The sequence below is a fragment of the Gobio gobio genome (assembly GCF_949357685.1).
Source record: "Gobio gobio genome assembly, chromosome: 10".
Classification (NCBI taxonomy): Eukaryota; Metazoa; Chordata; class Actinopteri; order Cypriniformes; family Gobionidae; genus Gobio; species Gobio gobio.
The window spans coordinates 24,508,514-24,652,692 of record NC_137116.1 but is presented as its reverse complement, the minus strand read 5'-3'; the positions used below and the strand labels follow the sequence as shown (position 1 = coordinate 24,652,692).

The 144,179-nt window shown below is 38.2% G+C and overlaps 1 protein-coding gene across 1 annotated transcript; it reads left to right on the top strand.

The window, feature by feature from the left end:
- The first annotated feature begins 43,544 nt into the window (after positions 1 to 43,544).
- On the top strand, positions 43,545 to 83,009 carry adrb3a (adrenoceptor beta 3a). The gene is made up of 2 exons (XM_079827379.1): positions 43,545 to 45,522; positions 80,926 to 83,009. The coding sequence occupies exons 1-2, from the start codon at positions 44,246 to 44,248 to the stop codon at positions 80,951 to 80,953; spliced, it is 1,305 nt and encodes a 434-aa protein (XP_079683505.1). The 5' UTR covers positions 43,545 to 44,245; the 3' UTR covers positions 80,954 to 83,009.
- Positions 83,010 to 144,179: the final 61,170 nt, after the last annotated feature.

Genomic DNA, 144,179 nt, shown 5'->3' with positions numbered 1-144,179 from the left:
GGATTTTTCTTCACCGCGTCACCCAAAATGACAAATTACATAAATCTGATTAAACATGATGCATTTTCAGTGTTGTGCCAGTTCACAGCTTTTCTGAACTAGTTCAAGTTCAGTTCATACATGCTCAAAGTGAACAGTTCACGTTCAAAGTTCACAATTTTAATTCTGAACTAGTTCAAAGTTCAGTTCATTTTACTTTTTTCGTGAGATATTCAAATAAATACTTTTTTTCACACTACGAGCTAGAAATCACTATACGTTCTTTGAAGCTGCTCATTGTAGACATTTGCTCATGACACTGCAATTGTCGGTGTCCGTCTCCGTGCCATCACTTCCACTAGCCATTTTTTTTTTAAATTGCAGCGCTTTCTCTCACTCTCGTCTTTGGTCTGTCTCTCTCTCTCTCTCTCTCTCTCTCTCTCTCTCTCTCTCGCTCCTCTAGCCCTCCGCGCTCTCGTCGTTGCCTGCTACGCGGCGTTGCTATGCCTACCCCGCTCTGCTGCAATTCATCACGGGTAACGTTGTGCGGAAGCCAGTATGCTATTCAACTATTCTCAGCCGGACTCTACGTTGCCCGCAATGCATTGCGCACACAATGTCAAAACCATTTCTGTCCGGTGATACATGATTTAAGCGGCACCAGCGAGAATACAGGAGGGAGGAACTTTCTCTCGTTGCGTTTCAAAAGAGAAAACAGATGTCACTCAGTTTTCAATGGAAAACAAATTCCAACGTTCATTTACAGTGATGTCTGCCGTTCATGACACATAATGTGAACTAATTCACGTTCAAGTTCTTTATTAAAAAATGTGTTGCGTTCAGTTCAACGTTCACGAAAAAATGAGCGTGTTCAATGAACGCGTTCTTTTGAACTCGTTCACGCACAACACTGTGCATTTTACCAAGTTTATATGGCCGTTGACACTGTTTGCATGGATAACCTTGGAACATTAGCATTTGAATAGTGCACGTTCTCCGTAGGCGTTTCACATTAGCAGATAATGAGCTGACACAAGAACGACTGACATCTCTCTCTTTCCATACAGATTACATAAACAGACAATCTTTGTTTTCATTTTGAATTAGATAATTTAAAAATAGACACTTAAAGTGTATAAAGATATATAGGTCATCTCTGTGTGACACGTTTTCGCTGAGTTTTGTTTCATTTTAGAGACGTGTGCAAGAAAAAAGTTCCTGGAGACCGAGACGCACACCCTGTTTGTTTTCTTTAGTTTTCTAAAGGACGGCCTTTTACGGGTTCAAATGATGTATTGCTTTTATCTATATGACAATAAAATGACAGATAAAGTCGACTTTGTGCTGTGTGAAGAAAATCCAGCAAAAAATTTTTGGGTGAACTATCCCTTTAAGAAAATATCTCCTTAATAACTTCCTCCATCATCACAACTGAATCATATGAATTCAGATAAGCTTGACTATCATTGATTAGGATATAAGAAATGCAATTAAATTTTTTTTTTATTTTATTGCAAAATTCTAATGACTTAGCAAATGAATAGACTATAAACACAGAATGATAAAATGGTTGACTGCACATCATGGTTTTTCACTATCTTCCTGTTGTTATTATTATTATTATTATTATTATTATTATTATAATTAAAGTAATAGTAGTAGTAGTAGTAGTAGTTGTATTGTCACGTCTGGCAAACTTTCCCTTTCATTCATGAGTTTGTAACGGCATAAGGTTGAGTAAATAATGTTCATTTTTGGGTGAACTATCCCTTTAACCACTAAAAAAGAAGAGCAATCAATCTAGGCTTTGTTTCCCAAAACATCGTAAGCTTAAGTAGATTGTAGAGAGCATTTTTGCCAATGGTTTTATGATTTATTTAGGCTTACAACGCTTTTGGGAAACATAGCCCCAGCCAGTGTAAATAGGTCTTGCTTGTAAAGCTGGTTTGTGTTTCCTGCCTTTAAAATTTTGCTAGTGAGGAAACATAACTGCAATGTCATTCTGAAAATACCCCACTGTCCTGTTTAGTTCCCAAAGCCACTGCTGTACATTTGTGTGAATTCATGACTTATAAATGTCAGGGATTCTGAAACTTAGGACCCAGATGCAGGGTGAACAATGAAGACTTTATTAAAACGACTCTAGACAGGGCACAACAAGGAAGTGACAAGGTGTGAGTTCAAACAGCAGGGCAGGGGACAGACACCACGATGACAGGCAGGGAGGACGACCACTGAGACCAGTCCAGGGAGACCATGAGCTTGCGGATGGCTTTGGAAGCAACACCAGGCAGGGCGATGGTGGGAAAACCCGGACAGGAACGCCAGGAACCTGAGACTTGATGTCCTCTCCCAGAATCAGCTCCAGTCTTGACTGCCCGGGATAAAGCGACAGTGGCCAAGGGAGACTCAGGACACAGGGCAGGAACCAACACAAGACACACACACACACACACACACACACACACACACGACAAGACAACAAAAGATAAACAAGAGCGAAAAATAAATCCTAAGAATAGGGAAACTGCAACTAAGTATCAGAAATCTAAAAAGGAAAACAAAAGAGATATAATAAACTATAACAAACAAGAGGAGCTAGATAAATACTAGAAATGAAAGACTGGAACTAGAATCAAAGAAAAGTAAAAAACCAAACAGCAACTATGCAGGAAACTAGAGAAAGAAAAATAAGATCACTAAACTAGAGAGAAAACAAAACCAAAGCTAGAGAAAACCAAAAAGTAAGGCTAGGGGAAAACAAAGCTAATAACTATAACTATGGCAAGAGTAACAGCAATCACAAGGACAAGATAAGCCAGACAACGAATGCACACAAACGCAACGAACCAGCAAGGACATGAGGGAAAGTAGCACAATATAAAGGGACCAGAGCACATGAGGATCAGGTGAGCACAATTAGTGAAACAAGGACTAGACAATGACTAAACAAGGGGGCGTGGTAAAGGGAAACAAGGAGGCAGGACGAGAGGAACACACAAACAAAGACACAGCCATGTGCTCAAGCACAAGACAAACAAAGAAACACTAAACAAGGACAAAACAGACAAGACTGTCAGGGCAGGATCCTGACAATAAATAGATAGATGCATAAATACTGCTTAAAGAAATCAAATCCAATGCTATGCACCATGTGAACTGATCAAACAGACTGTCGCCTTTCAGTTATATACAGAACATTTGAGAACATGAGGGTCATGCGCGCACACACACACACACACACACACGCACACACACACACACACAGAGAAATTATGGGGGTATTCCCATACACCAGATATTTTAATAGTTTTCATTCTGTCAGACATTTGGCATTTTCCAAAAAGGATTAAAACAAGGCTTCAGACTACAAAAATTATTAGGGAACAATTGGATTAAATGAAACGTGTCTTTACACAGTTTAATGCAGTTTAGAGGTGTCATGAATGCATTTACATAACGATTACAGTTGCATAATGTTACAAGATCAATGTTTTAAATATAAATTTAATTTACAAATATGAAATCAATAAAAAATGGAAAGTATTTTAATTATTTTTCATACAAAACTAAAATATAAAACAGAAGCTCTATCAATACAACAACAAAATTGTCCAAGATCGAATATCATAAAAATTTGAATTTTTATGTTTAAAACTACAATAATCGAAGTAAAGATTTAAATAAACAAACAAATACATAACAAAAATACATTAAAAGATTTATCTTAATTATTCAAAAACCCAATTTTGCCTCTTATAAAGTTTTTTTTAATTAAGTTAGTGCACTTGTTTACCAAGTTAAACAACAGTGTCAGAGCCTGAATAAAAACATGGTTAATATAACCTTTAATATTATGTTATTTCCAATCAAGCTGTAACGTTAAATTATGCAAAAAAGTGTAAAAGTATTATTTAATGCTTTCTGTGTATACAGAACATGCAAGATATGAAATCCGTCAGACATTTTATTCCAAAAACATAAAAAATGTAATTTCCATCACAACATTTTCATCAAAGAGTGCAAAAAAAAAAAAAAAAAAGGAAGTTCTGGAAACTACACTGTGGTCTGAAATGTAATGTTTTTGTTTTTTAGAAGAAGAAAAATACAGAATTCTCCTGTGATGCATGCATGTCAAATGTTAAATTAGTGTGAAGTGTATTTCACAGGGTCCCACATAAGAAACACACATATCATATTTTCACGAGTTCACACTTGCATCAAATTAAATAGAGTAAAGATTATGCGTATTTGGCGTGCTCTCCGGGGGAGGGCTCCAGGCTCTGAATTTTGGCCCCAACCCAGAGTACCAAACCCTGTTTAATTATCTGAACGTACGTATCTGAGCATGTGCTCCTCCCGAAATTTGTTAATAAAATATCACAAAGGGTTAGTTTGCCCAAAATTGCCCTAAAAAAGTAGTAAAGACATTAAAGTAATCCATCTGACTCCAGTGGTTTAACCTTAATTTCATGAAGATGCAATTTTTCTCCAAATGGCATTCACACGTCTGCTCCTGTGTCAACAACACTGGTCGTGGTGCTCTCGTCAAAATGTTGAATATGTTGTAAATAAAGTAAAAAATATCTTAATTTGTGTTTAAAAATGAATGAAAGTCTTACGGGTTTGGAAAGACATGAGGGTGAGTTATTAATCGCAGAATTTTGTTGGGTGAACTAACCCTTTAAACTTAGTTTTAAGCTTTAGTATCAGCTTGTTAGCAGTGGAACAGCTTTTAAACCCATTTGAAACTACTCATAAGCTGAAAGCAAACATGAAACACACAGAACCAAGTTGCACTTATGGAGTGAACATATGCAAAGGGCCTCATTTCTATAAGCGTTTCCTCTTGGCAAGACTCAGGTGCAGGGGAAACGTATCACTGCTCAAGGGCTTTTTACATACAAAGAGGAACCATATGAAGCCACTTAAGAATTTATCAATGCAATTGAAATTTTGTCTCTCACGTTCTCAAATTATGTTTTCACAACAAGCTCATCAGTGTGATTATGGAAAAAAGGGAAAAAGCAAAGAGCAAAAAATAGCATTTGTTTCCACTCTTTGCGTAATGACAGCGATTTCCCCCACACACTGATAGTTGCACTTCTCCAACCTGCACAGTGCATGTTAAACATGTGCTTTATGATCTCATCCTGTCTTCTACACACAAGACGTAATGCTACTTAGCAGACTGGTGGGATTTCCAAGGATGATTCCGCCCTGTTTCTTTACATATCTCAAGGTTTTTTTATTATTATTATTATTAGGTTACTGACTTTCTAAAAGAAATAGAGCTTATCCTTCAAAACATTATAATCTTACATACCATGAAAAACGTGATGAAGAAAACATCTTTTAGCTCAGGAGACAAAACCGCAAAAGGAACTAAAGGACTTCTAAAACAACAAGAATATGATCATAAAGCTACGAAGGAATAATATACAATTATACACTTTATTGCCAAAAGTATTGGGACACCCCTCCAAATCATTGAATTCAGGTGTTCCAATCACTTCCATGGCCACAGGTGTATAAAATCAAGCACCTAGTCATGTAGACGCTTCTACAAACATTTGTGAAAGAATGGGTTGCTTTCAGAAGCTCAGTGAATTCAAGCGTGGTACCGTGATAGGTTGCCACCTTGCAATAAGTCCATTTGTGAAATGTACTCACAACTAAATATTCCACGGTCAACTGTTAGTGGTATTGTAACAAAGTGGAAGCAATTGGGAACAACAGCAACTCAGCCATGAAGTGGTAGGCCACGTAAAATCACAGAGCGAGGTCAGTGTATGCGGAGGCACACAGTGCATAGAAGTCACCAATTTTCTGCAGAGTCAATAGCTACAGACCTCCAACCTTTGTGTGGCCTTCAGATTAGCTCAAAACAAGTGTGTAGAGAGCTTCATGGAATGGGTTTCCGTACATCAAGTGCAAAGTGTCGGATGCAGTGATGTAAAGCACACCACCACTGGACTCTAAAGAAGTGGAGACATGTTTTCTGGAGTGACCAATCACTCTTCTCTGACTGGCAATCAGATGGACGAGTCTGGGTTTGGCGGTTGGCATGAGAATGGTACTTGCCTAACTGCATTGGGCCAAGTGTAAAGTTTGGTGGAGGGGGGGTTATGGTCGGGGGTTGTTTTTCAGGGGTTGGGCTTGACCCCTTAGTTCCAGTGAAAGGAACTCTTAATGCTTCAGCATACCAAGACATTTTGGACAATTTCATGCTTTCAACTTTGTGGGAACAGTTTGGGGATGGCCCCTTCCTGTTCTAACATGACTGCGCACCAGTGCACAAAGCTAGGTCCATAAAGACATCGATGAGTGAGTCCGGACCTCCACCCAATAGAAAAACTTTGGGATGAATTAGAGCGGAGACTTTAAGCCAGGCCTTCTCGTCCAACATTAGTGCCTGACCTCACAAATGCTCTTCTAGAAAAATGGTCAAAAATTCCCATAAACACACTCCTAAACCTTGTGGAAAGGCTTTCCAGAAGAGTTGAAGCTGTTATAGCTGCAAAGGGTGGGCCAACTCCATATTAAACCCTACGGATTAAGAACGGGATGTCATTAAAGTTCATGTGCATGTAAAGGCAGACATCCCAAAACTTTTGGCAATATAGTGCAACTCTTATATGCTGTATCCTTAAAAAAAAAAAAAATAATCTATTGGTAAATATTATTTGAATGCTTGTTTTAAGCATTACCTGAAAAAAAAAATCAACATATTAAAAAAAATAAGTTTTTCTTGTTTTAAGAACAAAGCAGTGTAAAAAAGTCTGTTATTGTCATACACTTTGCAAACTTTTGTGTTTTTGCCAGTTTTATTGAGAAGACAGTAAAACATGAGAGGAGAGGAAAAGACTGGGATCAGGAAATGACACAAACAAGGTTTGAACTCGGGTTGCTTGCAAAACTGTCATCCAAGGTCTGGCTAGTAGATAACCCCACCATCTGGATGCAAAAATGTCTCTCTCTATTGATGGCTATTCAGCTGGATGCAACATTATCACAAATATTAAATTATATTATAGCATATATTTTTTGGGAGGCTCTTCAAGTGTGAAATAGACTTTTCCCTGTCTGCTGCCTTTGATGTCAAAGCAATGATATTAGTGAAGACTTTAAAGACTAGTTATTTCCCTATGGCTTCAAAGTAATTATTCACATCCCATTTATGGTTCAAGTGACTGGCTCAAAAAAAAAAAAAATATTGCAGCAGAACTGAACGTCCATGAGTAAAGATGGCAGGCTTCAAATCACTTACATCTGGTGAGGGAGTCCTGTGCCAGCTGAGATTAATGGCAATGCTAACCGAGAGCTTTCTCCAGGTATCTCCAGGTATTGCATCCTACCTGTAGCCGCACATCATGCTGCGTGAACGCACAACAAGAGCATGTCTCTAAAACAAAAGCAATTTAAATATAAAAAACTTTTGGGAAATCAATTTCATGCACTTTCAAAAAAATACTCTTCAGTGAATAATTACATAATATAAAGGACATTAACATCATGAACAATAGTTTGGTTTTCTTACAAATCAGAATGTAAGTGTACAATCAAGACTGAAAAGGTTTGGCATTTTTCTCAATGTGTTTCCTTGTTTTTAGAGGGGAATGTTACTGTAGGTAGCATGACATAATGGTTTACACATTTAAATTTTGGTCTTTTCTGAGGAGTGAACCACAAAAACATTTGACTCTGGTGTTGAAATTGCATTTTTCCCTGCTGTGTTGAAACGCACAGAGACGGATTGACCAACTGAGCTTCACAAATCATGTGGATTTTGACTCTAGCACGTCTCTGAGCAATTACTGGATAGATTTGCTTGACAACTTATAGATTGTTTGGCCATCATTCCCAAAGCTCCATTATGCAATGAGGGGAGAGGTGCGCTCCTGAACTTTGACACATTGAGTTGTCTCTTGCCAAGCTACATTGGTTGGAACTGTCATGACAAAACAAGGCTGAGACAAACGACCTCATAATTTCCCGTGGAGCACGTACTTACCTTTGCTCACAGAAGTCAGATAAATCCCAACACAGAGACTCTTTCACCTAGATATTATCACATAGAGACTGTGTCTGTTCCCTGAATTAGTAAATACAAAAAAACTCTTGAACCCATTTAAGGGTAAAAATGTAATTGATGTTCAACAAATAAAAAAGAGATATAATACAGATGAACAAATGATAAAGCTTGGGTTGCTGAATATTCCCTTTCCTCAAAAGCGCTTATTGTAAATGATATGATTACAGATCATAGCCTAGATGTGCTGTGTCTGACAGAAACCTGGCTAAAACCTGACGATTACATTACTTTAAATGAGTCCACCCCTCAAGATTATTGTTATAAACACAAGCCGCATCTGAAAGGCAAAGGGGGAGGTGTTGCTGTAATTTATAATAATATCTTCAGTATTACTCAGAAGTCTAGTTTCAAATATAATTATTTTGAAGTTTTGGTGCTTTACGTAACGTTATGTAGTGTAAGTGATAAATCCTGTTTGACATTTGTGCTGGCTACTGTATACAGGCCACCAGGGCGCCATACAGACTTTACCAAAGAATTTGCTGATTTTGAAGAATTTGTTAGTACTGGCTGCAGATAAAATCCTAATTGTTAGTGATTTTAATATACATGTAGACAATGAAAAAGACGCATTGGGATTGGCATTTAGGGACATTCTAAACTCTATTGGAGTTAGGCACGGACCCACTCATTGTCGTAATCATACTTTAGACCTAATATTGTCACATGGAATAAATGTTGATACTGTTGAAATTCTGCAGCAGAGCGATGACATCTCAGATCATTACCTAGTATTGTGCATACTTAATTTAGCGAAGGCTGAAAAGCCGTCATATAATAAACACACACAGGAACTCGAAGCACACGGCAACCCGTCAAAATAAAAGTTCAGTTTAACAAAGTAATTGTGACAGTATTAACGTTGTACAGTAGAATTAGCTACAGTGAATTTTTTTACAAATTTTTTAAATTTATACAGTGAAGAATATGCAGTGTTATTTAACATTAAACCTACTTAAAAAGCACTGTTTATTTCATATGCATCTTGTTGTATTTATATATTTATGTTTGGCCTGCTGAATGTTAAAAGGATCCAGTCTATGTTCATTAGAAATGATTTGATAATGCAGCAATAAACTAACTAGTAGGCTATAAGTTGATGTAATGTAATGTAATGTTTTTTTTTTTTTTTTTTTTACTTTGCTTTTTTAAAACATGATCAAAACACTATTTTAATGACAAAATTTCAAATATGAGGGCAAGTGACAAATATTGGTATTGGTATCGGCCAATAATTGTTTGTTAAAATCGGTAGAGGCCCCAAAAAATCCTATCGTGCATCCCTAATTGCTTTGTAAATAATCTTCCTCTTCAGATCTGCTTATTCCTCGACTCTCTTAGAAGAAAACAAACACAACCCTAGGTTGTTTATTTGAAAATAGTGACTAAATTAACAAGAAATAAAGCTTCAACTTCTGACGTTTGCAAACAGCACAGCAGTAATGACTTTATGAACTTATTTACGTGCAAGAAAATGATAACTATGCAACCATCTACTACAGTATCACATCAGACAGTGCATTGTAGTGTCACTGAGGAAAACAATCCATTTATTCACTGCTATAGGAGAGGAAGAATTGGCTAAACTCTTTAAATCATCTAAATCAACAACATGTATGCTTGACCCTATACAGACTTAGCTACTAAAAGAGATGCTTCCAGAAGTCATAGATCCTCTTCTTAATATCATTAATTCATCTTTGTCATTAGGATATGTGCCAAAAACTTTTAAGCTAGCTATTATTAAACCACCTACAGAATTAGTAAATTACAGGCCAATCTTAAATCTACCCTTTCTGTCAAAAATACTATAAAAGGCAGTGTCTTCACAACTACGCTCCTTTTTAGAAAGAAATGATATCTGTGAGGATTTCCAGTCAGGTTATCCAGTCAGATATCATTAGGAAGCATGGTGTTATTTTTCATTGTTATGCTGACGATACTCAGCTCTAATTCACAAGATTGACGGAATGCATAGCTGATATAAAAAATTGGATGACTAGTAAATTTACTACTACTTAATTCTGAAAAAACTGAATATCTAATTATTGGACAAAAAACTTCTGCACGTAGTAACCTAGAATACTGTCTAACACTTGATAGCTGCTCTGTCAAGTCCCTGTCGTCAGTTAGGAACCTGGGTGTGCTCTTTGATTTGATGAGTTCTTACTAGAACCAGTAAGTATGATCACATTAGCCCAGTTCTGTCAACACTGCACTGGCTCCCTATTAAACATCGTATACATTTTAAAATCTTGCTTATTACTTATAAAACACTAAATGGTTTAGCTCCCAAGTACTTGAACGAGCTCAACGCATTATACTCCATCATGTCTATTGTAGTCTCAAAACTCTGGCCAGTTGATAATCAACTGCAGGTGGTCGATCCTTTTCCTATTTAGCACTTAAACTGTGGAACAGTCTTCCTAGCATTGTTCAGGAAACAGGTACACTCTGTCAGTTTAAATCTAGACTAAAAACACATCTCTATACTATGGCATACACTTAGAACATTATCAATTACTATTGTTCAAATCAGTTAAATGGTTGTTTAGGCTGCATTAACTAGGTCAGCCGGAACCAGGAACACTTCCCATAACACCCAATGTACTCGTTACATCATAAAAAAGAATGGCATAATGTTAGTCTCTCTGTTTATCCTGAGGTTTACTGTAGTCTGCCGGATCCAGATCAGATGGTGGCCCTGCTCCTAGACACAACCAACGCATCTCTGAAGTGTCAGCAGAGACCGTGTCAACTAGACTCTCCCCTGTGAAGGCCTCCTTTCCATTCCCTTCCCTTCCCCTCTATACAGATAAAAACACATATGCACACATACATATTCAAACATGCTTGCCTATAGGCGGAACACGTAATGCTTGCGCACATGTCGTCGCCATTTTCATGGATTTAACTTTTTTGGGGTTTGCGCAGGGATGATGAGGGATTCAAACTTATTTCATGGTTTGCGTTCTCTGGCCATCAGGCGCTATTGCCGTGCGGATGGGGTCCGGAATGCATTGGGGTTTTTATTTTAGTTGAAGATGGTGTTGTTTAAAGGGCACCAAATTAAATAACTAATCAGTTTTACGACAGAAAATAATCAATCAAAAACTTTTTGACTTGACTTAATTTTATACTGGCGTCCTTAGGACCAAAGCATTTGTTTCCAAATTTTAACCCAGGGCTGCAACTAACGATTATTTTTATAATTGATTAATGTGGCGAACATTTTTTTGACTAATGATTAATCGAATTAAAAATCCACATATTATTATGCAAATATAAAGCCTATGAAAACAAATAGTTAATGTATTGGCTATGCTATATATTATAAGCAAAAAATTGGTTAAAATACAAACTAAATTCTAAATCTAAACCTAAAAACAACGAATACCCCTTTTCCACCAAGGCAGTGCTGGTGCTGGTTCGGCCAGAGCCTAGTTTTAAATCGGTTCTTTGTCTTTCCACACCCAAAGCACCAGCTCCGAACCAGGAAAAGTGGTTCTTAAGTAGCACCAAAATATTGCTGGTCTAGAAGTAAGAACCGCTTGCGTCAGGGGCTGGGGACGGGGTTACCATGACCAACAAGATGAACACAAACAAACTTGTGATCGCCATTTTTGAAATAGCAGCTACAATTAAGATTGTAATCTCCATCTATACAATATATGTGTTTCCCGCTGCCTCGCTAGCGTTGCTAAGAAAGATGAGATGTATACAGTGACGTAAGACCTGGCTCTGTGGTGACTCTCTAGCCCGTGAAAAGGCAAACCGGTTCTTAGAAGGCTCGTCAGTCGAACCAACTACGAACTGGCACTAGCACTGGCTCTGAACTAGAACCCGGTTCATTCTGGTGGAAAAGGGGTATGAGTCATTACTAAATAAAAAAAAATTAAAAACTAAACTAAAAGCATAGCATGTTAGCTTGTACGAATTATGAAGAACACACACATTCACACCTCTGAAGTAATTATATTAATGGGCTATTCCAACAATAGCACCTTTAAAGCTACACTATGTAACTTTTCTGTCCACTAGAGGTCGCCTGTTCAAAACAAAGGCGTAGTTTGATGACGCCACGTTTGAGCGCAGAATCTTGGGACATGTGGTCTTCTCCTCACAGCTGGCGGAAAAGAGTCAGGATAGGACTCGGGCAGAAATCATGTTCATGGATGCGATTATTAACATTACTGTAGTCTGAAGCAGAGCAGGACCGAGTGTTGTGGAGCTGAGCAAGGCCGCAGGAGTGATTGAAGAGCGGGACTGTTATTATGGCATAGTCGCCATTCGGCGCCACTTCCTCTTTTCCAGTCATGAGTGAGGTAACGCAACTCTGTTTATCGTATTAGATATATCTGAGTGTGTTGAAAAGGAAGTTATGACGTTCGCTCTGCGGCTGCTATGACACTTGTTCACACTGCAGTGAGAGTAAAGCGTTTCACTGAATAAAAAACGGAAACCGAGGGTGACGCAGATATGACGCAATCGACAGGCGACTCCCTCACACGCATAGCTCACACGTCCCGGTTCCTTGGTTAAAATAGCAATTTCTCACGATTTACAAATAGTTGGAAACATTTGGGATATTCTAAGTACTCAACTGAACAAAATATATAACACTAGCCTAGTGGTTTCTGGATATTTTACTGCAAAAATCCTACATAGTTCACCTTTAATGTTCCTGCTCTCATAAATATGATTACTAGTGTTAGATGTAGAATTTTAAAATTACACTTAATATCTAACAAAGCATGGCATAATGTGAGAATGATTTGCTCTGCAGCACTTCGCGCATGCGCCCACTCGTTCATTGAAATCTGTGAAGTTTAACAAGACTTGTTTGTTGTTAGAATATGCAAAATGGAAATACTCGCATGACTTTCTATTATTTACAAATAGGTGTGTTTGACATCGGCTGCATGTAACCGATTGGCGAGAGTAGCTGCGTGCAGGCTTGGAGGAGCTGCAAACGGAAACATGAAGTCGGACACTTTCTGCTTTCCGTAGTGACACTTGCGCTGTGTTAGCTTTTTATCACAGCTGAAGTGTCATAAATGCAATATAATGCACATATGTTTCAGAGACATTGTCATGTAATAATTTATGTACTGCTTAATACAGCATATGTTTGAACAAGAATAAAGTTCAACATAAGTGAACTATCAATGAAGTGGGGTCTACATTTTTTCAAGTCAGCCGCTGTATGAAATCGAACAAGCCTAAGATTACAACCATAAAATGTAAGTTATGTGCTGAGGAAACTACACTTATGATTTTGTTTGAAGCATAAATTCTCATTTTTCGGGCAACTTGGATCATGTACCTTTCCTGCAGGAGCTCACTCTGTGTCCTCCGCTACTTTCCAATTTCCATATGTGTTTTGTCAATAGAAATAGGTTATTCACTACTGTAAATCGACGTGACTGGCTGATGGTTTCCCGACAAGTGTGCCACGGCGGCACGGCTTCACAAGCCCTGAAAAGTGAAGCCAAAACGTTTCGATCGCCCACAGGTGGCTGGATGCAGTATAGGTCATAAACCCCGCCCTCTTAATGTAATCTGGTTGGACATGAGCCATTCGGCGTCTGTCTGTGGTGCCCAGCTACAACTCAAGAAGCTGTTCAAAATCCAGCTGCGCCACAGCACCATTTACCTAGTTTTATATTAAATTTACATTTTAATTGTTTCAAATCGTCGTTAATGTACATACTGACTTCACCCTGTGCTGCAAAATCTCTTTACCTTTACAATTATAGTTTAACTTTTGCTTGAATAAAGCCTAAACATAGAAAATATATAAAAAAAATATAATAAATAAACCAGCACCAGGTCACAAACTTCTGCTGGATAGCTTATAGCGTAACAAAGACGATGAAAAACTCAATGAAATTCGGAAATACCTTGAATTATATGCAACAAACAACTGATTCTGAGGCACAAAATACAGAAATCCGCTGGGTGGATGAAGATTGCTGATGTTTTGGGATTTTTAGGTGAGATTCTCAATTAATTCAGTTCATTTATACTACGGGGCCGTTGAATGCTTGAATCTGATTGGTTGATGAACGTTCTGAGGTGTGCAATTATTTTCTGGGAGACGCACAGCGAACGTAGTTCCAGGCAGCTCTTGACCGCATTACAGTTCCATATCACTTCCCATAGTTAACTGTAATAACGGAAATTACAGGACTAAAAAAAAACACCATGACAGACGATTTTCCTAAAGTTAATTTCAATATTTACGGGAACTATAAAACGTTCAACAAATGGGCGGCAGGAGTATTAGACGGTCCAGACGAAGAACAACATAAACGGAAGCGGACATCAAAGACAGCCGGCAACAACAAAAGACATAAAATGATTAGCGAAGAACAGCTAGACATACTCGAGGGAGAAAAACACGAAGAAAACACCAAAAAAACAACAGCTTGGGCAGTTAATGTGTTTAACGACTGGCTTAAAGCCAAAAATACGTCTCTGGATGAGGTAGAGAGAGAGGGGGCATCCACTTTAAATACCCTGCTGCGAGCTTTCTATGCCACTGTCCGAAACGCATCCGGCGCAGAGTATTCAGTGTCAAGTTTTATTTCCCTTAGAGCTGGACTGAACCGCTATATATCCAAATACAACATCATTGGTCAATCGGAATTTAAGTCATCCAACGACGTATTCAGGGCCGTCCTCAAAAAGTTTCGAAAGGCTGGGAAAGACGTCAGTACTCATCATCCTCCCATCTCCACTGCTGAAATACAGCGCATTCGTCACTCTCCGTATCTGTCACCAGACACAGCAGCCGGACTGGTTTGCAAGGTCTGGTTTGACATTCAGCTGAACCTGGCGAGGAGGGGGCGTGAGGGAAATCGAGAGTTAAGACAGCATTCATTCGTTATTAAAAAAGATGAAAATGGAGGTGAATTTGTTTGCTTGTCTTATAATGCAGAAACAAAAAAACACAAAAAGCCCAACGATCCCCAAAAAGACTGTTACCGAGGATTCATGTCTGCCAACACAAGTGACCCCCTTTGCCCAGTTAAAAGCTTCAAAAAGTACCTCACTAAATGCCCACCTGATGCCACATCCTTCTATCTTCATCCTCTGAAAGCGACATAGGAGGAGCTTGACAGGCGAGAGTTCTGGTATTCTCACAAACCCATGGGTGTGAACTACCTCGGAAATATGCTTCCTTGCATCTGCGAGGCAGTGGGGTTATCCAAAAGATACACCAACCATTCATTAAGAAGCACAGCAGTTCAAATACTGTCTGAAGCAGGGCTGGAGAGCAGGCAAATCATGTCTGTCACAGGGCACAAGTGTGAAACAAGCCTGAGAAGCTACTGGGCACCTTCAGCAGAAGAAAGAAAACAATGGAGCCTGATCCTCTCAGGAAACAAAAATTCAAACGCCACAGAAAATCAAGGCCGGGACCAACAGGAAAAGACAATCTCCACTACACAGCTCCCTGCGCTTGATCTGCCATTTTCGATGTCTAATTTTACAATTAACGGAAGCGTGCAGTTTAAATTTCAATAAATAAAACATGTAGGTCTAGATAAATAAAGTTGTAGCATGAATCAAAAAGTAAATATAATACAGCTGGTAGGCCTGCTGCATGATTTTTTTCCCCGTTATTATTGCAGGTACAACAAATAATATAGATATGCCTAAGGCCTTTTGTGTTTCATTCATTTTTGCAAAAAAAAAACAAGCAAAAAAACAGAAAATGCAACGATTTAATAATAATTAAATGAATATACATTCACAAGCTTTTCTGTCTCATTACTGCAATCACATGTGCTCGCACACATACACTACAGTTTGCACAAAAAGGTGTTTTCAGCGCTGACCTGACGATTTGATCAGTTAGCCTATAGGCCTATATAGTGTAGCAACTTAATGTCTACATTGTCTACACATGACATTTTTTCCACTATAGCGAGGTAATAACAGCGCAGTTTAGAGACGCACAGAGGTAGTCTCTCTCTCTCTCTCTCTCTCTCTCTCTCTCTCTCTCTCTCTCTCTCTCTCTCTCTCTCTCTCTCTCTCTCTCAACTAGCAAAAGACCCGTTGGATGAGACGCGGAAGAAATAGTCCTACTCACAATAGCGATTTAAGTACAAAAACCGGACGAATCCCTTTAAATATATAATCGGATCGATGTCTTGAGGTGTGGTAACCGTAGCATAAGCGGAATAATTGACTCCGGGCCGTTCAATTATTAGAATGATAATGCACACCCGAGGTGTCACCACCTCGGGTGTGCATTATCATTCTAATAATTGAACGGCCCATCGTCAATTATTCCTTACGTAAGTTATGCCCGAGACGTGCACGTACCCTTATGAAAAATAAGTATACTTCAAGTTAATTTTATGAAGTATACTTAAGTAATGTTCAAGTATATTTTTAAAAGTACTTTTATGCAGTATATATACTAATATCAATGTTAGATTCAACTTTATTGTCATTACACAAGTACAAGTACAAGGCAACGAAATGCAGTTTAGGTCTAACCAGAAGTGCAATAGCAGCAAGTGCAGGATATATACAATGGTTGCGTAAGTGCAGGACATAAAAATGTTCTGAATATATATAAATATGTATAAGTAGAGAGATGGTTATTACTATAAGTAGAACTGAATTTACAGATGAATATATACAGTGAATAAATATACAGATGGCTATTACTATAAACAGAATTTACAGGTGAATATGTACTATGAATAAATATACAGATGGCTATTACTATAAACAGAATTTACAGGTGACTATGTACTATGAATAAATATACAGACGGTTATTACTTGAACAGAATTTTACAGTTAGAGGTATACAGTAATATGTTAGGCTAATATGAGGAATATAGCAGTGGATTAAGTTAGTACAATAAATTATGGACAGAGCTATCCGAAAGAAAGTGTAAAAGTGCAGTGGAAAGTGGTTGCATATTCCAGTTAGAAGTACGGTGCAAAATGCAAATGTAAACATTGTTACTGTAAATACAGTCGGCAGTGCAGATGAGCATTATCCAGTTACGGTATGGTGGTGCAGAATGCATAAGTAAACAGTTGTTACTGTAATAAACAGTCAGTAGTGCAAATAACAAAGTGAAGGCAGATGTGAGGTAGGAGAGTTATCAGTTTATGAGGGAAGTGGATCAACGGGGGTTTGAGTTCAATAAAGAGACAGCTCTGGGGAAAAAACTGTTCTTTAGTCTGCTGGTCCTGGTCCGGAGGATCCTGAAACGCCTGCCGGAGGGCAGGAGAGAAAACAGTCTGTGGGCTGGGTGAGAGGAGTCCTTGAGGATGCTGCGAGCTCGATGCAGGCAGCGTTTCCTCTGGATGTGTTCGATGGCAGGCAGTGGAGTCCCTGTGATGCGCTGGGCAGTTTTCACCACCCGCTGCAGTGCCTTGCGCTCCGCAACAGAGCAGCTCCCATACCACACTGCCACACAGTTGGTCAGGATGCTTTCTATTGCGCAGCGGTAGAAGTTCACCAGGATGGCCGAGGAGAGCTGATTCTTCCTCAGTGTCCTCAGGAAGAAGAGGCGCTGGTGAGCCTTCTTGACCAGGCTGGAGGTGTTGGTCGTCCACGACATGTCCGCCGAGATGTGGATCCCCAGGAACTTGAAACTGGAGACACGCTCAACAGCCATTCCATTGATGTGGATGGTGTCGTGTGTGCCTCTTGACTCCTTCCTGAAGTCCACGATGAGCTCCTTCGTTTTGGTGGTGTTGAGGAGCAGGTTATTATCAGCGCACCATGTGGCCAGGTGCTGGATCTCTTCCCTGTAGGCAGTCTCATCGTTGTTGCTGATGAGACCAATCACCGTAGTGTCGTCCGCAAACTTGACGATGGAATTAGTTCCATACACAGGCTTGCAGTCGGCGGTGAAGAGGGAGTAGAGAAACGGGCTTAGCACACAGCCCTGTGGTACACCAGTGTTGAGTGTGATGGACGTGGAGCAGGTGGATCCTGATCGAACATTCTGGGGTCTGTCAGTTAGGAAGTCCAAAATCCAGTTACACATTGAAGTGTTGATGCCCAGGTCTCCAAGTTTGGCAATTAACTTGGATGGGATGACAGTGTTGAATGCTGAGCTGAAGTCAACAAACAGCATGCGTGCATACGTGTTCTTATGGTCCAGATGGGTGAGCACAGAGTGCAGTGCCATGGAAACGGCATCCTCTGTGCTCCTATTGCTGCGGTAGGCAAACTGGTGTGAGTCCAATGTGGATGGTATAGAGTCTTTTAGGTGTTCCAGGACCAGCCGCTCAAAGCACTTCATAATGATGGGTGTGAGTGCTACAGGGCGGTAGTCATTAGGGCACCTCGGGCTGGAGTGTTTCGGCACTGGCACAATGGAAGTGCGTTTAAAGCATGATGGTACAGCTGCTTGGGCGAGAGACAGGTTGAAAATGTCTGTAAAAACCCCAGCGAGCTGCTCCGCACATGCCCTGAGCACACGTCCAGGGATGTTGTCTGGTCCAGCAGCCTTGTGCGCGCTGATCCGGCTCAGTGCCTTGCAGACATCTGTGGAGGAGAGTGTGATTGGTGGGTGGTCAGCTGAGGGTTTGAGCTTGGTGGCAGTTTCTCTGTTGTCTCTTTCAAAACGAGCATAAAAGTAATTTAGCTCATTCAGGAAGTTGACATCAGTGGCTGCGGGGGTGGAGTGGGGGGGTTTGTAGTCACTGATGGCCTGGATGCCCTGCCACATGCGTCGAGGGTCAGAGTTGGAAAAGTGACCCTCAATCTTAAGCTTGTAGCAGTGCTTGGCCTTTTTGATGCCCCTCTTCAGGTTTGCCCTGGATGCGCTGTAGGCTTGTGCATCTCCTGATCTGAAGGCAGTATTGCGTGACTTCAGCAGGAGTCGTACTTCCCTGTTCATCCAAGGCTTCTGATTTGGGTATGTGGTGATCTGTTTCTGGGTTGTAACACTGTCGATGGTGGTATTGATATGATCCAATACTGAGGAGGTGTAGGAGTCAATGTCCGTGTGAGCGCCACTGGTGGCTTGAGAAGCAAACATACTCCAGTCTGTGTTTAGAAACCTTTCCTGGAGTGTGGAGTCTGCCCCCGCAGGCCACACCTTGATGGTTTTCATTGATGGCTTCACGCGGTTGATGAGGGGTGAATATTTGGGTCTGAGAAACAAAGAGAGGTGGTCTGACTGTCCCAGGTGGGGGAGGGGTGTCGCAATGTAAGCTCCGGCCATGTTTGTGTAGACATGGTCTAAGGTTTTGTTTCCTCTGGTGTGGCAGGAAACATGCTGGTGAAACTTGGGTAGCACTGACTTTAAGTTTGAGTGATTAAAGTCACCTGCAACAATAAACGCAGCTTCCGGGTGATCAGTCTGTTGTTTACTGATGGCTGCGTGAAGTTCTTTCATAGCAAGCTTGGCATCAGCATCGGGTGGAATATAAGCTGCTGTGATAATAGTGGAGGTGAACTCCCGCGGTAGATAAAACGGTCTACATTTAACCATGAGAAACTCCAGGTTAGCTGAACAATGACTCCCAACAATAGCAGAGTTTGTGCACCAAGCTTTGTTAATATAAATGCACAATCCACCCCCTCTGCTCTTCCCAGAGCCATCTAATGTTCTATCCGCCCGGAGTGTGTGGCGTCCCGCTAGCTCGATAGCGGTGTCCGGTATTCCGCTGTTTAACCAGGTTTCCGTGAATATTAGGACGTTACAGTTCAAAAGTTTCTTACTGTGTGTGATGCTGAGTCGAATCTCCTCCATTTTGTTCACTAGCGACCGTACATTGGCAAGGAAAATGCTGGGTAAAGAGAGCCGATGAGGAGTAAGCGTTAGCTTAGCACGCGTTCCTCCACGTCTCCCTCGCCTTTGTTTACGATCACGCCGCCGTCTGCGTGCACTTCCGCCCGGCCGGGTAGAGTGCAGAGTCACCGGTGTCTTAGCGATCTCAGGAAGGAGTTGTAGATTGTCCATAAAACTGTCGGAAATTCGCAAACCAATATCCAAAAGCTCAGCGCGGGTGTACGATGTAAAGGCACAACTGTTCTGTGCGAACAGACCCGAGAAGAACAGGAAAAATACCGCAAAATTGCAGAATCTGGAGAGACGCTGAGCCTCGCGATCTACTCGCGCCGCCATCTTGGTCAAATGCCATGTAGTAGTATGTAGTAGTAGTAGTAGTCAAATGCCAATGTACTAGTAGTAAACTTGTAAGTGTACTATTTCAATACTGCTTGGGACTAAATTGGCCCACTTTTAGTATATAAAAGTATACGTTTAAATGTACTATAAATGTAACCGTAGTAAACTTTAAGTGCATAACTAGGTTTCTCATTTGTACTGACAAGTGAACTTATAAGTATACTAGTAGTTTACTATTTTAATACAAGTAGTACATTTTTTAGTTTATGAAAGTACACTTTGAAGTGTACTCTTAGTAAACTAGTAGTTTAGTAGTTTATACTTCAAGTATACTCATAAAGTTCTCTTTAAGTGAACATAAAATTATCCTTATAGCTTACTATTTATATATTATTTTTTTGGACTTTCAGTATACTACGATTTCAAATGTAGATATAATTTTTTTAATACTTAAATATACAGTAAAAACATTTTATTATAGCTTCATGCATACTTTTTTATGAACACTTGAATGTGGGTAAGTTTCTTTAAAAGAAAGGCAACATTTTAAACAAAAAGTTGCGAAAATTGCATTTTTGTCAAAGACTTTAGCCCTGTCCCAAATGGCACACTTCATGTGCACTTTTGGTCTTGTGGACTTACAATGGCCGCTGCGTGCATGTGTCCGTTAAGCCCACGAGACCGCAGGGTGTCCCATTTGTCATTTTAGGTCTCAGATGGATGCTAGCGAGCTCCCCCTTTGAGGTCTATATGCGCCCTCGATGCGCACTTCTACCGAGCCCGCACTGGTGTGGGTTACGCAGCTGACTTCTTCCCGGCAGTCAAAGGGGCATTACGTGGTGAAAGTGCAGACTCAGAGGAAAACAAGGGTGCCTAAAAAAGGGTTTTGGGTGCCATTTGGAACAGGGCCTCTGTCCGGATCAGATTCTACGGTGGCCAAGAGAGCTCAACGTGCTGCAAATGAAGAAAACGCATGCAAATAGAAAAACACCAGCAAATAAAGAAAACATCGTCATCAGTTTGACAACACATGAGCTGCAAAAATTCACAACACATGCAAATACAAAACGCACTTCAAATACTCACAACACATACAAATAGAGAAACGTGCTGTAAAAGTCCACAACACATGCAAATACTCACAACACATGCAAATACTCACAACACATACAAATAGAGAAACGTGCTGTAAAAGTCCACAACACATGCAAATACTCACAACACATGCAAATAGAGAAATGCGCTACAAAAGTCCACAACACATGCAAATACTCACAACACATGCAAATACAAAAACGCGCTGCAAATACTCACAACATATGCAAATACTCACAAAACATGCAAATAGAGAAACTTGCTACATAAGTCCACAACACATGAAAGTACGCACTGCAAATTGCACATACCAGGCCCGGCGATCTCAAGCCACTTCTGCGATGATCTGATTGATGATGATGATGAGGCTACTTTTGAATTAAATGAATATTTTAATTTGTCCTGCAATAATTTATAGCGCATCACGCATAACCAACGAGCTGTAATAAGATTAGCTAACTCATCCAAAAAAAAAAACTTGTTTAACACTAGCTTACATCTCTTCTCATTTTTTTAAAACTACAGTCCACAAGGGAAATATTAAAAAAGAAATTAAGGTTAAATAGTGTTACCAGAACATGTTGAAGTAGAGCTCTCATCGCTGAGTTTTTAGCTTCACTTTCTGCAGTGAATAATTGACTAGGATTTGAGATTAAAAATATTGTTTATTATTAATCATTTATAAAATAATACACCACCAAATCATTTGTCCTTGCTGGCACAGACCACAACGAAAGTGTTATAAGGGGATCGCTGGCTGGGATTGTTCAATGTTTACTCTTCAGTGGTGCACCTGAAAGGTGAGTTTTTTTGTTCATCTTAACATTCTGATCATATGTGCATTATGAGCAGGCCTATTTGCAGCGCATTTTTGTTGCCTATTTGCGTGTGTTGGGAATATTTACAGCCCATTTTTTGTATTTGCATGTGTTGTGGACTTTGAAGCGCGTTTCTCTATTTGCACGTGTTGTGAGTATTTGCAGCGTGTTTTTGTATTTGTATGTTGTGAGTATTTGCAGCGCGTTTCTGTATTTGCATGTGTTGTGAGTATTTGCAGCGCGTTTTGCATGTGAGTATTTGCAGCGCGTTTTTGTATTTGCATGTCTTGTGAGGATTTGCAGCACTTTTCTGTATTTGCATGTGTTGTGAACTTTTGTAGCGCATGTGTTGTCAAACTGATGAAGAGGTTTTCTTTATTTGCTGGTGTTTTTTCGATTTGCATGCGTTTTCTTCATTTGCAGCGTATTGAGCTCTCAGCAACCGTAAAGATTAAGAACGATAATCAAAACACAGATAGAGTAGATCGAGTCCAAAGCTTCACAGTCGTTTCCTCTTGATGGGTTCATCATTTCATTCAGTAACATTAGGCAGTTTTGATTTACAAGCGGTTTAATGCTTGATGATCCCGTTATTGTACATTTGCGTTAGCAATCTTCGATCACTTGTTGAACATATCGGTTTTATAACAATATTCTAATCAATATTTTCAAACAATGCAAGTTTAATAAGACTGTATGTAAAAGGCTACTCAAAAGATTAAACACAATTACAAGCCAAGTATACTTTGAATGCTTATTTATACTTTTAAGTATATCTAGATCAGAAGATTGACTACAAATACAGGCCAAATATACTTAGACTTTTCTGTCAGTAAAAGTCAAGTATACTTAAGTGCAATTTGAAGTATATTTCTGAGTATATAAAAAGTAGACTGCAGGTATACTTTCTTATTTTTAGTTTAAAAGAAGTATACTAATAGAACACTTGAATAAACCTTTTCCGTAAGGGTGGTTTCATACATTCAGTGCCCGAATTCGTAAACACGATATACCAATTCACGAACTCGATAATAATCGATTTTATTGATTAGTTGTTGCAGCCTGTGGTTTTTCACATAAATGCTTTCCTACTTTTCATTAATTAAAAACAACAACAACAACAACAATAATATTAAAATCTTAAACTAATTCAAAAGTTTAAGTCTAAGTTTTTTTGTGAAAGAAATTTATATTTTTATTCAGCAAGGATGCATTAAATTGATCAAAATTGATGGTGTTACAAATTATTTCAAATAAATGCTGTTCTTTTGAAATTTCAATTCAAGAATCCTCTAAATAAATAAATAAGTAAATAAATACCCACCATGGATGGTCTTCATCCTTGGTGGGTATTTATTTACGTATTTTTATAAGATGATTAAGTTCAAATTAAGATATTTACTTGAGAAAACAAAACAAAAGCAATATTCCAACATGTTCAAACGTATAAGTGTAAACCATAAATAAAACAAGGCAATGATTGAAAGGAAATGAGGAACTTAAATACACATGGTGATGAACTAAGTACAGACAGGTGTGCTAGTAAATGAATGTCCACGACAGGTAAACTAGAACAGGAAACAGGTAACTGAAGTGAAACAAACTAAAAGTCTGAAGTCTGAGTAATGGCTGCTGAAAATTCTGCTTTGTCATCACAGGAATAAATTACTTTTTAAAATGTATTAAAATAGAAAACAATCATTTTCAAAATATTACTGTTTTACAGCAATTTTGACAAAATAAATGCAGCCTTGATGGGCAAGATTGGCAAAATGTTATGTTTCCAAACTTTTGACAGATAGTGTAACTTTGCAACTACATGTCAACTAATGTCACGGTCACACAAGACTTTTTAACACACGAACGGTCATGCAACGTTTGTGATATGACGTCACACTCTGCGACGTCTTTTTAAAAACATAAATTCAACATAATCCAAAATGGGAAAATACACAATCTACTCCACTTTACTGCAAACATTTTGCATTCTTTTTATTCAGCTAAGAAATCACGTTATGGCATAACACTCTTCTATTGGTCGCAAGTCTTCAAGTGATACAAATTTGCAGAACAGAGTTCCCCAAACATGAACTTTGGAACGCAGAGAAATCCAAAGCTTCTTCGCATGAGCTTGCATTTCCTGTCTTCAGCATTCGTCTGCGTATGAATGGAAGTCAGCGGAATGAAAAAAGTAGTGTGACCCTTCCCTTAACTCTCATTAATGTACAACTACATGTCAACTAATTCACATTAGAGTATTAGTAGACTGTTAGGTTGGGTTAGGTTAGGTTACAGGAATAAGTTGACATGTATTTGCAAAGTTACTTATATTCAGTAGAATGTCTAAAGTGGATTATTGAAATAAAGTGTTACCAAGTAAGTAAGTGAGTAAGTAGAAGTAAATAAATAATTAAATAAATAAAAAATATTAAATTCATGCAAGTGTGTCCAAACATTTGACTGGTAGTGCATGCTTCAGAAAGTAAAATGTTATAATAATAAAAATAAAAAAAAACAGTTAATTAGCACACACAAAAATGTATTCTATTTTATTTACAGACAGACGTTGGGCTGGCCAGCTTCAGATAAGTTAAATAGTATTACATTATAAAAAATATTAATAAAAAAAAGAAAAGTTACTGGAATAGCCTTTGCTGAGTGGGAGGGACACACTGTTTTGCTCTGAACGTTTCCTATTTCCTTCAGCGCTCTTGATTAGCCTCCCATGCTAATGGAGAATTTCCTGTGTTAAGAAAACGCCACTCAAATCGAGACAGGGCAATACTAAATTACACACAAACAGGCTAGTCACGACATGCAGCCTTGAAATACCAAAAAGAGAGAAATATTCAAACAGCATGCAACGTTTCAAGCCGACATTCTTCTGGACATATGGAAACATTGTCTTTAATAACTTCAGCTGTTTGAGAAAAGCATTTTAATGTTTGACACGGATTATTATACATTATTTTTCTTGGTACTATATCCGATTGATTTTGAGAAGAGCAACACATGGAAATATTAGGAAAGGTTTTATGCAAACAAACCCTTCAAAATCACCTGCCGCCAAGTTTCTTTTGATTTGAACCTGAGACGTAATTCTCCAGATTATATGATATTTTCTTTTCTGTTTGCTTTGCAATATGCGGCTCATTGGTTATGTGAGCAATCACCTGACTGACATATTTTAGTAAAATATGACACCGTTTTCATTACATTTGCCATATATGATCAGTGTGGTGATTTTCCTGCTATATTCATACCCAAGAGGCCAATCTGAGTAGTTGCAATATGCTTTAACATGTCATCCTTCTCTCATCTTTTATTTCTCCATCTGTTCCTTTATCTCACCCCATTTGCAGTTTCTACTCGACAGTACTTTTTTTTCTCAGTTGTCCTCTCTTGACCAATACCACATGACACACATTCAAGTTAAGCAATCTCACTCCCTAAATTGGATTTGAACTTTCCTTTCATCCTTAATTCCACTTTTCTCACTTTGCTTTTCCCCCTCAAGGAACAGGATCATGTCGCTGTTCCGCAAAGAGGGCCGTCTCTAATTTGATCCCAACGTGCGCAGATGTTTCCATGGCAATTAATGAAACAATCCCGAAACAAATTGGTGGCGGGTGTATGATAAACAGGCAGGCTAAGGCATTCTGACTGTGCTCATAACTTACAGCCGAGCTTGATAGCATCTAGCTAATTCAAGAAGGCCTGCTCTTTGTAAACAGCATTTCCATTCTTTGAAGGAAAGAGTTGTAGTCTTGTAAACTTCTTACTAGGCTCTTCTAAGGCAATGCTGAGAGAGACTGAGGCGGACAGATGTGGGAAGGGTCAAGGAAACGGAGCAAAACAAATTTACGAGGCATCGAGACTATGTGGATATACTGAGGAGATTATAGCTTTGAGTTTGCCCGCAGTGATAAAGAGCTTTTCCTGAGTCATTACTGGGATGATGTGAATGTTCAAGAAGGGCGGTTCTCAAGGGCTCAAGCTTCTCGACTAATAATCAAGGTCCTTTTTGCTGGTGTTTAAGTGTTGAATTACAATAAAAACAGGCTTTACTGGGAGCACCGTGATCCAACACACCTCTTGAGGTTCCCTACATTACCACAAGCATGTGGACACCTAGACACCACATTTGAACACTTTACACCACACTTTGAAAGCTGAAATTTACTTGCTGAACATTTTTGTTTTTAAATTGGCTTTAGCTTTTGTAGTATTAACAGTAGATGGTTAGTTCACATCAAAATTAAAGTTGTCATTTATCCTCATGTTGTTCATCTCCAAAATACAAATTAAGATATTTTTAATTAAACCTAAAAGAGATTTCTGTCTCTTCCTTGAAAGTCTATTACGTTCACGCTTCAAAAAGTTCATAAAGAAAACTAATTCATATCATCAATCCAAATCTTTTGAAGAGACATGATTACTTTATATATATACACACTTCCCATAACACCTCATGTACTTGTTACATCATAAAAAGAATGGCATCTACGCTAATGTTAGTCTCTCTGTTTATCCCGAGGTTTACAGCAGTCAGCCGGATCATGGCCAACGCATCCCTGAAGTGTCTGCAGAGACTGTGCCAATTAGACTCCCCCCCCTGAAATTGCCTCACCGACACGGCATCCTCAATAAACCCGTCTCTGGCGTGATGACTCCGATCTTTCGAATATTCCTATTTAATAATTGTTTAATCAACATGTCATCCTCAATAAACCCGTCTCTGGCATGATGACTCCGATATTTCGAATATTCCTATTTAATAATTGTTTAATCGACACGTCATCTTCAATAAACCCGTCTCCAACGTGATGCCTCCGATCTTTCGAATATTCTGATCTAATATTACTTCTGACCTATAAGGTTGCCAGAATAATAATCATACACTGTTTGTTAATTGGCCAGAGGAGAACTGGCACCCCGACTGAGCCTCCCAAGGTTTATTTTTCTCCATTATGCCACCTGGGGTTTTGGTTCCTTGCCATTGTCGCCTTTGGTTGGGGACACAAAATGTACAACTAAATATCCAAATAAATTGAATTACTAAACTAAATTAACTATATCAACTAAATTACTAATCTATCACTATATGATAATTTAAATGAGCTAGATGACATCACCGTTTTCTCCAGAGCGGCTGTACAGCCGAATCAAATTCTGTTGCATTATTGTCCTGTTAAACACTGTGAAGCTGCTTTGAAACAATCTGCATTGTAAAAAGCGCTATATAAATAAAGTTCATGGCAGGGGACCAGCAAATAATAACACTAGATTCACTTTAAAAGTAATAATAACAACAAGTTAAATTATTAACTATATCTTTATTAACTTTATACATTGGCTTCAAGTTTTCTTTAGAGCAGTTAGCATACCTGAGTAGTTGCTCATACGACAGGAAACACTTCCTTAACATGCAATCTCCAAAGACATCCTCCCGACATTGATATCAGCAGCACACAAATGAGCCCTCAAAAAATGCATTTCACATTGCTCATTGCAATGTGGTCGGCTCGGTTGTTGGTATCTGGGCTCTAACACACGTAGCAAATGCGTGAATCCGTCGTTCTCAACAACTGAAAATTGATATCCAGCTCCATGTTTTGGGGTCTCTTATGTGTGCTGCTGATATCAATGTCGGGATGATGTCTCCGGAGATACGCATGCATGTTAGAAGTGTTTCCTGTCATATGAGTAACATTTGTGAAACACTTACGACAGACGACGTGCGCTTTGTCTACGACACAATTTACATTCTTGTACTCCACTGGAAAACTAAAAAGTGCCCACACAGGAGACGTAAATGTGACCGGGGGGTCTGCAATCTCAATATGACGTAGAGTTGCCATCCTGCAGTGCGTATGTAAACTGCCGAGCATGATCGATAACCCAAGTCACGTGACATGCACTTGGAAGACAGAAGTTAGTGTATATTTAGTAAATAATATTATTATTATAATATTTAGTAATAATACAGCTCTTATTAGTTTTTAGAAGTGTACTAATTAATTTTTAATCATATGTCAAGGAAGAAAAAATAGTTTTGTGACATAAGGTGAAGTGAGAGCTGGGCCAGGGCAGCAGGGGGCGGGGCATGTTTGGTTTGACAGAGTATCGCAGTTCGTGCCGTGAGTGGTGTATCGGTTCGGTTTGAATCTCGTTACACGCCTACTTATATGATGAACTAAGGCTTTTATTTACATATGGACTATATTCATATACCTCATATACTTCAACTTACACCAGATGTTGAAATGTGACTTGTGATTTGATCCTGTACAGGTACAAGAGCATCAGTGAGGTCAGTCACTGATGTTGAAAGATGTTCAAATTCATACCAAAAGTGTTCAATATGGGTTCAGTCAAGTTCTTCCTTGCGTAAATCATTAATTTATGAACTTTGGTGTGCCCCGTTCCTGAATACTTGTAGTAAAGGCTGTTAGTAAAGGGTGTAGCAAAAATGGCAAGTTAAAAGGATGTTTGCATTCTTTTGATCAAGTAGTGTAGATTCTGATGACAAAAACTTGTGATCATTCAATGGATGAGAAATTCTAAAGGTAGGAATTTCACTACTGCATCCAACTTCTATAAATAAAATGAAACAAGGCAAACATTGCATCAATAAAACTGCTACACTCCGTGAACATTAAATTGCCATGACCAATAAATGTGAAGGAATCTTACTGCTTTTGCCAAGAGATTATAAGTGATTGTACCAAATATATTCTGGTTACCTATGGTTACTGTGTTTATATATTAGTCATTGGCTCAGAAACCATAAAACAAAAACGGTATTAATGGCTAGACTATTTTGATCAGTGTTATTCAATCAAGAACAAGTTGTGTCAATCAGTACCTTGATATCCAGTATACATTAGACTAGTGTAAAACAAAAATTCAATTTAGCCAATTTGATCAAAGGCTCATTTGATCAATGGACAAAGACTAACTAAGTTAAAGTGTAATTTCGGCAATATCCTCTGTCATGAGCTATTTAACAAGCCAAGCATACTGCTTCTAAAAGTTTATTTGGACATGAAAGCAGAGAGGTGAACTCTTTAAAGGGCCACTGACCGTCAACACCTCAAGCTGTGCCAGTCTTCACCCCAGCCCTATAGACTACTACCACTGCCAGCTATGGCACGTTCTCACGCACAGACTAATGACCACCTGCCAAGTCTGTCAGCTTCGAGACTTACTGCTGCGGTTCCCATTGACAACCCGAAAATATATACACACATAACAAGAAAATACTCAGATGCATGAGAACACAATTACAAATATGATCTGTTTCTACATATGGTGAAAATGGCAAAATGCCCCTTACATCAGTCACAGAGGATATCCCCTCAAACTCTCCCATTCGAGAAATACTGCCCTGCCCTTTATCAGGGCTTTTCACTTCACCGTTTCCTTCAAAGGGAGTATCCATCGTCCTCCAAAAAAGGAGCAAAGAGTGCTGACAGAAGCTTTCCAATTGACAAACTGCAGCGTTTGCTGCTCCTTGCACACAGAACAGGGAATATCTGATAACATTTGTATAAGCTCATTTCGTAATTTGTAATACAGCAACATCGAACTCCGAAAGTTGTGCAGATTGACAAATAAAGGCCGGGACACACCAAGCCGAAGGTCGTTTTTTCCACACTGTTAGCTCTAATCGGCATGTTCCATCAGCATGCTGAATCGACATTCGGGGAGTCAGTGAAAGAGAGAACTCTGATTGGCTGTTCAGATTAGCAAACGAGTCTGTGCAAGTGAATAAGCGCGAAAGTGATGAAAGCGAGCAAAGAAGTCAAGATGGTACAGACAGAAGGTTGTTATAATTTTACATAATCTTACCTGAGCAGTCCAGCGTGCAAATATTTTCATAACAACATGAGCCGACTGGAATGAAGACAGTGTTTTCCCTTTTTAAATGACGAAAATAGACTATTGATACCCACTAATATCTACAGATATTTGTGTGCACGCAGTCATAGAACACACATGCTAGTTGACAGTTGCCTTTAGTCCTTTTGGTGTGTTTAAGTGCATACTGACCGGGGCGCAGCTGACAAGAGGTGACAACACAGTCAGCTTTTGTCGCTGCTAGTTCTTTGACGTCGGCTTGGTGTGTCCCGGGCTTAAAAGGTACATAACACACACAGTTTCTGCCAGTCTCATGTTAATCTTGAGTACCTATAGAGTAGTATTGTCTCCTTCATATCCCAGAAGAGTCTTTAGTTTTATCATATTTATAAAAGACAGATATGCTGTACCGATTCTTTACGAAAACAGCCGAGCTTGTGCAGGCATGCAGTGGGCGGAGTCAAGAGCATGCACACACAAACACAAACAATGCATCATGGCATTAGCCCTGGATAACTTTCGATTTACTATACATGTTGTTTACATTATATGCACTTACGTGCCGCTTGACAAACACAAACACAGACATGCAATGCAGTTTCACTCACTGCCTGTGGTTTCGACTCATGACCGGGAACAAACAAACACACTTGCAGAACTCCATTGCTGCTCCGGAAAAAAAAACTGCATCCACGGTTTCCTTAATGCTGGGTTATTTGGAAAGCTGAACAAGGTTATCTTTCCCTCAAAACCAAAAACACACTTATTTAGAGACACTGTTGATTTCATGGTCTAAAAACAAAATGACTGCGCTGTCAGCGGCTTCAGTAACCCGAACGAAGCTCGTTGATGGATGCGCTCTTGCTCTCGCTCTGGTTGATGTGCGCACGCGCTCATCTGGGAGAAGTGCCCATACAAGGAATTCCACCATTTATGAAGTCATACAGGGCCATACTGGAAGGGGTGTCCTCGCCAACAGAGTAGGGAGGGAGGGGTTTTTGGAGGTGGACATGGACCTGGAGAAAGACGAGACCTAGAAGAGGCTGAAAGAGGAATACCCACAGAGGAGACTGGAGGGAGGAGACAATGAAGGGAGGAGCCATGATGAAGGCTCATGGCAGAACCGATGGAGGGAGGAGCCAGGAACCCGACCAACAGAGGTGGAGACATGAAAGGTGAAGACCCAGGTGGAGCCGAGGAGATGAAGACCCAGAGTGACACAGAAGAACTGGAGGGTCAAGGCAGACTTGGGCTTTGCAGACCAGGTGGAATTGGTGGTCAATGGCGGAACCGGAGGGTAGGAGGAGTCCAGCGGAGCAAGAGGGGTGAGGGATCGGGGCAAAGCTGGAGATCTGGATGTCCGAATCAGAGCCAGATTGACGTTTGACCAAGGTGGACCAGAGTGACAGACCACACGAGGGAACGTGGGGCCAAGTTAGAGCCAATGAGTTGGAGGGCAGAGGTGGAATTAAAATGTGTAAATAAAAATGTCATACCTTTGTTTACCTTTTCACCATGTTTACTTTAGGTATACTTTAGGTACACTTGTCACTTATAATCCCTATGACCTTTGCAGTGTCCTTCAAGCTGTGGCAGTGTTTAAGTCCATTTTGTATTCCCTTCCATACACACCCTAAGCCCTTGGGCTCTGGAATTTGCAATGGAGATTTATTATTTACAGTTTTTTCTTTATGAATTGGTTTTAGGCACCATTCTATAGACCTGTATGTATGCTTGGGATGTTGGAGAAAATATAAAAAAATACACAAAAGAAAATAATAACAACACAATAAACTATAACTGTGTTAAATACAGTCAGCTTAAGGTAGCTACAAGTATTACATGGTTAAATAACTCCAATATTGTACTATAGAGTTGTTTGGGGTGGTGGTAAATTTAGCTCGATCTGCTGTGACATCGCAATCGTGTTGCAATGTGGTCTATGGATCTGCCTGAAGTGTACATATTGAGTAGACTCACTCCCTCTGTCAAAATCAAGGGGTTGAAGGTTGGTCCAAATAAACTTGCCTTGCCTACTTGAAAAAGTTGAATGCACTTCAAAATGGCGGGGATTTCCCAGAGGGGAAGTGCTGAGGGAAGTTTGCAAGTGTATGCATAAAAGAGTTAAAAGCCAGAATTGGAGTTAAAAGCAGTCTGAGTATAACCACTCCAAACAATTTGAAATTTCACTTAAGACACAGAGAGAAAAAAGTAGAGCGAAAGAGAGACAGAGGAGGGAGGGTGCACCTGTGCATTGTAATCAATAAAAATAAGAGACTGTAAAGGAGCATTTATTGCTCAATCCAATTAAGCCCTTAACAAGTTCAGATGAGCCTCTCGCTAATGAGTCACTACACTTCCAAATCACATTTATCACCCCCTTTGCTAATGGACTCCCAGTGCCACTTAGGCCTAGTCCACACGTACACGGGTATTTTTATAACCAGAGTTTTTCCTTCTCCGTTTAAAAAAACAATCGCGTCCACACAAGCACGGTTTAAAAAAAATCTCTGTCCACATGAAAACGCAAAACTGCGCTATGATTGGCTGCCTGATTTCCACATGGGTCCCATCCACAGCACCGATTCACTGAGGGATGCCATGGGCTCAGTGAAACCCTTCAACCCTGCAAGTTTACTTTGGACTCAGTGACAGGTAACTGTATATACACAGGGGCAGGGCCCAAATGGACTGAAGCTTCACACACTTGCCTTACTATGTTGTATTATTGCATTCTGGCGCCTCTGTTCTGCAATACAATGAGATAACTGCGCATGTATCTGTATAGGCTACATGTGATAAGCGCTATTAGCAGAGTTATTAAAAGCTACGTCCGCGCTTGCATAGACTCGACTCATGTAACGTTAAACGGCGCACAAACTGACGTCAAACAAAGGAGAGAACGGCGCACATTTTGACTTAACAAGCCTAAATCTCCGATTTTACCGTCTACACCAGTCATTCCCAAACTGTGGTCCGCGGACCACTAGTGGTCCGTGAGGGTACTGCAGGTGGTCCGTGGAAAGGCAAAATAAAATAAAATAAAATAATATTTTTTTACCTTCATTTTACCAGGAAATTCCCATAAAAAATAAAAAGTAAAAAGAATATGTAGGCCTATATTGATATAACATTTGTATTTAATTGTCAAGTTATTGTGCGATTACAAAAATAGGCTAGTGGCGCTCGGCCGTGACGTTCAAGTTCAGTGCAGTTATGGATCGGTGGATAGCAACAGGTTCTATCTGTCAAAGAGACAGAGGCAGAAGTTACAAAAAATTAAGAGATTGACAGTGAGTCGGATGCATCTATGAGCCAGAATAAATAAATTAAATATGTAGCAGCCGTTGTCTGCAGTAAACTTTCTTTTAACAAGCCTGTTGTAGGCTACTGATGTGATGAATAGTTATAGTTTTAGTGCTAGTAAGCCTATTTAGAGGTGCGGAATAATTCAGGTAGGACTGTGTGTAGACATATTTTATTATGTGTGTTATGAGGGGGTCCGCAAAATTTTTTGATTACAAATAGTGGTCCACACACACAAAAAGTTTGAAAACCCCTGGTCTGAAGTTTTTTAGAAACTCCGGTTACAGCATTGTCGTGTAGACAATGCTGTAACCGGAGTTTCTAAAAAACTTCACCCTGGCCGGAGTTTTCAAAAAAGTCCGGTTTCAGTAACCGGATACTGCGTTTGCGTGTGGACGAACAGCCAAACCGTATAGAAAAAGCTGCGGTTTTGAAAATACCCGTGTTCGTGTGGACAGGGCCGTAGTATTGTGTGAGAACAGAGATATCATGAATTCTACAAACTTTGACAGTCAGCTTTTTTCTGTGTAATTCTGCAAAAACAGCTGAAAAGCCATAGAATGTCCATGCCAAATACTGAAGCAGATAAAAATGACTTGGTGTGTGAGCTCAAAAAACATTAAAGTTCAACAAGGAGCAGAGCGTGCCCACATAATAGTAGATAATTTCGTACAAAAAATACTTGATTAAGAGGCCCACATTTTTTAACTTTTCTGTGTAATTCCTTTCAAATTGTAATTTTGTGCATAATTCATGTCCAAATGATTTCGAATGCCAAACATTCTATTCTAGTAATTTTTAGACTTTAATCTTAAATTTCTCATGGAGTCCTCATGTCAGTGCGGAAGATTTAAATGTTTAAAACAAAATTTGGGGTAATTTTTTTTTTTTTGTGCAATCACTTAATTTCATTATAATAAACCATAATGTAAACCAGAGTTATTATCATTAACTAAAACTAAAACAATACAAATATATTCATTACTTGAAATAAAATAAACATTAACTGAAATAAAATAACATTTAATGGCTAGTTGCCATGGTAATAGATTTCATTCATTTCATTTCATAGTTGAAGAACTAAAATAAATAACTAAATAAACTAAAACTTAAAGGTACACTATGTAACAAAACAGCATGCATTTTGCAGAAGAACATTGTTTTGGCTGTGCTCCGGCTCTGCATGACTAAAAACTAAAATAAGAGAGATTATCCTACTAAAACATTCACTACTAGGCTTAAGAGATGTAACCAGTTTAGATGGTATGGATCTCAAGATCACTATAGCTGAAGACTTTAGCTATACCAATTATACCTCTGTCGCATTCTCTTTTTGCCAGCAGACTCTCTTCTGTTCTGCGTTTTTTTTTTTATGGGTGATTCCCCCAAAGTTCGAGATTTAGCTGTTCCATATCAAACTTTCTTGCTCGTTGTGACAACTAACCTACGCCACTCCCAGCCACACCACGTCACAGTAGTCAGAGCAACTTTTCTCTTTTTATAGATATAACGAGACATCATCCCATCGTATAACACTAATAATAGGCTTAACATAGTGAATCAGAATAAGACAAAAACACATGGTAGAAGGATTGATGTTGTGTTGACTCATTATTTAAATTTAGTTCATTTTGAATAAAAAGTGTACCTTTAATAAAAAATGTATACACTTGAAAATAATAATAATAATCATGAAATGACAAAAACATAACAAAATTATTAAAACTTAACTCATATTAAAATGGAAGCAGAAAATATCTGATTCAAAATATTAACAAAAACTATAATAGTGTGTCAGTGATCCTAAAATAACACTAATGCAAACAGACAGAATTTAATTTAATCTTATGACCGGAGGTCTGAACAATATATCTCTGAGCAATAAACAAAAAGGCTTCAGTAGAAGTCTAAAATAAATATAAAGTGCTAGATCTTCTGAGGATATCTGAGTGTTTACCTATTTATATGTAGCCTCAGCCCAAACTCATTTAGAATGGCATGAAACTTGTGGGTAAGTGATCATTTTGAAATCTAATAAAGCAATAAAGTCACATCAGGGTTTACAGAAGAATTTCTCTGAAGGTAATGAGCACCGACATACTTTCAGATGTTCAGCTGGAGACACAATACACTTCAGGTCATCTCAGTTTAGTCTAGTGTAGACCTTTAGCTGCATTAGATCACTTTGATGTTTTAAGATGTCTTCATGTCAAGAAAAACTTACAAAATGTATTAGATTGTCAATTTTGCCAAGTGCAGCATTTCTTAAATGTCCCAAGAGAACAACAAAAGCAATAAAACCTCACTTAACTGAAGACAGAATAATGCTGCCAACTTTGTGGGGAAACAGAGGAAATACAGTTTGTTATTATCTATATTCATCTATATCAAGTACCATGTGACCGGAACTAATTTGTGAAGCTTGTTTTCAATACTGGACTGTACTTGAAAATAGAATCTTCTAATTTCTTTGACAAAAGTTAATATAATCAAGTTAAGTCTTGTGTGATGCACATGCACATATTTTTTTCTTCTCAGAAACACTTGCAGGAGAGTTTACAATGTTACATGAGGTTGCACCTTTGATAGTTCACATTCAGGGCCGGATTAACAATTTCCTGTGCCCTGGGCAACAAGACTCAAGGGCCCCCCTGCCCCTGCCCCAAAGCAACAATCGCAAAGTCGCTATCACCAAGAGCATATAGCCTATACTTCTATACTAACAAATCAGGCTTCTGCAATGCTCAGTGGCGATGTATGTAATAGCCTCAGCATAAAGTGCATTCAAGAGACAGAACACTAATGATGCACTAATGTTTAACATAACTTTTTACAATGAATCTTTCACAGAACTTGGTGGCTGCTACAGAGTAATTATTAAATGTTTCAATATAGCCAATCACATATATTTTGACTGCAACAGTGAAATAAAGCAGACCGCTAGTGAAGCCTTAACTTTTTTATTTTTTTATTTCTAAAATTGTGGCTATTTTTGGAATATGTTTCACAATGTTGACTAATTTCAATTCATTTTCTCTTTTAAATTTTCTTTTAGCGCTCCTGTTTAAATTTCAGACAGTGTTGACTGATTGGATCGACGATTTCAAGCCAAAAAGCTCACTAAAACCCACCCAATTCAAGACAAAGACGCCCAAAATTTGAACTGCCAAAATAATGTTATATAATTTTATTGCCATGTCAATCAAGGCTGATTAGCACCATTGTATCTCCTTAAAACCAAATAATGTCAAAATAAAATTAAAATAAAAAACATTTCTCAGGAAAATGGATCAAAACAGGGCATTCAAAAACAGTCATGCATGACTAAAATGTCCAAGTGGAAATTGTCAAAATCACGAAATGAACCGATGATTTTAACCCATGGAAAAACACATGCATCATTTAAGTGCAAAAAGTGCCCAATATAATCTGAATAAACAATGTAATTAGCAGGCATTACGCACACTTTACTGCACATACCACAGCCAAAATGTGTCATTCACTGATGCTGTACAATAAAAAATTAACAACAATAATGCGTTTACCTTTGTGTTTAACTTCAGATAGAACTTCAGTAACGTTATGTCTTTCGTGAAGTAGGCTACAATATTTATAGAACATAGCCTAACGCAGAACTTAACACAGTCAAAATGGATTAATCGTTGATTCAAACCTCTTTCAGCAGCTGTTGGGACGAGTACAGCGCAGTCTGGACGCTTTAAAAGGTGCAGATGTCCTGATCAGGCCAGTGTGCTCCTGATGGACAGGAGTCATACACTATTTCAATTCAATCATTCAACCGTGCTCTTTGAGTTAGTTATATGTAAGAGTCTTTGAGTCACAGGTGTAATCCACGTTTTGAGAGTTGGTTCACTCTCCCGCTCATTACTGTAGATAACTTACATATTTATGCCACTTTGGCATAGCGATCATTTGATATCCAGCTACAATTTCACGCTGAAAACCTGTCATGAATGAGCGTGAGTCGCGACTCCCTGCTGATCGCTGATTGGCTGAAAGTGCGTGCTCGTCGTTGACGTCAACACCAATGCCAGCTGACTCTACGTCATAGAGAAGGGGGATGTGGGCCGGTGTGTGTCATGATGCACACTTGAGTTTATTATTAACCAATTAGACTATAAAATGTAGATGTTTGAAAACAACCAAACTGACCCCAAACCAGGCCAAATTTTGTCCACCCGCCTCAACAGCTGATTTCAGAGCTTCAAGTCACGTGATTCGGCGTGACAGCTCGTCCTCTCGCTGCGCAGCAGCGCAAGAAGCTACAGACACTGTTTTTGACGTGATTTAACATAATATTTTGATCGAACATGTTGCAAAAATCTGCATATTATTAGGAAAGTGAGGATTGCGTTTATAACGTGATCTAACATAATATTTGACCGTGCCCAGGGCCCCTTAGATGTCCTGTGCCCCTGGGCAAGTGACCAGTTGCCCTAATGGTTAATCCGGCCCTGTTCACATTAGACATTCTACTAACTATAAGTAACTTTGCAACTGCATGTCAACTAACTCTCAATGTATTAGTAGGCTGTTAGGTTAGGGTTAGTAGAATAAGTTGACATGTAGTTACAAAGTTACTTATAGTCAGAACAATCTTTTAGGGGACTAAAAGTGTTACCAGATATTAAGCAGTCAGTCTACTAATACTCTATTGACTGGTTGTTGACGTGGTTTAAATATTCCTTCATTCTATAGGTATGATGCAACTACTTTCCAGGGACAAGCAGTTTGTCTGGCCACACTAAATGTAAACCTGCTACAAAACACGGTCACAAGATTGTTATTATTTAATACACAGCTATGCAGAGCCAATTAGATGTATGTGAACCAATGAGAATTCACCTGGAATCCAGCATTTGGGAGGGTGGTGTGGGGGTTATATGGAACATGTAGCTTAAAATTGTTTTTTATAGCATCATGCTTGATTACAACACAGCACAATACTTAACTTGTGGGGAAAAGGTAGTTTTAAATGTGTATAGAGTGCGCACACAAAGGTTTTTTTTTTTAAGTTGACTAACCTACTAAAGTGTAAAGTAGTTGATTATAATTGTATCTGTTATGTGCTCTTAAATATTACATTTAAATTTAACATATTAAATGTACTGAATTGCAACATCAACATTACAATTGTGCAATTACAGATACATTACATACAACTTTCAATAAAAATGACATTAAAGTATATTTTAGTTTACCATAAATGCTTGTCAGTGCATTCAGCAGAACACTTTAACCATAATTCAAAGACAATAGAAGTAATTATGAAATTACATATAAAGATGTACTTAAGTCCTACTTAAGTGGGTCAAAAAAGCACTTATGTTCCATTTATTTAATTTAATATAAATTTAATCTACAAAACATTTTCATTTAATTGCAATAAACATGCAATTAGGGTCTGTGTAATGCTTCACAATTCATTTTTTAGACCATACAATGCAAAAATGAAAAATTTAAACCAGTGTACTTCATCAATAGCTACTTTTGTTAAATTGTGACTTCAGAAACAGTCATTTGAATAAATAGATTTTTCCATTTTTTGTCTTGTATTATGCGCTGTGGGCTGTACCATTAGCACAGGGGTGTGGCCGTGGACTGCTATCATTTCATTGATGTAACTGCTTTATTTACACTGCATGCACGTTGAGGAGAAGTGTAAAAGACTGAACATAGAGGATGACCTTTTTTTCCTCGAAGTGCTGTCATTTTTATAACTAATATAATAACTGTGCTAAATATAAGGCAGTCTCGGACTGGCCATCAGGAGCAGCCGGGAAAAGTGAAATCTCAGCTTGTTTGTATTTACCTCCTTATTCGTTATTACTTTATTTTATGAATATATTGCCTTCCCTTGGTCAGGGGGATGCATTTACCGCGGTACAGTACAACCACAAGATCCTAGTTAGTTTTCAGTGGGATAGGCAGCAGACGGGGTGGCTCGCGAGCAGCAGCACTTGCAAAGATCCTACACGGGAATAGCATGAAAGACAAAGACTATCAAGCAAAAAATATACAAAAAAATTTTGTGATTTAAAATGCATCCCCCTGACCAAGGGTATTAGATATATTAATACAATAAAGTAATAAAAAACAAGGATACAAACAAGCTGCAATGTACCAAATCAGTAGCTAGGCCACCGGGATTTCACTTTTCCCAGCTGCTCCCAATGCAGTACGAGACTGGCTTATATTAAGCACTGTTATTATATTAGTAATACAAAATAATGGCACTTCAGGTGAAAAAGGTCATCCTCTGTGTTGAGTCTTTTAAACTACTCTTCAACATGCATGCAGTGTAAATAAAGCAGTTACATCAATGAAATGATAGCAGCCACACCCCCGTGCTAATGGTACAGCCCACAAAAGAAAAATGGAGAAATAGAAAATCGGTTTTCAAGTAATAATTTAGCAAAAGTAAAATTGAAAAAGGGCAGAAATTGGCAAATATCCATTGATGATGTAACCAAAAATTTGCACTTAAGTCCTTTTAAAGTATATTATTTCAATAATAGTTTTTTTTTTTTGTTGTTGGCTGAAGTGTACTTCTTTTTCACAAGAGTTTGCAACCAAGTTATGCATAGAGTGGTGTGAGTAAAATAAGATAATGTCTGTCAGACAGAAAGAGAAAGAGCATGAAAGAGACAGAAGAGGGAAGGAAGTACTTGATGACAAAGACCTTGGTGACTACTCAGCCCAGATTTTCGCAGCTGAATGGCATGCCAGGCATTTGTCTTGATTGTTCTTCCTGGTTGTGGCCGGGTTGGCGTGAGTCGCAGGCCAGATAAGCATCTATTATTTTTAGCGCTGAACAACGACCCCTAGGGAGCTGGTATCCTGTCCATATCGGCAAACACTGCAACAGAACACAGTAGAATGTGATAATAGAAGATACTCAACAACAGGTTGGATGTGATATGAGGATGACTGAAAACATGAAAGACTTTGCAGCTCATCTCTCAAAAAACTGGATTTGTGCTTTTAATTTAGGAAATCAAAATGGGCGAATACAACACAATTTATGAATGTATCCCAAATTATATGGAGAGATTTTTTTGTGTGTGTGTGAAAATACTAAATTTAATTACATAGCATTTTAATTATTAGCATTATGATCGTTTATAATAAAATATAATACTTTTTTTAAATACATTGTAATGTATTTATTTATTGGGTGGCAAATTGCAAACTCCCTCTAATTAAAGATAGACTCTGACTAAAAAGAAAGAAATTCCCAATAAGTAGACATGCACTCAATCATACATCAGTTTGACTCCAACTAATCTGAGCACAGCATGATTGACAGAGCCTTAACCTTGTGACCGAATTCTTGACACATGACAACATTTCTGAGTTTCTTTGAACACCAGGGCAATGCAGTAAAAGATGGGTATAAACAGATATAGCTCGGTCTGAACAGGCCTGTCTGGTTGTAGTGCCTATACTGTCAGGGTGAGATGGTGACCAAGACAAGACAAGACATGACCAAAACATTAGTGTCATCGCCAACCTTGGAAACACTGGATAATTTTGTCCATGTAATATACAGTTGTTGTTTTTTTTTAACACATTATTACTTCAACACCAACATACAAATTAATTTTGATAAAAAGTGCTATATTCTGGATGCTTCTCAGTTTTAGTATAATCCTCACTTGGCAACTGTTAATGGATTAACATGATCAAATTCATCATTTAAAAAACAGTTGACAACAGTGAGCATTTATCCTGAACTTGAGCATTAAAGTACGATTTTTAAATCCTTTTACTCTTAAAGGGATAGGTCACCCAAAAATGAAAATTACCCCATGATTTACTCACCCTCAAGCCATCCTAGGTGTATATGACATTCTTATTTCAGACGAATACAATGAGAGTTATGTAGACCCTTTTCACATTTCCGGGTTTCTCAGAGCGGAAGTCGTCATAGTTGGGTTAAATCTCATAGCAGTGAATGAGAGAATACATTAAATATATTTTTTGTTTGCCCATTTGCTCAAATAGCAAAAGAAAAACGCCAAAATAGTGATTTCACAACTTTCAAAAAGTAGAGAAAAAATAGAGCGATAAATAGAGCGAGATTGATAACGGCAGTGAAAATAGAGAAAGGTGTAAATTTTTACCATCACTCCCATAGACTGTATTAGAAACACCCTCACAGCAGCGGTAACTCGTTTTTTGTAATTTGATGCAAAAGTAATAAAATACAAAAGTATTAAGTGTTATAAATGTACATACATAAAAAAAAATGAAAATACTTTGCAGGATTTACGATATTGATGACCGTTAAAACACGTCATCCCAGTCTGTGAAAAGGGTCTATTAAAAAATACCCTGGCCTTATAAATATACCAAGCTTTATAATGGCATTGAATAGAAGATTCTCAAAAAAGAAGAAGCCCAAAAAAGTGCATCAATCCATCATTAAAGGGATGATGAAGTGAGAAATCAACTTTCCCTTGAGCCTTTGAAATATAAAAGTTCATCGTGATATAAGAATATCCTGTAAATTTCAGAGCTGAAAACTTCCTTGTTAGTCAAAGAAAAGCTTTTTTTGACACCAGGCCCAGAGAACACTCGATCTCAGAATATGTCGACCACTGACGCCATAGAATGCAGAAACGCCGCCTCAACAGATAAATATGTATGCCACTCTCCAAAGTCCCAGGGCTATGTGTTTTCCAGACGGGCTACCAATACATATAATCATAAATAGTGAAATAACATTCCTTTCTTGATGTGCGTTCACTCTCTTGACTTGATGTTTGAAGGAAAAATACAAACGCGGAAGTTTTGATCATGCTGTCTGCAACGTTGGCGCACGCATATATCCACAGATGGGGCGGGCCAAGTAATATAAATAACATTAATTGCGGGTGGATGAGAGATAAATCATTGTGTTTGTTCTGGTGTTCTGGTTGCCGTTTGTCACACACTTTCAAAACAATGCCTCATGCGTACTCATGTGGGAGCCGAAGCTCATTAAATATGCAAAGCTTATCCAATCATAGCAGTGGGCGTTTACATATTGCTTTTATTTCCTTTGAATATTATTCAAAATATTCATAAACTTGTTGGCTATGTCAACTACCTGATATTCCGATTCTCAAATACATGTAAGTGAATGTGTTTTGTTGTTGAAAAAACGTTATAATGATCGTGTTAGTTGATCTGTAATGCGTGATGGGCAACACCATGTTAGTTTGTGCCGCAGTTCAGAGAATTGGATCTGTCGGATTTACAACACATCTCACTTCTCCTGAAATAGATGAAAGTGTGAGAAGAATAGAGTAAACGTTATAGTTACTTACACAATGTGTATCTGATATCAATAAAATATTGTCCATTTATATTTGATTGGATTGTTATTGCCGCTTCCATAGACATCAGTGTGTATTTTACAAACTATACATTATTTTTTTTGCTAGTACGTACGTGTATTTAAATGTCTGAAACCTAAAATAAAGATTATGAGGTTAAAAACACTGAATAGTTGTCATATATGTCAAGCGCTGAGTGTGTCCGTCTCTGGCTCAGCGCCAGCCAAAGCAAGAAATCAGCAATTTAGCAGTTGATCATGTGATGCACTGAACGTTCTAATCACACCAGTGATCATATGCCCCAGGAAACAGCCAAGACTGATCACACTGATCACAAAGGGTTAAACAAAGTGTTGTGCTTGCAACATCAGGTTCAATTCCCAAGAGAACACACATAGTGATAAAATGCATACTTTAAACACATTACAGGCTGCATTGGATAAAATGGTATATGTAAAACCATTTAATGTAATACTTTAATTTAATGTTAATTTAATGATATTATAAATTAAATATAAAGAAAAAATATATAATATAAATAAATATATATTTAATCAAAACTTTTTAAAAGACTACCATTTGGTAGGTTCACTGACTGATCTCTTTATAATGTATATTTTGTAATTTAGCTGTTATTTTAATGTTGATACAGTTACAGGTTTAATGTTGTAACAGGTTAACTTCAGTTTAGACATTAATATTATATGCGTTTCCTTATTTTTGGACATATATTATTGCATGTACGTGATGTCTATTTCTGATGTGTGACAGACAAGATAAAAAGTGTTTTATGTTTGACGATTGTGTCCTTGTTGGAGAGAGAGAAAGATAGGGGGTGTGTGTGTTTGTGTGAATATTGGGAGTGAGCCACTCTTTACAACTCCACCCCTCATGAAATGTCGCTGCAACTACAGCATACTGAACACTAAAAGACACACAGAGACAGAGAGAGAGAGAGAGAGAGAGAGAGAGAGAGAGAGAGAGAGAGAGAGAGAGAGAGAGAGAGAGAGAATTATCAGAGAGGGAGAGTGCTTTACCACTGTTGACTGTCGGCAGTGTCACTGCTCCTTTGAGCTTTTGGCAGTAGAAGCACCTCCACTCGCTCGCTCCACACACGCGACGGTAACACGCTGACTGAACCTCCTCCACTTCAGCTCAAACTCCACTTCAGCGGACTACTTCAAAAGGATGGCTGCGTATCTGCCTTTTCTCTGGTGGTTTCAAAAGCTTTTCTAAAAGTTCTTGGACCAGTTTTAACTCAGAATAAAAGGGGCTTTTTGTTTTCTTTCCTCCTACATCTGCAGTTCAGATGTGTGGAACATGGCATACATGTTTGCTTCAAATGCTACAGGACAGCTGGATATGCATGTTTTTTTTTTCAGGATGACTGAAGAATTTATGAAAAGAAATTGATGCTGTTGTTCAAGATTTGGAGATACGGGGGTATAAAGTGCAAGATTAAATACAGTATCGTCATGGCATCTCAATAACTTCTTTGAAGATCGAATAGACGTTCTGAGCACCTAGCTATGTCTCTTTGCTGCTGCTTGTTTCTGAAATTCAGTTTAAAAAAAATTGCATCTCTTGAATACTGAATACCTTGATCTCTAAATACTGAAATATGGCTAATGAGACCAACGGCACTGTCAATGAAGAACATTATCAAGTTATTCATCTGTTCGTCATAGTGATCATCATCATGATTATCATCGTGGGGAACCTTCTGGTCATCCTCGCCATAGCACGCACCTCCCAGCTGCAGACCACGACGAATATCTTCATCATGTCATTGGCATGTGCTGATCTCATAATGGGGATACTGGTGGTGCCACTGGCTGCCAAGATTGCTGTGACAGACAAATGGGGCCTTAGTACGAAATTGTGCGATTTATGGACATCGGTTGATGTTTTATGTGTCACCGCCAGTATAGAGACCCTTTGCATCATTGCGGTGGATCGCTATATTGCGATTACGCGGCCACTGCGGTATAAAGTGCTCCTGAATAAGTGTAGGGCTCGAATTATTGTTTGTGTTGTGTGGCTGGTCTCAGCTCTCATCTCCTTCGTCCCCATTATGAGCGGGCTCTGGCTTAAGGATGGCAATAGCACAAAAACATGTTACGAGAACGAATTGTGCTGTGATTTTGATACGAACATGACCTTTGCAATAATTTCTTCAGTGGTTTCATTCTACATCCCACTAATTATCATGATTTTCGTCTACGCACGTGTCTTTCTTATTGCCACACGGCAGGTAAAGCTAATTGACCAGAACCGTCTGAGGTTCCAAATTGAGTGCATGGGAAATCAGGTACAGACAGCGATTCATGGCAACAACAACTTGCCTTCGATGTGCAATAACGCCGGAGGGATGACGGCAAGGCGGAAAAGTTCCCGTAGGCGACCGTCAAGATTAACTGTTGTGAAGGAGCACAAGGCCCTCAAGACGCTGGGCATCATCATGGGCATCTTCACACTGTGCTGGCTGCCTTTCTTTGTGGCGAACATCATTAAGGTCTTTAATCCACACATGCCGAGCAAGGAATTTTTTCGTTACTTAAACTGGTTGGGCTACATCAACTCTGGCCTCAATCCCATCATCTACTGCCGAAGCCCAGAGTTTCGTGCAGCCTTCAAGAATCTTCTTGGCTGTCCCTGGATATCCTCGCTGAGAATGAACTTCCTTTACAAGGAGCTTCGGACTCGATGCCCCTGCATTCTGGGGTCTGCAGAGCCAGGAATGCCTGGAACATTCGAGAAGACCCCCACATCGCCAGGGACACTGACTGGGGAAAGGAGCAGCCAGAGCAGCTACAGGAGCGAGGAGCCGTCGCCCGGACCACCGCACTCCAACGGCAGCACGTTCTTCAGTGATTTCTCCGAACCAGAGACAGAGTTGTGAGTCTCGTTCTATTCTTACTTCTGGGCTGTCAGGTGTATACTTAAAAAACTACATGTAGATACAGAGTTTTACACTTTCCTTTATACTTTACCTTGCTGAGATTTATTTCAGCATTCACAATGTCTCTGAGTAATTTTTTCCAAGAAGCTTAGAAGAGCAAAACTGTATGCACTTCTTGATTATATATGTCAGTATTAGGTCTGCAGTGACGAATGACTGAAATCAATTTCCCTAAATCAGTGTCAGTAGGGCTCAATATCACATGTCCAGTGAATTTTAAACCTGCTGTAATCAGGTGACCTAAAGTTATGAATGCGCTTGTGGCGACTTTTCTCAGGGGGATACAGCCCTGTGAGAAGTGCGTCAAGGTTGAGCAGGGCAATGTTGAAGTTGTCTCGGATTACAGAGAGATTGAATGTGTACAACATTTCACGCAAAAACGAATTACTTGTTATGGTACTGCTTACGGTGGAATGTAAAGCAGCCAGGTGACGTTTGTGTAAGGGGGAAAATACAAGGTTTAAGCTCATAACTACTTGTGTTTATAGCTGTAAAACAGAAACAAGAGGGCCAGATAAACTTCATGCAGATGGTGGTTCCTTTGGGGAGCTACAGCACTTAATGTTTATGAGCAAAACTGGCACGAGGATGAATTCTTGCTCTGGTTTGAACATTTTGGCATTATCTTTAAAAGAACGCATGTCAGCAGAAAGGTATGAGGAATGGAACAGGACACAAGCTCTGATATGAAAGAGAAATCATGTGCTCTAAATCTAGCTCTTTCTCTTAAATGCCCAAGAGAACTGACCATCTTAAAAGAGGCAGACTTGGCCTTTTGTTGGGCGTTAAATTGTTGATAATGATTAAGTAACTTCTTTATATATAAAAAAAAGTATCTTTACTTGTTAAATATGAAAAACAGAAGCTGAAAAATATCATGATATATGATCATGAAATGTATCAGTCTCAAAAATATTCATGGCACCACTACATATTTTTATATATTTTGAGTGTCATCTTGATGAATAGCAGCAAGAATAATGGTGAATTCCCTAGAAATCAAAATGGGAGCAAGAAGAAAAAAAATACACCACGTAAAGTTTATACAAATGTTGATTTAACCCCCATCCCAAAACAGAGAGACACACGACTTTTAATATTAATCTTCATTTCTTCATCCAGACCCAAAAGATAATTAATCCAACAGTTTCCACAAGGATCCAAACACTTCAGTATTGTTTTGTTTCATAACGCATATGAATTGGGAACATTTTCTAGTCTGTCGGATTGACAATGTAAATAGTGATCCGATAATGTGGTAGTTACTCGCTGGAAGAGGCCAATTTTAAGATGTTTTTGTGGTTTTTCATTTGTACAAGCACAGAGCTTCTGCAACACAGAAAATAAATGCTTATACAACATTAAATATTTCCTAACAACAACAAAACTTTTTATATATATATATATATATATATATATATATATATATATATATATATATATATATATATATATATATATATATATATATATATATATATATATATATATATATATATATATATATATATATATATATATATGGGTATATATGTATAATGGTTTTTTTTATATTTATAAAATAGTGAACATGTCACAGATAATAAAAACAATTCTAAAATAGGAATTGTATATCAGAATTGGTTTTGTTTAGTATATAAAGGCTTTTCAGGAAATACTTTTCCTAGAATGGGGGAGACACACTTGACTATCACAGTACAGGGTTAACAGCAGCTGTTACAAGGGGCTGGGTGGGCAAGCCCTGGAGACATTTCCTAGCCACAATTAAGTGGAAATAATGCACACACATACGCATCTCACATTCAAACACAGTCATGTCCACCAGACACCACAGGAGAGAGAAATCACAGTTTTCTGCGTTTTGAGGAAATAATAATAAAAAAAAGTTTTGAGGAAATAATAATAAAAAAAAGCATATGTAATCTTTCTCTCATCAGAAAACAATTATGTTCTAATTTATAAAGGGAACATTTATTTTATATCACAAATGTAAAGCTAATTTTTCTCTTGAGGGACATGAAGTACAAGCAGCTAAAACCACGACAGACTTCATGTGAGGAGTAAAAAGGTTGTGGCGGAGAGCAAAAGGGGAGAGAAAGGAACAACTTAAAGTAATTCTGAGCGACTTCAATCTCCAAATGCTTGAAGCTGTGAGTTCACTGGTGTCAGGAGGCCCATTTCAACAAACAAATCACATTATTCAGCGTATAGCTCACCAACTTACGAGTCCATTGAGTAAAATTTGATCAGCTGTGATGTCTGAAGCCCTTTTATGTAAACTGTGTACTTCGTTTTTCGCACACCGTGACCAGGTCTCCAGTGAGATTTATTTAACATGGGTGCAGCTCGAACATTATGTCTAGCAAAATGTAATAAGACAAAATGAGCATTTTGAGTATTTTTAGTGCAGTGTATTATGAAAGGTGCCCTTGCAGACATACAGTAATTCAAATAATAACAGATGGAAGATAATGTGGTTTGTTTAACGGGAAGTCAACATTTTGCTGCTCTGTGCTGCTGATGGGTACATTTTGTGTTGCTGACAGAAACACGCAAATAAAGCCACAACGGTTGCTTTGTGTTTCAGTGAGCACATTGAGAAAGGGTTGAAACACTATTGATTAACCCTCTGCGAGAAAGAGCTTTACAAAGAAACTTGTTGCCAAACTGCTGTAGAAGCTAAATATATGGATTTATTGTGGTCCATAAATTTGTTGCTACCTCTAAATTAACTTGTGTGGGTGAGAATGAGGTGGTTTCTGTGGTGTTTTTTTGGCAAGTTTTAGGGCCCCTCTGTTACTTCTCTAACACCCCCAGGAGCTGATAAACTTTATCACTGAAACACAACACTTCCGCCTTTGAGGAGCTGTTTACGACCTTAACAGAGCAAGCACAACCAATGCTCGCAGCGAAGGCAAGATAGTAAGCAAACACTTAACAGAAAACTTAAATTTCTTCATGGAAATGAGAAAATATTATTATATTTTTGTTCATCAGGATTTCACAAACTATAACTAATATATATATATATATATATATATATATATATATATATATATATATATATATATATATATATATATATACACACACAGAAAAGAAAGAAAAAAATGTATGACTAGGGAGCCACTTTTCTTTTGTTGACAAATTAAATGATCACTTGATTAAGATGGTTGTTATAATAACATAATTAAAATAACAATACAAATCATATAATAATATAACATTTACAATAATAATATATGTATACCGTCCCACTTTATATTAAATGGCCTTAACTACTATGTACTTACATCAAAAAATAAGCACAATGTACTTATTGTGTTCATATTGTATTGCAAAACACTTTTGCTGATATTGAAGTGGGATACGGGTAAAGTTAGGGACAGGTGTGGCGGTATGTGGTGGTAGTTTAAGGGTAGGGTTAGGTGTAAGGGAAGTGTAAACAGTGTAAGTATAAATGTAACTACAGAAATTAATTACAGATGTAATTACATGCAGGTCAATTTTAAAATGTAAGTACAATGTAAAAACATGTATGTACACAATAGTGCATTGTATCAAATTATTAATTTAAATGTTAGTATATAGTAGTTAAGGCCATATAAAGTGGGTCCATGTATACTTATAAAATACTATTGTTAATTTATAAATAATGGATGAATGTATTTTAATTAGTCTGTAAAAAGATTAACTGAAAATCTTCTGACTATAAAGTATTAGACATATCCGAAAAATGACTCGCGGTTTAGTGTTACAGTCCGCTGTGAACGATTAACTTTGAACATTGAAGGCTGTTTCATTAATCTTGACAGACTTATTAAAAAGTTCTGATTAATAAAGAGATCTTCCAGTGAATCAGACTTCAGCTTGTGCTATGTTTGTCATTGCGTGCAGAAAACAAAGTCATGTGGGCTAACAGGATGATCTTTGATGAAACACGATATAAATGCGCGCAAAGTTTTCCCCACTATCACCAGTGGTGACCACATATTCAAATATTATTGCACATTTTTATTTTTGTCGCATTTGCAACTATTTTAGCAGCCGTCTGGAGCTCCTGTTTGATTTGAACTGTGTTCAATGTTTTTGCATCATAGGTTTGTGCTCCATTTTGGCATATTATCTGCAAGTATCAAAGGTCAGTAAACATAGCGGTGAACGCAGACCTTAGTCCAACACATTTGCATACTAAAATCAAAGACTGTTTTGAGTGGAGCACGTCCAGTTGTTCTCTGCTGATGTTCGGCCAAAAGAAATAAGTTGCGTTCACCTATCCATACAACGTGCAAGTTGAATGGACAGATCAAAAGTAAAGTTTTGTTGGGAAAATAATCAAATGAGTTAATGTAGGACACTAGACAGGGCAAAAAGTATCTACACTTCTCTCTGCATTACTCCATAGGATCACAATTTTCGACTTTAAAAATGAACAGTTGTTTTTCAAAAATGGAACAGCATTAAATCAGGATATTCTTTCATTGTGAGCAAGCCTGGAAATTTCCATTTGCTGGATTTAAAAAAAACTGTGCCATGCCGTATGATATTCTACAAATTAGGATGTCTGTTCCATCTGATCATGACTCCACTGATTTAAAAAACATTTGCGAAACGGGCTGTTACTGTACGGCTGTCTGACACCTGTGTGCGTATTTTTCTGGAGCCTGACTTTACAAACAGGTGCTTAATCACTGAATAGGTTTATGAGGAAGAACACAATACAGCTGACAAGCCGAGGCTGGTATAATGGCTTATCTGCTCTCATCGCCTTCATTGCTGTAACAGTGGGGCACCATGTTTCCACAGATCAGAGGTTTAATCGCCACCATCAGCTACTGGTATCGCTCTCTGGCTACTGTTGATCTTTACAAGAAAGGGGACAAAGATTGGCTCGTGATTGATAAATAACTGAGTGGCACAACAGGTTTCGGTTTGAGATCTCAAATCAAGGAGCGGCAGAGTAGAGGGAGTTAAACACCTTTCTTTTTTTCTCTGTTCCATTCAAAGGGATACTTTAGCCACAGCAATTAAAAAACTTGTCATTTACTCACCCTCATGTCATGCAAAAAGAGAATTTTTGAAGAAGCTATTGGTTAATCTTTTCAACACAATTACAATGACTACATTTACAGGCACCCTCATAATGCTATTATAATTAAAATTCACCTCATGTAAATGCAATACTTCGATGACATTGATGTGATTAAGCTCATAATCATAGCAACCATAATCATAAAATATGTAGCATATTTTTGATTTTAATTACAATAAACAGTAAAAAAAAGTTGCTGCCTAAAGTTTTTAAGTCATTTCAACTTAAATTACATTAAACTGACTTTAAAAAACGAGTTGAATTTTCTATAACTTAAAGGGATAGTTCCTCCAAAGATGAAAATTATCCCATTATTTACTCACCCTCTAGCCATCCTAGGTGTATATGTCATTTTTCTTTCAGACGAATACAATCGAAGTTAAATAAAAAAATATCCTGGCTAATCCAAGCTTTATAATGGCAGGCCAAAATTTGAAGGCCAAAAAATCCATCCATTATAAAAGTAATCCCACATTTTTGCAGTGCATGTAAACATTATAATCAATCTATTCCACTCTGACCAAAGTGCACGTGCTTGTGACGTACACGGGTGACATTGTCATGCACAGATTCATAAACTATAAAGTAGGCTTTAAAGTAGACATTTTTGGAGTAATGAACAAATGTAGTTCATGTTGACAATGTTGCGCGACATGAATATATTGCAGTATAGCCTACTGATAGGCGAAAATATCGCAATAAAACGTTTTAGGCACATCACTGAAAAAAAGTTCTGTAGAAATGCGTGTTTCAGATTGTTGTAGATTAAAACAGTGGCCAGATCTACCACATGAGTTCATCATTTGTGCTGTGCCTGTAAAAAATAACCACCATTCTTAACAAATAATCAGAATGAAAATTGCCAGTAAACGGGAGTGAAGAGGTTTGCCCTTGTCATGAAAATATCTTACTGTGATTAAGTCCGTAATAATCACATTATTGGAGCCCAATGTATGAAGACCAAACAGGATCCAAAAAACAACTTAAATGCATCATAATAAAAGCAGTTCATATACAACTATATTCAAGAAGCCATGAATAATTTTTGAACAAAAGTTGAATCTTTTCTGGCTGATCCATTTCACAAAACTTTAAATGATTCGTTCACAAATCAGACTGATTTGATTCTCAGCTCATAGTAGCGGAACATTTTATATATTATACCAATATGGTGCTTTTGCATCCATTGAGTAATTAATAATTATATTTAATTTTATTTTTTGAATGAACTATTTATTTGAAGTGTGTGCAATCACATATAACAAAAGTGAAATGACCAGTAATATTTCAACAATGAATATGCCCAGATGGCCTTTAGTTTCCGAATAACTCCCTCTGTACATGTGCATTGATCCATATGTTGTACATCAGCGCATGCCTTCAAATGATTGCTCTATCATTCTCTGTGAAAACAGAGCTGGAGCAAAAGAAAGAATGGCAGAAAAAAGTGCAGACAGAATAAGCAATGAGGTAATTCTCTGCAACAGGATATGAACTCAATATGGAAAAGAGCTCTTTTAGCCACAATTATAGAGCAAATCGGCAAGATCTAGCAATCCCATATCTGCCTGCTATGAGATGACCTCACTGTTATTCTCATTTCAGGAGATGATCCCTTTCTGAGGACACCTGAGTTTAAGCTTATAACTCTTTATCAGCAGAGGCTGTGGCATCCATTCAGTTTATACGGTTTACCCTCATCCGTTCCTCTGGTCATTTTGACCCAAAATGAATTTTTGAAATTAACCTAGTGTTAGTGTTCATCAGAGTGGTCCAAGACCTTACGACTTGAAACCGCTTGAACCATGAATACACACACACACACACAAAAAAATTACTGGATCCGTGGAGTTTGTGGTTGAAATTAAAAACAAATCAGTCCAATTTGACCCCCTTATGAATGAATGGAATGCTTCAGTATACATAGAAAAACCTAAAAAATTAAAACTAATTAAAACTAAGCTTTACAAAAAATATATATATATATTATAATGTCTACATATCTGAATGCATTCTGAAGAGAGAAACACAAGAACTAACTTTAGGACCCAGCGTAGTTAAAGCCAGACCTTCAGACTGACGGCAGAAGGTCTGGACTCTATCGCAGGTTTCATTGGTCAAGGACCGCCGAAGAGGACGCTTGACTGACCTGTACCTCAACCAATCACAGTTTTGTTTTGTTCCGCGTCATGTTTAGTGCCGTGAAAATGTAAAGTCAGACCGGCATGCATCCATAAATTATTCATTCAATGAACGTTGTGCAAGTTTACTGCAACAATGGAGCATCGAACTTCACATACTTTTGAAAATCCAGCGTTGAACATGGTAAGTGCACATTGTCACAGTTGTAAACACGACGGTGTTCTTCTTCCACGAGGGAGTTTGGCATCACAGCATTTGTTTCTAGACGGACCGTTAAAGATTACGTGTTCAGCCGACGGTCCTTGGCCGTGACGTCTGAGGCTGAAACTAGACCCAGCGGAACAGCTAATTTGCTCCACATAGAGCTATAAGCCCATCAAGTGGCAAGAGTCATGAAATATCATGTTATAATTTTTTTTTTCCCACAAGAGGTCAGCAGAGACACCCAATGTGAGATATTCTGAGCTGAATTAAAGGATTAGTTCACTTCAAAATGAAAATTTCCTGATAATTTATCCCCCATATTATCCAAGATGTTCATGTCTTTCTTTCTTCAGTCAAAAAACATGCAGGATTTTTCTTCTTTTGCAACCAACGGGTTGAAGGTCCAAATCAATGCAGTTTCAATGGGCTTCGAATTGCTTCAAAGGGCTCTGCGCGATCCCAGACGAGGAATAGGGTCTTATCTAGCAAAACCATCAGTCATTTTCCCAGAAAAAAGTACATTTATAAATTTTAACCTAAATTGCTTGTGCTGCTCTGCGACGCGCCACAGATTGCGGAATCACTTCGGTTATAATTACGTTATAAAAACTAATACAAACATTCTCTAGCAAAAAAAAAGGTAAAACAATGATGTCGGATGATTTAGAAGTTGAAATTGAGTGTTTTTGGTAAAGGGCGTTTGTATTAGTCTTCACACGTTAGCTTGGGGCGGTACTTCCTCCTACGTCTAGCGTGACCTTTACGACACGATTACGCAATACATGGCAAGTCGCAGAGCAGCACAAGATGAGCAATTTAGGTTTAAAAAATATATATAATAAGGATAAATAGTAAGGATAAATATAAATGTAAATTTTTTCTTGAAAATGACCAATGGATTGGCTAGATAAGATACTATTCCTCAGCTGGGATCGTGCAGAGCCTCTGAAGCCGTTCGAAGACCTTTGAAACTGCATTGATTTGGACCTTCAACCATTGGTTGCCATAAAAGTCCATTATGTGGAGAAAAATCCTGGAATGTTTTCCTCAAAAAACTTAATTTCTTTTCGACTGAAGAAAGAATGACACGAACACATTGGATGAGATGGGGGTGAGTAAAATATCAGGAAATTTTCCTTTTGGAGTGAACTAATCCTTTAACGGGGTTGTGCATGAAAAGTTATTTTGAATTTGCTTAATTTATATTATTTATTGATAAAATCGAGTAATTTAAATGTACATTAATTATACAGTATATATATAAAAAAGTTAGACATGCAATTTCAGAAATGTGACTGGTATCATTGTAATACCATTACTTCTGCTTGCACTCTTAAAAATAAAGGATCTTTATTGGCATCAATGGTTTCATTAAGAACCTATGGAACCTTTCTAATGCACAAAAGGTCCTTTATAGTTGAAAAAGTTTCTTCAGATTATTAAAATATTCTTTGCACTTCCTTTTATAAGAACGTTTCACTGAAAGGTTCTTTGAGGAACCCAACATGGCGGTTCTATGGCATCACTAAGATACTCTTTTGAGAACTTTATTTTTAAAAGTATGGGGTCACCTTGGCTGCAGCAAAAACACATTTGTAGAAAAATATAATAAAACAAATCAAACTAAAGCAATTGAGTCAATATCAACAGAGTACACCAATAAGAGAGATTAATATTTATTTTACAGTAGATCAGTATAGTTATTAAACTTAAAATGGCCTTGGTGCCTCTCCCCAGCAGATTATGGGAGCATTATTTTGACAGAGCACTTTAATAATAATAATTCCATATTTGCATACCACTTTTCTGCATGCTGCTTAAATCGGGAGAAATCTTCTTAACCATGCCCTATGCTGCACAGTGAAGTCGAGACATAAAATTATATGCTATAAGTATAACATATAAGATATATGAATTAATACCAATAAATATAGCAATGTGACCGTACTGATATCAGAATCAGAATCAGAATCAGAAAGAGCTTTATTGCCAAGTGTGCTTGCACACACACAAGGAATTTTTCTTGGTGCTGAAGCTTCCAGTGCACATATACAATACAAGCACAACAAGAACATAGTAATACAAACTATAAGAATAAAAATATGAAAAAAGCATTAAAAAAATATTAGGTCACAGTTACGTTTAGTCAGAATAAACATTTACAGATTATAAACATATTTACAGTATGTGAGTAGTATGAATAAATATAAATATCTCCTGAGTTTAGAAGATATTGCACTAAACAGTGGGAGTATTGCAAATATACGAGATCATCAGGATCTCATCTTAACGTCTTATCCAAAGAATGGTGTTTTTTTACTGTAATCTCCCCATCACAATTCAGATATATAATTATCAAGTCAAAAGTTAAGTATAATTATTTTGCCATCTAAACACCAGGATCTGCTGACATGTAGTACGTGTTTAATAATGCACTGGCTCGTATGGATGTCTTGATTTTGGAAAGCAAACATGCACTTTTGATTCAACACTGAACTTGATGAACTCTACTAGTAACAGACGACTGAACTTTAGATCCATTAAAGCTTATTACATCAGGGCTCCAGACAAAAATATAAATTAAGGAGCCATTGGCATTGCAATCATATGGGCGGTGTTGAATTTCATTTTTAGCTCCTTCCATTCCTTCTCATGAAGACAACAGTTTGAGTAAAGATATGAGGGATTATGTGATATAGTGCATATATTTAGCAACATGCCCCTTTCTATAGTAATTTTTCTAGCTGACTAATGAGTTTATGAGCATTGAATGGCTTTTCTGAGGTAAATTTGACGTTACATGACATGATTGTTCTTAAAGGGTTAGTTCACCCAAAAATGAAAATTAGCCCATTATTTACTCACCCTCAAGTCATCCTAGGTGTATATGGCATTCTTCTTTCAGACAAATAAAATCGGAGTTATATTAAAAAAGTCCTGGCTAATCCAAGCATTATAATGGCAGTGATTGTTGCTCTGTTTCTGAAGTCCATAAAAGTGCATCTGTCTGCCATATAATGTGCTCCACACGGCTCCGGGGGGGTTAATAAAGGCCTTCTGAAGCGAGTCGATGCGTTTGTGTAAGAAAAATATCCATATTTAAAATAACCCTTTAAGCCGTTTTATACAAGCTGTTTCCAAGGTCGAAATGCTGATGGAGCGATCTGTCAGGCCACATTAAAGAGCGCCAAAAAGTTTACTAAAATTAACAAAAAAGTTAACAGTTTGTTGACAAGGTGACAGTTCAGTACAAATCTTCCTGAAATTATGGATGGCTGCTCTACAAATACAGGGCTCTAAAAATTTCTAAATCACTGGTAGCCCTTCGGGCAGGCACTCTTCAGATTTGTATTGGCACTTCACAGCCGTTACACGTTACATACTTGATACACAGTTGATTCGTCCTGTTAAACTACTTCACTAAAACGCTCCCACATGTTATTTGACTTTCCCACATTTTGTTTTTAATTTAGTAAATTCTGCAAATTAGTACCTGAAGAAAAAAAATTTTTTTTAAACAATCATTATGTTTGAAAATTTGCGTAACCTTGTTAAGTTAGTGCATATTTTTAGGTAAAACTGTTAATTTATTAAGCAATATGGGGAGAAGGGTTTTTCCTTTGTGTTTAATATACTGTCCATGCTCTAGGCATGTTATCTTTGATTTGTTTTCCTTGAAGAGACGCTGTTTTTGAAAACGAAAGTGAAAGAGTGGGGCACGTTCGTTGCGTTTTACATGTCTTTAAGACAATCAACACATTAATTATTTATCCCGCATCCACCCGCAATTTATTACAATGTTATGTTTTATTATTTGGTCCGCCCGACCCGCGGATATAACCACGATCCGCTCATCGGGAACACACTCAAACACATATAAGCACACACATACTTTGTCTAAACTTCACTGCGGACAAATAGGCATGATCAAAAACATATGTTTCCTTCAGATAACAAGTCAAGAGAGTCAACAACGCAAAGCAATAAATGTATTGTATTCACTATTTAAAATAGGAAGATACCATAGCCCCGGGACGTCGGGCTAGTGACTTTGCGAGCCCAGAAATAACATGAAGTTCTGGCAGTAACAGAAAACAGCAAATTGTAAAATATAATGAGAATAAGAATCCATATCAGTATAAATTAAAAATGATAATTGACAAAAAAAACAAAAAAAAATTGTTCACTGTAACTTTGCTTTGTGTCGTCTCATTTAATTACGTCAATACAACAAAAGATGTGATGGGCTACTCATCACAGAACATGCCGGTAAAAAGGCACACCATTTTTCTAAATGATATCACTCGCAAATTAATATTTTTGGTCGCAAATGCAACCGTTTTAGTCGCAGTCTGGAGCCCTGTACATGTAAAATATCACAGGAGCTTGTTCCGAAAAGTTATCGGAAACTTTGCACACCGCCTTGGTGAACAATCATTTATTGAAATTGGAAATTGGATTGATTGTCATAGTCAATCGAACACCTAGAGAATAATAAAACCAGGGATGCCACATGGTTAAAAGGATAATGGTTTAGGTTGTTGAAAAACTATATTTGCTGAGTGTCAGAAATATGTGGTTTCGCTTGTTTTGCATGTCGTGCTGAGATCAGAGTTCTCCTCTTGCAGGAAATGTGGAGATGGCTTTCAAACAGCAGGAGAATCATAACTCAGGCAGCCGCAACAGTCAAAACCTCAGGAATAAAAGAGCATAAAAGCAGTGTCTGAGAGTGTAATAGTCTACCTGGAGAGGTTTTTCTTTCCAAAGAAGAGATCTAGGTATGGCCCCATACCCATATCAACACCTTAAGAGGCTTTGCAAGGCTGTCACGTATACAGCAGGCGAGGGGTGTGGGGGCAGTGGAGTAAATGTTTCCCATGGTTCAGTTGCAACAAATAGAGCTCTTTTTCTAGCCTCAAAAGGACTTTTGACAGCTAAAAGGAAATTCCACCAATTTTTCAAAATGTCCTCAATATGTTGGTGCACAGATGTAGACAAGGCCACTTTGTATTATTACAGGCACCTCACAAATCGTTGGCCATTGCAAAACAGCTTTGGAAAAAAGGAAAACGACTAAAAAGTCATGAGATGTAAAGGAAGCTGTCACATTAACTAAACCAGAAATATATAAAAAATGTTATGGGTAATTAATGAAGACTTTATTATTGCAAAACCTCTACCTGCTGGCTTTACAACATTTAGGCACTTAAGCTTAATACATTTCAAGACAGAAGCCTTGTATGGGTCATGAACTGGCTTTTCTTTATACTGTTCTCTGAGGTCAACTTATTACGTTCGCGTGGTTTTTACATTCAAAAACATCATAATTAATAAGTAATAGGCTATTTTCGACCCTGGTTTTGAGCCTAGCTCCTGGAACACTCTGTTTTTATGCCGCATTTCAAGACTTGGAAGTAAACGGCCACTGCCATGATTGGATAACAGTTTTGCATATTATACTGAGTTTCGGCTCCCCCGTGAGGAATTGTTTTGAAAACTTCCAATGTGGAGAAATGGCAACCGGATTCGCCCACAGCGCTCGCAAAATGTCTTTATTAAACAAACACAATGATTTATTCTCTCATCCACCCGCAATTGATTGGAATGCTATTTTTTATTACTTGGCCGGCCCGAACCGTGCATAACAAAAACACACACACGCATGTGTATTTCACTATTTAAGATAGTCACAAATCACAGGACAATGAACCAACAACAAATACAAAGCCTGTGACAGCGTGAAAGTTATGTTTAGTTAGACATGTACATAATCAGTAGATATCAAACGTAACAATGCAATACTATCACATGTTAAAAAACTTGTGTTGCATCATTTCTGTCAGATCCAGAACCCAAAGCATTGTTTTTTAATCTCATCCAGTCTCTTGTTTACAAACGAATCCAGTGAAATGAAGCCAACAAATGCAATGTCTTCCCCACGTGAGCTGGATCTTCATTAAAAATAAAGTTCAACCATGCATTTTGGAATCCAAAGGAAGCTTATAGCATGTTTGAAACATGCCATAAGCTTTATTGCTTGGAAGTTTGATCCGGTTTAGCTCCATGTAGGCCTGTTATTTATCGAACAACTTGTTTTACAGAATCTTATACAATTTTCCTGGATGAAAACAAATGTACGCATGTTATTTAAGGGATGTTTAGATATATTTATTACAAAAGATGCAGAAAAGAAGAAATAATACGTATATCTATTGGTTTGGGTCACATTTTGAGGTGATTCTTCTAGAATCTAAACCATAGAGATACTGTGCATGCGAGTGATCCTTAATCTCCAGTGGGACAGCAAATAAACTCACCAAAATTAGTTTAAGCTGTCATTGGCTCAGATCTTAATTCAATCTTTGGCGACATGATTTGTATAGCCGGTTGCAGATGATCTTAATGTTCCTTTCTAGGCTGTGCTCCTCTCTCTCATTCTGCCAAAACAGCTGCGTAATAAAGTCAATATCTCTGCATTTCCAAATTTTTCATGAGAGGCAAGAGTCAAGTTTTCACATCAAAAGTAGAGAGGAGCAGCTGCTCCGGTCTCACAGACCGCTTTGGCACATTTTATTATGGTTATGATACAGTGTGATTTTTGAGTCAGTGGCCAGCAGCTGTGCGGATTAAAGCCTGTTTATGAGGTGATGACATTCACACCGAAGCCTCGTTCACACGGACCTAGATTTTATTGCTGGAGATCGTCAAATGTCTGTATTATTGGTGGCTTATATGTTAGATGGCTAATATTGGGCGTAGCTTTTGAAAATTAAACAATATTAAATATGATTAGCTTAAAAACTCATATCTGAGCCTTACTGATGTGGCATGAGGGTTCATTAGAGCCTCAAAAAGTTGGTAAACACTGCCCCATGGTACGATTTTAGAGTGAACATCGAGCACTCTGTCATTCTCCATGCAACATTGATCACACACTCATCAAAACATGCACCCAGTACCGTCGCAAGGGCTGTGCCAAGTGTGCGACCGCACAGGGCCTCGCGCAAAAGTAAAGCGACTGCTGACTTGATGATGTAAAACCAATAGTTAAAGTTCATGTTTTTGTCCTTCAAAAAAGTTAATAGTTAAAAAACATAGCTAAAAATGTGTATCGTGATGCTTTATTATTCTGCTGGTTAAAAATGTATTATGCAGTAACTTGCAATAGCCTATTTCTCTGTGAATGAAACTGTGCGTGTGCCAGTAATGCATGCGCATACATGTCAGTCAGCGGGCATCGCACATCAGGCTCATAGAGCTTTATCACAGTCCATTCAAATTCTGATTTTGGCCGCCTCTGAAATGGGTCAAACCATAGATATTACCTAAGAAGTTCAAGTAAATACGCTAGAAATGCGTGCTCATTCAAGGATATGAATTTATTGCATTGACGGAGAAAGCACGGACGCCTGAATTTCATCTGACGGTATGCACAAAAAGGTTTTTTATTTAACACTATTAAAGTTAAATAAGCGTAGCCCAATTACTCACCTTTCAGAGCATCAGTGAGAGCAATGGCACCGCAGAACGAGTAAAGCCTACTCAATCTCTAGACGTTTTAAATATTTTTAAAACTGAAAACTGCAAAAAGCAACGAAATTGTCAGACATCCATTTAGCGCATGTTCACAGAGGTAAACAACTGAAAAACAGTGCTGGTCCTCTCAATACTGTTTGTATATTTTGCTGAGAAATCGCTTCTGATGATTCAGTGAGAGAGTAGTCCAAACTCATTCAAGTGGATGCTGGCCGTTTTGCAAATGCGCTTGACCCATTGATAATTTTGAAAATACAGTTTTGTTCACAGTTTAACCTAATGCTGTTAAACTGAATATACAATTTTTTTTTCTTAAATATCCACATAACAAATTGTTCGTCACTATTGCAACAGTACACCCCCGTTAATAGGCTATACCCTCGGGCCTCGCACGTCACGTTCGCACAGGGCCTCGCACCCCCCTTACGACGGGCCTGCATGCAACAGCAAAGTTGTTTTGCAAAGTACACAAAACAACCTTGTTGGTACATGTTTCGATGAGTGTGCGATCAATGTTTCATGGCGAATGACTAGTCTAAAATCATACCATGGGGTTGAGCCTTATTGATGAGGGTTCATAAGAAAAAGAAAAAAAGGTAAACTCTGCCCTATGGTAAGAGCGAACATTGTCGTCTCTGTCGTTTTCCATGCAATGCCACACTCATCAAAAGATGTACCGGCAAGTTTATTTATGCGTTTGTACTTTGCAAAGCTGAAAATCAGCAGGTGCGAACTTCAATGTTCTGCTCTGTTTTTAAAGTTTTGCTTGTGATGAATGTCTCAGAGGTATATAGTATATCAAATCAGTTAAGGCTCATTCGGTTCAGAAAAGGAACTTGAGGGGGGAAAAAATGCAGAATGCCTCTGTAGGATAAGCACTGGAGGTCAAAGGGCAGCTCTGTGGTCCTGCTATGCTATGATGTAGTAAAAATTTTGTAATTATGATAGAAACTGGATTGGCAGATGGGCAGAGTGGAAATATTTGTTCAAACTGTTGTCATTCAGCTACCGATGTTGAAACAGCTTTCTGTCAGCTCTACCAAAATATTAAATAACATTTGACAGGCTTGGACTAGGATTACCAAGAACTTCTTTTAGAAATATTTGTTCAGAATAAACTTAAAGGGATATTTCACCCCAAAATGTTAATTATGTTATCATTTCCTTACCCTCGTTCCAAACCTATATGACTTTCTCTTTTTTGGGGAAATATTTCAGTGGTTTTGGTTCTTACAATGAAAGTCAAAGGGTTCAAAACAACACTACATCACATGAGCATATCTTTCAAAATCTTCTTCCAAAATATCTTCTTTTGTTATCCCCAGTACAATGAAAGTCATACAGGTTTGGATCGGCATGAAGGCAGTAAATTAAAACAGATTTTATTATGTGAACTCTGAGAGTCTTGCTGATAAAATATGTACAGATATAATTCTTAAACATATTTGCTTTCAGTTATCATATGCCTCTTAGGAACAAACTATCTAGCATTTGTTCAAGCCATTCTTGTAGAGGCCTGTAATAGATTAAGGGCCAGATTTACTAAACAGGACAAATTAGCGTGAGAACGCAATTCCAAAAAAGCGACGATGGGAGTGGAAAGTTCATCGTGTGATCTACTGACGATGCACAAATTAACCTCTTAAACTCTGCAGACCCTGATAAGGGTCCGGAATGACATCATCAAGTATATACTTAAAAATTTAAATGTCTGTGGAGGAGCTCTGACCTCATACGTGGAACCATTTGAAAGCTTAGAATGTCTGCTTTCTGGAGATATGCATCACTTTGGCATTTGTTTTACACAAAGTAACTTATTTACACTAATCTACTCTAGTAAGGGGGGTAGGCGGAAATGACATAAAAAAAGGCAATATTCCATATCCAGATCCATATGAATAAATCAGTTATTACAGCTCAGACAACATATACTTGAATGTTTATCACTTTTAGCCATGGTTTATGTAACTTTAAAGGGTTTCCTGTAAAATGACACCAAAATTTTGTATTTAGACTGTATGTGGGTATGGGAAGCTTTTTCATTTGGGAAGGCCAATTCATTTGTGGAAATCCCCAAAAATGGTCCCAGATCATAAGTAGTTAAAGAACACAGACACAGCCGAATCATTTCCATAATGACCAACACAATCTACCAAAAGCAGCACAAATTAGCATCTGGTTTAAGACGTGCTTTATTTGGGCGGTAAATAATGCCGCAAACACCAGTAAATTGACGAGTGCAAACCTTAGTAAATCACCTTGCACGATTAATTTAAATACTCTCCTCCAATAAAGTTTACGTCTAAAAGGGAAACTCCTACAAATTCATATGCAATAAGGTCAGCCACAAAAATAACCCTTTCTGCACTTATTCAGCACAAATTTTGTCTTTAGTAAATCCTGACAGTAGTTTTTTTAACGTCAAAAGAGGGTTTGCGCTGGCGCAAGCTGTTAGTAATTCTGGCCCGAAGTATAAAAGCAAATAAAACTTGTGAGAACATTTGTTGATTGTGAGGTCAGCTCCTCAACCATGCCAATACTGCAGTTTGAGTATGTGGCTAAAATTATATCAGTGTTTTGAACTCTAACCTCAAGGCTTAACAGCTCATTTAGGATTAAACTGTGTAAATTAGATGGACAATAGGCACATTATGACGCTGTTGGATTTACAGGACTTTTTAGTCATGTACAGCTGGTATTGGAGCATGAAATCAGCCTTGGAAGAGCTCCATTTTGCTGAATGATGAGACAAAGCTATATCCATGGAAGCACATAATCGGAATACAACGTCTTATCACTCAAAATGACTGCACAAACATTTATGTACACATTTAATGACACCAAATTTCCTTGACAAAGGAGATGGATGGGTCTGTGACAAAAAGCAAACAAACGAGAATTGGATTGCCATGAACTCAGCTGATGGAAGCGATGATTGGGCTGAACTAGGGCCAACAAGCTGAGATTGGATCATGTAGGTTTTTTTTGAAGAAGGCCGTATCTGGATGGAACACTCAACAAAAGTGGTACCCGGACCTGTCAAGACTTAGTTCCCAGTGTAGCACTCACTTCCTTGATATTTGTAGAAAGCCTTTTCCTCCGATACTGGACAATGTCACTCGTCAATGCTTGACATCAAACATAGGCATTTTTCTCATGAGAAACCGGAGGGTGAAAAATATATAAATGGAGGTTGTTGTTTCTTACACTTGTATGTAGCAATATTTCCAATAATTCCATGTACTGTACATGAAAGGCCTTCTGGACGTCCATAGAAGGATTTGATAAATGGGCTAAAGCTAAACAGGATGCTGATATTCCACCCACAGTACAAGCGAAACCTTTCTATTTAGCCTGATATAAATCATGCTTTCCACTCCTGGTCTACATTTTATTACAATGGCGACCTCATTTTCCCTCAAGCACTGTGGGTGACAGATATTGTGCTAAATAAATGACTGTGATTCAACTAAAATGGAAACACTATGGCCAGTGAGTGCAGTAAATCAAGGTGAAACTCAAATGGAGAGTAAGATATGGGAGCGCATATATGACTGTGTTATGCTTTATAAACTCTATTTGTTTTTATAGGTGTGGTCAGAGTGGCTTTTTTTATGTTTTAATTTTTAGTATGAACATAACAGCGAAAACATTATGATGTACATGTTACCATGCTGTAGTTCATATTCAAACATAAAAATTACAAACAGTGTGCATATGTGGATGGACAAGAAGAGTGTTTTTCTAGATTTCAAATTGTGCCATAAAAATCTACGTTGAGATGCTGTATGAGTGACTTGACAGTACGGTTCAATTAATTTACATTAGTTAATGCATTAAGTATTGTAGACTAACAACCCCACAACTTTACATAGGACATGCAGTTTGGAAAATATATCCACAGTTGAGTTATACAATAGACTGCTTAAAGGGGTCATGAACTGGCTTATTTTTATATATATATATATATATATATATATATATATATATATATATATATATATATATATATATATATATATATATATATATATACTGTTGTCGAGGTCAACTTATGACGCTTGCATGGATTTTACAATCAAAAACATCCTAATGAATAAGTAATAGGCTATTTTCTACCCTGGTTTTGAGTCTAGCTCCTGGAACACTCGGTTTTTATGGGCGTGTCACATTGAAGACTTGAAAGTAAACGCCCATTGCTAGAATTGGATAACAGTTTTGCATATTATAATGAGCTTCGGCTCCCCTGTCAGTACACTTGGGGAATTGTTTTGAAAATGTGGAAAAACAACAACCACAATGATTCGCCCATAGGGCCCGCAAAATGTCTATATCAAACAAACACAATGATTTATCTCTCATCCACCCGCAATTAATTGGAATGTTATTTTTTATTACTTGGCCCGCCCGATCCGTGTGTATAACTGTGAACCGTGCATCCCTAACACACACACACACACACACACACAAGCCATGTACGTGCATCAGCAAAACTTCACTGCAGACAAATTAGCATGATCAAAACTTCTATGATTGTATTTTTCCTTCAAATAACAAGTCAAGAGAGTGAACAACACACATCAAGACAGGAATGTTATTTCACTATTTAAGATAGCTCGTCGGGCAGGCCGGTGATAGATTTTAGTGGCCCGACTGGACAACACATTAGCCCCGGGACGTCAGGCTTTGCGAGCCCTGGCCCATACATGTTTGAGTCTGATTACCAGGGCCTAAAATTAACACCCGACCACGCGCCAAATGCGGGTGAATTTTGCAATTGGCGGGTAACACTGTAAATCTACCTGCCACATTGGCAGGTAGCCAATGAGAATTGAGTGATTAATTGGGTAGTTTCAGAGGATGCGACTGGAGGATGCGATCGGAAAGATGAAGCCCTTCTCTGACTACGTTTGGATGTGCGAGTATTAAACTGTTGGTGAGATGGGACGAGATAATAATGCAGCTGACGTAGGCTACAGTACAATGACAGTTGCACAGATGTGTGTGCGTCGAGTGCGTGTGCATGTTGGGAGTTGAGAAGCGGTGAGAAAATGTCCGGTGCGCGGTAACTTTACCAGTAATTATATTAATTTGGTTAAACCGTTCCTGAACGTGACTAAATCATTCATCAACACAGCCGTGTGTGATGTGTTCACATATGAGCTGTGGTAGGTCTATATCTGAGTCAGTATGACTGTCTGTGACATCAATTAATAAATATATATATATAAAAAAAATTATATTATAAGAGTTATTATTACTTAAATTGATTTCGTTAATGACATGACAGCACTTAAATGTGTATTCTTACAAGTTAAAGAACAATGTTTGTGGGACAAGTGGATTTTTGAAAAGGCAAGTGAAAGAGAATTTTACTAGACAGATTAAAACATCAATAACAAAAAACCAGGGAATCAACAAAATGCAAGAATGATTCTGCATTAATTTAGCGTAAGTGGCGATCGATGTGGATAATAATAGCCTAATGCTATAATAAACTGACGGTAACAATGTTGCGCTGTTGATGCTCGCGCAGCCCCTCGAGGAGAAATCAATGTTACTGAATGATTCAGCGCTTTGAATGAATCGTTTGTATCAAAGATTCAATGACCTATCCATAAACGACTGCCTCGTTCTTGAATCAATCATCCGTTTGAACAAATCGACTCAATGACTCACTCATTAAAACGGCCACCTGCTGCCACCTACTAGTGGTTTAGTTTCATGTTTAAACATTCTTTCCAACTTTTCTTATTTGTATATTCTAAACTATTTAAAACAATCTCATAAAATGTTTTAATGCAGTTGTAATTTTTTTTGTAATTTTTTTTTAGATGTCATTTTTCAGTGTAAATTATTTAAATTGATTGCTAACAGCCCTAAAGTGTCTTATTATTCTAATTTAATTTATAGATTACATTTAAAAATATAAACTGAAAGCTTAAGCATAGCCTATATTTAATAAGATTATGGAAAAAAAATGCCCTTTATAAAAGGTAAAAATATCAAAGATATGCAGATTTAAATATGCCAAAGCTGATTGAACACTGTTGAGAACATTTCTTCAGAATAAATAATATCTACAATACACACACAAAAATCCGGACAAGCACGTCAATGTCACAGGGTGTTTTGGTGTTGGTTCATGTTTCATGTGTTTAGTTCATCAAGTTTACTGTCATGTTTCTAGTTTGTCTTGTCCTTTCAGTTTCCTGGTTTTGTCATGTTTCATTGTCATGTGACTCCCATGCCCTCATGTGATCTTGTGTCTTGTCCTGTCATTGGTTCATTGTTTAATCACTGTTCACAGGTGTCACTTGTCTTGTCATTAGTGTGTGTATTTAAGCCCTCATGTTTGCCATGTGTCTTTGTCTGTTATTAATGTTGTTACCCGCTGTAGGTGAGTGGTTCTAAGTCAAGTCAAGTCTTTGTTTGATGTTTGTAAATAAAATAACTGCACATGGGTCCTTGAACTTGCCTCCAGTGGAGTAACTCGTTACAGAATAACAGACCTCCAAAATGGACCCAGCAGTTGTTTCTCTGCTCAAGCTCTGCCAAGGTGATCAAGCCATAGAGAACTACGTGGAGGAATTTTGTGGACTCTGTCACTTAGTTGAGTTTAATGACGTGGCGCTTAAAGACATTTTTCGTTTTGGTTTAAATAAGCCTATTAGCTCCAGACTTCCTGGAGGCAAGATCCACTGGTCATTGGCAGAGTATATTGACTTTGCACTTCAGCTGAGTGGCTCATCTTTTACTGTGGGAACGGTGGATGAGGAGCTCCACGTTCCCACAGTACTCTCCACCCCAGTGAGTCCAGCCCAAGTCCACGTCCAGGCTCCAGCCCAAGTCCACGTCCAGGCTCCAGCCCAAGTCCACGTCCAGGCTCCAGCCCAAGTCCACGTCCAGGCTCCAGCCCAAGTCCACGTCCAGGCTCCAGCCCAAGTCCACGTCCAGGCTCCAGCCCAAGTCCACGTCCAGGCTCCAGCCCAAGTCCACGTCCAGGCTCCAGCCCAAGTCCACGTCCAGGCTCCAGCCCACGGCCACGTCCAGGCTCCAGCCCACGGCCACGTCCAGGCTCCAGCCCAAGGCCCCGTCCAGGCTCCAGCCCAAGGCCCCGTCCAGGCTCCAACCCAAGGCCCCGTCCAGGCTCCAGCCCAAGGCCCCGTCCAGGCTCCAGCCCAAGGCCCCGTCCAGGCTCCAGCCCAAGGCCCCGTCCAGGCTCCAGCCCAAGGCCCCGTCCAGGCTCCAGCCCAAGGCCCCGTCCAGGCTCCAGCCCAAGGCCCCGTCCAGGCTCCAGCCCAAGGCCCCGTCCAGGCTCCAGCCCAAGGCCCCGTCCAGGCTCCAGCCCAAGGCCCCGTCCAGGCTCCAGCCCAAGGCCCCGTCCAGGCTCCAGCCCAAGGCCCCGTCCAGGCTCCAGCCCACGGCCCCGTCCAGGCTCCAGCCCACGGCCCCGTCCAGGCTCCAGCCCACGGCCCCGTCCAGGCTCCAGCCCACGGCCCCGTCCAGGCTCCAGCCCACGGCCCCGTCCAGGCTCCAGCCCAAGGCCCCGTCCAGGCTCCAGCCCAAGGCCCCGTCCAGGCTCCAGCCCAAGGCCCCGTCCAGGCTCCAGCCCACGGCCCCGCTGTCCCGCCCAAGAAAATTTTGGGGGGGGGCAAGGGGTACATGGAGGCCATGAAGGCCCCGCCTCTGTGGCCTGATGAACTCCCGTTACCGCCATGGCCTGATGAACTCCCATTACCGCCATGGCCCGATGAACTGCCGTTACCGCCATGGCCTGATGAACTCCCGTTGCTGCCATGGCCACCCACGCCTGAGGGTCCAGGTCCTCCCACGCCTGAGGGTCCAGGTCCTCCCACGCCTGAGGGTCCAGGTCCTCCCACGCCTGAGGGTCCAGGTCCTCCCACGCCTGAGGGTCCAGGTCCTCCCACGCCTGAGGGTCCAGGTCCTCCCACGCCTGAGGGTCCAGGTCCTCCCACGCCTGAGGGTCCAGGTCCTCCCACGCCTGAGGGTCCAGGTCCGCCCACGCCTGAGGGTCCAGGTCCGCCCACGCCTCAGGGTCCAGGTCCGCCCACGCCTCAGGGTCCAGGTCCGCCCACGCCTCAGGGTCCAGGTCCGCCCACGCCACAGGGTCCAGGTCCGCCCATGCTCCCAGGCCCATCCAGGTCATGTCTGGGTCCGGTGCCCCTGCACGGGCCTGGCCCACCATCCCTCCCCCAAGACCGCCCCCCAAGACTTTTTGTTAAGACTTTCTGTTAGGCCATGGGTGTTTTGGTGTTGTTTGGGCGTCAGGGGCCGCCCATAGAGGGGGGGATCTGTCACAGGGTGTTTTGGTGTTGGTTCATGTTTCATGTGTTTAGTTCATCAAGTTTACTGTCATGTTTCTAGTTTGTCTTGTCCTTTCAGTTTCCTGGTTTTGTCATGTTTCATTGTCATGTGACTCCCATGCCCTCATGTGATCTTGTGTCTTGTCCTGTCATTGGTTCATTGTTTAATCACTGTTCACAGGTGTCACTTGTCTTGTCATTAGTGTGTGTATTTAAGCCCTCATGTTTGCCATGTGTCTTTGTCTGTTATTAATGTTGTTACCCGCTGTAGGTGAGTGGTTCTAAGTCAAGTCTTTGTTTGATGTTTGTAAATAAAATAACTGCACATGGGTCCTTGAACTTGCCTCCAGTGGAGTAACTCGTTACAGTCAACAGGCTTAATGTCGAGGAGAAAAAAAAGTGGCTGGTAAAAAGTCACTGTGGCAGGTGGTCAAAAAAGTTAACTTCAGGCCCTGCTGATCACGCATTGCAGGACAATGAACCAACAACACCTCAAATGCAAAGGATACTCCAGCCTGTGACCGCGTGGTAAATTATCGTTAATTATGTTTAGTTAGACATACACATAATCAGTAGATATCAAATGATCTGTAACAATGCAATACTATCACATATAAAAAACCTTTTTTACTGTTTGTGCTGCACCATTCCTGTTAGATCCAATATAGAAGGCACAGCACCGTTTTAATCTCATTCTGTCTGCAAATCCAGTCTCTTGTTTACAAACGTATCCGCGGTGAACTGAAGCGAACAAACGCTCAATGTTTTACCCACGTGAGCTACATAAATTAAGAAAAATAGGGCTACAGAATTAGGCGTTTTTCTTATTCAGTTGAGGCGGCGTTTCGCTGCTCTCTGATGTCACAGGAAAGCAAATTTGCAGATTGATCGTTTGCGGAGCCAGCTGTCAATAAAAGCTTTTCTTTGGCAAACAAGAAAGTTTTCAGCTCTGAAGCTCACAGGATATTCTTATATTACCATGACCTTTTATATATCAAAAGCTCAAGGGAAAGTTGATTTCTCAATTCATGACCCCTTTAAAATCAAGCAGCTTTACCGTATTGTCCGGTTTCATCCGAAGTACAACTTGAAAATTAGTGGAAAAGATTTCCAAGTCGGAAGAAAAGTTTCCAAGTCCATGCACATCTACCTATCACGTAATTATCACGGACCAATGGTAGTACAAAGGTGTTTCCCAACTTTTCCGCAAATGCTTTGGCAAGTAGTTTCGAACTTCCAAAACAAACTCCAAACAAAATTCGTTTTGGCCTGATTTTGTTCTAAATTACATAAAATCAGTTCATTCTTCAATTTCGCCTTAAGTGTATTGGGCCTTTAGTGTAAAGTGTTACCCACATTTTAACTTTAAATTTAATATTAAAGGGTAAGTTAAACCAAAAATAAAAATTCTGTTATCATTTACTCACCCTTATGCTGTTCCAAACCTGTATGAGTGTCTTTCTTCTGTTGAACTAAAAAGAAGATATTTTGAAGAATGTTTGTCAGTTGACGGTTGTCAATGTTGGACAGTTGATGGTAGCCATTTTGTGTTCAAAAGAAGAAAGAAACTCAGAAAAGTTTGGAACAACAAGGGTGAGTAACTATTTTTGGGTGAACTATCACTTTAAAATTACACAGTTAAAATTGTATTCAAGTACATTTGATGTAGTATGCTAGTCAACACATCAAAACATGTGTACTTCTCTAAAGCATGACAAAAGATTAACATGATAATTTAAAACTTTAAAGTTAAAAATTTAATTTGATTTTATTACAAAGAGCATTTTTTAAAGTGTGCTTCATTGTTCTAAACATACAAGTGTGATGTTTTTAAGTGCACTTAGGTCACCTTTAATTTAATTAATAGTAATATTTAAATTAATATTAAGTACATATTATGCACACTTCTGCTTCACAAGGGGAACCTGGTACCATTTCTATTTAAAAGGACAGTTTGAAAAGTGTAAAACTGGCAGGAAGATGATAAAGTTGATGGCTCTGCAATGGAAATTAAACTCCAGCTAAGACTCTGCGGTTTTCTTTTCAATGTCACATCACATGGATATGGATGGCGGCAGACAAACAGATGCTGCACATTCTCTCAGCACATCAGAAACTAAAGGTTAAAAATACCCCTTGGTCCTTTGATTCTTTATGAGGTAATCAGAAATTAATCCATAACAGAGTGAGAGAGATGAATGAGATGAATGATTTGGGTGCCACCATAAAACTATTCCGATAAGCGGACACAGCCAATATAATAATAGTGTGGATATGAATATTGAAATGGAAAAATGCACATTCATGTCATGATATGCATTCGATGATTAATTGGAATAATTACACTGGGAATAGTACACCCCCCAATTTGAAATTATAACATAACAGACCCCTTTGACCCCTGCAGTGTCGAATAACTCCCAAACCTCTCTGTTCTAATGAATAGCTTTGTAAGAAAAAAAGCAGTGGAAGCATGACAGGAGGGAACGGCTCGAGCTGAGTTAGCGAGATCACAAACGAAGAAATTCAAAACGTGTTCCAGGTGGCCTTTCTGGGCATGGCAGCAAGGCCAGATGTGATTAAAATATTTTCAGGTCATCAATCATTGAAGTTCACCATGTTTTACATCTGACATTTCACTGGACCATTTTCCCAAATAAAGTGGTGTCCAATTTAGAGCTAGAAATGGCCAACATAACCATCTACCTTTACTCAGAAAAATATATTTTAAACTAAATACACAGTTTTTTGAAAAGTTGGGAACATATCCCAGGGTTTCACACTTAACAGCCATTCGCAGACTAACCTGAAAGCACTGGCCAAACTCGAAACAGAAGCAAGGTTGCGCTGCCACTTACCTCGGCAGCTGGGGTGAGGTGGGCTTCCGGCTGATGAGGCTAACGGTAGCCAAGGACGGGGCTATGTATTGTTTAATAAAGCAGTATGGACAATGCATCATGGAAATAATTCCATTTTGAAGCTCACAGTGAAACATTAGCCTTGGATGAGTGTCCATGAAAAGTGTTATGAACATAAACACCAATATCATGGATCATGTTAGGATGTCAATCAAAGTGTGTGCATGTCAAGGTTAGAAAAAAAATAGTGCAACAGTCAGATGCAGTTTGTACTGGATCTGGGTTGTTCACTGGTTCACTATGGAGAAAATATTTGGGGAGGGGGCAGTTTATAATATCTGAAAACATAACACCTCATGCATACATCTGTTTGTGTGACAGCAGAAGCGTAGAGAGTAGCGTACTTAATAAACTTCACAAGACAATAATCCCTCAATGAAACCTGGCTTAACGGAGTGGAAACCAATATTGGAAATGGTAAATCAGGGAGGGTGGGATTGGATGCTTTCAATGCTACTCTAAAGTTAGCATTTCCCAGATCACCTATTGCACCTTTAATGACAGAACAGTATTCTAAAGTGTTACTGACACTTTTGCTATTATTGAGGTGGGATACGGGGAATTTTGGGGATAGGTTGGGTTTAAGGGAAGGGAAGAGTCCACCGTGTAATTATATACGTAATTAAAGAAATTATTTACAGCTGTAATTACTTGCAGGCATTTTTTTGGTTACCCAAAAAAAAGGTATTTGTATTTTTGTCCGTTTTACCGTGCAATTATACATTTAAGCACTGAGTAACAATAATTAACTACATGTACTTACTATAGGGTTAGAGTTGGGATTAGCTTTGGTTTAGGGTTAGTTGCATGTAATTATGCACAATTTATAATTATTACTGTAGTAACTACATGTAATATTTGTAACAAGGACACACTGTCAGTTTTTGGGATTGACAACCACCTTTACTAACACAGCAGCATACAGTATAGCGTCTCAAATACCGTCTGAATAGCGACAGTGACCAAAGTAATATCAAAGATGCCGACATCCATAAAACTGAAAAGTCTTATCACATTTGACACAACAAGTGTCCGATCATCCAAATCTTCATTAACTGACAGCAGCTTTTATATCTGGGTGGAGACTGGAACATTTGAGTCGCGAGTAGAACACAAAATTGCAGCTCCGGTGGAGAACAGTGACTGGACCTAAAACAGTCAGACGACACATAGCTCATATCTCCGTCGCTGTAAGTTAGCGAAACCACACATGTAAACCCACAACACATGGTAGATTCCAGTCTGGTTCTGTTCACACAGCACAGGTTTTCCGAGAATGTGGTTCCTGAACATTAACGGGCTTGAGTTTGGTTGTAGAATGCGGTTGTCACTCCTGTATATAACTGAACTGTGTATGAACATAAACATATTAAGGACTGACAACCATATTCTGTTGTAGTATGAGCGTGGCCAAGTGCATTGTACCAAATGATGTCAGTTTTGTCAATGCCAGCTTTATTTATATAGATAGCACAATATAAATACGCAAGTTGACCAAAGTGCTTTACAAGGGAAAAAGCCAACCATTTGTGCTAAAAAATTAGGACAAATAGTACAATTACAAGACATAAACCATAGTTAAAAAGCCAAGTAGAATAAATACGTTTTTAACAGACTTAAAAGTGGTGAAAGATGGTGCCATTCTAATAGCTAATGGTAAGTTATTCCACAAAATAACAATAGCTTGATCACCCCCGTATTTAAATCTAGTTCTAGGCACTGTTAGTAGCGTAAAATCACAAGATCGAAGTGATTTATTAATATGAAAGAAGCTAGACCGGACAACAGCACTCATTTGGTTATCCATTTGAAGGTTGCTCTGAATTGGGATACCTTAGATTTTTTACCCACAATCTCATATTTTATTAAAATTGCTTAACTATTTTTCCACCATTGACGACAATTTCCATCATTTGTGAGACAATGTCACTGTTATATACAGTAGGGGGGATAATACGCATCTTCTGAAAGAGTACTGAATCTCCTGATCAAAACACCGGAGAAGAAGCAGAAACAAGCAATATCCTTTGTATGCAGATGCATATGTAAAATAACGTGATCAAACAGCATATAAATCAAAACTGCCAAATGTTACTGAATGAAATGTCGACCCAGGACGAGCTATGGGACTGTGCAAGCATTAGGGGTGTTGATGGACTCAATCTACCCCATCTATGTTTTGATCATCGTTCTGAATCCGATCTGGATGTAGTCTTTGACAAAAATGCGATTTTCTCAGCTTTTTGCTCAAAATTGTGCTTTTTTATGAAACTTACATTCAAGTGGGTAAGATTTGTTTTTTTTAAAGCAGAGGGACTGTTCTTTCTTTTGATATATTGCATGTTCAGATATTCATACAACAAAATATTCGTGGGGCCATGAAACTTTTGTGAAAATTATCAAAAATGCTGGCAGTGGCTGGCAATTTTTTTTCAAAAACTTGGGTGGGTAAAGAGATAAGTTTAGTTTTTAGATTGCTGTTGCAGACCCAAATAGAATGATTTCCGTCTTGGATTCATTAAAAAAATGTAAAGACATACACTTTGTCAAATCTTCAAAACAGGTTATTAAAGTGTCTAATGATTCAATTAAATGTAAGCACAGTACACTTAAAGCTGCAGTCTGTAACTTTTTGCCCCCCAGCAGTTAATAAACAGAACTGCATGCGTCTTGCGGAAGAACATTGCAGCCAGAGCTACTTCTCTCTGTTTATGTCTATGGCGAGTCACGCAGGGACTGTGCTCCTCCGCAGCGGTTCCTACCAGACCGGTCTGAAATGTGTCCCAATAGAAACACTTATTATAAGTGCACCATAATGATTCAGGGTAAGACAAAAACACGGTTTGGAAAATGGATTCATATTGTACAATCTCATTATATAATATTTGTAAATCTTGAACACAAAAAAAGTTACGGACAGCAGGTTTAATTTAAAGTGGGACCAAAATGTCTTATTCCATTGTATTTTGACTAATTATTAAACCGAGATCCTTTACAATGTATCCGGTCATCTTATATTCCATCACGCTGCCCCCCTGAGGATCGAGCGGTGGGCCGGGCACTCTCAGAACATTTCTCATTTTGTTTTTTCCTCTTCCCTCAGATAGCATATAAATGCTCAGTATTGTTTATGTGTTCCTGTGGAGACATGTACAGTAGCCAAGATAGGATCAGAATCTCAGGCATTTAAAGCGAAAGAAAATAGTGGAGAAGAGAAGAGGTAGGGCTCACAGCAGTGTGACGAGGTTAATTAGAGGGTGCTATGAGATGAGGGATGCTTAACTGAGAATATCATTGGCAAAAGTATCACTCAGCCAGCCAGTCTTCATTAGAGAAAGGCAGAGGAGATTGACATTGGAGTTGCATTGGGACATGTCGTAGACTGGTCTAAAACCTGTTTTAGTCATGTGATATATGCACTATAACCAATGCGCCCACAGAACCAACCGTCAAGTTAATTCTACTTAGCAGAATGTCTACAATCTGCAACAGATTAACCACCAAACCGAAGAGTCATGCACATATTTCTATGAAGGTGCACCAGTTCTGTCAAATTCTGATACTAACATTCAAAAGTTTGGGTTGGTAATATTTTGTAATGTTTTTGAAAGAAGCCTCTTATGCTCAACCAAGGCTACATTTATTAGATCAAATATACAGCAAAAACAGTAATATTGTGAAATATTATTACAATTTAAAATGCAATGTATTCCTGTGATGGCAAAGCTGAATTTTTAGCATAATTACTTTAGTCTTCAGTGTCACATTATCCTTCACACATCATTCTAATAAGCTTTTCTGCTCAATACTCATTTCTTATTATTGTCAATGTTGAAAAATGTTTTGCTGCTTAACATTATTGTGGAAACCATGATAAATTGTTTTCAGGATTCTTTTATGAATAGTCACTTTTGAGCAATTTAAAAGGGTTAAGTTCACCCAGCAGAAATGAAAATTATGTCATTAATTACTCACCCTCATGTTGTTCCAAACCCATAAGACATTTTTGGGTGAACTAACCCTTAACATTTTTGGGTGAACTAACCCTTTAATGCATTCTTGCTGCATCAAAGTATTTTTTTTCAAAGAAGAAAAAAAAATGATATGGTCATTTTGGGACTGAATTTAATAATCAGTGACCAGCATGAATTAGGGTGCCAAAGACGTTTAGAGTTATTATCAACGGCAAATATCTGTGTCCGCTCAGTTTTGAGAGGAAGGAATCTGACATATCCAACATATTTTTATAGCTAAGAAAGCTGGCATGCAACAGGGAAAGGGGATACTAGTCCATCCAAATAGCATTTGACAGGTTAATGCTTTTTACAAGCCAGTAACTGTCAGAATAAAATTTGCATTTAGACATTCAGCCAGTGTCTTTGGCAATGTTGCCGTTCATACCGACTTTAACAGTGTGGACAGCTTTGACCACTTAAATCAATGTAATATGCTTCTTTTGAATTTCCAAACATGTTGTTTTGTACAAGTTTTGTAACTTTGTGAAGTGTGAAATTTCGGTATCACCAAAACAAAAACAAAAATGATTCAAAACTATTTAACAGAATGCTCCCATGTCTGTTTTTGGTCAGAAACAAATAGTACTGCCTAAAAGGTTGATCTAATGTTGCTGTATCAGACAATGTTAGTAATATGCGCCTGTAGGCACTATAGGTACAATGCATGTACACTCTGCTTATTTCACAGCAGCACACAGACATTTTTTAAATATTAAAAATAAAAGGATTCCTCTCTGCTCGCAAATTCGCCATGTAAATAAAGGAAATGGGAGATGGTTTGGATGGATTGGTTTATTGCACGTTAAGCCCAAAACACACCCATGATCAGTTTTTGGGAAAGTTACTTTGAAAAGTAATGCATTACAATATTGCGTTACTCCCTTAAAAAGTAACTAATTGCGTTACTTAGTTACTTAGAATAATGTGTTAGTTAAAATAATGTGTTGCATTACTTTTGCGTTAATTTTTTTCTCACCTGGGCTGGGCTTGTTTTTTAAATGCCAAAAAACGTTGTATTTTTGGGCAAATTTAAAGGCCCTTTCACACCAAAATTGAAATAAGGCAGAAGGAAATGCAAATTCACACGTGTACAGTAGAGGGCGCCGCTCAAACAAACCTTTCAGCTGTGCTGCCATTCTGGATTGCAGAAGAATAGGATGTAAGAGAAGAACGTTTAAAGGGGTCATGAACTGCATTGTTTTATTATGTTTCCTGGGGTGCACTTATAATGTTAGAATGCTTTTTACATCAAACATTATCATAATTTATAAATAAAAGGCATTTTTCTTACCCTGATTTTAGCCCTGTGGTTTGAACGCTCTGTTTTAATTGGCGTGTCTGCTGTGAGAGTTCAGCGTAAACACCCTCTGCTGTGATTGGCTAACGTCTTTCCCTTTGAAATAGTATTACTCTCTCTCTTTTTGCGCATTTTTACTATTACAGCTCTCATGGTTAACTAACCGTGAAAAGTGTTGCATTATATTTAGATCTATGGCATTATATTTAGATCTATGGCATTATATTTAGATTGTAGCATGAAAGGTTGCAGTGATGATCATTGTAGCCGGTCACGAAAGCAGTGATCTCATCATTGCAACTCAGTTTCTGTACACTAACGAATGCTTTCATCTGCACTAACAGTGCAAACACGATATAGTTAAGAGATTTGTTGAATAAAACGGGAGTTACTGATTGACAGGTTCAGCGCGCGCTGCTCCAACGATTGCAAAGGGAGCTTTCTTTGATCTCTTTCTTTATAGAATTTAATCACCGTTAAATAACCACTAAATGTTCATCCTACTAAGAGTAACAGCGCAAGTTGACGTTTAGTCACTGGTTTGATTTATTGAAACAGACAAAGAAAATCTGACTACACGAACCATTACATTTCAGATCAGGCATTAGAATGAACACAGTTACTTACATGTTGCATTACTGTCGAGCCCAGGCACTGCACAATATTTTGTTATCCTCAACGGCATGTTTATTGCTTGGTAGCTCGATCTGGTTTAGCACTAGGCCTATGTTACATGCGCGAATCGGTGGACGGGGCTAAACAAGCAGTGATGAAGTAGGCGTTGAACTTCTTCTGCAGAGGTGGTATTTCACCACACTCATACGTCACAGCCTGGCACATTATGAGATCGAGTGTTTGCTGGGCCTGATGTCAATAAAAGCTTTTCTTTGACTAACAAGTAAGTTTTCAGCTCTGAAACTTACAGGATATTCTTATATCACAATGAACTTTTATATATCAAAGGCTGAATGAAAAATGTATTTCTCAATTCATGACCCCTTTAACACTTACTTGACCAATAAAACCAAAAAAATCTTAAGTTTTTACTGCTTATGGTTTAACTGGATCATCGAAGGTCAGCAGCAAGTACTTTGGTCAATAAAGTGAGATTAAATGCATATAAATATTTGTTTTATTTAACATATTTAATTATTGGAGGTTTGCGTAGTTTTCTGATTTTGCATTTCACAGAATTTATTCATTTTGAGGAATACTGAATCTTTTTTTGTCCAAGTGAAATTAGTAAATGCATGTTCACATTTAGCTGTCAGTCAATAAATGGAAAAACAAAGTAACTTGCGTTACTTATTTAAAAAAGTAACTCAGATATTTTGTTGTAAATTTCAAAGTAATGCGTTACTTTTAAAAAAGTAATCTGATTACGTAACTCAAGTTACTTATAATGCGTTAACCCCAACACTGCCCATGACTCATTAAGAGAATAAGGACAACCCTTTTAGGCCATGCGCCTGACGCGCAAACTGTTTTTCCCATCGTTAAACTAGCAAAAGTGGACCCGGACAAGCCCTAAGTGCACCTGTGCCGTGCGCTTTAGACCATGAGCTTAGATCATTAAAATAGGGCCCATTGTTTTGTCTTGAGATGCACACCCGTAATGTTTTTTTTAAGGCTGTCAAGCGATAATTTTTGTTTTTTTATCTAATTAATTACACAATGTGGCAATTCATTAATCTAATTAATCGCACATCAAATTTGGCTGATAAATTACTCCCAAAAGATAATTTAAAGTCATTATTGTGTAAAAAAAAAAAAAATCAAATAGACACTACAAAAAGTAGCTTCAGAAATAAATATTTTTACGTGAACTATACCTTTAATGTCTGTTTTTATTAATATATAAATATGAAATTATTTTTAATGCAATTATACTCTAAATAATAAATTATATTAACTAATTAACCGAATTAACGCGTTAAATTGACAGCCCTAGTTTTTTTTCTAAGGCACGTTTATAAAAGCTACTTAACCCCTTGAGTGTCAAAGAACGCTGACGGCCCCAGATTACTGTTGTTCAACATTCACTGCTTGCTAAAACATCATAGTCTTACTTTATCCGGAAAAACTCAGTATCATTAGACAGATTAAAGCACCCTTTTTCTTGTTTATTTGTTTGCTAGAAAGACTTCAGATAGTTGGTTTTGATGTAACGTGGAATGAATTGGTTGATCGGCCATCCAGAATGTCCCAATAGGTTATAATGGCTCAATACAAACAAAATAATTACTATAAAAGAATAATGAGGATTAAGTCATTCATGACAGACGTGTGAAAGGTTCATTAAGTGAAAACAATAGAGTATGAATTAAGCAGTTGAAAGACTAGTTAGTAGACTGCAGGTATGTGTTTTACAGGCCAATAACATAATGATAGCATCTTATTTTAGCATTCGCTTAAAACTCACATGACATGCCATTCAATATGCTTGTATATGATTTCATCCTCAGATTTGAAATGAAGCATGACCACACTTGTGGATTCACTTTAGTTGTGGTTATAAGTTGTTATACTACATTCACATAATATTTTTATACATTTAAAAATATTTTATTAATATATATATATATATATATATATATATATATATATATTTTTTTTTTTTTTTCTTTTTTTTTAATTTATTTATTTATTTATTTATGTTTGAGCCTATATATCTCTAGCCTGGATGCCAGCCGAATTTAGCCCCGCCCACAAAATGTTTTGCTCTGGCAATTCGGTCTGGACTCGCTCCATAGAGGAGTAATTATGCCCGAACAGAAACTGTTCGGACCAATGAAATTGTCAGGGCGGGCTTTAGACGATGATGGACAGATGATCAACAGTAACGTAATCATCCACGTCATCGAAGGCTCTTGGGTTGAATTTGCTCTTATCCTAAACGGAGAACTTGTTCGTATATGCATTCACCTTCACTATTTCTCTCAGAAACGATGATCGTGTATCTGTGTATCCTTAAATTATTTTATTACTGGCAAAGATCGTTTACACTCATCTTTTTCTTGTAACGTCACTTAATCCAGCGTGCGTGCAGACAGGGTTTCCAAGTGTTTTTGCAATGTTGCGCACAATTGCTACTCAAAACTATAGCCCAAAACAATAACTTTCCGGGGGGTTCTCCGGAAAAAAATGGCGTTTGGTTGGCAAAATATGTTATTTTGGCAAGGTTGCCTGCTAAAAATCGCATTCCTGGGTTTATATAATCACATAATTGGGGTCACTTCAACCCGCGGACATGGAGAAAAACACAGACTTGGGAACACAGTGCAGTTGAGTTCTGTTGACATTTGACAACTAACGTTACGCGTCGCTCCGTTGCTCTGATTGGTTGTGGGTCTATCCAATTGAGGTCTTTCCTGGCTCGGTTGAAACACGCCCCATAATCAAAGCTCAATGGAGCGGTACCAGACTCATATTCTGACTAGAATTGAGTATGGCCACGCCAGGCTAATATATCTCCAGATTAACAACAGTCTGAGTATTTCTGAGTCTTGAATTGTAAACTCTTAAGCGTTGGCTTTCTAGATATACATTACGTATGTGTATATTCAGAAAGACTTGCAAGCAGCAGCCCTTTTATTTGGGGTACGTCAAAATGCCCCACTTGGCAAAATGGGGGGTGACAGGCAAGGAGTTAATCGCCCTAATTAAACTAAGGCCTAATCCTGGCTTAATCTAAACCCTGTCTCTGAAACCAAGCCAAAGTATTTAAAAAGTTACAAAATGCATTGAAAAACATTCAGCTTTCAACACTGTCTGATCTATTTTATTATTATTGTTTATTTCCTCCAGCTCTAACCTAGAGGAGCAGGATGGCTGAGAGTCTCTAGCATGGCTGAAATGAAAGATCGCTGAGGAAGAAACAGGGAAAAGGACGGACTTACATCACAGTTGGCGGGACTTCCCCAGCAGAGACCACAAGGGCCCAGCAAAACATCCATGAAGCCATCAGGGGAGCCTGCTGCAAAAATGAAAGACAGAAGAGTGCAAAGATATAAGCATAGAGAGGCGGGCACTGAGAGAACTTTCTCACAAACAGCCTGTCTATGGAGAGAATGACTGAACTGGTACTGCTCACGGAGGAGTGTAATATGGAGCGATCCGATACCGCTTACGTTCTATTAAGGCGAGGAGTACTGGAGCGATCCACTTCATCTCGGGTTTGGTCTAGCTTGTTAGGCAAAAAAAAAAAAAACTAATCAGACCTGTAGGTCCTTCAACATGTTTTTCAGTGCCATGTTCTGAGTATGGACTTCTTCAAATACATGGACACAATAAGACTCTAGACCTTATAGACTTTCCAAGCACAGTGTGTTTTTTTAATATAAAAAGTTTAGATTTTGTAAAATATCTATACTAAATTATTATTATTTATTTTAATCCCCACATTTTAGCTGTGAATGTGTAAAATACCTGCCACATTAATATTTCTGTGTTGTACAGGTTCAGTATCCACTGATTTTTCCCAGTCCAGCAATCTCAATATAAGCTACAACACTGCAAGCAAACCTGAACTTTCCAGAGAACGTTGGGAGCGTGTGGACAGCTTCACCAATTTGAATGGGATAGTTCAAATATGGTTGCTGTGTAACACAGTGTAAACTGTTGTAAAAAGTAGAGGAAGGACAATTCTTAACTCACTCAAAAATAGGGATGCACTGATATTAAAATTCTAGTGTATACTGATAAACCAGATGAATAGATAATGTTACAATTCTACACTATTTTGTCTAAATAAATAAACACTAAAATCAATTGTGAATTTATAATATACAGTATAAAAATCCATATTTTGAGATTGTGTTGTGCTGTGTTGATAAATTCTTACTGTATCTAAAAATTGAGTGTTAGATGACGGCAAAGTTAATCAATTATACACAATTATATATCTAATACACACACACATCTAGTATCATCCGATAATCAATATATCAAGCATCCCTGCTCAATAAAAATTTTTTGACCCTCATCATATTTTTATGGAGCCCTTAAAGGGACATGGCGAAGGAAAAAAATATGAGATGGAGGAAAAAATTATTTGTCAATGCTTTTGCATTCTCTCGCAAATGTTTTGCATTCCCCCGAGAAACTTCAAGAAGTCTCGGGGGAACACAAAACATTTTTCGAACGAACACAAAGTTTCTCGGGGGAACGGAAAACATTTGCGAGAGAACGCAAAAGCATTGACTTATTATTTTTTCTCCCATCTCATATTTGTTTTCCACCACCATGTCCCTTTAAGGGCTCCGTAGATGTATCTGTTTTACTGGCTCATGTTCAATGCTGCTAGTTTATTTTGGAAATTCAGAAGAAAAAAAAAGAAGAAAAAAATAGCTTTACACTCTTCCAACCATTACAATATACTGGACAATATATATTTTTTTCCATTATAGGCCTACGACATAAGCATTCACCTGAACCTCATATTCTAGAATGTATTTTTGACATAGTGGGCCGAGAGGGAACACAGTCACCTATTTGTTGTATAATATCACTTTCTATGCTTAATGTGATGCTTACCAAAAAAATCTTGTTTTTTAATTTTTCCTGTTTGCACTGATCACAATTCCATCTCATTCCAAGTAAAAACCTACCACTTCCTCTTTCACTGATTTCCTCTGCAACAGCTTGAATTACAGTTTCTTGCAAGGATTGGACAGTTGTGGCAACTTTAGCAATATAATATCCAACAATGGAGTTTTGATGTTATGTTAACAGGACAAATGTGAGAACAGGATTTTAGGTACATTTGTTCAGGTTTTTGATCAGGTACAGTGGTAGAGATACATGTGTTATTTAAGTGAAAATACAAAGGGAAACCAAAAATGAAATATCAGATGAATACATATTGATATAAAAATAAATTTTAAGCAAGCACATCAGTCTACCTTTTGAACTTTGTATATAAAATTGTGTAATTGTATATGTGGGGCAAAAGAATGTTTGAGCTGACAGAAATGCTCAAAATGATGAAATTAAAAACATCTCTTAAAAGATATTATATTCATTATGTGGGCTCAGAAGGAGTGTGAGAAATACATATGATGGGTTAAGTTTAAATCCATTGCATCTAAAATGACAAGTCAACGTGTTTATCACTGGTTTAGAATTTATGGGTCCTATCATACACTCATACAATGTGACGCCAGGTGCGACGCAAGTGTTTTTTGCTAGTTTCAGTTATCATTTTCACGTCCAGCGCCACATTGTTTAAATAGCAAATCCACGTGCACCCATTTGTTCGCCCAAACGAGGTGTGTTCAGGTGCACTGTTGGTGCGTTGCTATTTTGAGGCAACTGAAAACGACTGTGCCATTGACCGACAAAAACCATACCTACATTTTTTTATGTCATTTAAAGGGTGCGTTAGTTATATGTGCCTATAAGCGGGTGCACAACGTGCATAAATTCTGCTTGTTACACACACAGGGACACGAGAACAACGAGTCGTCTCAGAGAGCGATTCGTTCATTTTGTGTTGACCGTGCATGCGCAACATCCCATATGTTCTGTACAGGAAACAGAATTGATTAGTTCACCTCTTCGGGTTTGAGTCATTCGTTCATCAAGTCCCAGCCCCATAGGCAAGGCTATACAGTCACCGGAAACAGAAAAGATTAGTTAATCTCTCGAGTCTTCGAGTTTGAGTCGTTCGTTCAAGTCACCATAGGCTGAATGCAGAAACAGAAATGATTAGTTCATCTCTCAAGTCTTCGGGTCCGAGTCTCGTTCTTTTGTCACGTGACGTGTCAGCCGTGTTGGATAGAAATTAGTTAATTTACAACCTTCCTTACAAACAAGTGTGTAGTTTTTTTTGTTTTTGTTTAGTTCAGTTTTTTAGCTAGTATAATAATTGATTTTCCTATGAAGCCTGGACCGATTGGGTTGGTCAGAATGGATAGGCATTGCAAATGTTTATTGCACATATCTTCTGATGATTTTATAATAATAAATATATTACAACATGCAGTCAATAATACAACTGTAATGTTGTATATGTTGCGAGACACTGAACCGCGAAGCGGTCACGTGAAAAAAGAACGAGACTCGGACCCGAAGACTCCAGAGATGAACTAATCATTTCTGTTTCTGCATTCAGCCTATGGGGACTTGAACGAACGACTCAAACCCGAAGACTCGAGAGATTAACTAATCTTTTCTACTTCCGGTGACTGCATAGCCTTGCCTATGGGGCTGGGACTTGATGAACGAATGATTCAAACCCGAAGACTCAAGAGGTGAACTAATCTTTTCTGTTTCCAGACGCATGTATTACACATGAGGCTGTCACGGCCTAGATCAGACATGATGACAGAACTAACGGCTCGAACCCAAAGACACGAGAGGTGAACTAAATCTTTCTAGGGAACAGACGTGATTAAATGTGAAGTGACAAAAGAAAGAACGATTTGGATCGGGAGGTGAGGTGAACCTCACTGCATACATAGCCTGAAGCAAGCTAAGCAATTAGTTAATAATTTCTTTCTCAAAGTTTGGCCATGGCTGCATTAGCTTATAGTTTATTTTTTATTCCAAAAGTACTAAATGTGTCGAAAAATGTAACGTAACATTTTAATTAGATTCTGCTGAAATGAACGAAATGATTGAAAGATTTGTTCATTTTGCTGAATGAGATTCAAAGATCCGAGTCAGTAAAATGATCTGAACTTCCCACTGCAGAAACAGAAAAGATTAGTTAATCTTGAGTCTTCGGGTACGAGTTCAGTGTCTCGCAACATATACAACATTACAGTTGTTTTATTGACTGCAAGTTGTAATATATTTATTATTATAAAATCATCAGAAGATACGTGCAATAAAAATGTATGTTATGTCTATCCATTCTGACCAACCCAATTTGTCCTTCATAGGAAAATCAATTATTATTCTAGCTAAAAAACTGAACTAAACAAACAAAAAACTATGCACTTGTTCGTAAGGAAGGTTGTGAATGAACTAATTTCTCTATCTATCACGTGACAAAAGAACGAGACTCGTACCCAAAGACTCGAGAGATGAACTAATCATTTCTGTTTCTGCATTCAGCCTATGGGGACTTGAACGAACGACTCGAGAGATGAACTAATCTTTTCTGTTTCCTGTACAGAACGTATTGGATGTTGCGCATGCGCGGTCAACACAAAATGAACGAATCGCTCTCTGAGACAACTCGTTGTTCTCGAGTCATATTAAAGATTCGTTCAAAATGAACGACACATCACTAGTTTATGTGACTACTCACTAAAGATGAAGTTTTTTTACATAATTTGATGTGTATTTGTCTGAGGAAAAACAACTTGATTTTGAATGCGCAAGCTCTTTAGACTTGAGTGTTTGTTGTTGGTATGAGCGCAAAGAAAACTCGCTTTCAAAGAGCGCAAAGAAAACTCTCTCAAAGATAAATTCACTTGCATGTTCAATTTGGCAAGGTTTAAAAAGACATGGGCAGTGATTTCCGTCAGCTCTCCCGAAACGAAAGCAAAAGTGCTGAATCGGAGCGCGCAGATTGGTTTTATAGTGCATGTGCGATGTCTTTTGAAGCCAGAATTCAATTTGCTAATTTTGAGAGCTAGAGAAGGGAGTAATGCTGAAATTACTTCTCACCAGAAAGTTTTCAAATGACTGATTTGATGGGATAATCTTTGTTGATTTATTTAATAATAAACATTTGCGTTAATTTCCCGCTTTATAAACTCCAAACTTGCGAGAGTGAGTAAAATTATTCACAATACCGCGCCAAAATTCAGACCCTGTATGGAATAGATTTAATATCGTTACTTCGGTATTATCGTACCGAAGACAAAATTGTGGTATCACAAAATCTTACCTTCCAGCACGTTATGGTCCACTGTTGCTTGCTGGTGGAATGATCTTCCCAATCCGGACAGCCAAATCCCTGAAAATATTGAAGAAACAGCTGAAAACTCATCTCTTCCATGAGCGCTTAACTGCACCCTGCTGGAAAAACAAACACAATAATCTTCTTCTATGCTTATTCCTTTATCCCTGTTCTAGCTTGTACTATTTTGAACAATGTCTGAAGCACTTCTCGTGTTTATTGCCTCCTTAAGTTGAATTGCTTGTTTGTCCTCCTCATTTGTAAAACTGTCATCTAAATGAATAAATGTAAATGTCAGTATAAGTCCATATGACTCAGCGAAACAAACAAAAGTTGCACCATATATATAAGTTCTATACAGCTCACCAGAAAGATATAGAGTATGCATGAGTATTTGTGTTTACCAGTTTATTTAGTGAATGCTGCATTGGAACAACCCAGGATGTAACAACACCCTTATCACTCTAGCTGGATGGAAACAATTAAAGGAGAACCTCCATTCACAGCATAAGATGAGCTGACAACAAAAGCATGTGGATACAGTGCAAGGCAAAAAAATATCCTTAGGAAAAACGTCAGAACTGGCATTTAGACTGGCAGGGCGATACTTCAACATCACCACTGTACCTACTCTCGGTCAATGACCTCCACCAAGACCGGACAAGTACTGAAAAAAAAAATCATCTCAGGAGATACTGATCTCCAAACCTCCCATGCAGCTCAAAGCCATAATAAACAGCATCATGTCAGGAGGGAAGATGAATTTTCCTAAAGAGGTATATCAGATCATGGTTAAAGACAGACTGAGCTGCTCAGAATCTCTAAAACAAATAAATGTTGGAATGTAGGGGATTCAAGACTCAACTAAGGGAATCAATGGCCACAATCAAACTGTTACAGATGTGCTTTAACTAAATCAGAATAAAAATGAACTAGTATGAAGAAGAAAAAAGATCAATTAATTTGAGTGGTTTGAATCAATAAGTTTTAAAAAGTCATAAAACAAATAAAAGGTTAACACTTTAAAAGTCCAATTCTCACTATTAAGTTGCTTATTAGCTTGCATATTACTAGTATATTGGCTGTTTATTAGTACTTATAAAGCCATATTAATGCCTTATTCTGCATAACCTTATTCTACATCCCTTAAACTTACCTTAACAATACCTAAACTTAAACGCTACAAAAACTACCTTGTTAAAGGTGCGGTATGTAGGATTGAAATAGGTACTGCAGTCCAAATTCAAAATATCAGAGATCGTTGCTTACCCCGCCCCTCCTCCTCCTCAGACTCGACGCTCACGCAGGTTGCCAGCTTGAGGACGTGCAACAGGAGCGAGCACAATTGACAATGAAAGCCACACTGTAAGTTGATGAGTTGATTTATCTGCGTTTTAATATGCCCTCGTTCATAGAGTTTTAGATGGCTGCTGAGGCTTTTTAGGTCAGGTAGAATCTGCGACCTCTGATCTCTGTGAATTGCTGGCATGGAAGCCAGCAAACAAACTAGTGTTTTCCGCCAACTGGAAACCTGTGGTGTCGAAATACTATTGGGTAAACTGGCGACGTGCGGTATCGCACAGACCAAGTACAATAACTGGCATTGTTTTTCTGAGAAACAAGTAGGTGGATTTAGCATGTTTCCTACATATCTGCAAGCATATTATGGTCTTTTTATGCTTTAGTAATGTGAAAAAATTACATACAACACCTTTAACTATTGATAAGCAGTACATTCTGAGTTTATTGAGGCAAAAGTCGTAGATAATAGAGAGTATGTGTTCCCCAAACTAAAGTGTGACCAAATAAAATGATATTATCAGTAGTAGTAGTAGTCATGGGCGACATTAGGGAGGGCAAGGGGGAGCAGAAGGTGTCGGCCTCCACACACAGCGCGTGTCCTGAGCGAGATATAAATCCAAAAGAATGGCCCGTTAATAGAATAAACAAGAAAAACTCACTGTTCAGAGAGTCACGCTAGTCCTGAGTCTAGTAAATGGCAACCTCTTTAAGTTATTCTTGACTGTGCAGATAAACACCAAATCATGTGAAAGAATTGTTCTTGCTTGCGCCGACAGAAAAAACACACTACGTCAGGGGCACGGGAAGATGTTTTAGGTTGGGGGTGGTGTGTTTTTTTCCCCCACCACATTTGAATAAGAAACAATTTCGAGTCTATAAAACACGAAAGCACAACAAGCATATCGGTGAGAACACTCGTTTAAACAGCAGACACACTTTTTTGACATTGTTGATTCTTCTTGCAATCATAATGCAATGGACTATGGCCTACATTAAACCTTTAAACAAAAGAGTTATTGAGCTGTTTACACTGTCATATACAATACAAGAGCCTGCACAGCAGCAGGAAATAAAAATGAATGCAAAAATCCTGCCTACCTTACCAGAGCATGTGAACGAAGTGGAGCTCCACTCATGAACCGCTCACCAGTAAAACGATGTGCGCTCAAATCGCGACACGAAACTTCTCTGTACTGTAGCCTACCATACTTGTTGAAGCCATTAAAATGCGTATTTAGTTTCATATGTTTAAATATTGTTATTTTTTTTATTTTTTTTCCCCTTGATTATGAAAAGTGAACAGGACACATAAGACGTGCAATATGTCAGAAGACATGGGGGTCAGTGGTCAATGATTTTGACCACTTCATTAAGTTTTGTTTTGTTGAAAGCCTTCTTTTCGTTTTGTATAATTTGTATCTTCATTTTAATCAATGGTTTATCAACCAATTGCCTGGATTTAATAAATAATAAGCAAATATAGCAGACAATGACATGGAGGCGCCAGCGCTGCGTGAACAACGGCTTAAATTTACAACTACTAGAAAAAAAACTTGGGGGCAGCCCTAGCTAGTTATTTCAGATCAGAGCCGGCCCAAGGCATAAGCGAAGTAAGCGGCTGCTTAGGGCCCCCTAAGAGCAGATGAAATGACTTGTTGCTGGTTGTTATTTTATGATGATTTATGGCGAATGGCCTTAAACAATTACTAAATAAACTGCAAAATGTTAAGTTTTCTAATCAATGCACGGATTGATTCTGACAGCGGTGCACAAGCTTACGGCGCCGGCTGGACACCATTCGCTTGTTAGCCAGGGTTCAAAGTCCAAAGTGCGAGAAGGCGCTGAAACTGTGCTACTCGTCAGTTGCCAGGTAACCTTTTTATGAATGGATGGATTTGAGAATGTTATATGGTTTAGTGCGAATATCTTGTCTGACGTGCTGCATGTCTTGGACGGAGTACAGCATAGCTTCCAGTTTCTCAGTAGGCTAAATGTTTTTCTGCAAGTGCTATATCGTCCCCTTGGAATAATAAGTTGTGTACATTTTGGAAGTTTTTATTTAGAAAATAAAAAGGTTCTTTCTACACAGTCGAATGGAATGCAAAACATTTAATGTTATTTCCGCCAAATTTAATGTTTGAAAGAAATCAACATTTCTTGTTTTTAAAATAAGTATCTTCTGCTCACCAAGGCTGCATTTATTTGATAAAAAATACAGTAAAAAACATTAATATTGTGAAATATTATTCCAAAAATTATTATTAAATCATTATTATTGTAAAACAAAGGTTTTCTGAATATAGGCTAGTAAAGTGCAATTTATTCCTGTGATTAGGGATGGGCGATATCTTATCGTTTGCGATATACCGGTAAAAATTCTCCCCACGATAAGAATTTGCCTTCCCGCGATAATAACGATAAAGCCTAGTTGATGGCGCGACCCATCCGCACCGTGCCACCGCTGGCCGTCTCTTGATGCCCTAAACGTTATTACTTTATGATGGCTGCGGTGGCTGCGTTCGTCACTCTGTATAGCTGAACGGGGGTTGGAGAGAGAATTTCTTGTGGTGCCCCCTCAGCACTTGGTGCTCTACGCGCAGTGCTTGACAGGAGCTGCGGCACTGAATCCGCATCTCACGTGCAGAACGAAAACAACTATGGTGGAAGCTGCAGAAGAGTTCATAGCTAAACGAGGGGCTACCTGAGGGCAATCTGAACCATACAGATGTATTTTCACTCGCTGAGCACTTGGACTGAGCGCTTAAGAGATTCGCTCTGTCTCAATCGATCGGTAAAGCACACTATTTCAGTTAATCTCAATGAATGCGCAGTGTATATGACGCACATTAAACACTAGTGTGAGGCGCGCGACTGAGAGCGCTCAGTGTTTCACACACACTCAAAGAGAGAGCGAGAGAGTCTTATACCAAACAGAATTGACGTGCTACATGTAAACAATATCCTTTGTTGCATTTTCCTGTAAAGTAATGGCGTTTATTTGGAATTATTCAGCCTTTCGTGAACAGGAAGAAAGGAATGCACAAACGGGAATCTCATTGGCTGGCGCGCACCTATTACTGTGCCTGTTTTGATTTCAGCCAATCAGTTGGAATGAACGCTGACAACGTGATTAATATTCATGAACCCAGAAGCTCATTATTCCTTAGTGCAGTTTATTTTTATTAGTAGAATAATTCGTGGTATTATTATATTATCAACTCAAATTACTGAAGTTCTATCATTAAATCATTATTTTCAACTTTTTTGTAATCTGAAGACATTTTTGGGATAATTACTTTTGCTGTTTCTGCTATTTTTACCACTGTTTGCACCATGTATGAATAAATACAGAATCGGTTTACATGTAAAACTTTTCATTGATTTAAAAATTATTTTTGTTTGTATTGTGTGACGTTTTTAAGCACAGTTGCACTATTTAAACATTTCCTGCACTTTTACAGAAGACAATTATATCTGCAACTTTTCAATTTCTGAAAAGGCTGGTGTGGAATTTTACATAAAAAAATTATTTAAAAATTTAAACATGGGGAATGATACTACATGTATCGTCATTGATATCGTTATCGCAATAAATACTAGAAAATATCGGGAATAATTTTTAAGTCCATATCGCCCATCCCTACTGTCTGGTCTTGTGGAGCAATTCTCGCCCCATCTCTCATCGACCTGTTTGCTGATGATGATGGAGAGGGGGAAGAGGATGAGGTGGAGATTGATGATAAACAACCATGATGATCATTGATCCATTTAATAGTGATCAATTTAATAACCTTGCAATTGTTATAACAGAATAAATTAGATTTATACGGCTAAATTTGCAACACAAAATAGCAAAAGTTACATCATTATGAGCCTAAATGTGTTATTTGCCTGTTTTTCACCAATAGCGTGGTTGTACCATGTAAATGACCTTTCCATTTGATTCCTGGTGTCCGAATTATATTAGCAAGTGGGTTCATTTGTCTTTGTATGTTGTGTGGTTTAGGAGTTAAGATGGCCGCCAAACGAACCCCATGGGACATTAGTTGACCTCGGCAACGGCAAAAATTCTTAACAAGAAACCATTAGGGTCCCAAAAAAACAGGTTACAAAAAACTGCCTAGCGGATACACGGGAACCCATTTCTCCTGCTAGACTACTTGATTATCAAAGTTTAACAAAGTGAAACATTTTACTCGAAATCACACGTTTTATGTGTAATTTGACATGTAACGTTACCAAAAGTGTCAGATTTAATCTAATTCTTTATGATTTCAGTTGATACAGGTGGAGCTGGCAAAGGTGGAGGGTTTCTAAAATCACGCTGCAACTACAGCAAATGCTAACAAAGCATTTGAAGGTTGAGCATGACAGCTCATTGGCTACTGATACAGCAGGAACCAATCAGATGTGCTCTAAAGAGAATGATGTGATTGCAAGCAGATTGAGTTAAAGGTGCAGTAAGCGATTTTTGAGAAACACTGTTGATATTTGAAATCACCAAAACAAACACGCCCCTACCCAAAAGGATCACCCCAACTTCACAAACACGCTATGGCGCACAAGCACCTCCCCCCTCATGAGTGGACACGCCGATTGGCTACACGTGTGTTTTAGTGCTCGGTCCGATCCACTTTCAACAGCGTTTCTCAGAATATACGCTTACTGCACCTTTAAGGAGCTATCAGCCTGCGCCATCTATACTTTCAGGACAGAACTTTTTATTCGTTTTTGGGAAACTATTCCTATGAGCTTCAAGATTGACCTAAATCATTCTCAAGGCCAAAGTATGCAGGATTTACATGTTTACAGTCTGGTACAAATTGTGGTTTTGGTCTATACGGCTAATTTTGCCCTTCATGACAACTGTAAGGGGGGTGAATTTTTTTATAACTCATTCGTTTACATTATATAAAGCATTAAAGTTCTGCATAATTAAGGGCGTGGCCACTTCGAGTGACAGGTGGATTGCCCCTGCTGTTTGTCTGCTGTCCGTTAGCTCCACCCACTCCACCTGTTAGCTCATCTTTAGCCCCTTTTCAGTTATCCGGGAGTGACATGCTGTCAAGATGGCAACGGCCGCACTTTAGGCTTCAGAAACCTATGGGTGATGTCACGGACACTACGTTCATATTTATTTACAGTCTATGTGTGGCAACCGTGCCCTGGGTGCGTCGATTCACTAGGCAGTCGAAGAAAAACACATTGCCCTGGCTAAATGAAGAGTGTAGGAAACTTATGAAGGAAAGAGATCAATTATTGAAACAATCTTTAAAATCAGGTCTTTCAACAGACCGACAAAAATGTACCTCATTAAGAAATAAAGTAAAAAAAAAAGATAAACTAAAGCCAACTTCTTCATCAATACTATTGAAGAGGCAAGAGGAAATGGGAGGAAGATATGGCAAACCATCAACAAGCTGATTGGCAGAAAACATAATAATAACAATAAAGATTTAGAGTTGAAAATTAACACTGAATTAGTTACAGATCCAACCATCACATATACAGAACTCTTTCTTTCTAGACTCTGTTTATGAAACAACTCAACTTTTTAATTCACCTAGCTATTCTATTTGCTCCATTAATTATGCACAGCCGATTTCTATTTACAACAAATAACTGAAACAGAAGTAGCATCAGTGGCTTAAAAAATTCTAAGGCCATGGATATCTATGGCCTTGATACTAATTTTCTAAAAAGGCACAAAGAGACCCATATTTCATTAATCAGTCCTTAAAGGGGTGTTGAACTGAGAAATCAACTTTCCCTTGAGCTTTTGATATATAAAAGGTCATGGTAATATAAGAATAACCTGTAAGTTTCAGAGCTGAAAACTTCCAGTGTGTGTGTGTGTGTCTGTGTCCGCGAGAGTGTGTGTGATTTAATCATTGTGTTTGTTTGATATTTTGCGAGTCCTCTGAGCATTTCCCCAGAAGATACCCATATGGACTGACTGAAGCTCATTAAATATGCAAATCTTATCCAATCCTAGCCGTGGGCGTTTACTTCCAAGTGTTCAGTGCGGCACGCCCATCAAATCCGAGTGTTTTTCAGAGAGCCTCAAAACCAAGGCAGAAAATAGCCTATTACTTATTCATTATGATGTTTTTGAATGTAAAAACCACACAAACGTCATAAGTTGACCTCAGATAACAGTATAAAAAAATAAAAAAGCCAGTTCATGACCCCTTTAAGTCAATCCATTGTGCCATCAGCTTGAAAGATGGCCCTGGTATAGTCGAAAAATGGGTGGCTAAACTGATTCAACATCTCAATACAAGCAATAATTTATTCCACCCTATGGGATTTGGGTTCAGGGTTCAACTGTGTGTTTCTGGGAAAGGTTAAAGGCTATCTAGATAAGAGTTCTTATGTTGGTGCTGTCTTTATAGATCTAAAACGAGCTTTCCATACTGTTAATTACAAAGTTCTTTTATCTAAATTAACATATTTCAATTTCTCTGAACAAGCTCTCAAACTGGATAAAATCATACCTATCCAGTAGAAAGCAACGTGGTTGTGTTAAAGTCCTCATGAAATCAAAATCGATCTTATTTAATTTGTTAGCCCACATTACAGGTCTTAGGGTGAACAACTAATCCGTGCAAGCTAATACACAGAAAAAAATTGTTTGCCGCGGTAATCTTTAAACAAAATCTGAAAAGTAACTTCCGGTCTTGAATGGCGTTCCCTTTCCGATGACGACTATGCGCCGGCTTGGGTTTGAATATCCTTAACCACTCCCCTCCATCCGTTAGTCTGCTATGAGCGCGAGATGGAGAGGAGGAGCGCTGAAGTAAAACCCTGCCCTCTATTCAATATTCCGTTTCACCTGGAAATACGTCACAGCACTGAAATAAAGTCAGTTGCAACTTCCGGTTCAATGGGACTTTAATGATTCAAAATCCCCATTCTGTGAATGTCCAGTAGGGGTCCCCCAAGGCTCCACACTTGGTCCAATCCTGTTTACACTGTATATAAATGATCTGCCAGAGGCATGTAAAAATGTTGATGTTCAGATGTATGCAGATATGCTGTAATCTTTACACATGCTAAGAACTACCAAGAGATGGCATCCACACTTACATCTGCAATGGCTCACATTGATGACTGGCTCACTAAGTCATGTCGATCTCTACCTAAACATAAAAAAATATGAAGGTGTCACATTCTAATGCGCCTCCGCTGCATGGCTTCTTCCAAAGCGGTGGTAGTACACGCAGGGGTGGAAAAGGGGTTTCGAGGGAGGACGGAGTTCCAGCTAAAAAAAAAAATGGTTCAATTTTATTTATTTTTTTAATTAAAAGGATTTGTATATTTTAGCAACTCAATAATCTACAATATAATAGCCACATATACACGTAATGTAATGTATAATAATAAAAACGTAGCAGAATATTCTGTGATAAAGGCTGCATAATGTCAACTTTTGTGATTGGCCAATACCGGCAGACTGCAGCCAATGGAAATGCTTCTCCATTGGTACGTGCTGGAGGTAAATTATCTGGAATGATGAACTGTGATTTTTGACCGAAAACCCGTTACTTTAACTGTTCTGAATTAGGATATATCTGGATCAATGTGCACTGACCGCCACAGTGTTCATGTCAGAGAACTCAGAGTCATGGATAGATGATAGCCTTTTAATGATTGCTTTGTATCAACACAGATGGACATGTGCAAGGTTGATCTAGAACAGTTAAAGAGAAATAATAATTAACATATAAATCACTTAAGTGATATAAATAAACTCAACATAAAGTGTCTTCATCCTTAAACTTCAAAGGATTGACGTCAATGATTCAGCGCATAACTCACGTGAGATAAATAGATTGTGTAACAGACTTTATTTGATCCTGTCATGATGTATTGATTTAGTACGTTCTGGCGCTCGTTGTGTATATGTGTGTGCAATGTATTTTTCCCCTCGGGGCTTGCCGTATATAGGTTGGAGCATGCGCACTTTTTGGTACTGGAGTGTCGCGGGTTTTTGAAGCTGAATTTTACACATGTGACAGAGAATAAAGTGAAGCAAAGTTCGGACGACTGTCGTTGATTGTTTTCTTATTCCTAAAGTATTTTAGGCGAACCCTGCACGAACGCTCGGTCACAATTGCATATGCATATAAATGAATAAAACTTATAAACAGTATCTGCAACGAATACACTTGTAATACAACATTAATATTCAAATAACACTGGACTTACTTGTACGTTACTCATACAATGTCCTTAAAGTGCGAGCAATCCAGCGACTAGCGCTACGCATATTCTCAGTCTACTAAATGAGCGTAAGCTGCGCATGTTGCGCAATATTCTGTAACTTGCAGCGCTGATTCTGCGCACATCTCCGGTTATTATGCTGAACATGGAGAATTCAGAACATTAACAGATGCCATAACAGAAACTTTGAAATGATAAAGCTGTGTTAACATGCCTGAAATGATCCTGTCTATAAATATAATAATAATACATAAATGGTCATCTAAAAATGATCCGGCCGTCGTTCCCGAAAAGAGCTTGAATTTCCGTTATATCGAGTGAAATCAGATCCAGAATCGCACAGTGTAATTCAGAAATGCATGCGAGATATGCACAAAACACACACAAATGGCGAACCATGCTGGTCAAAATTGGAAATGCAATGAAAACACAGGCCAAGCATGTAATAATGATACCTGGAAAATAAAATAAGGATTAAAATGGATTTAAGGTAATACAGAAAAAAAAGAAATAAGAATGGTAAAAGCAGTTCTAGTCTAATTGTAGCCTAGATGTGAGGTAATCCATTTAGGCTAAACTCTTTGCTTATAGTATTTTATTTAAAATATGCACACATTCAATATTCACTATGTCAAAAGTGCAAAACGTGTCTTATAACATATTTTAATAAAATATGGCGAAATTCCATAAAAAAATATGAACAGTTTACATCACTGTATTATTACTGTGGGTCGTTGAATACATCTATCATAAACAGTTGTCAAATATTAAATGTTAAGCTACTTATATCTCACCACGCACCCCAAAAATGATAAGAGACGTTTCTATTGTTATAATAATGATTGTCTAAAATGTCTACACATAAAGGTAAAAATAGTATTATTTTAATTTTAAAAGTGTTTGTTTTCCAGTAGATGGCAGCAATCCTCCACTAAACCAAAGCACATGTTCACTTTATCATCATGAATGAAAATGAGAAATGTAGATATTTTTTTAAAGTGGATTTTAGGCTACATAAAATGTTGCCATTTTATATAACTGTATTAATTTGTAATAATTTAAATAGAGGCAAAAAAACAAAAACAAATCCCCCTTAAACTGCACAACTTTACAGTAAAAACATTAATAAAGCTTTCTGATATTACAATGTGTGTGGTGGTGTGGTTACGGCCCTGCTTGTCTTGTGTTTTTTAGCGGGCTTAGCTAATGAGGCCAATTAGAGAGAATTATTAATATATATATTTTTTATAACAAGGGGTTATCAATGATGCTTAGGCTATATTATTAAACTAACCTAAGACAAAATGTAGAATTCAGAAAATAATGTAGATTTTTTTCCCCAAAAGAATATACTGTAACAAAAGCCTTGTTTGTGTAACCTTTTCCCACACAAGTTTGAAATGTTCCAAATGACCCCCAGACATTTTTTATAATAGGTTTGTGTGAATATTGTTTTAAGTTCACTTGGACTTGATATAGCTTTTATTTATACTCTAATGTTGAATGTCTATCATTAATGTTTTAAAAGAAGGAAAAAAAATTCAGAGACATCGGTAGCAGTTTTCATAAAAATATGCCATTACAACAAATATTTCAAATATACTGTCTTTAAGTTGTTTCTACATAAGTTTAGAGAGTAACTGTGGAATTATTACAATGAAAAAATATTAAAAACGCAGATGTTGAATGTGCGATTAATTAGTTACTTTTTTTAATCGATAAATATATAACTGCCTTACAACTAGATTCACCTTTACATGTTTAATTGTTCATTTTCAAAGCACTAAACTGAGATGTACAGTAACCATCCAAAACATTCAACAGATTTATTTAACCTGGGGACAATTTATTTAGAAGGTTTTTGTGACCTCTTAAACTGTGCAACTCAAAAAAAAAAAAAAAACGTAGTGAATTTCGGCCATTTCCACCACTGAGTACACAGGCCTCTGTGAAAGGGGACAGTGTGATACCATTTAGGCGCACCACTTTTGGACAAAACGTATTGTCAGTAATAGACGGAAAACTCTGGAATAGTTTGCCCCTTCCAATAAGAGAATGTCCTACATTGAAAACCTTTAAAACTCACTTAAAACAGTTGCTTCTAGAAAACCAGACATGTACTCACACAGTTATCACCCATACATTTTCACTGTTTATTGAATGCAGTATAGAGGTGGATGAACAATGTCTTTGCCATTATGTGTCTTTGTTTTTTGTTTTATCAATGTATATGTCATTATTATGTGTATATTTTACTCTATAGTGAATGAATGCTGTTTGATTGTGGGCTGTCTTCTTGTTAGTCTTATGTTACCTGCCTAGGGACTGCAGATGAAAAGTAGTTATTTTGACTAATTCTGGCATATTTACATGATGTATTTTTATACAACAATGTTCATTTATATGCATAATCCCTATCAAATAAACCAATAAAATAAAAATAAATAAAAGAAGTGTACTTTGCAAGGCTGTGGGTTCAACAAACAAATGATACTTTTATTCAAAGGGGTCATCAGGTCACATATAAGACACTATTGTCAGGATGTACCAGCGGACAGAGGTGTAAAATAAGTGACAGGGACAAAAATGCACAGTCCAGAGTGGTTTTAAGAAAAATAATACAGAGGAAAATAAATTTGCTATACACGAATGTAAGTTGGCTATGCCAATGTACAGGACCAAAAAATACAAACGAGATTAAATCTCTCCTTCACACTACCTCCCTGCCCTAAAATGGCTGTCTGAAAAAATGAAAAACATAATTTTAGGGGAAAACCTATAAGTTACAAACAGGTGACAAAGCATAAACAAACAAACCTTCATGACATTTCAACCTACAACATATATTATTTACATCTATTAGCATGTACAGAGCTGGTGTCGTTGGACTCGGCAAGGATTCAGGAGACAAAAAACATTACTCCCATGAAAATAAGTCAACCACACCCAAAGTTATAAGCGTTTGAAAAAAAGAATTATTTTTATTCTTTTAAAAAAAAATTTATATCAGACGACTCAGCATGCCGTCCTGAATCTAACGAGACCACTTTGATTTTTGGACAGACGGTTCAGAAGTTATAAGCAAAAATAGCAATTTTTTGGAATCTCTGGACCAGTAGGTGGCCCTGCGCCGAAACGCTCCATGTTGCCTCAGGTCATGCTTGTGATGACATGTACCAAGTTTGGTTTGAATACGATAAAGCGTTGCGGAGATATTGCCTTTTGTATTTTTGCAACAGCTACGTAAAATTTGTTTGCGCGTTTATCGAAAAACGATTTAACTAATCAACTTGAATTCCATAACTTTTTGTCAGCATGGTCTGAAGATGATCTGGTAAAATGTTTGTGAAAATTCCTCGGAGGAGTTCGCAAAAGTAGGTTAATTAAAAATGGCGGGAAAATCATCGTCAAATTATAAAACGTCATATGTGCAATCGAATCGGCTTGAGCCAAGGAATCAGAGGAAAAAAAACACTCCTCCGGATCCAATCATCTCTCCCACGTTATAGAGAGTCTCAAAGGAGTCTGAAAAACAAAATATGAGAAATATATGAGCTTGCTAGATCCTTTGTTTTATATTTAAAATATCAGTGCAAACAAGAAAATAATAATACTGTTTAAAACAATGTTGGAGGAATAATGTCTGCGGATTGACCGTTATTTGGCTGGACGCCGGAGGGATCTGGATCAGGTGATGATGGACCAGGATCGGGCTCTGGCTCCAGATCCGCTGGAGGAACAAACGGCTCCACAACATCCTCAGCACCGAGACAACAGCAGAGGAGCGAGCGCCTCATAGCCTGACACACGTTCCTGAAGAAAGAACGATCTCCTTTCCTCTTCTTACAATCGGCAGGTTTTTCTGAAATGAAGAAAACAAAACTGAATTATTAGAAACATCTCTGACGCCAAATTAGGCTGTGATATAATGACATAACTTACATTTTACTGTTAAAGGGGTGGTTGCATGCGATTTCACTTTTTTAACTTTAGTTAGTGTGTAATGTTGCTGCTTGAGCATAAACAGTATCTGCAAAGTTACAGCGCTGAAAGTTAGATATTGTCTTTTAAAGTTATGGCAGTTTATTGCCTACAAAAACGGCCGGTTTGGACTACAACAAGCTTCTTCCCGGTTTGTTGATATCATAAACCCTTGCTATTAACATAAACACTGCCCCCGTGAACACGCAACAAAGTGGGCGAGGCCACGTCGCAGTCATTACGAAAGAGAGAGAGAGCTGTTGCAGAACTACAAACTACATTTGGCCATCTAACCAATCTAAGACCATTGCGTTTTTCAGAGGGATGGGCTTCATAGAAGCAGGAAGCAAACGAGCCGCTCAAAGGACAGTGGAGACAGCGGTGTGGAATAAAGGTAAAATATAAGAATAAAAATACGGCGTTTTAAAAAAAAAGAAGTATTAAGACATGTTATACTGCGCCCCATTAACACAACCAAGCTTAGAAAAAAACCACGGAACCACCCCTTTGATTCCAGAAAGAAAATTTCAGCAAAAGGAAATTAAATGTGACTGTACTGTGACTGTCAGAATGAAATATGAAATAGCAAAAATCTCCATCTGTACACTTTACACCGCCCAGCTTTATTTCAGTCTCACCTGTTGAGCTCCTGTTCACTGGTGAAGCCTCCATAAGGCCATTTGAAGTCTCCGTTGGCTCGACGGGAACTTGACCTGGCAGCGGAGGGCACATCCACTCTTCGAGGCTGTCGGACCTGGACAAACAACAGTCGCTGGAACTGCCCTGTTCGCTTAGGCTATCCGACCGATCGCCACTCCATTCGACGATGTACGTGCCTCGGCTGCTGAGGCTCAACGACTCTCTAGAGAACCACCTCACTATATTGTCAGAGAGGGACAAAGATGATATGGACATGATGCTTGGTGAAGATATTTCTTATCATATTAATAATCAATGTCAATTTATTTTTCAACTTTCTATTTTCAATGACACATTATTTGATAACTGAGCAATAACTTCTTCAATAAAAGCCTATTCTGACCTCTGCGTAAGAGTTTAGATGGAGTGGATGGACGTCCATCGTCCTGGCTCTCCCGGCTGCCGCTCTGCCACTCCCTCTTCCTGTCCGTCTGACCTGTGGACACAGAAACACAAAACTCAGAAGACAGAAGTGCTAAATGTGTAGGAAGCTCCTGGATCTGTGTCTGGGTCGGTCATCAGAACAGAACAGGGTCTCCAAACCTCCTGACCAGCCGTCTGAGAGAAAGTGGCTCTCCTGGATTTGGAGAGGCTGGAATATTTCAGAAACATAACATCCCATAAACAAATGAAACACCTAAAGCACTCACCTCCTGTTTCACCCATCATATTCGCCATCGACATCCTCCTCCAATCTGGAATAAAAACAATACAAAACACAAAACACAACACAACACAATACAATACAATACAATAAACTCTCCTCAAAAATACTCCTCCCAGAAAAATAAAAAAATAAAAAGAAATAAAATTTGAAACTCCTAAAATAAGAAAAGAACAATAAGATAGCACTATATAAATAATAAGAACTAAAACTCAAAAATATAACTCTGTGTAAAGGATATCTCCTGCGTTGTTCTTCCAGAATAAAACTCTTGTCTCAGGAATCGTCCGAACAGCTTCAAAATCTCAGTCAGCACAGAAAATATTCTGCAAAAGTTTTTGAATTCGCCTCGTCTCTCTCAACAACAGATCGCGATCAGTGCGCCTGCATATGAGATCAGAATCAATTCATAACAATGTTCATAACATGCGTCGCCATAGCAACTAAAACTCAAATCATTCATATGAGCAGAGCACGTGACCGCGCATCGATCTAAACACATTTATTGAATAGTTATGAACTTAATTTGGACGTTTTCTTTAATAAAAAGTCTGAATCTGTTTCATTGAATCAGTTCAAAACTTTGAATCATTGATTCCTCTGCATCATCATCACTCAGAAATGCTAGATATCTCTACAATTACCAGGCGGACGTTTTCCAGAAATGTCCCCGTTTTTTACAGCTCGTTCAAAACAACCGGCATATACATTGCAAAAAAGCCCAACATACAGCAGCTGCTGGGGCATCATGTTGTAATTCTTTCACCAGCGGATGGCGCTGTGAGCTGCGCTGACTCTACTTGGTCGCGCACGCAGCTTCATGATGAACGTCACCGAAAGCAGACCGCCATTATCGTCAAATATCTAAAGAAACATCGTTATCACTTTCAAGGTAGTAGCATACTACCATACTAACATACTACATATAGTACAAATTACTATGTGTGTGTGTGTGTGTGTGTGTGTGTGTGTGTGTGTGTGTGTGTGTGTGTGTGTGTGTGTGTGTGTGTGTGTGTGTGTGTGTGTATATATATAAAAGCTAAACAATTACACCTTACCCTAGCTCACAACAAATACATGTGCAGAATACACACATACTTAAATACATGCTTAAAATAAGCCTAAAATGCAAAATAACAAGACCAATTAAAGATAGTAACAGTTATTTCAAGCACAAACGTAACAAAACATTTGAAGTAAAAGAAAAAAAGTAATTTATACAGTATAAACTTGTGAAAATTAAAGTATTAAATACAATTATATTTGTTAAATAGTTTTATTCCATATTTATGTTGTTTTATTTGTGTAATGTGTTTTTGTTAAATCATGTTCTAATATTGTTTTGAACGGCTTGTGATTTACAGTGGTGGTTTTACTATGAACTGTTTTCATTGTTTGATTGTTTTTTTGTTTTTGTTTTTGCGGGTGCAGTGAATTGTATTAAAACCAGACCAAAAATCGTAATAATAATAAAACTAAATCATAATAATTGTTAATGTTAATAATAATATAGGGAGCCCAGCACACAACGACAACAAAAAACATTCAAAAATATATTGTCCCTGTTTTTAATTAATGGACAGGCCTAATAACAAATGAGATTTAGTGATATTTTGACCACTCAAATCGGAAATGTCCAAGTTTCCATTTCAGAAATCTGGTCACCTTACTCTGCATGCATCAAAATGTGTTGCTAAATACTTTTATTTATTTATTTTTTACTATATTTTTCTATATTATTGCATATGAATAAAAAATGTTTTAAATAATGTTTCCTTGTATTAGTTTAATGGTGAATTTTTTAGTTCGTATTATTTTAACTTTTTTTTCATGGTATTAAAATGAAAGTTTATGTATGTGTGTTTGTGTTTAGTTGAGTTTCATACTTCAGGCTTTTATGGCGCATATACTATGATATTATTAGACTATGATTAAGATTTTCAAAGAGGGGAAAAAAACACCTTAATTTTATTCAGAAGCTCAAACTGAGCAAAAATGTGTAATTTTGTGCACCTGCTGATATTTATATTGTCAAAACGTAAGATGAAATTCTGATAGCTTGTAATGTCAGTCAGTGAGATCTTTATAATAGTCTTAAAATGCATATAAATATCTGTTGTCACTCTATATTCCCCAATAATGTCTTAGTAAGATTATATTGAAATGCTTTCACGATCTAAGCTCTGTAGTTTTTGATGACTGAGAGATGAACAAATAAACTCAAAAGCCTGATGGATCATATTTGATACTCACATTTTAACATGGGTTTCCTAAAACATTATGTATGGATAATCAAACTATCAATCAGACAACAGTGTGCAGATGTTTTTTCAGCAAAGTTTTGATTATGTTTATCATGATCAAAGAGGCCTTAGAAATGTACATATCAAATATTATACAATAGGCTTTATAGGGTTAATAATATTAATATCTCTCACTCTGGGCTGCCAAACCCCTGCTCTTATCGATACAATTAAACTCGCTTTCTGTCGTTTATCAGTTGATGCTCAAGGTCTGGGGGAGTAAGGAGGAAGCATCCCAACTGGAGAAGTGCGAGGCGGCTGCTCTCATTGTGGAGGGAACAGCTCATCAGCTAATGTCGTCGGATGGAGAAGTTGATTGATCCATACCTAGGAAACTTCAGTGAGGTCTTGTGTTAGCAGATTGTTTGCCAAGAATATAAGCTACCGTGCATTGGGGTGTTTTCTGCCATTTCAGGTTGAGTTTATTGAGATCCATGCCCTCCAGTCAGACCAGGAGGAGATAGACAGCCGTTTGTGCTCCGCCTGCATCATGCCGTCAAGCTGGGATTCAAGTCGGCAGTAGTGAGGACCCTGGACACCGACATCTTCTTCATCCTTCATCCTGCATCACGCTGACACCATCAACCTTGTCATCTACCTCGACACTGGCATGGGCCGCCACCGTCAGCTGGTCAATGTCCCAGAGCTGGCCACTCCTCTTGGGCAGCCGGACTGCAGCAGCTGCTCGGCTACTGTGTGTTTAGTGGTGAGGACTGCACCAGCACCTTCAAAGGCAAGGGCAAGGTGACACCGCTCAAAAAGCTCCAGAAGAACCCCAAATTTCAAAAGGCTTTCAGGTTGGTGGATGAATTTTAGACAATTGAATTTGAATGTATTGAATATAATATTTGGAGAGAGCAAACTTAGCAATTATCTCAACAATCTTCCTCCAGTCAGCTGTGCGATGAGTGGAAGGTGAAGTTGGAAGTGCAGGAGCAGCTGGAGGTCTTCACGTGTGTGATGTACAGTCAAGCATGTGAGACATCAGTCAAGCCGGTCAGGAGCAAGATGCTCAAGAAGATTGTGGGAGAAGACGAGACCCTCAGCATTAAGTCGAGAGTCGATTTTGCTCGCCTGCCCCACTGCCAAGACTCACTCATCCCTCACATCCAGCGGGCAAGCGGGCAGCTGAGCCGATCTTCCGGAGGCCTTAAACCCTATGACGAGGGTCAGGGGTGGGAGAAGACGGACGGAGGGATTTTGGAGCCTGTCTGGTAGGGATGGGCGATATCTTATCGTTTGCGATATACCGGTAAAAATTCTCCCCACGATAAGAATTTGCCTTCCCGCGATAATAACGATAAAGCCTAGTTGATGGCGCGACCCATCCGCACCGTGCCACCGCTGGCCGTCTCTTGATGCCCTAAACGTTATTACTTTATGATGGCCGCGGTGGCTGAGAGAAGAATTTCTTGTGGTGCCCCCTCAGCACTTGGTGCTCTACGCGCAGTGCTTGACAGGAGCTGCGGCACTGAATCCGCATCTCACGTGCAGAACGAAAACAACTATGGTGGAAGCTGCGGAAGAGTTCATAGCTAAACGAGGGGCTACCTGAGGGCAATCTGAACCATACAGATGTATTTTCACTCGCTGAGCACTTGGACTGAGCGCTTAAGAGATTCGCTCTGTCTCAATCGATCGGTAAAGCACACTATTTCAGTTAATCTCAATGAATGCGCAGTGTATATGACGCACATTAAACACTAGTGTGAGGCGCGCGACTGAGAGCGCTCAGTGTTTCACACACACTCAAAGAGAGAGCGAGAGAGTCTTATACCAAACAGAATTGACGTGCTACATGTAAACAATATCCTTTGTTGCATTTTCCTGTAAAGTAATGGCGTTTATTTGGAATTATTCAGCCTTTCGTGAACAGGAAGAAAGGAATGCACAAACGGGAATCTCATTGGCTGGCGCGCACCTATTACTGTGCCTGTTTTGATTTCAGCCAATCAGTTGGAATGAACGCTGACAACGTGATTAATATTCATGAACCCAGAAGCTCATTATTCCTTAGTGCAGTTTATTTTTATTAGTAGAATAATTTGTGGTATTATTATATTATCAACTCAAATTACTGAAGTTCTGTAATATGTAATCTGAAGACATTTTTGGGATAATTACTTTTGCTGTTTCTGCTATTTTTACCACTGTTTGCACCATGTATGAATAAATACAGAATCGGTTTACATGTAAAACTTTTCATTGATTTAAAAATTATTTTTGTTTGTATTATGTGACGTTTTTTAGCACAGTTGCACTATTTAAACATTTCCTGCACTTTTACAGAAGACAATTATATCTGCAACTTTTCAATTTCTGAAAAGGCTGGTGTGGAATTTTACATAAAAAAATTATTAAAAAATTTAAACATGGGGAATGATACTACATGTATCGTCATTGATATCGTTATCGCAATAAATACTAGAAAATATCGGGAATAATTTTTAAGTCCATATCGCCCATCCCTACTGTCTGGTCTTGTGGAGCAATTCTCGCCCCATCTCTCATCGACCTGTTTGCTGATGATGATGGAGAGGGGGAAGAGGATGAGGTGGAGATTGATGATAAACAACCATGATGATCATTGATCCATTTAATAGTGATCAATTTAATAACCTTGCAATTGTTATAACAGAATAAATTAGATTTATACGGCTAAATTTGCAACACAAAATAGCAAAAGTTACATCATTATGAGCCTAAATGTGTTATTTGCCTGTTTTTCACCAATAGCGTGGTTGTACCATGTCAATGACCTTTCCATTTGATTCCTGGTGTCCGAATTATATTAGCAAGTGGGTTCATTTGTCTTTGTATGTTGTGTGGTTTAGGAGTTAAGATGGCCGCCAAACGAACCCCATGGGACATTAGTTGACCTCGGCAACGGCAAAAATTCTTAACAAGAAACCATTAGGGTCCCAAAAAAACAGGTTACAAAAAACTGCCTAGCAGATACACGGGAACCCATTTCTCCTGCTAGACTACTTGATTATCAAAGTTTAACAAAGTGAAACATTTTACTCGAAATCACACGTTTTATGTGTAATTTGACATGTAACGTTACCAAAAGTGTCAGATTTAATCTAATTCTTTATGATTTCAGTTGATACAGGTGGAGCTGGCAAAGGTGGAGGGTTTCTAAAATCGCGCTGCAACTACAGCAAATGCTAACAAAGTAGGGATGAAACGATTACCGGTTTCACGATAAACCACGATAAAATTTAGTGACGGTTAGTAATATCGTATAAAATTTAATTATCATTAAAACCGCGAGTGATTATCACGATTGTGAAAACTTGCTGTAAATCTTGTCCAGTCAGCATCAGTCTGGCGCAGCACCGCTGTTTTTTGAATGAGAAGAAATGGCAGAAGGCAGTGACAGCGCTGGGAGATTTTTCAGACTTCTAAAAGGACCAAATCTGAGGCGTGGTCATATTTTGGCTTTTACAAAAGTCCTGAGGGAAACTTAATCGAAGATGGTCACCCTGTCTGCAGAACATGCCAGAAGAAAGTCGCTGTAATAGGGGGAAAAATTTCAAAACTACGAACGCAAGGCAAGTGGACTTTGACCTCAATACCAAAACTACGTCTGGGAAATAATAACGTGAAGCGAACAAACAAATTCAGACAAGCCTAGGGTGACATTTAGGGATAATAATCAGGGATTGACATTAACAACCGCCATTTGCGGGTGTAACGTTATTTCGGCTAACTTTAGCCACTCTGGCGGTTGAACTTATTATAGTCTTCTCAAAAGCCATCTGTTATGATCGTGTTGCGCATTATAACCACTCACACGTGTTTCTATTGAGTTTATGAATGCAATGTCTCATAATCAGAGGCGTTCAGATTAGCCGGAGTTTTGTTCAGAGCGCGCGCCGCTCACACTCGCTGAAATCTATACTCAAATCAGAGATAAATGTGGGATGTACGCAGGAGATTCACTCATCATACAGTGTTTGACTGTTTTTGTTCTATTTCAGCAGCGAAAATGGTTTAAAAAACACAGCAGAACCACAGCGCATCTGATATGACTGGCATAACGCTGGCGAATTTAGGGACCGTCTCTAAAGTTACATACAACATTGGTAACGTTATACACATTTCAAACTTCAATTGCATTTGAAGAGAATGACAGTCATAAAACTGACTGTAAAGTGATCATCTAGGTGTCAGGTATGATGCACACATTTTGATATTTAATAAAATAAACTGTTGAATCATATGGAAATATGGATATGCATTATTCCACTAGGATACTGTTTGGGCTCTTACACAAAATATGCTAGATTTAAATGCATCATTGCTGAACACTGATGAGAATATTGCTTGAGAATATATTTACAGATATAATATTAGAGATTATATTTACAACAATTTATTATTATTTATACGTTATGCGTTGCTATTGACGACGGCCATTTATAAGGAAGGAAATCCCATGGAATAGAATCTAGCTTAAAAAAGAGCATAGAGCTTCTTTAGTTATTTGTTGTTTGTTGATTTTCAAATATAAAACTTGTTGAAATGTTTTAAGTGTGTGCATCTGTTCTTTTTGAACACTTTCATCTCATTTGAACAAAACCGTGATAATATTGATAACCGTGATAATTTGGGTCACTATAATCGTGATGTGAAATTTCCATACCGTTTCATCCCTATAACAAAGCATTTGAAGGTTGAGCATGACAGCTCATTGGCTACTGATACAGCAGGAACCAATCAGATGTGCTCTAAAGAGAATGATGTGATTGCAAGCAGATTGAGTTAAAGGTGCAGTAAGCGATTTTTGAGAAACACTGTTGATATTTGAAATCACCAAAACAAACACGCCCCTACCCAAAAGGATCACCCCAACTTCACAAACACGCTATGGCGCACAAGCACCTCCCCCCTCATGAGTGGACACGCCGATTGGCTACACGTGTGTTTTAGTGCTCGGTCCGATCCACTTTCAACAGCGTTTCTCAGAATATACGCTTACTGCACCTTTAAGGAGCTATCAGCCTGCGCCATCTAGACTTTCAGGACAGAACTTTTTATTCGTTTTTTGGAAACTATTCCTATGAGCTTCAAGATTGACCTAAATCATTCTCAAGGCCAAAGTATGCAGGATTTACATGTTTACAGTCTGGTACAAATTGTGGTTTTGGGTCTATACGGCTAATTTTGCCCTTCATGACAACTGTAAGGGGGGTGAATTTTTTTATAACTCATTCGTTTACATTATATAAAGCATTAAAGTTCTGCATAATTAAGGGCGTGGCCACTTCGAGTGACAGGTGGATTGCCCCTGCTGTTTGTCTGCTGTCCGTTAGCTCCACCCACTCCACCTGTTAGCTCATCTTTAGCCCCTTTTCAGTTATCCGGGAGTGACATGCTGTCAAGATGGCAACGGCCGCACTTTAGGCTTCAGAAACCTATGGGTGATGTCACGGACACTACGTTCATATTTATTTACAGTCTATGTGTGGCAACCGTGCCCTGGGTGCGTCGATTCACTAGGCAGTCGAAGAAAAACACATTGCCCTGGCTAAATGAAGAGTGTAGGAAACTTATGAAGGAAAGAGATCAATTATTGAAACAATCTTTAAAATCAGGTCTTTCAACAGACCGACAAAAATGTACCTCATTAAGAAATAAAGTAAAAAAAAAAGATAAACTAAAGCCAACTTCTTCATCAATACTATTGAAGAGGCAAGAGGAAATGGGAGGAAGATATGGCAAACCATCAACAAGCTGATTGGCAGAAAACATAATAATAACAATAAAGATTTAGAGTTGAAAATTAACACTGAATTAGTTACAGATCCAACCATCACATATACAGAACTCTTTCTTTCTAGACTCTGTTTATGAAACAACTCAACTTTTTAATTCACCTAGCTATTCTATTTGCTCCATTAATTATGCACAGCCGATTTCTATTTACAACAAATAACTGAAACAGAAGTAGCATCAGTGGCTTAAAAAATTCTAAGGCCATGGATATCTATGGCCTTGATACTAATTTTCTAAAAAGGCACAAAGAGACCCATATTTCATTAATCAGTCCTTAAAGGGGTGTTGAACTGAGAAATCAACTTTCCCTTGAGCTTTTGATATATAAAAGGTCATGGTAATATAAGAATAACCTGTAAGTTTCAGAGCTGAAAACTTCCAGTGTGTGTGTGTGTGTCTGTGTCCGCGAGAGTGTGTGTGATTTAATCATTGTGTTTGTTTGATATTTTGCGAGTCCTCTGAGCATTTCCCCAGAAGATACCCATATGGACTGACTGAAGCTCATTAAATATGCAAATCTTATCCAATCCTAGCCGTGGGCGTTTACTTCCAAGTGTTCAGTGCGGCACGCCCATCAAATCCGAGTGTTTTTCAGAGAGCCTCAAAACCAAGGCAGAAAATAGCCTATTACTTATTCATTATGATGTTTTTGAATTAAAAACCACACAAACTTCATAAGTTGACCTCAGATAACAGTATAAAAAAATAAAAAAGCCAGTTCATGACCCCTTTAAGTCAATCCATTGTGCCATCAGCTTGAAAGATGGCCCTGGTATAGTCGAAAAATGGGTGGCTAAACTGATTCAACATCTCAATACAAGCAATAATTTATTCCACCCTATGGGATTTGGGTTCAGGGTTCAACTGTGTGTTTCTGGGAAAGGTTAAAGGCTATCTAGATAAGAGTTCTTATGTTGGTGCTGTCTTTATAGATCTAAAACGAGCTTTCCATACTGTTAATTACAAAGTTCTTTTATCTAAATTAACATATTTCAATTTCTCTGAACAAGCTCTCAAACTGGATAAAATCATACCTATCCAGTAGAAAGCAACGTGGTTGTGTTAAAGTCCTCATGAAATCAAAATCTTATTTATTCGATCTTATTTAATTTGTTAGCCCACATTACAGGTCTTAGGGTGAACAACTAATCCGTGCAAGTTAATACACAGAAAAAAAATTTTGCCGCGGTAATCTTTAAACAAAATCTGAAAAGTAACTTCCGGTCTTGAATGGCGTTCCCTTTCCGATGACGACTATGCGCCGGCTTGGGTTTGAATATCCTTAACCACTCCCCTCCATCCGTTAGTCTGCTATGAGTGCGAGATGGAGAGGAGGAGCGCTGAAGTAAAACCCTGCCCTCTATTCAATATTCCATTTCACCTGGAAATACGTCACAGCACTGAAATAAAGTCAGTTGCAACTTCCGGTTCATTGGGACTTTAATGATTCAAAGTCCCCATTCTGTGAATGTCCAGTAGGGGTCCCCCAAGGCTCCACACTTGGTCCAATCCTGTTTACACTGTATATAAATGATCTGCCAGAGGCATGTAAAAATGTTGATGTTCAGATGTATGCAGATATGCTGTAATCTTTACACATGCTAAGAACTACCAAGAGATGGCATCCACACTTACATCTGCAATGGCTCACATTGATGACTGGCTCACTAAGTCATGTCGATCTCTACCGAAACATAAAAAAATATGAAGGTGTCACATTCTAATGCCCCTCCGCTGCATGGCTTCTTCCAAAGCGGTGGTAGTACACGCAGGGGTGGAAAAGGGGTTTCGAGGGAGGACGGAGTTCCAGCTAAAAAAAAATGGTTCAATTTTATTTATTTTTTTAATTAAAAGGATTTGTATATTTTAGCAACTCAATAATCTACAATATAATAGCCACATATACAGAGCTGCCAACTCTCACGCATTGGCCGTGAGACACACGCATTTGATTGGTTTCACACGCTCACACGCCACACCCCCGATTTCTCACGCTGAAGTGCCAACCCGGTCTGTCAAATGCCTGAAAGATGAGTTTATCTATATCTATATCTACATGTTGAGCCGATCATGCTTTCGGTGAGGGGGTTCAAGATAAATGGGCAAATAAATACGGTGTTGCGCGACCTAAAGCTACATTCCGTTTTGGGTTATGACGAGAACGAGCCTGTAATGAGCGAAGTGGAGCGCTGTGACGCTCAGGTGTGCGTTTCCCGAAAGTGTCGTTCGCTAACTATGGTCACAAGCTCCGTCATAATAAACATAGTTAAACGAGTCGTGTTTCCCGAAACCATAGTTCCAACGAACGTTCGCAAACAGCATCGCAAAGTTGATTTGCATACATTTTGTTCTTGCACTGATGTTAAATTTGTAGCCATTTTGCACTTGGGCAGCCAGTTTGAGATATAGCCTAGCTAGGCTATATTTGAGTATTGTGTGTAATGATTCTGACAGTTTTTTTCCATTGAAATGACTGGGGAAAAGTGTCCCAATAACCCTGAATGCCTATACTCTTTGAAATCATAATTACATTGCATTATGAAGCTTGAAACCCCAAATATTATAACATTCTTCATGAACAATTATTCAGTTATTTGTAACAATCTCATTGTAAAAAAGAAGAAGAAAAAGAAACATGGTTTCAATGTAGCCAGCTACTTTTTGATAGTAACTTCTAGTGTAGCTATTTTCAAAAGGGTAGCTTGAATATAACTTAACTACTCAAAGTAGTTTTTACTACAACACTGTTTTTTTTAGATCAGCCACAGCAAAAAAGAATCACACAACAGACAGAAGAGCAACAGACAGGACAGACAGTTATTTTCCTTTTTCTTCCCTGTAAAAGTATGCTGTAGGTTGATGTATAATCAATTTGTTCTATTTAGACAAAACCATGCCTCTACATAGTGCTTTAAAATTGTGTGTGTGTGTGTGTGTGTGTGTGTGTGTGTGTGTGTGTGTGTGTGTGTGTGTGTGTGTGTGTGTGTGTGTGTGTGTGTGTGTGTGTGTGTGTGTGTGTGTGTGTGTGTGTGTGTGTGTGTGTGTGTGTGTGTGTGTGTGTGTGTGTGTGTGTGTGTGTGTGTGTGTGTGGGCATGTTTTCGTGAAATATCAGGACACAAATGTGTATAATGACATGGGTATGACATAGGTATTACAAAAAGAGGGTGAAATATGAGGACGTTCCCCATGTCCTCACTTTTCAAAATGCTTATAAATCATACAGAACAAGTTTTTTTTCACAGAAAGTGAACTGCACAGTCTCCTGTGAGGGTTAGGTTTAGGGACAGGGGCAGTGTAAGGGGATAGAAAATACGGTTTGTACGGTATAAAAACCATTACGCCTATGGAATGTCCTCACATTTCACAAAAACAAACATGAGTGTGTGTGTGTGTGTGTGTGTGTGTGTGTGTGTCTATAGGATATACTGTATACAAAGCGTCATATAGATGCATTTTGTCTTAATAGAAATAATTAATTATCAACCTTATCTATCAAAGGCAAAAAAGAAATCAACAACAAAAACCAATACTACCCCATTCAAATGCTGATGCAGAGTGTTTTCTGTGATGTGTGTGTATATAGCTATTATATATATATATATATATATATATATATATATATATATATATATATATATATATATATATATATATATATATATATATATATATATATATATATTTATTATTTATTTTATTTTTTGTTGCAATTTTTGCTTTGTTCGCGGCAAAATTTTGGTTGGCCCCACTAAATCTCACTCTAAGTTTTTTTGAAAAGTTGGCAGCTCTGCATATACACGTAATGTAATGTATAATAATAAAAACGTAGCAGAATATTCTGTGATAAAGGCTGCACAATGTCAACTTTTGTGATTGGCCAATACCGGCAGACTGCAGCCAATGGAAATGCTTCTCCATTGGTACGTGCTTGAGGTAAATTATCTGGAATGATGAACTGTGATTTTTGACCGAAAACCCGTTACTTTAACTGTTCTGAATTAGGATATATCTGGATCAATGTGCACTGACCGCCACAGTGTTCATGTCAGAGAACTCAGAGTCATGGATAGATGATAGCCTTTTAATGATTGCTTTGTATTAACACAGATGGACATGTGCAAGGTTGATCTAGAACAGTTAAAGAGAAATAATCATTAACATATAAATCACTTAAGTGATATAAATAAACTCAACATAAAGTGTCTTCATCCTTAAACTTCAAAGGATTGACGTCAATGATTCAGCGCATAACTCACGTGAGATAAATAGATTGTGTAACAGACTTTATTTGATCCTGTCATGATGTATTGATTTAGTACGTTCTGGCGCTCGTTGTGTATATGTGTGTGCAATGTATTTTTCCCCTCGGGGCTTGCCGTATATAGGTTGGTGCATGCGCACTTTTTGGTACTGGAGTGTCGCGGGTTTTTGAAGCTGAATTTTACACATGTGACAGAGAATAAAGTGAAGCAAAGTTCGGACGACTGTCGTTGATTGTTTTCTTATTCCTAAAGTATTTTAGGCGAACCCTGCACGAACGCTCGGTCACAATTGCATATGCATATAAATGAATAAAACTTATAAACAGTATCTGCAACGAATACACTTGTAATACAACATTAATATTCAAATAACACTGGACTTACTTGTACGTTACTCATACAATGTCCTTAAAGTGCGAGCAATCCAGCGACTAGCGCTACGCATATTCTCAGTCTACTAAATGAGCGTAAGCTGCGCATGTTGCGCAATATTCTGTAACTTGCAGCGCTGATTCTGCGCACATCTCCGGTTATTATGCTGAACATGGAGAATTCAGAACATTAACAGATGCCATAACAGAAACTTTGAAATGATAAAGCTGTGTTAACATGCCTGAAATGATCCTGTCTATAAATATAATAATAATAGTAAATGGTCATCTAAAAATGATCCGGCCGTCTTTCCCGAAAAGAGCTTGAATTTCCGTTATATCGAGTGAAATCAGATCCAGAATCGCACAGTGTAATTCAGAAATGCATGCGAGATATGCACAAAACACACACAAATGGCGAACCATGCTGGTCAAAATTGGAAATGCAATGAAAACACAGGCCAAGCATGTAATAATGATACCTGGAAAATAAAATAAGGATTAAAATGGATTTAAGGTAATACAGAAAAAAAAGAAATAAGAATGGTAAAAGCAGTTCTAGTCTAATTGTAGCCTAGATGTGAGGTAATCCATTTAGGCTAAACTCTTTGCTTATAGTATTTTATTTAAAATATGCACACATTCAATATTCACTATGTCAAAAGTGCAAAACGTGTCTTATAACATATTTTAATAAAATATGGCGAAATTCCATAAAAAAATATGAACAGTTTACATCACTGTATTATTACTGTGGGTCGTTGAATACATCTATCATAAACAGTTGTCAAATATTAAATGTTAAGCTACTTATATCTCACCACGCACCCCAAAAATGATAAGAGACGTTTCTATTGTTATAATAATGATTGTCTAAAATGTCTACACATAAAGGTAAAAATAGTATTATTTTAATTTTAAAAGTGTTTGTTTTCCAGTAGATGGCAGCAATCCTCCACTAAACCAAAGCACATGTTCACTTTATCATCATGAATGAAAATGAGAAATGTAGATATTTTTTAAAAGTGGATTTTAGGCTACATAAAATGTTGCCATTTTATATAACTGTATTAATTTGTAATAATTTAAATAGAGGCAAAAAAACAAAAACAAATCCCCCTTAAACTGCACAACTTTACAGTAAAAACATTAATAATGCTTTCTGATATTACAATGTGTGTGGTGGTGTGGTTACGGCCCTGCTTGTCTTGTGTTTTTTAGCGGGCTTAGCTAATGAGGCCAATTAGAGAGAATTATTAATATATATATTTTTTATAACAAGGGGTTATCAATGATGCTTAGGCTATATTATTAAACTAACCTAAGACAAAATGTAGAATTCAGAAAATAATGTAGATTTTTTTCCCCAAAAGAATATACTGTAACAAAAGCCTTGTTTGTGTAACCTTTTCCCACACAAGTTTGAAATGTTCCAAATGACCCCCAGACATTTTTTATAATAGGTTTGTGTGAATATTGTTTTAAGTTCACTTGGACTTGATATAGCTTTTATTTATACTCTAATGTTGAATGTCTATCATTAATGTTTTAAAAGAAGGAAAAAAAATTCAGAGACATCGGTAGCAGTTTTCATAAAAATATGCCATTACAACAAATATTTCAAATATACTGTCTTTAAGTTGTTTCTACATAAGTTTAGAGAGTAACTGTGGAATTATTACAATGAAAAAATATTAAAAACGCAGATGTTGAATGTGCGATTAATTAGTTACTTTTTTTAATCGATAAATATATAACTGCCTTACAACTAGATTCACCTTTACATGTTTAATTGTTCATTTTCAAAGCACTAAACTGAGATGTACAGTAACCATCCAAAACATTCAACAGATTTATTTAACCTGGGGACAATTTATTTAGAAGGTTTTTGTGACCTCTTAAACTGTGCAACTCAAAAAAAAAAAAAAAACGTAGTGAATTTCGGCCATTTCCACCACTGAGTACACAGGCCTCTGTGAAAGGGGACAGTGTGATACCATTTAGGCGCACCACTTTTGGACAAAACGTATTGTCAGTAATAGACGGAAAACTCTGGAATAGTTTGCCCCTTCCAATAAGAGAATGTCCTACATTGAAAACCTTTAAAACTCACTTAAAACAGTTGCTTCTAGAAAACCAGACATGTACTCACACAGTTATCACCCATACATTTTCACTGTTTATTGAATGCAGTATAGAGGTGGATGAACAATGTCTTTGCCATTATGTGTCTTTGTTTTTTGTTTTATCAATGTATATGTCATTATTATGTGTATATTTTACTCTATAGTGAATGAATGCTGTTTGATTGTGGGCTGTCTTCTTGTTAGTCTTATGTTACCTGCCTAGGGACTGCAGATGAAAAGTAGTTATTTTGACTAATTCTGGCATATTTACATGATGTATTTTTATACAACAATGTTCATTTATATGCATAATCCCTATCAAATAAACCAATAAAATAAAAATAAATAAAAGAAGTGTACTTTGCAAGGCTGTGGGTTCAACAAACAAATGATACTTTTATTCAAAGGGGTCATCAGGTCACATATAAGACACTATTGTCAGGATGTACCAGCGGACAGAGGTGTAAAATAAGTGACAGGGACAAAAATGCACAGTCCAGAGTGGTTTTAAGAAAAATAATACAGAGGAAAATAAATTTGCTATACACGAATGTAAGTTGGCTATGCCAATGTACAGGACCAAAAAATACAAACGAGATTAAATCTCTCCTTCACACTACCTCCCTGCCCTAAAATGGCTGTCTGAAAAAATGAAAAACATAATTTTAGGGGAAAACCTATAAGTTACAAACAGGTGACAAAGCATAAACAAACAAACCTTCATGACATTTCAACCTACAACATATATTATTTACATCTATTAGCATGTACAGAGCTGGTGTCGTTGGACTCGGCAAGGATTCAGGAGACAAAAAACATTACTCCCATGAAAATAAGTCAACCACACCCAAAGTTATAAGCGTTTGAAAAAAAGAATTATTTTTATTCTTTTAAAAAAAAATTTATATCAGACGACTCAGCATGCCGTCCTGAATCTAACGAGACCACTTTGATTTTTGGACAGACGGTTCAGAAGTTATAAGCAAAAATAGCAATTTTTTGGAATCTCTGGACCAGTAGGTGGCCCTGCGCCGAAACGCTCCATGTTGCCTCAGGTCATGCTTGTGATGACATGTACCAAGTTTGGTTTGAATACGATAAAGCGTTGCGGAGATATTGCCTTTTGTATTTTTGCAACAGCTACGTAAAATTTGTTTGCGCGTTTATCGAAAAACGATTTAACTAATCAACTTGAATTCCATAACTTTTTGTCAGCATGGTCTGAAGATGATCTGGTAAAATGTTTGTGAAAATTCCTCGGAGGAGTTCGCAAAAGTAGGTTAATTAAAAATGGCGGGAAAATCATCGTCAAATTATAAAACGTCATATGTGCAATCGAATCGGCTTGAGCCAAGGAATCAGAGGAAAAAAAACACTCCTCCGGATCCAATCATCTCTCCCACGTTATAGAGAGTCTCAAAGGAGTCTGAAAAACAAAATATGAGAAATATATGAGCTTGCTAGATCCTTTGTTTTATATTTAAAATATCAGTGCAAACAAGAAAATAATAATACTGTTTAAAACAATGTTGGAGGAATAATGTCTGCGGATTGACCGTTATTTGGCTGGACGCCGGAGGGATCTGGATCAGGTGATGATGGACCAGGATCGGGCTCTGGCTCCAGATCCGCTGGAGGAACAAACGGCTCCACAACATCCTCAGCACCGAGACAACAGCAGAGGAGCGAGCGCCTCATAGCCTGACACACGTTCCTGAAGAAAGAACGATCTCCTTTCCTCTTCTTACAATCGGCAGGTTTTTCTGAAATGAAGAAAACAAAACTGAATTATTAGAAACATCTCTGACGCCAAATTAGGCTGTGATATAATGACATAACTTACATTTTACTGTTAAAGGGGTGGTTGCATGCGATTTCACTTTTTTAACTTTAGTTAGTGTGTAATGTTGCTGCTTGAGCATAAACAGTATCTGCAAAGTTACAGCGCTGAAAGTTAGATATTGTCTTTTAAAGTTATGGCAGTTTATTGCCTACAAAAACGGCCGGTTTGGACTACAACAAGCTTCTTCCCGGTTTGTTGATATCATAAACCCTTGCTATTAACATAAACACTGCCCCCGTGAACACGCAACAAAGTGGGCGAGGCCACGTCGCAGTCATTACGAAAGAGAGAGAGAGCTGTTGCAGAACTACAAACTACATTTGGCCATCTAACCAATCTAAGACCATTGCGTTTTTCAGAGGGATGGGCTTCATAGAAGCAGGAAGCAAACGAGCCGCTCAAAGGACAGTGGAGACAGCGGTGTGGAATAAAGGTAAAATATAAGAATAAAAATACGGCGTTTTAAAAAAAAAGAAGTATTAAGACATGTTATACTGCGCCCCATTAACACAACCAAGCTTAGAAAAAAACCACGGAACCACCCCTTTGATTCCAGAAAGAAAATTTCAGCAAAAGGAAATTAAATGTGACTGTACTGTGACTGTCAGAATGAAATATGAAATAGCAAAAATCTCCATCTGTACACTTTACACCGCCCAGCTTTATTTCAGTCTCACCTGTTGAGCTCCTGTTCACTGGTGAAGCCTCCATAAGGCCATTTGAAGTCTCCGTTGGCTCGACGGGAACTTGACCTGGCAGCGGAGGGCACATCCACTCTTCGAGGCTGTCGGACCTGGACAAACAACAGTCGCTGGAACTGCCCTGTTCGCTTAGGCTATCCGACCGATCGCCACTCCATTCGACGATGTACGTGCCTCGGCTGCTGAGGCTCAACGACTCTCTAGAGAACCACCTCACTATATTGTCAGAGAGGGACAAAGATGATATGGACATGATGCTTGGTGAAGATATTTCTTATCATATTAATAATCAATGTCAATTTATTTTTCAACTTTCTATTTTCAATGACACATTATTTGATAACTGAGCAATAACTTCTTCAATAAAAGCCTATTCTGACCTCTGCGTAAGAGTTTAGATGGAGTGGATGGACGTCCATCGTCCTGGCTCTCCCGGCTGCCGCTCTGCCACTCCCTCTTCCTGTCCGTCTGACCTGTGGACACAGAAACACAAAACTCAGAAGACAGAAGTGCTAAATGTGTAGGAAGCTCCTGGATCTGTGTCTGGGTCGGTCATCAGAACAGAACAGGGTCTCCAAACCTCCTGACCAGCCGTCTGAGAGAAAGTGGCTCTCCTGGATTTGGAGAGGCTGGAATATTTCAGAAACATAACATCCCATAAACAAATGAAACACCTAAAGCACTCACCTCCTGTTTCACCCATCATATTCGCCATCGACATCCTCCTCCAATCTGGAATAAAAACAATACAAAACACAAAACACAACACAACACAATACAATACAATACAATAAACTCTCCTCAAAAATACTCCTCCCAGAAAAATAAAAAAATAAAAAGAAATAAAATTTGAAACTCCTAAAATAAGAAAAGAACAATAAGATAGCACTATATAAATAATAAGAACTAAAACTCAAAAATATAACTCTGTGTAAAGGATATCTCCTGCGTTGTTCTTCCAGAATAAAACTCTTGTCTCAGGAATCGTCCGAACAGCTTCAAAATCTCAGTCAGCACAGAAAATATTCTGCAAAAGTTTTTGAATTCGCCTCGTCTCTCTCAACAACAGATCGCGATCAGTGCGCCTGCATATGAGATCAGAATCAATTCATAACAATGTTCATAACATGCGTCGCCATAGCAACTAAAACTCAAATCATTCATATGAGCAGAGCACGTGACCGCGCATCGATCTAAACACATTTATTGAATAGTTATGAACTTAATTTGGACGTTTTCTTTAATAAAAAGTCTGAATCTGTTTCATTGAATCAGTTCAAAACTTTGAATCATTGATTCCTCTGCATCATCATCACTCAGAAATGCTAGATATCTCTACAATTACCAGGCGGACGTTTTCCAGAAATGTCCCCGTTTTTTACAGCTCGTTCAAAACAACCGGCATATACATTGCAAAAAAGCCCAACATACAGCAGCTGCTGGGGCATCATGTTGTAATTCTTTCACCAGCGGATGGCGCTGTGAGCTGCGCTGACTCTACTTGGTCGCGCACAGCAGCTTCATGATGAACGTCACCGAAAGCAGACCGCCATTATCGTCAAATATCTAAAGAAACATCGTTATCACTTTCAAGGTAGTAGCATACTACCATACTAACATACTACATATAGTACAAATTACTATGTGTGTGTGTGTGTGTGTGTGTGTGTGTGTGTGTGTGTGTGTGTGTGTGTGTGTGTGTGTGTGTGTGTGTGTGTATATATATAAAAGCTAAACAATTACACCTTACCCTAGCTCACAACAAATACATGTGCAGAATACACACATACTTAAATACATGCTTAAAATAAGCCTAAAATGCAAAATAACAAGACCAATTAAAGATAGTAACAGTTATTTCAAGCACAAACGTAACAAAACATTTGAAGTAAAAGAAAAAAAGTAATTTATACAGTATAAACTTGTGAAAATTAAAGTATTAAATACAATTATATTTGTTAAATAGTTTTATTCCATATTTATGTTGTTTTATTTGTGTAATGTGTTTTTGTTAAATCATGTTCTAATATTGTTTTGAACGGCTTGTGATTTACAGTGGTGGTTTTACTATGAACTGTTTTCATTGTTTGATTGTTTTTTTGTTTTTGTTTTTGCGGGTGCAGTGAATTGTATTAAAACCAGACCAAAAATCGTAATAATAATAAAACTAAATCATAATAATTGTTAATGTTAATAATAATATAGGGAGCCCAGCACACAACGACAACAAAAAACATTCAAAAATATATTGTCCCTGTTTTTAATTAATGGACAGGCCTAATAACAAATGAGATTTAGTGATATTCTGACCACTCAAATCGGAAATGTCCAAGTTTCCATTTCAGAAATCTGGTCACCTTACTCTGCATGCATCAAAATGTGTTGCTAAATACTTTTATTTATTTATTTTTTACTATATTTTTCTATATTATTGCATATGAATAAAAAATGTTTTAAATAATGTTTCCTTGTATTAGTTTAATGGTGAATTTTTTAGTTCGTATTATTTTAACTTTTTTTTCATGGTATTAAAATGAAAGTTTATGTATGTGTGTTTGTGTTTAGTTGAGTTTCATACTTCAGGCTTTTATGGCGCATATACTATGATATTATTAGACTATGATTAAGATTTTCAAAGAGGGGAAAAAAACACCTTAATTTTATTCAGAAGCTCAAACTGAGCAAAAATGTGTAATTTTGTGCACCTGCTGATATTTATATTGTCAAAACGTAAGATGAAATTCTGATAGCTTGTAATGTCAGTCAGTGAGATCTTTATAATAGTCTTAAAATGCATATAAATATCTGTTGTCACTCTATATTCCCCAATAATGTCTTAGTAAGATTATATTGAAATGCTTTCACGATCTAAGCTCTGTAGTTTTTGATGACTGAGAGATGAACAAATAAACTCAAAAGCCTGATGGATCATATTTGATACTCACATTTTAACATGGGTTTCCTAAAACATTATGTATGGATAATCAAACTATCAATCAGACAACAGTGTGCAGATGTTTTTTCAGCAAAGTTTTGATTATGTTTATCATGATCAAAGAGGCCTTAGAAATGTACATATCAAATATTATACAATAGGCTTTATAGGGTTAATAATATTAATATCTCTCACTCTGGGCTGCCAAACCCCTGCTCTTATCGATACAATTAAACTCGCTTTCTGTCGTTTATCAGTTGATGCTCAAGGTCTGGGGGAGTAAGGAGGAAGCATCCCAACTGGAGAAGTGCGAGGCGGCTGCTCTCATTGTGGAGGGAACAGCTCATCAGCTAATGTCGTCGGATGGAGAAGTTGATTGATCCATACCTAGGAAACTTCAGTGAGGTCTTGTGTTAGCAGATTGTTTGCCAAGAATATAAGCTACCGTGCATTGGGGTGTTTTCTGCCATTTCAGGTTGAGTTTATTGAGATCCATGCCCTCCAGTCAGACCAGGAGGAGATAGACAGCCGTTTGTGCTCCGCCTGCATCATGCCGTCAAGCTGGGATTCAAGTCGGCAGTAGTGAGGACCCTGGACACCGACATCTTCTTCATCCTTCATCCTGCATCACGCTGACACCATCAACCTTGTCATCTACCTCGACACTGGCATGGGCCGCCACCGTCAGCTGGTCAATGTCCCAGAGCTGGCCACTCCTCTTGGGCAGCCGGACTGCAGCAGCTGCTCGGCTACTGTGTGTTTAGTGGTGAGGACTGCACCAGCACCTTCAAAGGCAAGGGCAAGGTGACACCGCTCAAAAAGCTCCAGAAGAACCCCAAATTTCAAAAGGCTTTCAGGTTGGTGGATGAATTTTAGACAATTGAATTTGAATGTATTGAATATAATATTTGGAGAGAGCAAACTTAGCAATTATCTCAACAATCTTCCTCCAGTCAGCTGTGCGATGAGTGGAAGGTGAAGTTGGAAGTGCAGGAGCAGCTGGAGGTCTTCACGTGTGTGATGTACAGTCAAGCATGTGAGACATCAGTCAAGCCGGTCAGGAGCAAGATGCTCAAGAAGATTGTGGGAGAAGACGAGACCCTCAGCATTAAGTCGAGAGTCGATTTTGCTCGCCTGCCCCACTGCCAAGACTCACTCATCCCTCACATCCAGCGGGCAAGCGGGCAGCTGAGCCGATCTTCCGGAGGCCTTAAACCCTATGACGAGGGTCAGGGGTGGGAGAAGACGGACGGAGGGATTTTGGAGCCTGTCTGGTAGGGATGGGCGATATCTTATCGTTTGCGATATACCGGTAAAAATTCTCCCCACGATAAGAATTTGCCTTCCCGCGATAATAACGATAAAGCCTAGTTGATGGCGCGACCCATCCGCACCGTGCCACCGCTGGCCGTCTCTTGATGCCCTAAACGTTATTACTTTATGATGGCCGCGGTGGCTGAGAGAAGAATTTCTTGTGGTGCCCCCTCAGCACTTGGTGCTCTACGCGCAGTGCTTGACAGGAGCTGCGGCACTGAATCCGCATCTCACGTGCAGAACGAAAACAACTATGGTGGAAGCTGCGGAAGAGTTCATAGCTAAACGAGGGGCTACCTGAGGGCAATCTGAACCATACAGATGTATTTTCACTCGCTGAGCACTTGGACTGAGCGCTTAAGAGATTCGCTCTGTCTCAATCGATCGGTAAAGCACACTATTTCAGTTAATCTCAATGAATGCGCAGTGTATATGACGCACATTAAACACTAGTGTGAGGCGCGCGACTGAGAGCGCTCAGTGTTTCACACACACTCAAAGAGAGAGCGAGAGAGTCTTATACCAAACAGAATTGACGTGCTACATGTAAACAATATCCTTTGTTGCATTTTCCTGTAAAGTAATGGCGTTTATTTGGAATTATTCAGCCTTTCGTGAACAGGAAGAAAGGAATGCACAAACGGGAATCTCATTGGCTGGCGCGCACCTATTACTGTGCCTGTTTTGATTTCAGCCAATCAGTTGGAATGAACGCTGACAACGTGATTAATATTCATGAACCCAGAAGCTCATTATTCCTTAGTGCAGTTTATTTTTATTAGTAGAATAATTTGTGGTATTATTATATTATCAACTCAAATTACTGAAGTTCTGTAATATGTAATCTGAAGACATTTTTGGGATAATTACTTTTGCTGTTTCTGCTATTTTTACCACTGTTTGCACCATGTATGAATAAATACAGAATCGGTTTACATGTAAAACTTTTCATTGATTTAAAAATTATTTTTGTTTGTATTATGTGACGTTTTTTAGCACAGTTGCACTATTTAAACATTTCCTGCACTTTTACAGAAGACAATTATATCTGCAACTTTTCAATTTCTGAAAAGGCTGGTGTGGAATTTTACATAAAAAAATTATTAAAAAATTTAAACATGGGGAATGATACTACATGTATCGTCATTGATATCGTTATCGCAATAAATACTAGAAAATATCGGGAATAATTTTTAAGTCCATATCGCCCATCCCTACTGTCTGGTCTTGTGGAGCAATTCTCGCCCCATCTCTCATCGACCTGTTTGCTGATGATGATGGAGAGGGGGAAGAGGATGAGGTGGAGATTGATGATAAACAACCATGATGATCATTGATCCATTTAATAGTGATCAATTTAATAACCTTGCAATTGTTATAACAGAATAAATTAGATTTATACGGCTAAATTTGCAACACAAAATAGCAAAAGTTACATCATTATGAGCCTAAATGTGTTATTTGCCTGTTTTTCACCAATAGCGTGGTTGTACCATGTCAATGACCTTTCCATTTGATTCCTGGTGTCCGAATTATATTAGCAAGTGGGTTCATTTGTCTTTGTATGTTGTGTGGTTTAGGAGTTAAGATGGCCGCCAAACGAACCCCATGGGACATTAGTTGACCTCGGCAACGGCAAAAATTCTTAACAAGAAACCATTAGGGTCCCAAAAAAACAGGTTACAAAAAACTGCCTAGCAGATACACGGGAACCCATTTCTCCTGCTAGACTACTTGATTATCAAAGTTTAACAAAGTGAAACATTTTACTCGAAATCACACGTTTTATGTGTAATTTGACATGTAACGTTACCAAAAGTGTCAGATTTAATCTAATTCTTTATGATTTCAGTTGATACAGGTGGAGCTGGCAAAGGTGGAGGGTTTCTAAAATCGCGCTGCAACTACAGCAAATGCTAACAAAGTAGGGATGAAACGATTACCGGTTTCACGATAAACCACGATAAAATTTAGTGACGGTTAGTAATATCGTATAAAATTTAATTATCATTAAAACCGCGAGTGATTATCACGATTGTGAAAACTTGCTGTAAATCTTGTCCAGTCAGCATCAGTCTGGCGCAGCACCGCTGTTTTTTGAATGAGAAGAAATGGCAGAAGGCAGTGACAGCGCTGGGAGATTTTTCAGACTTCTAAAAGGACCAAATCTGAGGCGTGGTCATATTTTGGCTTTTACAAAAGTCCTGAGGGAAACTTAATCGAAGATGGTCACCCTGTCTGCAGAACATGCCAGAAGAAAGTCGCTGTAATAGGGGGAAAAATTTCAAAACTACGAACGCAAGGCAAGTGGACTTTGACCTCAATACCAAAACTACGTCTGGGAAATAATAACGTGAAGCGAACAAACAAATTCAGACAAGCCTAGGGTGACATTTAGGGATAATAATCAGGGATTGACATTAACAACCGCCATTTGCGGGTGTAACGTTATTTCGGCTAACTTTAGCCACTCTGGCGGTTGAACTTATTATAGTCTTCTCAAAAGCCATCTGTTATGATCGTGTTGCGCATTATAACCACTCACACGTGTTTCTATTGAGTTTATGAATGCAATGTCTCATAATCAGAGGCGTTCAGATTAGCCGGAGTTTTGTTCAGAGCGCGCGCCGCTCACACTCGCTGAAATCTATACTCAAATCAGAGATAAATGTGGGATGTACGCAGGAGATTCACTCATCATACAGTGTTTGACTGTTTTTGTTCTATTTCAGCAGCGAAAATGGTTTAAAAAACACAGCAGAACCACAGCGCATCTGATATGACTGGCATAACGCTGGCGAATTTAGGGACCGTCTCTAAAGTTACATACAACATTGGTAACGTTATACACATTTCAAACTTCAATTGCATTTGAAGAGAATGACAGTCATAAAACTGACTGTAAAGTGATCATCTAGGTGTCAGGTATGATGCACACATTTTGATATTTAATAAAATAAACTGTTGAATCATATGGAAATATGGATATGCATTATTCCACTAGGATACTGTTTGGGCTCTTACACAAAATATGCTAGATTTAAATGCATCATTGCTGAACACTGATGAGAATATTGCTTGAGAATATATTTACAGATATAATATTAGAGATTATATTTACAACAATTTATTATTATTTATACGTTATGCGTTGCTATTGACGACGGCCATTTATAAGGAAGGAAATCCCATGGAATAGAATCTAGCTTAAAAAAGAGCATAGAGCTTCTTTAGTTATTTGTTGTTTGTTGATTTTCAAATATAAAACTTGTTGAAATGTTTTAAGTGTGTGCATCTGTTCTTTTTGAACACTTTCATCTCATTTGAACAAAACCGTGATAATATTGATAACCGTGATAATTTGGGTCACTATAATCGTGATGTGAAATTTCCATACCGTTTCATCCCTATAACAAAGCATTTGAAGGTTGAGCATGACAGCTCATTGGCTACTGATACAGCAGGAACCAATCAGATGTGCTCTAAAGAGAATGATGTGATTGCAAGCAGATTGAGTTAAAGGTGCAGTAAGCGATTTTTGAGAAACACTGTTGATATTTGAAATCACCAAAACAAACACGCCCCTACCCAAAAGGATCACCCCAACTTCACAAACACGCTATGGCGCACAAGCACCTCCCCCCTCATGAGTGGACACGCCGATTGGCTACACGTGTGTTTTAGTGCTCGGTCCGATCCACTTTCAACAGCGTTTCTCAGAATATACGCTTACTGCACCTTTAAGGAGCTATCAGCCTGCGCCATCTAGACTTTCAGGACAGAACTTTTTATTCGTTTTTTGGAAACTATTCCTATGAGCTTCAAGATTGACCTAAATCATTCTCAAGGCCAAAGTATGCAGGATTTACATGTTTACAGTCTGGTACAAATTGTGGTTTTGGGTCTATACGGCTAATTTTGCCCTTCATGACAACTGTAAGGGGGGTGAATTTTTTTATAACTCATTCGTTTACATTATATAAAGCATTAAAGTTCTGCATAATTAAGGGCGTGGCCACTTCTAGTGACAGGTGGATTGCCCCTGCTGTTTGTCTGCTGTCCGTTAGCTCCACCCACTCCACCTGTTAGCTCATCTTTAGCCCCTTTTCAGTTATCCGGGAGTGACATGCTGTCAAGATGGCAACGGCCGCACTTTAGGCTTCAGAAACCTATGGGTGATGTCACGGACACTACGTTCATATTTATTTACAGTCTATGTGTGGCAACCGTGCCCTGGGTGCGTCGATTCACTAGGCAGTCGAAGAAAAACACATTGCCCTGGCTAAATGAAGAGTGTAGGAAACTTATGAAGGAAAGAGATCAATTATTGAAACAATCTTTAAAATCAGGTCTTTCAACAGACCGACAAAAATGTACCTCATTAAGAAATAAAGTAAAAAAAAAAGATAAACTAAAGCCAACTTCTTCATCAATACTATTGAAGAGGCAAGAGGAAATGGGAGGAAGATATGGCAAACCATCAACAAGCTGATTGGCAGAAAACATAATAATAACAATAAAGATTTAGAGTTGAAAATTAACACTGAATTAGTTACAGATCCAACCATCACATATACAGAACTCTTTCTTTCTAGACTCTGTTTATGAAACAACTCAACTTTTTAATTCACCTAGCTATTCTATTTGCTCCATTAATTATGCACAGCCGATTTCTATTTACAACAAATAACTGAAACAGAAGTAGCATCAGTGGCTTAAAAAATTCTAAGGCCATGGATATCTATGGCCTTGATACTAATTTTCTAAAAAGGCACAAAGAGACCCATATTTCATTAATCAGTCCTTAAAGGGGTGTTGAACTGAGAAATCAACTTTCCCTTGAGCTTTTGATATATAAAAGGTCATGGTAATATAAGAATAACCTGTAAGTTTCAGAGCTGAAAACTTCCAGTGTGTGTGTGTGTGTCTGTGTCCGCGAGAGTGTGTGTGATTTAATCATTGTGTTTGTTTGATATTTTGCGAGTCCTCTGAGCATTTCCCCAGAAGATACCCATATGGACTGACTGAAGCTCATTAAATATGCAAATCTTATCCAATCCTAGCCGTGGGCGTTTACTTCCAAGTGTTCAGTGCGGCACGCCCATCAAATCCGAGTGTTTTTCAGAGAGCCTCAAAACCAAGGCAGAAAATAGCCTATTACTTATTCATTATGATGTTTTTGAATGTAAAAACCACACAAACGTCATAAGTTGACCTCAGATAACAGTATAAAAAAATAAAAAAGCCAGTTCATGACCCCTTTAAGTCAATCCATTGTGCCATCAGCTTGAAAGATGGCCCTGGTATAGTCGAAAAATGGGTGGCTAAACTGATTCAACATCTCAATACAAGCAATAATTTATTCCACCCTATGGGATTTGGGTTCAGGGTTCAACTGTGTGTTTCTGGGAAAGGTTAAAGGCTATCTAGATAAGAGTTCTTATGTTGGTGCTGTCTTTATAGATCTAAAACGAGCTTTCCATACTGTTAATTACAAAGTTCTTTTATCTAAATTAACATATTTCAATTTCTCTGAACAAGCTCTCAAACTGGATAAAATCATACCTATCCAGTAGAAAGCAACGTGGTTGTGTTAAAGTCCTCATGAAATCAAAATCTTATTTATTCGATCTTATTTAATTTGTTAGCCCACATTACAGGTCTTAGGGTGAACAACTAATCCGTGCAAGTTAATACACAGAAAAAAATTTTTGCCGCGGTAATCTTTAAACAAAATCTGAAAAGTAACTTCCGGTCTTGAATGGCGTTCCCTTTCCGATGACGACTATGCGCCGGCTTGGGTTTGAATATCCTTAACCACTCCCCTCCATCCGTTAGTCTGCTATGAGTGCGAGATGGAGAGGAGGAGCGCTGAAGTAAAACCCTGCCCTCTATTCAATATTCCATTTCACCTGGAAATACGTCACAGCACTGAAATAAAGTCAGTTGCAACTTCCGGTTCATTGGGACTTTAATGATTCAAAGTCCCCATTCTGTGAATGTCCAGTAGGGGTCCCCCAAGGCTCCACACTTGGTCCAATCCTGTTTACACTGTATATAAATGATCTGCCAGAGGCATGTAAAAATGTTGATGTTCAGATGTATGCAGATATGCTGTAATCTTTACACATGCTAAGAACTACCAAGAGATGGCATCCACACTTACATCTGCAATGGCTCACATTGATGACTGGCTCACTAAGTCATGTCGATCTCTACCGAAACATAAAAAAATATGAAGGTGTCACATTCTAATGCCCCTCCGCTGCATGGCTTCTTCCAAAGCGGTGGTAGTACACGCAGGGGTGGAAAAGGGGTTTCGAGGGAGGACGGAGTTCCAGCTAAAAAAAAATGGTTCAATTTTATTTATTTTTTTAATTAAAAGGATTTGTATATTTTAGCAACTCAATAATCTACAATATAATAGCCACATATACAGAGCTGCCAACTCTCACGCATTGGCCGTGAGACACACGCATTTGATTGGTTTCACACGCTCACACGCCACACCCCCGATTTCTCACGCTGAAGTGCCAACCCGGTCTGTCAAATGCCTGAAAGATGAGTTTATCTATATCTATATCTACATGTTGAGCCGATCATGCTTTCGGTGAGGGGGTTCAAGATAAATGGGCAAATAAATACGGTGTTGCGCGACCTAAAGCTACATTCCGTTTTGGGTTATGACGAGAACGAGCCTGTAATGAGCGAAGTGGAGCGCTGTGACGCTCAGGTGTGCGTTTCCCGAAAGTGTCGTTCGCTAACTATGGTCACAAGCTCCGTCATAATAAACATAGTTAAACGAGTCGTGTTTCCCGAAACCATAGTTCCAACGAACGTTCGCAAACAGCATCGCAAAGTTGATTTGCATACATTTTGTTCTTGCACTGATGTTAAATTTGTAGCCATTTTGCACTTGGGCAGCCAGTTTGAGATATAGCCTAGCTAGGCTATATTTGAGTATTGTGTGTAATGATTCTGACAGTTTTTTTCCATTGAAATGACTGGGGAAAAGTGTCCCAATAACCCTGAATGCCTATACTCTTTGAAATCATAATTACATTGCATTATGAAGCTTGAAACCCCAAATATTATAACATTCTTCATGAACAATTATTCAGTTATTTGTAACAATCTCATTGTAAAAAAGAAGAAGAAAAAGAAACATGGTTTCAATGTAGCCAGCTACTTTTTGATAGTAACTTCTAGTGTAGCTATTTTCAAAAGGGTAGCTTGAATATAACTTAACTACTCAAAGTAGTTTTTACTACAACACTGTTTTTTTTAGATCAGCCACAGCAAAAAAGAATCACACAACAGACAGAAGAGCAACAGACAGGACAGACAGTTATTTTCCTTTTTCTTCCCTGTAAAAGTATGCTGTAGGTTGATGTATAATCAATTTGTTCTATTTAGACAAAACCATGCCTCTACATAGTGCTTTAAAATTGTGTGTGTGTGTGTGTGTGTGTGTGTGTGTGTGTGTGTGTGTGTGTGTGTGTGTGTGTGTGTGTGTGTGTGTGTGTGTGTGTGTGTGTGTGTGTGTGTGTGTGTGTGTGTGTGTGTGTGTGTGTGTGTGTGTGTGTGTGTGTGTGTGTGTGTGTGTGTGTGTGTGTGTGTGTGTGTGTGTGTGTGTGTGTGTGTGTGTGTGTGTGGGCATGTTTTCGTGAAATATCAGGACACAAATGTGTATAATGACATGGGTATGACATAGGTATTACAAAAAGAGGGTGAAATATGAGGACGTTCCCCATGTCCTCACTTTTCAAAATGCTTATAAATCATACAGAACAAGTTTTTTTTCACAGAAAGTGAACTGCACAGTCTCCTGTGAGGGTTAGGTTTAGGGACAGGGGCAGTGTAAGGGGATAGAAAATACGGTTTGTACGGTATAAAAACCATTACGCCTATGGAATGTCCTCACATTTCACAAAAACAAACATGAGTGTGTGTGTGTGTGTGTGTGTGTGTGTGTGTGTGTGTGTGTGTGTCTATAGGATATACTGTATACAAAGCGTCATATAGATGCATTTTGTCTTAATAGAAATAATTAATTATCAACCTTATCTATCAAAGGCAAAAAAGAAATCAACAACAAAAACCAATACTACCCCATTCAAATGCTGATGCAGAGTGTTTTCTGTGATGTGTGTGTATATAGCTATTATATATATATATATATATATATATATATATATATATATTATATATATATATATATATATATATATATATATATATATATATATATATATATATATATATATATATATATATATATTTATTATTTATTTTATTTTTTGTTGCAATTTTTGCTTTGTTCGCGGCAAAATTTTGGTTGGCCCCACTAAATCTCACTCTAAGTTTTTTTGAAAAGTTGGCAGCTCTGCATATACACGTAATGTAATGTATAATAATAAAAACGTAGCAGAATATTCTGTGATAAAGGCTGCACAATGTCAACTTTTGTGATTGGCCAATACCGGCAGACTGCAGCCAATGGAAATGCTTCTCCATTGGTACGTGCTTGAGGTAAATTATCTGGAATGATGAACTGTGATTTTTGACCGAAAACCCGTTACTTTAACTGTTCTGAATTAGGATATATCTGGATCAATGTGCACTGACCGCCACAGTGTTCATGTCAGAGAACTCAGAGTCATGGATAGATGATAGCCTTTTAATGATTGCTTTGTATTAACACAGATGGACATGTGCAAGGTTGATCTAGAACAGTTAAAGAGAAATAATCATTAACATATAAATCACTTAAGTGATATAAATAAACTCAACATAAAGTGTCTTCATCCTTAAACTTCAAAGGATTGACGTCAATGATTCAGCGCATAACTCACGTGAGATAAATAGATTGTGTAACAGACTTTATTTGATCCTGTCATGATGTATTGATTTAGTACGTTCTGGCGCTCGTTGTGTATATGTGTGTGCAATGTATTTTTCCCCTCGGGGCTTGCCGTATATAGGTTGGTGCATGCGCACTTTTTGGTACTGGAGTGTCGCGGGTTTTTGAAGCTGAATTTTACACATGTGACAGAGAATAAAGTGAAGCAAAGTTCGGACGACTGTCGTTGATTGTTTTCTTATTCCTAAAGTATTTTAGGCGAACCCTGCACGAACGCTCGGTCACAATTGCATATGCATATAAATGAATAAAACTTATAAACAGTATCTGCAACGAATACACTTGTAATACAACATTAATATTCAAATAACACTGGACTTACTTGTACGTTACTCATACAATGTCCTTAAAGTGCGAGCAATCCAGCGACTAGCGCTACGCATATTCTCAGTCTACTAAATGAGCGTAAGCTGCGCATGTTGCGCAATATTCTGTAACTTGCAGCGCTGATTCTGCGCACATCTCCGGTTATTATGCTGAACATGGAGAATTCAGAACATTAACAGATGCCATAACAGAAACTTTGAAATGATAAAGCTGTGTTAACATGCCTGAAATGATCCTGTCTATAAATATAATAATAATAGTAAATGGTCATCTAAAAATGATCCGGCCGTCTTTCCCGAAAAGAGCTTGAATTTCCGTTATATCGAGTGAAATCAGATCCAGAATCGCACAGTGTAATTCAGAAATGCATGCGAGATATGCACAAAACACACACAAATGGCGAACCATGCTGGTCAAAATTGGAAATGCAATGAAAACACAGGCCAAGCATGTAATAATGATACCTGGAAAATAAAATAAGGATTAAAATGGATTTAAGGTAATACAGAAAAAAAAGAAATAAGAATGGTAAAAGCAGTTCTAGTCTAATTGTAGCCTAGATGTGAGGTAATCCATTTAGGCTAAACTCTTTGCTTATAGTATTTTATTTAAAATATGCACACATTCAATATTCACTATGTCAAAAGTGCAAAACGTGTCTTATAACATATTTTAATAAAATATGGCGAAATTCCATAAAAAAATATGAACAGTTTACATCACTGTATTATTACTGTGGGTCGTTGAATACATCTATCATAAACAGTTGTCAAATATTAAATGTTAAGCTACTTATATCTCACCACGCACCCCAAAAATGATAAGAGACGTTTCTATTGTTATAATAATGATTGTCTAAAATGTCTACACATAAAGGTAAAAATAGTATTATTTTAATTTTAAAAGTGTTTGTTTTCCAGTAGATGGCAGCAATCCTCCACTAAACCAAAGCACATGTTCACTTTATCATCATGAATGAAAATGAGAAATGTAGATATTTTTTAAAAGTGGATTTTAGGCTACATAAAATGTTGCCATTTTATATAACTGTATTAATTTGTAATAATTTAAATAGAGGCAAAAAAACAAAAACAAATCCCCCTTAAACTGCACAACTTTACAGTAAAAACATTAATAAAGCTTTCTGATATTACAATGTGTGTGGTGGTGTGGTTACGGCCCTGCTTGTCTTGTGTTTTTTAGCGGGCTTAGCTAATGAGGCCAATTAGAGAGAATTATTAATATATATATTTTTTATAACAAGGGGTTATCAATGATGCTTAGGCTATATTATTAAACTAACCTAAGACAAAATGTAGAATTCAGAAAATAATGTAGATTTTTTTCCCCAAAAGAATATACTGTAACAAAAGCCTTGTTTGTGTAACCTTTTCCCACACAAGTTTGAAATGTTCCAAATGACCCCCAGACATTTTTTATAATAGGTTTGTGTGAATATTGTTTTAAGTTCACTTGGACTTGATATAGCTTTTATTTATACTCTAATGTTGAATGTCTATCATTAATGTTTTAAAAGAAGGAAAAAAAATTCAGAGACATCGGTAGCAGTTTTCATAAAAATATGCCATTACAACAAATATTTCAAATATACTGTCTTTAAGTTGTTTCTACATAAGTTTAGAGAGTAACTGTGGAATTATTACAATGAAAAAATATTAAAAACGCAGATGTTGAATGTGCGATTAATTAGTTACTTTTTTTAATCGATAAATATATAACTGCCTTACAACTAGATTCACCTTTACATGTTTAATTGTTCATTTTCAAAGCACTAAACTGAGATGTACAGTAACCATCCAAAACATTCAACAGATTTATTTAACCTGGGGACAATTTATTTAGAAGGTTTTTGTGACCTCTTAAACTGTGCAACTCAAAAAAAAAAAAAAAACGTAGTGAATTTCGGCCATTTCCACCACTGAGTACACAGGCCTCTGTGAAAGGGGACAGTGTGATACCATTTAGGCGCACCACTTTTGGACAAAACGTATTGTCAGTAATAGACGGAAAACTCTGGAATAGTTTGCCCCTTCCAATAAGAGAATGTCCTACATTGAAAACCTTTAAAACTCACTTAAAACAGTTGCTTCTAGAAAACCAGACATGTACTCACACATTTATCACCCATACATTTTCACTGTTTATTGAATGCAGTATAGAGGTGGATGAACAATGTCTTTGCCATTATGTGTCTTTGTTTTTTGTTTTATCAATGTATATGTCATTATTATGTGTATATTTTACTCTATAGTGAATGAATGCTGTTTGATTGTGGGCTGTCTTCTTGTTAGTCTTATGTTACCTGCCTAGGGACTGCAGATGAAAAGTAGTTATTTTGACTAATTCTGGCATATTTACATGATGTATTTTTATACAACAATGTTCATTTATATGCATAATCCCTATCAAATAAACCAATAAAATAAAAATAAATAAAAGAAGTGTACTTTGCAAGGCTGTGGGTTCAACAAACAAATGATACTTTTATTCAAAGGGGTCATCAGGTCACATATAAGACACTATTGTCAGGATGTACCAGCGGACAGAGGTGTAAAATAAGTGACAGGGACAAAAATGCACAGTCCAGAGTGGTTTTAAGAAAAATAATACAGAGGAAAATAAATTTGCTATACACGAATGTAAGTTGGCTATGCCAATGTACAGGACCAAAAAATACAAACGAGATTAAATCTCTCCTTCACACTACCTCCCTGCCCTAAAATGGCTGTCTGAAAAAATGAAAAACATAATTTTAGGGGAAAACCTATAAGTTACAAACAGGTGACAAAGCATAAACAAACAAACCTTCATGACATTTCAACCTACAACATATATTATTTACATCTATTAGCATGTACAGAGCTGGTGTCGTTGGACTCGGCAAGGATTCAGGAGACAAAAAACATTACTCCCATGAAAATAAGTCAACCACACCCAAAGTTATAAGCGTTTGAAAAAAAGAATTATTTTTATTCTTTTAAAAAAAAATTTATATCAGACGACTCAGCATGCCGTCCTGAATCTAACGAGACCACTTTGATTTTTGGACAGACGGTTCAGAAGTTATAAGCAAAAATAGCAATTTTTTGGAATCTCTGGACCAGTAGGTGGCCCTGCGCCGAAACGCTCCATGTTGCCTCAGGTCATGCTTGTGATGACATGTACCAAGTTTGGTTTGAATACGATAAAGCGTTGCGGAGATATTGCCTTTTGTATTTTTGCAACAGCTACGTAAAATTTGTTTGCGCGTTTATCGAAAAACGATTTAACTAATCAACTTGAATTCCATAACTTTTTGTCAGCATGGTCTGAAGATGATCTGGTAAAATGTTTGTGAAAATTCCTCGGAGGAGTTCGCAAAAGTAGGTTAATTAAAAATGGCGGGAAAATCATCGTCAAATTATAAAACGTCATATGTGCAATCGAATCGGCTTGAGCCAAGGAATCAGAGGAAAAAAAACACTCCTCCGGATCCAATCATCTCTCCCACGTTATAGAGAGTCTCAAAGGAGTCTGAAAAACAAAATATGAGAAATATATGAGCTTGCTAGATCCTTTGTTTTATATTTAAAATATCAGTGCAAACAAGAAAATAATAATACTGTTTAAAACAATGTTGGAGGAATAATGTCTGCGGATTGACCGTTATTTGGCTGGACGCCGGAGGGATCTGGATCAGGTGATGATGGACCAGGATCGGGCTCTGGCTCCAGATCCGCTGGAGGAACAAACGGCTCCACAACATCCTCAGCACCGAGACAACAGCAGAGGAGCGAGCGCCTCATAGCCTGACACACGTTCCTGAAGAAAGAACGATCTCCTTTCCTCTTCTTACAATCGGCAGGTTTTTCTGAAATGAAGAAAACAAAACTGAATTATTAGAAACATCTCTGACGCCAAATTAGGCTGTGATATAATGACATAACTTACATTTTACTGTTAAAGGGGTGGTTGCATGCGATTTCACTTTTTTAACTTTAGTTAGTGTGTAATGTTGCTGCTTGAGCATAAACAGTATCTGCAAAGTTACAAGTTACAGCGCAGATATTGTCTTTTAAAGTTATGGCAGTTTATTGCCTACAAAAACGGCCGGTTTGGACTACAACAAGCTTCTTCCCGGTTTGTTGATATCATAAACCCTTGCTATTAACATAAACACTGCCCCCGTGAACACGCAACAAAGTGGGCGAGGCCACGTCGCAGTCATTACGAAAGAGAGAGAGAGCTGTTGCAGAACTACAAACTACATTTGGCCATCTAACCAATCTAAGACCATTGCGTTTTTCAGAGGGATGGGCTTCATAGAAGCAGGAAGCAAACGAGCCGCTCAAAGGACAGTGGAGACAGCGGTGTGGAATAAAGGTAAAATATAAGAATAAAAATACGGCGTTTTAAAAAAAAAGAAGTATTAAGACATGTTATACTGCGCCCCATTAACACAACCAAGCTTAGAAAAAAACCACGGAACCACCCCTTTGATTCCAGAAAGAAAATTTCAGCAAAAGGAAATTAAATGTGACTGTACTGTGACTGTCAGAATGAAATATGAAATAGCAAAAATCTCCATCTGTACACTTTACACCGCCCAGCTTTATTTCAGTCTCACCTGTTGAGCTCCTGTTCACTGGTGAAGCCTCCATAAGGCCATTTGAAGTCTCCGTTGGCTCGACGGGAACTTGACCTGGCAGCGGAGGGCACATCCACTCTTCGAGGCTGTCGGACCTGGACAAACAACAGTCGCTGGAACTGCCCTGTTCGCTTAGGCTATCCGACCGATCGCCACTCCATTCGACGATGTACGTGCCTCGGCTGCTGAGGCTCAACGACTCTCTAGAGAACCACCTCACTATATTGTCAGAGAGGGACAAAGATGATATGGACATGATGCTTGGTGAAGATATTTCTTATCATATTAATAATCAATGTCAATTTATTTTTCAACTTTCTATTTTCAATGACACATTATTTGATAACTGAGCAATAACTTCTTCAATAAAAGCCTATTCTGACCTCTGCGTAAGAGTTTAGATGGAGTGGATGGACGTCCATCGTCCTGGCTCTCCCGGCTGCCGCTCTGCCACTCCCTCTTCCTGTCCGTCTGACCTGTGGACACAGAAACACAAAACTCAGAAGACAGAAGTGCTAAATGTGTAGGAAGCTCCTGGATCTGTGTCTGGGTCGGTCATCAGAACAGAACAGGGTCTCCAAACCTCCTGACCAGCCGTCTGAGAGAAAGTGGCTCTCCTGGATTTGGAGAGGCTGGAATATTTCAGAAACATAACATCCCATAAACAAATGAAACACCTAAAGCACTCACCTCCTGTTTCACCCATCATATTCGCCATCGACATCCTCCTCCAATCTGGAATAAAAACAATACAAAACACAAAACACAAAACACAACACAACACAATACAATACAATAAACTCTCCTCAAAAATACTCCTCCCAGAAAAATAAAAAAATAAAAAGAAATAAAATTTGAAACTCCTAAAATAAGAAAAGAACAATAAGATAGCACTATATAAATAATAAGAACTAAAACTCAAAAATATAACTCTGTGTAAAGGATATCTCCTGCGTTGTTCTTCCAGAATAAAACTCTTGTCTCAGGAATCGTCCGAACAGCTTCAAAATCTCAGTCAGCACAGAAAATATTCTGCAAAAGTTTTTGAATTCGCCTCGTCTCTCTCAACAACAGATCGCGATCAGTGCGCCTGCATATGAGATCAGAATCAATTCATAACAATGTTCATAACATGCGTCGCCATAGCAACTAAAACTCAAATCATTCATATGAGCAGAGCACGTGACCGCGCATCGATCTAAACACATTTATTGAATAGTTATGAACTTAATTTGGACGTTTTCTTTAATAAAAAGTCTGAATCTGTTTCATTGAATCAGTTCAAAACTTTGAATCAGTGATTCCTCTGCATCATCATCACTCAGAAATGCTAGATATCTCTACAATTACCAGGCGGACGTTTTCCAGAAATGTCCCCGTTTTTTACAGCTCGTTCAAAACAACCGGCATATACATTGCAAAAAAGCCCAACATACAGCAGCTGCTGGGGCATCATGTTGTAATTCTTTCACCAGCGGATGGCGCTGTGAGCTGCGCTGACTCTACTTGGTCGCGCACGCAGCTTCATGATGAACGTCACCGAAAGCAGACCGCCATTATCGTCAAATATCTAAAGAAACATCGTTATCACTTTCAAGGTAGTAGCATACTACCATACTAACATACTACATATAGTACAAATTACTATGTGTGTGTGTGTGTGTGTGTGTGTGTGTGTGTGTGTGTGTGTGTGTGTGTGTGTATATATATAAAAGCTAAACAATTACACCTTACCCTAGCTCACAACAAATACATGTGCAGAATACACACATACTTAAATACATGCTTAAAATAAGCCTAAAATGCAAAATAACAAGACCAATTAAAGATAGTAACAGTTATTTCAAGCACAAACGTAACAAGTAAAAGAAAAAAAGTAATTTATACAGTATAAACTTGTGAAAATTAAAGTATTAAATACAATTATATTTGTTAAATAGTTTTATTCCATATTTATGTTGTTTTATTTGTGTAATGTGTTTTTGTTAAATCATGTTCTAATATTGTTTTGAACGGCTTGTGATTTACAGTGGTGGTTTTACTATGAACTGTTTTCATTGTTTGATTGTTTTTTTGTTTTTGTTTTTGCGGGTGCAGTGAATTGTATTAAAACCAGACCAAAAATCGTAATAATAATAAAACTAAATCATAATAATTGTTAATGTTAATAATAATATAGGGAGCCCAGCACACAACGACAACAAAAAACATTCAAAAATATATTGTCCCTGTTTTTAATTAATGGACAGGCCTAATAACAAATGAGATTTAGTGATATTTTGACCACTCAAATCGGAAATGTCCAAGTTTCCATTTCAGAAATCTGGTCACCTTACTCTGCATGCATCAAAATGTGTTGCTAAATACTTTTATTTATTTATTTTTTACTATATTTTTCTATATTATTGCATATGAATAAAAAATGTTTTAAATAATGTTTCCTTGTATTAGTTTAATGGTGAATTTTTTAGTTCGTATTATTTTAACTTTTTTTTCATGGTATTAAAATGAAAGTTTATGTATGTGTGTTTGTGTTTAGTTGAGTTTCATACTTCAGGCTTTTATGGCGCATATACTATGATATTATTAGACTATGATTAAGATTTTCAAAGAGGGGAAAAAAACACCTTAATTTTATTCAGAAGCTCAAACTGAGCAAAAATGTGTAATTTTGTGCACCTGCTGATATTTATATTGTCAAAACGTAAGATGAAATTCTGATAGCTTGTAATGTCAGTCAGTGAGATCTTTATAATAGTCTTAAAATGCATATAAATATCTGTTGTCACTCTATATTCCCCAATAATGTCTTAGTAAGATTATATTGAAATGCTTTCACGATCTAAGCTCTGTAGTTTTTGATGACTGAGAGATGAACAAATAAACTCAAAAGCCTGATGGATCATATTTGATACTCACATTTTAACATGGGTTTCCTAAAACATTATGTATGGATAATCAAACTATCAATCAGACAACAGTGTGCAGATGTTTTTTCAGCAAAGTTTTGATTATGTTTATCATGATCAAAGAGGCCTTAGAAATGTACATATCAAATATTATACAATAGGCTTTATAGGGTTAATAATATTAATATCTCTCACTCTGGGCTGCCAAACCCCTGCTCTTATCGATACAATTAAACTCGCTTTCTGTCGTTTATCAGTTGATGCTCAAGGTCTGGGGGAGTAAGGAGGAAGCATCCCAACTGGAGAAGTGCGAGGCGGCTGCTCTCATTGTGGAGGGAACAGCTCATCAGCTAATGTCGTCGGATGGAGAAGTTGATTGATCCATACCTAGGAAACTTCAGTGAGGTCTTGTGTTAGCAGATTGTTTGCCAAGAATATAAGCTACCGTGCATTGGGGTGTTTTCTGCCATTTCAGGTTGAGTTTATTGAGATCCATGCCCTCCAGTCAGACCAGGAGGAGATAGACAGCCGTTTGTGCTCCGCCTGCATCATGCCGTCAAGCTGGGATTCAAGTCGGCAGTAGTGAGGACCCTGGACACCGACATCTTCTTCATCCTTCATCCTGCATCACGCTGACACCATCAACCTTGTCATCTACCTCGACACTGGCATGGGCCGCCACCGTCAGCTGGTCAATGTCCCAGAGCTGGCCACTCCTCTTGGGCAGCCGGACTGCAGCAGCTGCTCGGCTACTGTGTGTTTAGTGGTGAGGACTGCACCAGCACCTTCAAAGGCAAGGGCAAGGTGACACCGCTCAAAAAGCTCCAGAAGAACCCCAAATTTCAAAAGGCTTTCAGGTTGGTGGATGAATTTTAGACAATTGAATTTGAATGTATTGAATATAATATTTGGAGAGAGCAAACTTAGCAATTATCTCAACAATCTTCCTCCAGTCAGCTGTGCGATGAGTGGAAGGTGAAGTTGGAAGTGCAGGAGCAGCTGGAGGTCTTCACGTGTGTGATGTACAGTCAAGCATGTGAGACATCAGTCAAGCCGGTCAGGAGCAAGATGCTCAAGAAGATTGTGGGAGAAGACGAGACCCTCAGCATTAAGTCGAGAGTCGATTTTGCTCGCCTGCCCCACTGCCAAGACTCACTCATCCCTCACATCCAGCGGGCAAGCGGGCAGCTGAGCCGATCTTCCGGAGGCCTTAAACCCTATGACGAGGGTCAGGGGTGGGAGAAGACGGACGGAGGGATTTTGGAGCCTGTCTGGTAGGGATGGGCGATATCTTATCGTTTGCGATATACCGGTAAAAATTCTCCCCACGATAAGAATTTGCCTTCCCGCGATAATAACGATAAAGCCTAGTTGATGGCGCGACCCATCCGCACCGTGCCACCGCTGGCCGTCTCTTGATGCCCTAAACGTTATTACTTTATGATGGCCGCGGTGGCTGAGAGAAGAATTTCTTGTGGTGCCCCCTCAGCACTTGGTGCTCTACGCGCAGTGCTTGACAGGAGCTGCGGCACTGAATCCGCATCTCACGTGCAGAACGAAAACAACTATGGTGGAAGCTGCGGAAGAGTTCATAGCTAAACGAGGGGCTACCTGAGGGCAATCTGAACCATACAGATGTATTTTCACTCGCTGAGCACTTGGACTGAGCGCTTAAGAGATTCGCTCTGTCTCAATCGATCGGTAAAGCACACTATTTCAGTTAATCTCAATGAATGCGCAGTGTATATGACGCACATTAAACACTAGTGTGAGGCGCGCGACTGAGAGCGCTCAGTGTTTCACACACACTCAAAGAGAGAGCGAGAGAGTCTTATACCAAACAGAATTGACGTGCTACATGTAAACAATATCCTTTGTTGCATTTTCCTGTAAAGTAATGGCGTTTATTTGGAATTATTCAGCCTTTCGTGAACAGGAAGAAAGGAATGCACAAACGGGAATCTCATTGGCTGGCGCGCACCTATTACTGTGCCTGTTTTGATTTCAGCCAATCAGTTGGAATGAACGCTGACAACGTGATTAATATTCATGAACCCAGAAGCTCATTATTCCTTAGTGCAGTTTATTTTTATTAGTAGAATAATTTGTGGTATTATTATATTATCAACTCAAATTACTGAAGTTCTGTAATATGTAATCTGAAGACATTTTTGGGATAATTACTTTTGCTGTTTCTGCTATTTTTACCACTGTTTGCACCATGTATGAATAAATACAGAATCGGTTTACATGTAAAACTTTTCATTGATTTAAAAATTATTTTTGTTTGTATTATGTGACGTTTTTTAGCACAGTTGCACTATTTAAACATTTCCTGCACTTTTACAGAAGACAATTATATCTGCAACTTTTCAATTTCTGAAAAGGCTGGTGTGGAATTTTACATAAAAAAATTATTAAAAAATTTAAACATGGGGAATGATACTACATGTATCGTCATTGATATCGTTATCGCAATAAATACTAGAAAATATCGGGAATAATTTTTAAGTCCATATCGCCCATCCCTACTGTCTGGTCTTGTGGAGCAATTCTCGCCCCATCTCTCATCGACCTGTTTGCTGATGATGATGGAGAGGGGGAAGAGGATGAGGTGGAGATTGATGATAAACAACCATGATGATCATTGATCCATTTAATAGTGATCAATTTAATAACCTTGCAATTGTTATAACAGAATAAATTAGATTTATACGGCTAAATTTGCAACACAAAATAGCAAAAGTTACATCATTATGAGCCTAAATGTGTTATTTGCCTGTTTTTCACCAATAGCGTGGTTGTACCATGTCAATGACCTTTCCATTTGATTCCTGGTGTCCGAATTATATTAGCAAGTGGGTTCATTTGTCTTTGTATGTTGTGTGGTTTAGGAGTTAAGATGGCCGCCAAACGAACCCCATGGGACATTAGTTGACCTCGGCAACGGCAAAAATTCTTAACAAGAAACCATTAGGGTCCCAAAAAAACAGGTTACAAAAAACTGCCTAGCAGATACACGGGAACCCATTTCTCCTGCTAGACTACTTGATTATCAAAGTTTAACAAAGTGAAACATTTTACTCGAAATCACACGTTTTATGTGTAATTTGACATGTAACGTTACCAAAAGTGTCAGATTTAATCTAATTCTTTATGATTTCAGTTGATACAGGTGGAGCTGGCAAAGGTGGAGGGTTTCTAAAATCGCGCTGCAACTACAGCAAATGCTAACAAAGTAGGGATGAAACGATTACCGGTTTCACGATAAACCACGATAAAATTTAGTGACGGTTAGTAATATCGTATAAAATTTAATTATCATTAAAACCGCGAGTGATTATCACGATTGTGAAAACTTGCTGTAAATCTTGTCCAGTCAGCATCAGTCTGGCGCAGCACCGCTGTTTTTTGAATGAGAAGAAATGGCAGAAGGCAGTGACAGCGCTGGGAGATTTTTCAGACTTCTAAAAGGACCAAATCTGAGGCGTGGTCATATTTTGGCTTTTACAAAAGTCCTGAGGGAAACTTAATCGAAGATGGTCACCCTGTCTGCAGAACATGCCAGAAGAAAGTCGCTGTAATAGGGGGAAAAATTTCAAAACTACGAACGCAAGGCAAGTGGACTTTGACCTCAATACCAAAACTACGTCTGGGAAATAATAACGTGAAGCGAACAAACAAATTCAGACAAGCCTAGGGTGACATTTAGGGATAATAATCAGGGATTGACATTAACAACCGCCATTTGCGGGTGTAACGTTATTTCGGCTAACTTTAGCCACTCTGGCGGTTGAACTTATTATAGTCTTCTCAAAAGCCATCTGTTATGATCGTGTTGCGCATTATAACCACTCACACGTGTTTCTATTGAGTTTATGAATGCAATGTCTCATAATCAGAGGCGTTCAGATTAGCCGGAGTTTTGTTCAGAGCGCGCGCCGCTCACACTCGCTGAAATCTATACTCAAATCAGAGATAAATGTGGGATGTACGCAGGAGATTCACTCATCATACAGTGTTTGACTGTTTTTGTTCTATTTCAGCAGCGAAAATGGTTTAAAAAACACAGCAGAACCACAGCGCATCTGATATGACTGGCATAACGCTGGCGAATTTAGGGACCGTCTCTAAAGTTACATACAACATTGGTAACGTTATACACATTTCAAACTTCAATTGCATTTGAAGAGAATGACAGTCATAAAACTGACTGTAAAGTGATCATCTAGGTGTCAGGTATGATGCACACATTTTGATATTTAATAAAATAAACTGTTGAATCATATGGAAATATGGATATGCATTATTCCACTAGGATACTGTTTGGGCTCTTACACAAAATATGCTAGATTTAAATGCATCATTGCTGAACACTGATGAGAATATTGCTTGAGAATATATTTACAGATATAATATTAGAGATTATATTTACAACAATTTATTATTATTTATACGTTATGCGTTGCTATTGACGACGGCCATTTATAAGGAAGGAAATCCCATGGAATAGAATCTAGCTTAAAAAAGAGCATAGAGCTTCTTTAGTTATTTGTTGTTTGTTGATTTTCAAATATAAAACTTGTTGAAATGTTTTAAGTGTGTGCATCTGTTCTTTTTGAACACTTTCATCTCATTTGAACAAAACCGTGATAATATTGATAACCGTGATAATTTGGGTCACTATAATCGTGATGTGAAATTTCCATACCGTTTCATCCCTATAACAAAGCATTTGAAGGTTGAGCATGACAGCTCATTGGCTACTGATACAGCAGGAACCAATCAGATGTGCTCTAAAGAGAATGATGTGATTGCAAGCAGATTGAGTTAAAGGTGCAGTAAGCGATTTTTGAGAAACACTGTTGATATTTGAAATCACCAAAAC

What these genes read in the sequence shown, in the direction of transcription:
- adrb3a (XM_079827379.1), top strand. Translation starts at nt 44,246, where the DNA reads ATGGCTAATGAGACCAACGGCACTGTCAATGAAGAACATTATCAAGTT. An exon ending in TCCGAACCAGAGACAGAGTT is followed by an intron (nt 45,523 to 80,925) that starts GTGAGTCTCGTT and finishes TATTTCCTCCAG; the next exon opens with CTCTAACCTAGAGGAGCAGG.